The sequence below is a fragment of the Aethalodelphis obliquidens genome, unplaced genomic scaffold, assembly GCF_003676395.1.
Source record: "Aethalodelphis obliquidens isolate GAN/ISIS:26980383/991018 unplaced genomic scaffold, ASM367639v1 scaffold2, whole genome shotgun sequence".
In the NCBI taxonomy this organism is placed as follows: Eukaryota; Metazoa; Chordata; class Mammalia; order Artiodactyla; family Delphinidae; genus Aethalodelphis; species Aethalodelphis obliquidens.
Window position 1 is genome coordinate 37,935,464 of NW_020837946.1, and position 144,179 is coordinate 38,079,642.

At 37.0% G+C, this 144,179-nt stretch overlaps 3 protein-coding genes and 1 pseudogene across 7 annotated transcripts in view; 3 read left to right on the top strand and 1 right to left on the bottom strand.

Moving 5' to 3' along the window:
- Nucleotides 1-18,653, top strand: part of ANKRD44 (ankyrin repeat domain 44) — a 320,445-nt gene extending 301,792 nt beyond the window's left edge. For 2 of the 4 annotated variants that reach the window (XM_027125234.1, XM_027125223.1), the window contains exons 22-28: nt 1,227-1,314; nt 7,226-7,309; nt 8,311-8,456; nt 8,936-9,018; nt 10,978-11,060; nt 11,929-12,020; nt 15,717-18,653. In XM_027125234.1, the coding sequence (XP_026981035.1) occupies nt 1,227-1,314; nt 7,226-7,309; nt 8,311-8,456; nt 8,936-9,018; nt 10,978-11,060; nt 11,929-12,020; nt 15,717-15,775 (635 nt within the window). In that variant the 3' untranslated portion in view covers nt 15,776-18,653. Of the gene's footprint in view, nt 1-1,226; nt 1,315-7,225; nt 7,310-8,310; nt 8,457-8,935; nt 9,019-10,977; nt 11,061-11,928; nt 12,021-14,396 lie in introns of all 4 variants that reach the window. The other 2 variants (XM_027125206.1, XM_027125216.1) reach the window with 1 other exon arrangement.
- Nucleotides 18,654-36,106: 17,453 nt separating this feature from the next.
- Nucleotides 36,107-37,992, bottom strand: LOC113625384 (elongation factor 1-alpha 1 pseudogene; annotated as a pseudogene).
- A 12,003-nt stretch (nt 37,993-49,995) lies between these two features.
- On the top strand, nt 49,996-118,529 carry PGAP1 (post-GPI attachment to proteins inositol deacylase 1). Of its 2 annotated transcripts, XM_027125262.1 has the most exons (27): nt 49,996-50,261; nt 62,614-62,767; nt 65,277-65,452; nt 70,767-70,938; nt 74,114-74,271; nt 78,105-78,157; nt 78,993-79,059; nt 80,899-81,004; nt 81,679-81,734; nt 83,176-83,259; nt 86,731-86,777; nt 87,768-87,819; nt 91,562-91,639; nt 95,484-95,559; nt 99,636-99,709; nt 99,818-99,869; nt 100,359-100,425; nt 100,855-100,963; nt 102,638-102,676; nt 106,105-106,198; nt 109,398-109,488; nt 110,305-110,502; nt 111,443-111,578; nt 112,848-112,898; nt 113,378-113,565; nt 114,967-115,071; nt 116,139-118,529. In XM_027125262.1, the coding sequence occupies exons 1-27, from the start codon at nt 50,115-50,117 to the stop codon at nt 116,275-116,277; spliced, it is 2,769 nt and encodes a 922-aa protein (XP_026981063.1). In that variant the 5' UTR covers nt 49,996-50,114; the 3' UTR covers nt 116,278-118,529. The 2 variants fall into 2 exon arrangements, with proteins under 2 accessions (XP_026981063.1, XP_026981069.1); XM_027125268.1 differs by lacking the exons at nt 49,996-50,261; nt 62,614-62,767; nt 65,277-65,452; ... (1 more) ...; nt 74,114-74,271; nt 80,899-81,004 and having other exon boundaries at nt 78,120-78,157.
- Nucleotides 118,530-136,044: 17,515 nt separating this feature from the next.
- Nucleotides 136,045-144,179, top strand: part of GTF3C3 (general transcription factor IIIC subunit 3) — a 39,820-nt gene continuing 31,685 nt past the window's right edge. Inside the window, exon 1 of the mRNA XM_027125275.1 lies at nt 136,045-138,742. The gene's annotated coding sequence lies outside the window, so the exon portion shown is untranslated. The remainder of the gene's footprint in view (nt 138,743-144,179) is intronic.

The window sequence follows — 144,179 nt, forward strand, 5'->3', positions numbered from 1 at the left end:
CTTTGAGATACTGAAAGTCGTTCAAGGATCCCCAGTCCTACCTACATAGACCTTTAGATTGAGATTCATATAGTCTCTAAGAAATGGTTTGGGTATGTGCTGCCCTAAGCTAGCCACTTTGGGGGAATTCATACTAATAAAGGGGTTGAAGTGTCTGGGACTGTTTGAGTGAGGGTTGGGTATAGTTGGAAAGCTAAACAGTATAACTTACATAAAGTTAGGGGATTTTTATATTCATTACTTCATATGCTTCTCCCTAAAAGCAGTTTCACCTTTTTTTCTTTATAGGTACAAGAAAGGTTTGATTTTATTTTAATACTTAACATTGTCCAATCTATATCCTTTTGGGGCAGATCGGAAGAGAACTCTAATTTAGCACTGAACTCGGCCAAGAAGAAGTTCCAGGGCAACAACCTATATTCCAAAGCCAACTAGCTTTACCTTCTTGCCGTAACCATTTAACATTGCTTCACAAAGCTCATTTAGGTCCTTTATCAAGTAAAGCTCCCGTCATCCTGTGACATCAATAGGGCATGTATTCCTGCTTTAAGTTTTCCTATGTAGGAAACTGAGGCTCACAGATCACATAACAGCTACGCTGATAGAGCTGGGGCCTAACTTAAATTCAGTTGACTTGAAAACTGTCATTTTGTTGAAAATAGTTATTCACATTCACTCATCTACTTATTAAAAAGTACTTATTGGGTACCTACTCTTTGCCAGGATCTATTCTTGGTGCCATTTGAAATACTCTATAGTGTTTTACAGTCAAAGCCCTTTCACTGGCATTATCTTAAATACTATTTTCTATCACTCACGTCTTCCCTTCCCTAGGGTACATAATTATAAGTGAACCTAATCATATGGGTGAAAGGGAAACTTTCTATTGTAAATATGGGCAAACTGAGGCATACCTATGTTAGGCATCTATCTATTAAGAGCTGAGAGTAACATAGAATTATTCTGCTTGTAAATGAGGTCTCTTCTCTTTCTCTCCACCAGACCATATGGCCTTCACCGTTTTATTTATTCATTATGTCTCAGAACACCTGTGAGCATAGTTAATAACATTTTGACATTTGGTGAATTCTATTCCATGGAGAATGAATGTTCAGCTAATTCAGGAAAATTCATAGGCCAGAATTCAATACTTAATGATAAAAATAGATTGAATTAAACAAAGTTTCTTTCTTGGAAGCTCCCTAAATTCTTTTGATTCCTTGCAGGTAATGAAAACTGCATAGAGGTACTTTTGGAGCAAAAATGTTTTCGGAAATTTACTGGTAATCCCTTCACTCCACTGCACTGTGCAATGTAAGTAGAAATGCTGGAAGTTAATGGTGTTGCTTGAATTCTTTAAACTACATGTAGAGAAATTGCCTTTCAGGGAAGGAGAAAGGTTTTAGATTATAGATAAGACCAATATATTACATTTCACTGCTAAAGGCAAAGAGGTCTGATAGCAAAGTGCAGTCCATAACGTTAATGATTTTCTAGGAAATTTTTGTGGAGTGCCATGGTTCCAAGGTGGCTCACAGACCATCTAGGGAAACTGCAGGAAGGGGTGGACTGAGGAACACAGCACACACCTCCTGAAGAGTTCTTCAGATATACCTCACATCTGTCTGACAAATTCTAAAAATAAGTTGGGGTTAACAACATATGCCTGTGGATGATTAGAAAGATATTCTGTACGAGTAAGACTTTTCATATATGGTAATTCTTCATAATGTTGAAATTCTTTTTTGATAAATGTAATTTTTGCTCCAGTCTCATAGTGTGAACCATTATTTAGAGAATACAGTGACATTGAGACAGACTTCCATGGTAAGCTTGGGGGGAACATGGTCACCTGGGCCTGTGTTCATCTGGGGGTCCATGTTCACCTGGGCAGTGATGGACAGCCTGGGGGCCCAAGACTTGGGAGTGCTTTGTCTTTGCCTCATCTCTGTGCTTCACATGAAGCTGGGTCATTTGATTGGAAAGACATTAGAGGTATAAAGTGGATCAAAAAAGAAGAGATAAGAGATTATGAGTAGGAGTGATTTTTAAATCTGAAGAAACATGTCTTCTTCACTTTGGTGTATCTCCAAAACACCTAACATGATGCCTTGTGTAAGTGGCGTGCAGTAAACTCCTTCCTGGAAGTAGGGGGTTCTGAAGAAATGCTAGCGGTTACAGAGTGTGTGCCTTTAGAACTGTTAAAATGATTAAAGAAGACTATTGAAGCAAACTTGATTTTACAGTTCATGAAGCAGGCAGTCTCCACTCTCAAGAGTTCAGAGAGCTGCAAAGTGGGGCAGGAGACAGGAAGCTTGTACAGGATAAAAAATAGGGAACAAGGAAGAGCAGGAATAAAACTAGCTGATTGGCTGGGGTTACGTATCTGGCTTTATTTGAGGTATCATAGGAATAGGGCAATCACCCATATAACTTGGCGCTCGTGGACTGGCTACCTAGATGGTCTGACCTCTAGGCAGATGGAACATTTACAAGAACATGAAAACTAAAAGTTAAGTTTCCTTTTGCAGACGTGGTTTCTCAGGATCAGCAGCACCTGGCCTACTGAGGAAAGGTTGATGCAAGATCATTTTGACAATTCCCCCTTTTGATCAGCCTCTGGCCAAGCAAGAGGTTTGAGCAAAGATGGTGTTGTAATTATTCTTAGTTACCATTGCCTCTTTGCATTTCGATATATATTTCACAGGAAATGATATCAGATTCATCATTCCAGTTGGAGAAAGACCATTTGTTGACTGATTGATGGCTGTGTACGCTCACCTAAAACCTTGAGAGAACACAACAGACCAGAGAGATAATTATTATTAATAATAGTAAAAGTATTCCTAAGGTTTGCAGGGCAATCTTAAGCCAGGGTCCCCATGAACCAAACCAGCTAGAATCAAATACGTCAAGAAATGATCCCAAAGAGGGACCTACTTCTTTAAGCCAGTTGGTCTCTTTTTATATTCCTTGCGACTCTGTCTCCATTTCCCCAGAATTGTTTATTCAGTGAGTTCGTTCCAGAGAAACTGAGGCATTAACAATCAGAGGGAAGTTTCTGTAGGCAAAACCACAGGATCACCAGCATTGTAGCAAATCCAACAGGTTGGAGGTTAGATTACCCCCCTTTGCAATGGCCTGACGTATGTGAACAATGATATATCTTTCCAGGCAAGGGCAAGGCAAAGGTGGATAAAAAAATTGTAAAGACCTCCATGGTGTAAGAATAAGGAAAAGGATGGCCAGAGAGGGGAAGAGGAATGGAAAGAAACATTCTTGATCCAGCATCTTGGGAGGAAGCAGTTTATTTCGGTGTTAGCTCCTTCTGGTCAATTTGATTTTGAGGTCTCTGGCATTTGCCGAGGACTAGGTGTCAGGTGGAACCTTCTTCAGTTTTGAAATATGCACTCAAAGTTCAACACTTTGTAATTTGGCAGCAGCGTCAGGGGTCAGGAGTACTTGGTAGGGTCTTTTCCATGAATCTCTTTTGCAAAAGCATCAGAGTAGAAGAATTAACTGTCTACAAATGACAAAAGACTTAAAAATGCCAGTGGTTAAAGATCTGATGAGAGTTCATTATAATGGAATTAACAAGAAAATTTGGTTATTTCTGTGACACACAACATTTAACTGGAATAACTGGATAACTGGAATTATGACTGATAACATTATACCAGGACATAGCAGGTTTTTAGGAATTTTATACAATTTCTGGAACACATATAGATAACATAGACCCCTACAAATATAACCTAAGAAGGTTAAACATCACTTCTTATTTGACAATGCCTCCTATGTAATTTAACATGTCAACTAAGCATAATTAGTTTAACATTTCTCTTTTGATAAGGAAAGAGAACAAATCTTTTGAGATATTCTAGGGGCCCTGTGGAAAAATCCCAAAGTTCGTTTAAGATTTTATTTAGAATTTAATTTTAGGAAGTTTATCATAATATCAAAAGCTTTTAAAATGTTTGATCAAATAGGATCATAGGTCACTGTGAAACAATACTTAATTATCCATTTAACCAAAGTGACAGTTAAAGACTTCAAAGGCAAATATAGAACATTACATAGCAGTTAAAAACAAAAACAAACACAAACCTTAGTTCTGTTAATATTGAGAAGACTGGTTTTTCTTAAGTAAGACCGGGTAAAGTCAGTGTGAAGCACAGTAAATTATTTTGGTGAAACACAAAATCCTTGCTTTTCAGGCAGATTATTTAAAAGGTAAAGAAAAACCTTTGTTTATAATTTCTTATTAAGAGCACACCAATAATCTTTAAAAAAAAAAACTTTGTCTTTTTAACAGAGAGAAAACCAAATTCTAATTTTGCTTTACTGTACTTTTGATATTAAAACTCATTTTTTATGGTAGTGTACATACGGACATATGTACACTACCAAATGTAAAATAGCTAGCTAGTGGGAAGCAACCGCATAGCACAGGGAGATCAGCTCGGTGCTTTGTGAATACCTGGAGGGGTGGGATAGGGAGGGTGGGAGGGAGGGAGACGCAAGAGGGAAGAGATATGGGGACATATGTATGCGTATAACTGATTCACTTCGTTATAAAGCAGAAACTAACACACCATTGTAAAGCAATTAAACTCCAATAAAAAAGTTTTTTAAAAAAAGAGGATCATAAAGATTAAAAAAAACAAAACAAAAAGGCCTCATTTTTTAAAAATTTAAGTCTATTCCAATCTTAGCCAACTCAACCACATGTAAATTTTCTTTTCCAAGATTCCTTTCCACAAATCTTCTACAACTTTCTTACATCCAGTCAGATTTTGTCCTATTTTTCCAATTCTGGAATAACCAGTCATTTTACTTTAAGACAAAGTTACTTTCTCTTTTCCCTTACCAAAACAAAATAAAATGAACAAACGATAACAAAAATGTCCTTCATACGTTTTCTTATCCAAAAAATATATTCTGCTTTCCTACCTACTTTTCATATACAGTTGTTTTCTTTCACCCTTATTTCTAATTAGTTTTAATTGACTAAAATTATTAACCCTTAGAATCCTTAATTTTAAATCTTAAAACTAAGAAATAAGCAATTGTGGTCTGTGTTACACTAGTACTCTGTGGATTGGCAAATATATGAATACACTTCATAATTTTTAAAGTATATTCTTCCTTATAGTAAATTTTTCATCATGGCACAAAACATGTTTACTAATAGAACCAAATATCTTAGGTCCTCTGTAAAAGGAAGCCAAAAGTGGATAAACTTATGTTGAGTAAGTTTCAGTATTTTGTCTTATTTGGAAATGATCTAGATATTCAATGAACATCCATTATTTAATTTATCTCAGTGTAGCTTTAAGGTTTCAACTTACCAAAAGCATTTTGGAAACTATTTAAAGTAGACATACCATAAAGCATACTTGTTGAAAAGTTCATTTATAAACTTTTATCTTACTTACATCTATTTAATTTACAGTTCTTAACAATTATGTTTAGATTACTCATGAAAATTTCATGAGACATTAAACAACTAACCATCATCTTAGGTTATTTTTCTTGCTGACAGATTCTGTAACAGAGATAACATGGGCTTACTTGACTTTTAGTAAACCTAGGTAGAATAAAAGTTGTATGTCTGCCTTATATTTAATTCTGATAAGTCTAAAGACATGCCTGTTTTAATTAAACCAAGGATTTGCATAAAACCTTCTAGGACAATCTTTTTTCCAGTTTCCCTGTTGATTGCAAATGAGACACCAATCTCTGGTGTTTTGATGACCCTGCAATGGTGTTTTAGGTTTTTGCCCTTGGAATTGTTGCAGCTATAAGGCCAGTAACTTTGAGAAGACTTTTGCTTATGGTCTTGTAGCCTCTTCAGAATGGAAAGGCAATTCAGGTAGAGGATCAGTAGACCCTGAGTACTCAGGTAAAGGAGGGCAGAGGGGTGTAGTAGGGTCACATTTGTCTTATAGTCTTTTGTTTTAGGTACCTCTGCATCTTTAATTTTTCATTAGCCTTTTGCAATAAATCTTTCAGTAAGGCTATTTTGGAATCTTGAAGCCTTCTGGGGGCTTCTGCATACCGATTAAAATAAGTATTCCATTCTGTTTGTTGATTTGGGAACCCTTGCTTTCAAGTGCACTTCTTAAACGAATCATCTTGTCTAACTGGAACATATAGCGTCTAGGACCACAGTTCTTAGACAAAATAAGCAGGTGTGCTGGAAGGTAGAGCACTCAGTGTTTTGAAACTTGAGGATTCTATTTCTTTAGCTAAGGCTGAGTTTCTTGGAGCCAAATAAATACCTAAGAGATGTGCTGCTGGGTTGGGGATTTTGTGGTGTTTTACAACGTACTTCATAGCATAGAAATTTTCTTGAGGTTTTTGGGTGACCTAGTGTCAATCTAAACCATTCCATGACCAGCTTAACCCAGCACAGGAGAATTAGATTTAGGTGCCAGCCCTCTAGCAGCTTTTCAGTGCTTGATCCGTGCCCACCAGTTTTGAGGCTTTGGCTTCTGAGATTCTCATTAACGATAGATCTATTGCTCTTTTCACGAGAAGATTCCTTTATCGTGGCAGATGCTCTAATGGCTTTCAGTGGTCTAACTTGTGCCCACTGAGATGTTGATGTGCCATTGGTCAAGACAGTCTGAATCCCTTATCTTATTTCCCCATGTCCCCCAGTGGTTTATGCTATGGAAACTCTCTGGAAACTTTAATAAACCCTTTCTTTTAATAATTTTTGGGTAAAGTTTGTTTGGATTGGAAAGCTGCACGCAAGTGAGCAGAGCTCAAGTCTACGAGTGACTTACCCGTGGCCCTCAGTAATGACAGGAGGAACAATGAACTCAGAGGGTTCAGCAGGCACCTTGCCTGTGTGTCTTTCTTGCAGGCATTTAGTAGTCAGCTTTGAATCTCATTCCCATCGGCAAAACTGTTAAAATGATTAAAGAAGACAATTTAGGTGATACAAAGTTTATTTAATAGTTCCTCAGGCAGGCAGTTCTGAGAATTCTTGAGAGTAGAGACGACCCACTTCATAACGTGTTAGAGAAAGTTTATTTGTATGACCTAAATTGTCTTCTTTAATCATAAATTAAACACAGACCGCAGATATTTGCATCAGTTGTTTTTTAATGCGTCAGATTATTAAACATATAGTGCATAGGAAGATGGAGTAGGAGGGGATATATAATTTTTTAGAGAGCAAGATTTTAAAATTTGAAATCTATTTTCATTTTAGAATAAATGATCATGAGAATTGTGCATCATTGCTACTTGGGGCCATAGATTCCAGTATTGTCAATTGTAGAGATGACAAAGGCAGGTAAGTGATCCTAGGATGGCATGGCTCTTGTCTTGATGAATCTTAGTCTGCTTTGTGGTTGCAGGGTGGCCAAACGTCTATGTTTTTTTAATTGAAAAAGTAATATAAAAGCATGGTTTTAAAAATTAAGTATAATAAACGATATATAATTTAAAGAAATTACCCTCTTAGCCCAGAAACCCCAGCCTCTTCCACTGAGAAATCCACTTTAAACTGTTCTCTCTAAATTTTTATATTCTCCCAGATATTTTCTAGACATAGCTACAATATATATGCTTCTGTTCTTTTTATGCAAATGAGAACATTCTGCAGAAATGCTCTGCTTTCAGCATATCTTGGAGATCTTTCCATACCAGAACATATGTTATTTACCATGTTCTTTTCAAAGCTGCATATCATTCCATTGACTGGATATGTTATAATTTAATCAGCCTGTTCTGCTTTGAAGAATATTTGGTTGTTTCAAAACTTTGGTATTTTAAAGAGTGGTGCAGTGAACAGTCTAGTACATTTGTCTGTTCACATGACCAAGTGTATCTGGGGGATAAAGTCCTAGAAGTGGAATTTTTTGGTTCAAAGGTCATAGTGTTTAATTTTGATAAATCATGCCGAATTGTCCTCCCAAAGGAATCAACTATTCACGTTAAATGATGTAGGCTTTTTTAAAAATAGCCAACTGTCTACACATTTAAGGCTTAATTTTGGAAGTATGTTTATCAAAGATGAGAGAGAAATCACTGGAACTCAAGATTAAAGGGTCTGTAAAGATGCTAATTGTATTATCAGGGCCGCTTCCTATACCCCCCAAATCTGGTGGTGCTGTTCACATCGGTGACACTTCACTGTCCACCCCGAATGGCCTTTGGGGAACCTGATCACCATTTCTGTAAGCTGATAAGTTTTAAATCCCTAAGACGATACCACGCACATGTTTCTCAGGCATATATAGAAAGAGAGTGTGTTTACAGCAAGTTAAAATCATACTTGTTTTAAATCGTTAGGACACCACTTCATGCAGCAGCATTTGCTGATCATGTGGAGTGCTTGCAGCTTCTTCTGAGACACAACGCTCAAGTGAACGCAACAGACAATTCAGGGAAAACAGCACTGATGATGGCTGCTGAGAACGGGCAGGCCAGCGCTGTGGGTACGTGCTTGACTTGTGGACTTCGAGTTTATGCCTATCCAAAACCAAAGGCATGGAAAATCGAGCAATTGGTCATCCTCTTGGTTTATACAAGTGAAAAAAGACCGACGTTTTATTTAGGCCACCTGATCTACCTGCTAGTCATCTTCAGTCCCCTGTTAACTTGGTTATTGATGGATTTTGTCAAACCGAGCCAACCTTTCCACGGTGAAATCTCTCAACATTTAGAAACCAAATAGAACAGGATCATTTTATCTGGAAATAACAAAATTGTAAAGGGAATTAAAATTAATGCCTATGGACCTTGGATTTGAATAGAATAGCTATGGCAGTAAATTGCTCCTTTTTTCTTCAATAATATTAAATATGATTATGTGAGCTGTACAAATTTAAATGTGTTATTGTTTTGGTAGTAACTTCTCCAAAATGCATGTAATTAACGTGTAGTCTGAGTAACTTTCTTTTGGCTTTTTCTGCAGATATTTTGGTGAACAGTGCCCAGGCTGACCTGGCTGTAAAGGATAAGGACTTGAACACACCCTTACATTTGGCTAGTAGTAAAGTATGTAAATGAATTTGAAACACTGTTATTTAGAATAATAATAATAATGATAATAACAATAATACCTAAATCTATCTATCTTAGAAGCGTGTATCGTGGCTCTTAATTAAGATGTCTGTTGTCACTCTCAGTGGAACTGAAAGGGGGAAGCAAAGGGTAGACGCACACAAGGGTTGAAGGGCTATGCCTTTCATGGCATTTGCCACTTGAAGTCTTGCCACAGTCTGGCTTGATGCTGCCACTGTATTTGTCTTCATGGTTGTGTCACCACATTTTGCTTTTAAACACAGGTTAGGAGCTCAGTTATCAGTTCCACATGCTTTCATTTGGTTCCACTTGAACACATTGTAATAACACAGCCAAAAAATACTCTCCTATGAGGCAAATAAATGTGCTCATGTATGCTTCTATTCTCCCCTTTTTTCTGGTGCGTAGTTCAATGCAAAGAATGTGCTTGTTTTTTTTAATAGCATCGTGTTCACATGTAGCTCAAGGTTCCTGCTTCTGTAAAAGATAAATGTATGATTTTATGAGAGTGGGATCATACTGTTTGACAACCTGCTTTTGTTACTGAATCATATATTATGAATATCTTTCTTTTAGACATCATATATTATAGTGTTTTAGAAGATGTGTGGTATTCTGCCTTAGGGCTATGCCATCCTTTATTCAACCCATCCCCTATTGTTAAACATTTACTTGTTTTCAAATATATGCTGCTATAAATGATGCTAAGTGTAGATAATAATAATCTAAATAAATTCCTATTTATGAAATTAGTGAGTCTAAGGCTATGAACATTTTTAAGACCAAATTGCCCCATAATAAGGTTACAACCATTTACCCTCCTCCAGCAGTACATCAGAATGAAAACTCCATGGACACTTCTAAAATTATCTTTAAGTGTCTCTCTTATAAGGCATTATAATATGATGCCAGTTATCACCAGTGATGGTGGTTTGTTTCAATATAGTTGTAGTATTAAAGGTGTTATCTATACCCAGTGGTACCAGAAGTCTCAGCTATTCCTTTCATTGGTTGCATTTTCTCATTTCATGCTCTGAGAAGCCTTTGGAAACCACAAAATGTGCTCAGGTTCATGAAATTCATTTCAAGGTTTGTGTTTTTGTGAGTATAAGTACAGTGCTTCCCAGACTTTATTGTGCAAATGAATTGCCTGAGGATCTGGTTAAAATACAAATACTAATTTAGGAGGGCTGGATGGGAGCCTGAGATTCAGCATTTCTAACTCCCAGGTGAAGCTGATGTTGCTGGTCTGTGGGCCACATTTCGAGTATCAAGGGTTTAAGAAGTGGCGACCCCTTAACAGGGCACTAGGCCTGAAGTTGTGAAAGTGTCTCTGATTCATCAGTTGATTTTTAAAAAGTTATCAACCATCATTAGTCATAAGATAACAGAGGTATCTTCTGGATGAGGAAGAAAAGAATGACCTTTCCTGAAAAAGATTCTCTTCATAATATAAGGCAGCCAGTGATGATGAATGATACAGGTAACAGATACAATGGGAATTCCAGTGATGGGATCACTGACGTGGTATTTGAAGGCTTGAGGAAGGATATGGGACTTGACTTGTGTTTAAAAAGCATTGTTGAAGAATTTAAAGGACACTCCTAATTCTACTCTCTGTTTACCAGCTGACCTAGCTGAGCTAGCTTCTGCTTCAGCTCTCTGGACATTAATTATAAAAGCTATCTTAGAAATAACAATATTTTAGATCAGATTTATATTCATCAAGTCCTAATAGACCTTATTTAGAATCTTTGAAAATCTAAGGCTGTTTAACCATTTGCTTTCAGAAGAAAAAAGAATTACTCAGAAAATAGCCTATTTTGTTATTAGACGGGGCATACATTTTAACTTTAAAGCATAATGAAGTGATTCTTCCAGAACTTTTCTGTATCTCTGTCCCATGTTTTCTTATCTTTTTTTTTTCATTAGGGTCATGAAAAATGTGCCTTGTTAATACTTGACAAGATACAAGACGAGAGCCTTATTAACGCAAAAAACAATGCACTGCAGACGTAAGTGTGGCTACTGAAGTTTGACCAAGTCCCAGATTCATAGTCATTTATTCAACAAACAATAAGAATTTGCTGTATGCCAGGCTAGAGCTGGGAGCACAGTGGTGAAAGGCACAGACCTGTCTTCTCCTTTGTGAAGTTTAAGGTCACATAAACTACAAATGGAAAACAAGTTTTATAAATCAGGTTCCCAGAATACATTTGAAGCATTTCTAAGCTATTTTCTTAATTATATTTTAATATAATTCAGTGTAATCCTTACCGTGAAAGACCCGAAAGCTGCTTCATTTTCCATTTTGGGAAATTACCTATGCATTCGTTTTAGGGGCAAAGGAATATTAGGATTTTTTTTCATTAAGATTCTTAAGCAGCATAGCAGAATATATTGGGTATAATATTATTCTTTAAGGTATTCTAAATTCAATAAAACATCATTTAGTGCCTTTAGTAATAACAAGGAGGTTTAAGATTATGTAATATGGGTGATCGTGATACCAGTCATACCGATGAACTGTGTGAAACAGTGATTCAAATGCTGACCTAGAAAGCAAGGGGTAAAGAACCTTCTAGAAAACACACCAGAGCTTGAGTTCTTCTTCTGGCTTCTTGTGTCCTGTCACTAGGGTTGTTTGAGGTGTAGAGTATTTGTAATATCTGCAGAGAAATTTGGGCCAACGTGGAAGAACAGCTGGATCATTAGCACCTGGAAAGGACGTGGTGAACAAATATCTTTTTTTGAAAAAGTAAAAATATTCATGTGCTATTTATAGATTCTCAAGTCTTTTCTTTTAGCCACTCAGACTACCCAAAATGCCACATTCTAACTCAAATATATATCATAGTTGATGCTCGCTGTTATCTTTTTTAGACCCCTCCACGTTGCTGCACGCAATGGCTTGAAGGTAGTCGTTGAGGAGCTGCTAGCCAAAGGGGCTTGCGTACTTGCTGTAGATGAAAATGGTAAGTGGAAAAAGTAAGCCATTACTGCAGGTACCTCGCACCTGCGGTGAAGCCAGAGGAAAATGAGAAAGCCAGGAGCTAGATAAAAAGGCAGTGAGAACTCTCTTCCCCTTGGAAGTTCCCTGTGTGTGAGCAGTCAAACAAGGATAATTTGTCCTGTCTGTCGTTGTAAGACATATAGTCTCCCTGCAGCCCCCCAGTGCCTTCCATGTGCATGTAATGTCAGCAGCTGGTCTCAAACTCCTCAGCGTGGTGGTTAAAATATGTTAGACACACTCAAAAACTTTCAACTTGGCATTCAAACCCAATTCTAACTGCATATGCTGAAGAGTCAGGGATCATACATGTCATGAGTGCATGCTCAAGGGCTCGAATTAAAACAAAATCTTTGTATTTCAGTTCATTCTGAGATCAAACCTCTTATTATTATTCTTTTAAGAACAGATCAGAACTCATATTTCCGGTATGGATATTTGGGGAACATGAGTAAAATTTTTAAATTAACATTTAGGCTTGAAAGGCTTCTTCTGATCTATAGCACGTTCCGTTTCTAAATGAGCTAACTCTTAACAGAAGCTTTCTACTCTGCTTCCTGAAAACTTTTGAAAGCTAATGAATACTAGAATTGTATTAAACTGCCATGCCTTTGAACCTTGGGGAGCAAAAGAGGAACTTCTGGTTATTTATGAATTACGTAATTTTTTGAATGTGGCATTAATTGTAGCATTTAATTAAAGTATTTTAAAATGTATTAACGTAACTCAATTAACTGCTTATTACAGGTATTGGAATTAGCAGCTCATGCCTATTTCTCAGAAGTAAGCAGCCATATGACATCATTAGCTAACTCCTATTAGTTTTGGTTTTGCAGCCCCATTTATCCTAGCATGTACCCTGCTCTGTCCCCAACCTGACTCATGTAGGAGGTGCAGAAAGTTCTCTATTACTCCATCTCCTTGGTCCTCCTGCCTCACCCTCCCTCACCTTCTTATCACGACTATATATATGCATATATATATATATATATATATATATATACATACACACCTTGGGGTTGGCATGTAGAGGCCCACAGTTTTTCTGCAAAATGACTAAAGAGACCAGAATAAACTAGTGTAAGTCTGCTGTATCTGAAGCTTGTCCAGCCCACAGCAACCTTAGGAACAAGAGCCCCAGGCCTGTAGAACTGCAGCTTGTGTCCGAGCTTAGCTACATCCCAAAGGTCTAGGAACATTTGGGACAATTTTGTACAGCACTACAATCTTAATTCCTTTACTCATCACGGACCTTTGTGGAATGGAATGTTAAGATATCTGTCCATTCTTGTTTGTTTTCATACCAGGGAAAGGAATCATCTGTTAAGGGGGGGAGAGGAGCAGAAATCAGGTCAAATGCTGGTAACACAGCAAAAAATTAAGTTTTATCGAGCCAGTGCCTCTGAATAAATGAGCGAGTGGTTAGCAGGAAGTTTAGCCAAAACAAGGGGCTGGAACCCCTTTCCAGCCAGTAGAATAAAGGGTGAATAAGAGTAGATGGAGTCAGAAGACTTTATCTACCTCCCCATGGCACCTGCTTCGCGAGTTGAGATAGTTTTCTTTTCTGGACTGGACCCATCAAGTCCAAATGGCAGAGAATGACAACTCTGTGGCAAATAGCAATTTCCACACATCTGTTACATTTAGGACTCGGGACTTTGGCTGGTGGTGCTGATATTACTTAAAATGCTGTTTAAGTTTCTTTTAAATGATAGTACATTTCATCACATACAGCAAGTGCTTTCCTGTGTCTGATCTACTCAAATGATTCCATTTCTCCAGAACCAGTTACCTGTGCATACTTTATAGAAAGTATATATGAAGTGACAGAAGGGTGTTACTGACTCTTACAGACATCTGATTCTTGACATCCTTTCTAATCTGACACACGATTACCTACAGTGGAAAGTCATTGTTCTCAGAATGAGAGTGCTCTGGCCCCAGCCCGAAGCGCATGGTGTGTGCGTGTGCTCTCAGGTGGAAACATCTTTCTGATTGTCCTGTGGCTGTTTCTTGTGGAATTGTGTCCCACCCCCGTCCCCTCGTGTTTCTGTTCACTAGACGAAGACTGAAATTCTGCCTAACTTCCGATAATATAATGCTTTGTTGTTGTCATGTAAGCAGGAAAAAAACCCGAAACCTTCCATCAAATGTCTCCCACTCCCAGTCCCCTCCAGCCTCACCCTAAGCATGACTTGTGGGAAATAACTCCTTTGCCTGGCATGATTTCTAACTTGACATACATCTCTGCGTGTGAGGTCGTTCGAGATGTACTGTGGGATGCTCACACCACCTCTGGATTGCCTGGACTAACCACTGCCTTGTCTGCATTTACGCCCAGGTCATACCCCGGCCCTGGCTTGCGCTCCTAACAAAGACGTGGCTGACTGCCTGGCCCTCATTCTGGCTACCATGATGACTTTTTCTCCTTCCAGTACCATGACGGCTGTCAACTTCGTTTGTTTTAAAAAAGACAGTTTGAGCAGGACGACCCTTTCCAACCTGGGTAGCATGGTTAGCCTGTGCAGTAACAACGTAGGCTCGGAGGATGGGTACAATGAAAATGATTCTGATTCGGAAACGTTTTGACTTTGGACCGTAGAAGCTTTTCCTTGATCACCCATGTTGGAGGAAGGGAAAGAAGCTTGAATTCCAGGTTTATGTTGTGTTCAAGTATTATTATGGGCCCGAGCTTCCAGAAGCCAGTAGAGAAGGAATTAATTAAACCGAGGGAAGGCAGCTAGGCTGTAGGGCAAAGCACTCACACAGATGGGCCTCGATTTTGCTTTGTTTCATATTTTCCTTAGATCTGAGATACTTCTGTGAAAGTCTACCTCTCATTTTAAGTAAGGAATAAAAAAATGCATTTAATTCTTCTTCTTTGTGGATAGTGCAACTGAGAGGGAACTGGTCTCTAAAAGATCTTTTTTCGTGTACTCACTCGGCGGTGAGTTCTCAGAAGTGTATCAATATGACATTCATGTCCCCCAGGAGGGGAGGGAATGGCTGGGTAGGAAATGCCTCAAACCTCTTGTCACTTTGATGTTTACTTCCTTACTAGAAGCCAAAGGTAGAGGTGTTCATCTTCAGAAATAATGCCTTCATCTTCAGAAATAATCTTTTTAAAGGAGTCCAATTATTCATATCCTATCTATAGTAAGCACTTAAATATCCAGAACTTCTTTTTGAGGATTTTTGTTAAAGTTGCCAGATGAAGGGAAAAGTTCACGGAAATTGAACTTGCTTTCTTCGTTTAACATAAAGGTAGCACTCAGTGGTCCCCATAACAAGCCTGTGACTAATTTTCACCCGAGTGATCGAACCCAAATCTCTCCAGTAACATTTCAGGTGAAAATTATATTGCACCAAAACTTTGAGACATAATGCAAATATAACATGAAACTACCCTTTATTAATTTGTCTGTAAATCAAAATACCAACTTGATGAAAACATAAGAACCATCAGTATTGTTCATCAGTAGTAAAATGTTAAACGAGCTTCTCGGTCAAAGTCCTGCCCCAGTGAGTGGAAGCGTGACTCCAAAAGGGAACAAAGTGAAAGCACGATGTAGAAATGGGCAATGTGGAAATTAAGGCCAATTAAAGTTGCTTGATGATGAAGTCACCGTAGTGAATACTGTGTCTGCTCCCTCTGCCAAAGCTTCTAGGTCAAATGGACCCCGTTCCACACCTGGAATAGCTGTACAAAAAGAAGAATGAGACTTTTTAGATTATGCACATACACATGCACACGTATATGTATGTATTTATATATATATATGTCTGTAGTTCGTCAACCAGCTATCCACGAGGACCAAAATGCTTCAGTCTAAAATGGAAGATTTAAATTGTTTTCCTTCGAAGTGGAAGTGAGAACTGAAATAGCTTTTCTATGGAGTTAAAATGTAATCTTTTTGCGTAACAGTCTTTGTTGTGTTTTATATTTCTTATGACACAGATTTCTAGTTGATGGCTTAACATTTGTAACTGATAATGTGTTGACTACAAGCTTATTTTTTTGCCAAACTAGAGAAAATGTTCATATACTTTTGATGTAAATGTGTTTGTATTTATTTGAAATGAAACAAATGCCGAGGAAACATCCATTGTTTGTTCTCTGTTTTAATTCCTACTTGTCTTACTTGGAATCATGAAAAAGCCGGAAAATACACAGGACTCTCCCTGGGCTGGCCCGCAGTCCTGGGGCCAAGCCCAGCAGCATTTCCACTCCTAAGGTTTCCAGCCAGCCCTCAGGTTCTTCCACGTCGGTCGGAAAGGGGTAAAACATCAGTGGCTCAGCCCGTGTGTAGCCAGCTCAGAGCTTAAAAGACACTGCAGTCCTGTGATCTTCTGCGAGATGAAAACTGAAGTGTGTACTGGATCATATGCCCAAAAGTGGCCCAAAGAAAGATATAGAAATTATCCTGAATGCGCTGAAAAATCTCACATGATCCCAGCAACCTAATGGGAAACTATGTCAGTGCGTGGGCACATGTACCAAGAAGAGAAATAAAAATCACCAGCTCATGCTATTTTCCACTTGAGGAAGAGACAGGAAAGAAACATGTTGCATTAAGGTAGTGCTCTCCGACATTTTATAATCGATTCCATTTTCACCCTGAAAATTTCTATCTTATAATATATGTGAGATATTTTTAAAACAGTGTTCTATCATGTCTGGATCAAATACAGATACTGTATTATATATTTCATCTAATTGTAAAAGACTTTAATCTTACTCTGTAATATCCTGGATTTAATTAAAAACTCATGCTGGGTTCTTCACAAATGAGAACTTGTTCGGAGGACTTCTAAGAACTGGTATTAATTTCACTGAAAAATTTTGACACCACCATATTGTTTTTTTAATTCTTGGTGTTGTGTTCCCCTCCTTCCTCTGTCCTTTCTGTTTGTTTCGAGAAGATGAGTTTCGAAAAAGTGGATAAATTGCTAATGAGCAGTAATGACCTTATCTTTACCAAAACCCTGAAAATAAGGGAGATCTAACACTGAAGAAGCACGATATACTGCGGAGTCTTTTTCTAGAAGTGAATGGAAATCTTGCTCAGTTGGCATTTAAAGCAGGATATGCGATGCCTGCTTTAATGGTGAAGCAGCATTAACATTTTTCCCCGGAGAGTAGCACAGAGAACAAGAAACATTGCGGCAAAACAGTGGCAGCCACGCGACGTTATCTCCACGGAGCTGCGTTCTGACTTCTCCCCACTCTTTCACTGCTAGAAAGAAGGAAGACAAAGGAACAAAATGAAATCATGGTATGAATTGTTCACTGAATCCATCTCTCGCCCCCGCTCTCTTTCTCTTTCTCCCTCTTCCCCAGACCAATTCTTTTCCTTTAAGAAACGACTTTAAAAACTATGAGTTCTGCTTTTCACATACATCTCTTAGAAATAAAGCTAGACTTTCCACATAGCTTTCTAAGAAAAACAAAAACAGAAAACATTGTGCTTTTACCTTAATGTGTTCTTTTTAGACTGTATTTTAACCACAGCCACGGGGATCATGTTTCATCGCACTTAACCTATTCGCCGGTGTCTGCCTATCCTGGGTAAATATGTTACTATCTCCAAATTGCCTAAAATCTGCTATGATTCCACAGTAAATAGCTCAGGGGATTTCTATTTATCACTACTAAAAGGGCACCATAGTATGTTTTGGTACTTTAGGCAGTAAACAGCTGCTTGGTTTATTATTTTATTATTAAATTAGGACAAGAACATCAAATGGATTTGCTGCACTAGTAATTCTTCGTACTGTTGAGCAACTAGGTTTGCTTATCTGTTGTGTTGGTTGAAGAACTCATCCCTTTTTTTGTCTTGTAATATGAAGTTAGAGTGCCTTTTTATATTTGTATATTCTGAAAATGTTCTGTGAAATGTTTGGTATTTTTTTCATTTGAGTGTTATCAGAGCAATATAATACCAGTGAGTTTTCATTTCCGCCTTTCTTTGAATGTATAAAGTGTCTTTTTCCTCCTTCCCCTTTTACCTGCTTTGAAATGAAAATGAAGATGCAAAGTTTTCTATAGGAATTGTTTGATATTGCAGTGCTAAACTGCTTTCTTTTTACAAAACTGTAAACCATAGGTCAGTGTTATAGGGCAAGAGCATTTTAAGATAGTGACAATCTGAGTGTGTGTATAAAATGTAATTCTAAGCGTTTCTTATGCAGTGATCTAAAAATTCAATGCAAATATCTTTTGTTTGGTAGTTTCGTCTATATATTTTATGCTTTAGCATGTGCAATATATCTTTGTAAAGCACGATGATACAAATCTGGTGCCAGTGTTATATTTTGCATAACATATTTGTAACAGCATAAAATATTGTTGGATGATTTCAGTGGGATTTTTGTCTGTAACGTTTTCTTATGTAAGTTGGAGTTGAATGACTCTGGTAAATGCCATGACTGTAAAAATGAGGAAATGACTTTGAACCAATCTGAATCTTCTCAAGCACAGTTTAATACTTTTTCAACTACTGAATGCTAATAATGTAATGAAGTACTTAACTGTAATATACTATGGAAATGCATTCAGATGGTTATTTTTACAAATAAAAGCGGTACAAATATTGTTGCAATTTGTGTTGTCTTTAATTTTTCCAGTTATGCTACTTTTACCACTTATTCTGCTAACTTAAACCTTTGTCGCCTGCCAAAGCCAAATAACCTTAAATTTTGAAAATAATCAAGATGGAAGTGTATCTCCATATTTTCTATTTCTGTTTATATAATCGCAATTAGAGCAAAAAATTTCAAACGGATATTTTATGTTTATTTTACCTGTTTATGCCTCCAACTTTTTCCATAAAAATTTAAGCTGGCTTGCAACAAAGACATGTGAAACTAGAAATAGAAAAATTAGGACAAGGAAAAAGAATTCAAACAAATATGGGAATCCTGAAATTTAACGCAGTGGCTGTAACTGAACTTGAATTTGGTCTAGACTTCCTTACAGCCAAAGTAAGAGGGAAGTGTGATGAACTCTATAGATCACTATATCAGAAAAGAAGAAGCCTGATAGGTCCTCAAAATTGTGAAATCAACCACGCTTACCTTTGTTGCTGCCACCACTACTCCTCAACTGCTCTGTAGTAACACAAGACCCTACTTCTCAGCACTGTCCTTAAAGATATCCATAGAATTACTCCTCCGTCTGTCTCACCATTCAAAATGTCTCCCCTTGGGTAGTAACTCAGGAACAGTCCCTAGAAGCACTAAGGAACAGCTCCCTAATTATGGGGTTTCCAGCTGATGAGAAAGAGATTTGGGGCGGGGGGGGGGTGGCTTCCCCAGTTCCTCAGATCACAGTGTCCTAGAATGTTAGCAGTGCTCACAGTCTAGCCCAATCCCATCACCACCTTTTTCATGAAAACATCCAATCCCAGAGAACTTATATAATTGCTCAAATTTGTGTAATTAGTGATCTGAATACACACTTGTGCCTATAGATGTTCTCTCCTCTATGCTGACCTGCCATACAATGTTTTGTGGGGTTTTTTTTGTTTTCTGCTAGAGATGTTCAGGGAGGTTTTGCACTACCCTGCCTTGCCTACTCCTTATTCAAGTATACAGACCTGAGTGTTTCTCAGTCTTGAAGACTATAAAGCATGAATTAGACTGCAGATGAGTATTTCCTGTAGTTTGGAGCAGACTGGGTGTATTAGTTATCTAATGCTGTTTAACAAATTACCTTAAAACTTAGTGACTTAAAACAACAAGTGCCTATCATGTAACAGTGTCTGTGAGTCAGGAGTCCAGGCATGGTTCAGTTGGGTCTTCTGCCTCAGGGTCCCTCACAGGCTATCATCCCAGTGTTGGCTAGGGAAAGCTCCATTTCTCAGTTCACACATATGGTTATTGGCAGGATTCTTCATGGGTTGTTGGACTGAGGGCTTCAGTCCCTTGATGGCTGCTGGAATTGTATTGTTGGACATCGATGTGGTGCTTTGTCTCCAAACTGCTTGTCAAAGGATTCCTCTCCCTAATGCCATTCAGTAGGTTTAGATCCCCATACATCTGTCCCTCACTTAACACACTTAATGTGTTCCAGAATTAGCTTGCAAGGCCAAAGACATTAAGCTCAAAGGCTCTTAACACAACCTAAAAATATTGTGGGTAAAAGTACTGTATGAGTGGTCTCTTTAGCAGATTTCATACTGAAGGTACATTTGCTGTAAAATATGAAGCAGCAAAGATAATGGCTGTGCCATTCATTCATTTTCAAGCACTCCAGGGGGTGATCGAAAAGGTGTGGGCATTAGTGGTTGGCACAGTGACTGGGGAGTGGGAGGGCTTGCTACTAGCATTTGGTGAGCCAGGGATACCAAATGTCCCACCCAGCCCAGTGTACAATCCCCCCACCCCCAATGCCCATGCATCCCCACCTCACTGCTCATATACTTGCTCTCCTCTTTTTTTGAATCATTCCTTCATCAGTGTATTACTTGTGAAGCCAGCCACATTCTAAAATCTGTTTTCACAGGGAATTGCATGAAGATGCTCTACTATGCATCCCCTCCTAAAGAGCTCTCCCAAGCTTAAGAAAAAGAACTTCAGAAGGCAATGTCGAGTACATGTTCCCTGGTTGTGTATTTCTCCAGGTGAGATCACATGCAGGTGAGTGGAGGAAAGTGCTACACAGATTTGAAACAAATACTTAATTCCTTTGTTGTTAAACACAAAAACGCAGGCCTGCACAGGTATATTTCTTGTTTTAAGCAAGGGATAATTGCATCCTCTTCACAGTTGGGGTAACCCTGCTCATAAAGACAGAAACATTTGGCCCACAGTCCCATAGCAAGATCTGGCAAGAAACCACTGTTGGCTCACGTGGTTCTCTGGGCACTGGTAGACACAATTTCTAGAATACCATTTTCTACCTTTAAAAGACAATTTAATGAAGTATATTTAATATCTAGAAGAGTTTTATAATTTTCAAAAGTACAAAGTTGAAGCAGTACCTAGAGCACAAAAATCTTACCTGTGTTTATGTTCAGTTAATAAAGCACCCAGCAAAATTGAAAACTTGAATAACTCGTATTCCTTTTAGTTGGGTTCCCTGAGAATTACAAATGTCTAAACTCAAATCTGAATGTGAAGGAAGTGGCCAGCCGTATAGAGATCAAAGGAGGAAACAGGGAGAGGGAACAGCCAGTGCCAACAACCAAAAGCAGGAATGAGCTTGGCATGTTCCAGGAACAGAAATGGGGCCAGTGTGGCTGGAGACTTGTGGGGTAGGGAAGGGTGGTGTGAGATGAGATCACGAGTGGTCTGAGGCCAGATCTTGTAAAAATGTTTTGAGCCAGGAGAAGGAGTTTCTATTTTATTCTTAATGTGATAAAGATCCACTAGAGAAATCTAAGCAGAAAAAAATGGCTGTGTTCCTATTTCATTTTTAAGAGGCCACTCTGACTGCAGTAGGGAGGCAAGAGAGGAACCCTGCTGAGTAGTTAGGTGGCTACTGCGCTAGTCTAGAGGAGTAACAACATGGTGGCTTGGATTGGTACAGCAACAAGGGAAACAGAGTGTGGCACAGTTTGGGTACTCTTGAAGACAGAGTTGACTGACCTTGCTGATGGTTTTATGTCAAGTAAACAGTCTAGAGTTTGGGAGAGAGGATGGGGCTGAGATCAATGAAATTATAGATGAGCAGAGGAGCTTGCCCTGGGAGTAAATGTAGAGAGAGATGAGCCCTGAACTGTGGGCACTCCAACATTCAGACGTCAGGAAGAGAAGGTCTAACAGAGAAGACCAAGAGGGAGTGGCCAGTGAGGCAGGAGGAAAAGCAAGAAACCTAAATGTCCCTGAAACCCGGGAAAGAAAGAATGTATGAAAGGAGTGTCAGTTGTGTCTCCTGTCTCAGTTGCTTCTGGGAGGTCAAGATATGATGCAGCGTGACCATTGGATTTGGTAACATAGAGTTTATTAGTGACTTTTGCAAGAACAGATGCATCAGAGTGGGGGGGGGGCCACAATCCAAAGAGGATGGTTTAATGAGGGAAAGAAAGGGGAGAAGGTAAAAGGAAGAAGAAAAATAAGGCAGTAGCTGGAGGGATGTGAAGACCAGAGAGAGTATTTGTTTTTTAAGATAGGAGATGCTGTATGTAGTATATCAATGCTAAGGGGAATGTCTGGGAGTGAACAAGAAGAAGGTGTGAGAAGGGATGGGAGGGTAATTTTAGAAGGAACATTTTAGAGCAGCAGAGGAGGATTGCTGAGTAAGGCTTAGCACACTTGAGATTTATGACCATGAATTTTAAGTGGTACCAGTCATCCTGGTGGGTTTTTTCATCAATGTTGGTACAGGCGTAGAGTAAGTAGATAGTGGAACTTAAACAGGGATAGAGCTTTGCCAAATGAGCCCAAGGGGAGTTATGGAACTGCGGTGTTTTCAATAGACATGATTATATAGATCATGGATTCTAAACCAGGTAAGGAGGGAAATGAAGACATGAGGGAGGTGATGGAGAGTGAGAAAGTGGCCCAGTCACTGGACTGAAGGGCTTGGTAAGATGGAAGAATTGTTGAGTTGTAGCACCAGAGTTGGTAAGCAAAACATGGGGTGCTTGAAGTAAAGATTTTAGAAGTGGTACAGTTTTGATGTTGACAAAGTCAAGGACATAATCACAGGAGTGGGTGGTTGAGGAAAATTGAAGGAAAAAGCACTGGAGATAAAGAAGTAAAAAACTGAGGAGGCCAATATAATGAATGGCTTGAAAGCCATTTAAAATAGAATTTGAGCAGAATTGATGAGAAAATTTGGCCACTTCAAAACATCTGTTTTTCAGGTGTTTTACTTTAAGACACACACTCAAAACTGATTTATTATCAGACTGATGTTTGGTTCCAGGGTTAGGATGAAGCTTTTGAAGAAGTGAGAATGGTCAAGTGCATTTCTGTTCAAAAACAACAACCAGACTTTGACTCTAATACAATGACAGGTTTTATGTCCATATGGTTTAACCTAAATGTGTTTATGAGGCTCTCCAGAAAACAGGACAGATGGCTAAGAGCTGCAGAGTGAACAAAAGGAGTGTGTGGAGCAGACAGTCTTAGTGACAACAATGAAAAATTGAATACTTCCCAGTGGGCCTTCCACAGAGGACAAAGACTAAATTCACTGGAATTCTGTATTGTTCTTTAAGTGAAAACTAAATTTGCTTTAAAATACTCACTTATCCTGAAATCTCAATTTTTAACAACAACAAAAACCAGAAAGTTGACTTGGGTTTATCGTTCCCTTTTGACTTTCTTTTTGCAGAAATGATTTCTCCATTTCCAAGTCCATCCCATGATTTTATGTTACTTGCCATGTTTTATGTTCTTCAGGCCTGAGATTTATTCCTTGCTATTTTATGATTACTTAACATCTGTAGAAACTTTGTTAGAGGCCTGTTACCTGATAATTGATGGGTTTTCTACTTAACTTCATTCACAGGGTCCACACAGGGCCCACACATTAGCAATGTAAATTTTGATGAGGCTGCTGGGCCTACTTCATTTTGGCATCAGTGCTAAAAAATCTGATAACGGGCTCAGTGGGCGCCATCTGGGAGCTTGCTTTGTGATGTCACAGCTGACACTAGAAATTAGATTGAGAAAACTAATTAATTTCCCACAACATTTCAGATATTGAAAAAGAAAAGCCTTTCATGATGCTAACAACATTTCCTAGAGATAAGGACATATTTTCCAGTATATATTAATAATCCATCTTAATTTTCCTTGCTGCTAGCCTCATGACATGAGAGTAACTTGGGTAGTACAAAGCAGAGGACATCTGTTAAAATTCATATTTATATTTATAGGTGTCTATACAATGTAAATGTATACGATCATGGACAAAGATACAGCAGGATTTAACCCAACAATGTTGAAGGAGGAGGGTATAAGGAAGTAGGGAAATTGTAGTTAATTGGGAAAATGTACTTGATATAATGTTAAATTATGAAAATATAAAATGTAGAATATACATTGTTTTATATTACAAAAATAGGTTAAAACTGAATATGTTTATGAGCAAGAGCTAGAAGGTAACGTAGACAAATTAAAACACTGATTTAATTAAGTGACAGAATTGTGGGCAACTTTTTTTTTCTTATTTTTTGAATTTTATTTTATTTATTTTTTTATACAGCAGGTTCTTATTAGTTATCCATTTATACATATTAGTGTATACATGTCAATCCTAATCTCCCAATTCATCCCACTACCACCACCACCCTCCCCCACCACTTTCCCCCCTTGGTGTCCATACGTTTGTTCTCTACATCTGTGTTGCTATTTCTGCCCTGCAAACTGGTTCATCTGTACCATTTTTCTAGGTTTGTGGGCAACTTGTGCTCTGAATTTATGTTGCTTATTGTTTTTGCAGTACAGATTTTAAAACAAAAAGAGACTGGAATGTATAGATAGGAACTTGGAGGTATATTAGTCATTCTAATGAGTGCTGGGTTTATTCTGTTCGTTAGAACCAGCTCCAAACTCCCTAGTTAAAGACGAATGAAGAACACTTGGAGATGCTCCAATAAAAACCACAGATACATTAAGAATTGAAGAATACATCCTTTTAGGAAGAGTAAAAGGAACTGAATTTAAACAGCTTAAAGGGTTCCTCAACTGTAAAATATGGAGATTTGAGTCAGTAACTTCTCATATCCTTCCAGCTCTGACTTTTTAAATTCTTAGACTAGATCCATTAGTCAACAGAGTAACTGCCAACCACCTACAGCATCTGAAGCAGTAGAGTGGGCATATGCATATGCTTGGGAATAAACATGATTGAAGGCTGACTGCACTAATAGTCCTTCCACTAATAGATGAAGAATTTCTTTTAGACAGGAGAGATTAAGGAGATGTGCCCTTCCTTCTCTGAGCAAGAAAATCAATGGGCTTTAACTACAGCAAAACAAATTTAAAGTCATGAAAAGCTATCTAAAAAATGTGTAGTAAATGTAGACATGGTTCCTACAAGACTGATTGTAAAGTCCCTTCACTGAAGACTTTCAGACCACCACCACTCCAGGATGGTATTAGAGAGGTGTCAGATGGCCAACGTGCTCCATAGCTTAGAACTCTGAAGCACCATGTACACTATCTCCACCAGTTTCTTGTTCCATAGATACTCAAACACACTTTTTGTCCTCTCTTCCTTGAGCAACCTATAGTACCTATCATATTCAGTAGCATTAAAATTCATCCTGTCTCTCCAAGCTGAAAACAAGACAGACATCCTAGACTCCTCTCCTTTGCTATCCTTATCGAGTTGGTTAGGAAGTCTTCTTCCTTCCATGTCTTCTAAATGTCTTTTGAACCAGTTACCTAATTTCTTTATCCACTACTCCTATTTCAGACCCTCATTGTAGGATACTGCAGTGATGTCCTGGCTAATCTCTTTGCTTTCAGTCTTGCCCTTCTTCAATCTTTTTTCAAAATTGCTGCCAAAACTATGTGTTTTTTAAAGTTCAAGCTCTGTAGCCTGAAGAAGCGTCTGCCCCATCTCTTCATTTCCCATCATTCGCACCCCTCATCCACCCTACACTGTAGACGTTTTGGAAGGACTGAGGTTCTCCTCTTTCATATATTCCTGCCTCCATTTCTGTTAGTCCTTCTACCTAGAATACACCTCCCCTATTATGCCTGTTGAACTCAACTTTTCAGACCCAGATCAAATGTCCTCTTCTCAAGTGTTTCCTAAACTTTTATCTGCAAACAAAAGGCAGAAATAATGATTTCTTCCTCTGTGTTTCCAAGGTACCCTGAATATGCCAATAGTAATGTTGATCATATTACCTTCCATTGTAATTATATGATTATATATGTGATAAAGATGAAATATTCTTGTGTCTATGCTCCTTACTCCCCATCTCCTCCCTGCCACATGCCAAAGGACAGTTTGGATCTTTTCTGGGTGAAAGAACAAGGGGTGATTTAAAAACAGGAAATAAAAGGGAGAAGAAAAACCTACGGGCCTAGGAGAAAGCAGCTAAATCTATCAATAACAAAGAGTTCGGAGAAAGGTAGCATTGCCATGGGGGGATTTAACATATGAGGCTCTGGGTAATCAAAGTCTGTACGTATGAGGAATTGAATTGAGACTGCTTTAATATTATTTGAGAAACATAAATAAATATTGAAATATATTTTAATTACTACTTGGAAACTAGACTGTACTTCCCACACAGAGACTAAGCCACTTGGAGCCCTAGCGTTTAGTTACATATATCTGTTGCCTCTTATTCTACTCCATGTTTATTTCAGTACCTAAGACAGTGCCTGAATAACTTAATAAGTGAATGTATGAATTGTATCTGGCCCTGCCAAGAAAATGCCACAGGTTTCCAAATTAGCAATGATGAGCATTTCCAGATGGTGTCACTTTGCTGAATCCTCAAACACTAGTGGTCCTTGAGACCTGGCCAGCAGATGAAAGGAGATGAAAGGACTGCCCACCGGTTGGAATATAGGCAGAGGGGCCTGGGTGAAAGCTCAGGATGGAAGGACAAGATATCAGGGCAGTCCAGAGTCTTCAAGGCAAGCTTTAGAGTGTGTTAAACCTCTGGTGCCCCATGTCAGTATACTGGAATCATACCGGTAGGCACTGTATTCTGCACTGTCCCACACTTGCAGGAAAAAAAAAGATGATGCAGTAAAAGTGAGCTCTGAAGTAAGACACAAACTCCCTGGTTTTCCACTTTTTCAGCCAATGGTCCTATGAGGGACCGTTCCTGGACCAATTTCAGTAGGATCCTTGAAGAAATCAAGTATTCTCAGTAAACCAACTCCATTCCCACATTTGGTCTTTTCTTTTCTTCCTTAATTAATTTTCCTCCAGGATAAGTCTTTTAAATTGCTATTGCCTTGGTATAGAAAACAACATGAAAGTGTGAGAATTTTTTTTCAGATTCTTAATTTTAGCAGTTTCAATCTATTGAATATCTTTTCCAATATATGTAATTCTACTGCATGCTCAGCTTTTATTGCCATTGTATAAAATTGGGTTCTATATTGTTTATTGCATGCAATTATTTGTGTAGTTAGTTTTTAAAGATCTAGTTTGCATCAATTTAAATCAGGCACTGGTATCATGTTTCTGTACATATTTTCCTTATTTGAGTATTTCCCATCCTGCATTTTGAGAAAATTAATATAATTGAACGTTTTCTTTTTCTTTTCTTTCTTTTATTTTTCTAAACAGCAATCCAGGCTGTTAACCCTTCGGGATCCGAGACCATGGGTCAGCTGTATAATAGGAGCCCTGAGGGACCAGTTATGAAGCAGAGTGTGCTTTATCCCAGCCATGGCATGCAAAGGGTTACACTGCACACGCTACAGGGGCTGTGGTGGGGGAGAGGAGCGAGTTTCCTTGCCCTTCCTGCCTGGGAGCACTTACCCTTTATCTGGCAGCAAGGTACTGGAAATTCCCCTTCCACTTTTAAAATAAAGACAAGGGTGCTTGCTGTGGGAATTAGAACTGGGTAGTATTTATGGAACACATTGGGATTCTTTCACGGTAAGTGTTAGAAGAACACAAGTTATTTCTTTTACTCTTTTTTTTTTTTTTTTTTTTGCGGTATGCGGGCCTCTCACTGTTGTGGCCTCTCCCGTTGCGGAGCACAGGCTCTGGATGCGCAGGCTCAGCGGCAATGGCTCATGGGCCCAGACGCTCCGCGGCATGTGTGATCTTCCCGGACCGGGGCACGAACCCGTGTCCCCTGCATCGGCAGGCGGATTCTCAACCACTGCGCCACCAGCAAAGCCCTATTTCTTTCTTTCTTTCTTTTTTTTTAAAAAATATTTTATTTATATTATTATTATTTTTTACATCTTCATTGGAATATAATTGCTTTACAGTGGTGTATTAATTTCTACTTTATAACAAAGTGAATCAGTTATACATATACATATGTTCCCATATCTCTTCCCTCTTGCGTCTCCCTCCCTCCCACCCTCCCTATCCCACCCCTCTAGGTGGTCACAAAGCACCGATCTGATCTCCCTGTGCCGTGCGGCTGCTTCCCACTAGCTATCTATTTTACGTTTGGTAGTGTATATATGTCCATGCCATTCTCTCACTTTGTCACAGCTTACCCTTCCCCCTTCCCATATCCTCAAGTCCATTCTCTAGTAGGTCTGTGTCTTTATTCCCGTTCTACCCCTAAGTTCCTCATGACATTTTTCTTTTTCTTAGATTCCATATATATGTGTTAGCATACGGTATTTGTCTTTCTCTTTCTGACTTACTTCACTCTGTATGACAGACTCTAGGTCCATCCACCTCATTACAAATAGCTCACTTTCGTTTCTTTTTATGGCTGAGTAATATTCCATTGTATATATGTGCCACATCTTCTTTATCCATTAATCCAATGATGGACACTTAGGTTGCTTCCATCTCCTGGCTATTGTAAATAGAGCTGCAATGAACATTTTGGTACATGACTCTTTTTGAATTATGGTTTTCTCAGGGTATATGCCCAGTAGAGGGATTGCTGGGTCATATGGTAGTTCTATTTGTAGTTTTTTAAGGAACATCCATACTGTTCACCATAGTGGCTGTACCAATTCACATTCCCACCAGCAGTGCAAGAGTGTTCCCTTTTCTCCACACCCTCTCCAGCATCTACTGTTTCTAGATTAAAAAAAAAATTTTTTTAGATTAATTTATTTATTTATGGCTGTGTTGGGTCCCCGTCTCTGTGCGAGGGCTTTCTCTAGTTGTGGCAAGCGGGGGCCACGCTTCATCGCCGTGCGCGGGCCTCTCACTATCGCTCCCTCTCTCGTTCTCTGTGGAGCATAGGCTCCAGACACGCAGGCTCAGTAATTGTGGCTCACGGGCCCAGTTGCTCCCCGGCATGTGGGATCTTCCCAGACCAGGGCTCGAACCCGTGTCCCCTGCATTGGCAGGCAGATTCTCAACCACTGCACCACCAGGGAAGCCCATGTTTCTAGATTTTTTGATGATGGCCATTCTGACCGGTGTGAGATGATATCTCATTGTAGTTTTGATTTGCATTTCTCTAATGATTAATGATGTTGAGCATTCTTTCATGTGTTTGTTGGCAATCTGTATATCTTCTTTGGAGAAATGTCTATTTAGGTCTTCTGCCCATTTTTGGATTGGGTTGTTTGTTTTTTTGTTATTGTGCTGCATGAGCTGCTTGTAAATTTTGGAGATTAATCCTTTGTCAGTTGCTTCATTTGCAAATATTTTCTCCCATTCTGAGGGTTGTCTTTTGGTCTTGTTTATGGTTTTCTTTGCTGTGCAAAAGCTTTGAAGTTTCATTAGGTCCCATTTGTTTATTTTTGTTTGTATTTCCATTTCTCTAGGAGGTGGGTCAAAAAAGATCTTGCTGTGATGTATGTCATAGTGTGTTCTGCCTATGTTTTCCTCTAAGAGTTTGATAGTGTCTGGCCTTACATTTAGGTCTTTAATCCATTTTGAGCTTATTTTTGTGTATGGTCTTAGGGAGTGTTCTAATCTCATACTTTCATATGTACCTGTCCAGTTTTCGCAGCACCACTTATTGAAGAGGCTGTCCTTTCTCCACTGTACATTCGTGCCTCCTTTATCAAAGATAAGGTGACCATATGTGTGTGGGTTTATCTCTGGGCTTTCTATCCTGTTCCATTGATCTATATTTCTGTTTTTGTGCCAGTACCATACTGTCTTGATTACTGTAGCTTTGTAGTATAGTCTGAAGTCAGGGAGCCTGATTCCTCCAGCTCCGTTTTTCATTCTCAAGATTGCTTTGGCTATTCAGGGTCTTTTGTGTTTCCATACAAATTGTGAAATTTTTTGTTCTAGTTCTGTGAAAAATGCCAGTGGTAGTTTGATAGGGATTGCATTGAATCTGTAGATTGCTTTGCATAGTAGAGTCATTTTCACAATGTTGATTCTTCAAATCCAAGAACATGGTATATCTCTCCATCTATTTGTATCATCTTTAATTTCTTTCATCAGTATCTTATAATTTTCTGCATACAGGTCTTTTGTCTCCTTAATAGGTTTATTCCTAGATATTTTATTCTTTTTGTTGCAATGGTAAATGGGAGTGTTTTCTTGATTTCACTTTCAGAGTTTTCATCATTAGTGTATAGGAATGCCAGAGATTTCTGTGCATTAATTTTGTTTCCTGCTACTTTACCACATTCATTGATTAGTTCTGGTAGTTTTGTGGTAGCATCTTTAGGATTCTCTATGTATAGTATCATGTCATCTGCAAACAGTGACAGCTTTACTTCTTTTCTGATTTGGATTCCTTTTATTTCTTTCTTCTCTGACTGCTGTGGCTGAAACTTCCAAAACTATGTTGAATAAGAGTGGTGAGAGTGGGCCACCTTGTCTTGTTCCTGATCTTAGTGGAAATGGTTTCAGTTTTTCACCATTGAGGACGTTGTTGGCTGTGGGTTTGTCATATATGGCCTTTATTATGTTGAGGAAAGTTCCCTCTATGCCTACTTTCTGCAGGGTTTTTATCATAAATGGGTGTTGAATTTTGTAGAAAGCTTTCTCTGCTTGTATTGCGATGATCATATGGTTTTTCTCCTTCATTTTGTTAATATGGTGTATCACGTTGATTGATTTGCGTATATTGAAGAATCCTTGCATTCCTGGGATAAACCCCACTTGATCATGGTGTATGATCCTTTTAGTGTGCTGTTGGTTTCTGCATAGACACATTTTTCTTTCCATTTCCATGATAGTTCTAGCATAGAGGTTGAAAGAGAAGAGGAATACTGTCTGCTGGGATTTGGGAGAGGGTTAAATGGCGCAGAATTAGGTACATTTCTGATAGTCCAGGTTAGAAGTCAGAGCACAATTTAGCATAGAAACCACGTGATTAAATGTGTTAAATTTTATACTATTTTGTGTAAATGTACTGCATTTGAGGTGTAATCAAAAGCTAGTGAGCCTCCTTAAGAAACTAGAAATTTACCACGCTGTCTGAATTCCAAAGGACTTGCAAGCAAACTGTGCTCCCAAAGTTCATTTGTAAATTGAGGACTTTGTTTTCATCAAATCAAGATGAAAGGGCAAGTGAAATAAAACACCCCTTTGATGATGCATAATTAGAAAAATAATCCTTAAAAGTAATTACCAGGGTAGCATGAAGACTTTTCACCATACACACTTTATATCCATTGAATTGTGGACTACAATTGTGCATGTGATAATTATTCCCCCAGTAAGATTTATTTTAGTTTAAAAGTGTTAGAAAGAACTGCCAAATTACATATTTAGAACATTTCTCTAGAGAGCAGGTGGACAGATACTATTTCTTTAAATTCTGGTGTCTTTCTCTGTTCTACTGTTGAACTTGAACCAGCTTTGTTATGGTGCCAATAAATCTCAAGTAATCTACCATTACTGTAAAAGTTACTCTGCATGCTGGCTACCCCGCCCTGTCAAAATAATTATACCACTATGGGGGTAACTGACTTTGCCTTAACTATAATATGGCTATCTTTAGCGGGAACACTTATTCCCCACCCCTGGTGTTTTCTTCCAGCTGAAGAGACATCAATTAGAGTAATTCTCTCCATCCCTTCACTCTACCCTAGGAAGGAGAAGTGACCTGCCCATGAATTTGGGAGCAAGAACTGGACAATCAAGGCACCACTCCTCCACCTCTCCTCCTCTTGTGGACCAGCTGCCCACAGGAAGCATCAATGTCTGCAAGCCACAGTATTACAGGACTAGACCCTGTGGAGGCAGCCAGTGGTGGTCCACATCTGAGTGGGGTGCCAGTCTAATTCTGGGGTTCAGTATAGCTCACAGACGTAAACCACATTCTCCAATATCTGCTTTATCAGTAATCAAAACGATATGTCAATCTCCATCTATCTTACTCCATACCTACCTCATCAAAACTCATGCAAGAAAAGCAGGAGTGTTTTGTACCTGTCCCTGTGGATATCACCTGCTATACCTTTCTTCAGTGATGCCCTGAAGAAAAACAATTAGAAAAAATGTTCAAGTAAGATGCATTGAAGACATATTAGCATTGGAAAGTAATTTGGAAAAGAATATTAAAATGAGGAAAATCTAATTTCAGACTGAATTTCCTGTGCTTTGTTCCTTCGTTTCTATTTTTGTCTCCTCCTACTATTTCCTGGCTGTAGGTACACTCTTATTTCCATATTCAGTTTTTCACTCACTACTCAATTCATCCATGTAGCAAATGTTTAGTTAACTTCTACATGGCAAGCACTGAGGATACAGAATTCCAAGATGACCAAAACAGAACCTAGTGGGAGAGATAGACAGATTGCTATTTAATATTGCTATGAAAGTGTAATTGGTTAAGTACGGTGGCAGAAAAGTGCATAGGGAATTATGGGTGCATCCAACCAGAGGGAGTCAGAGAAGATGAAGCCCTGAGCAGCAACTTAAAAGATGGGTGGGAAAAATGAGTTCTGTTAAAAAACTTAAATTTTTTTCATTGCTACTTTTCTCTCCAAGAGGGTACATTTGCACAAATGATATTTAAAACAAGTAACCCGTGCACCATGAGTAAACTTTTCAAATGTGAGCTCTGGCTCTGTCATTCTACTGGTAGTGGATGCTTTGGTGCACCCTCAGCCTACTTCTGGTTTCAGCCACAGCTGTGGTGGACAGTTCCAGGCATGCTGGCAGGATTCACCTCCTGTACCACAGTATGCACAACACTTTTCTGCCTCTGGGTTTCTCCGAAAGCCTTGAACCTTGTCCAAGTGCAAGTTCAGCCCAGAAGTATTGTTGCATCTATGTTCATGCATGTGATTAAGCTGTAATTTTTTCCTTTTTTGTACTGGATTTCATATCAAGATTTTTTTTTTTTTTTTTTTGGTTGCATCATGCAGCTTGTGGGATATTAGTTCCCCGACCAGGGATTGAACCTGGGCCCTCGGCAGTGAAAACGTGGAGTTCCAACCTCTGGACCGCTGGGGAACACCGTCAAGATATTTTAGTATCATAAAATGAACTGAGGAGTCTTTATTTCTATCCTCTGGAAATATTTGGGTAAGGATTGAAATTATTCTGTTTAAGTCATCTTTATCCTTATTGATTTTTTTCTGCTTTTATATATCTATAAATTATTGATAGAATTGTGATATTCTTCCACTAAGGATGGATTTTTTTCCTCAAAATTGTTGAATTTAGTGTGTTTTACATATATGGTAAGTATTGAGCATGTGGCTTTATTTTTAGCTTGTTGTGTTTTTTATTTATTCCACTTGAATATTTGCTAAAAGTTTTCTGGGTACAATGCTTTTCTTTCTGGAGCAGTTTTAAAATTCTGCTTTAATTTTTTTAAGGGATATAAGACAATTCAGCCTTCCTCCCTTTTGTGAGTCATATTTATAAGTTATATTTTTCTAAGAATTCATTTATTTCATATACGTATATTTCATATACGTTTTCAAATTTATTGTATAAAGTTGTTCATATGAAGAAACTAATATTTATTGAAGATATATTATGATATATTAAGATATATTATGCATTGTATTATATACTATACACTTGTGTTCTAGATTCTATTTTTCTTTTTTTTTCTTTTAATTTATTTATATTTATTTTTGCTCTGTTGCGTCTTCGTTTCTGCGCGAGGGCTTTCTCTAGTTGTGGCAAGCGGGGCCACTCTTCATCGCGGTGCGCAGGCCTCTCACTATCGCGGCCTCTCTTGTTGCGGAGCACAGGCTCCAGATGCGCAGCCTCAGTAGTTGTGGCTCACGGGCCTAGTTGCTCCGCGGCATGTGGGATCCTCCCAGACCAGGGCTCGAACCCGTGTCCCCTGCATTAGCAGGCAGATTCTCAACCACTGCGCCACCAGGGAAGTCCCTATTTTTCTTTTTTAAAGTTTTTTTTTTAACAGCTTTTTCAAGATATAGTTGACAGACAATAAATTGTGCACATTAAAGTGTACAATGTGATATGTTTTGACATATGTAAATATCCATGAAACCATCACCACAATCAAGAGAGTGAAAATATCCATCATGCCCAAAACTTTTATCGTGTTGCTTGGTAATTCCTTCAGAGTACTCCATCCAGTGTCTGTGAACTATGAGATTTTTCCAAACTGGCTGGTGGTAGCAGGCACTATTCCTGGCTCTTCGTGAACTCCCAGCCTTCTTCCCTTAAGGCCTTCATTTGCTCTTCTCTGGCCTCAGGTAGTTTCCTCACACTCATGTGCAGATGTACTAGGTTCTCTCTCTGCAAGGTTCTCATTCTCGAGTGCTACTGTCTTGCAAACTCTAGCTTCTTTAGTGTCCCTGGACTCACAGCTCTGTACTTCCTGCCAATCAACTTCTTAGCAACTCAGGGAACCTGCTGCGCTCCACCTTGATTCCCCTTCCCTACACCACCATGACCTGGAAATGCTCAAGGTAGTAAGTTCCAGTCATAGGGCTCTCCTCATTCGTTTTCCATCTCTTAGGGAGCACTGTTCTTTGTTCTCTGATGTCCAGTGTCTTGGAAATCGTTATTTCATATATATTGTCTGTGTCAACTACAAATTGGCAGTTGCTGTCTACCTCTACGAGAATTACATCATGTGCTGCTACAGCTGCTGACTTTCAACACCCCCTGAAAGGAGCTCAGGGTGGAGAGCAGAAACGAGGCACTCTGTGCTCTGGGAAAAACTGGCAGAACAGGGCTTCAGATGGTTAGATATTTTCAGGAGCCGATTTTATGAGCCCAATTCTTATATTTCCTCATATTTAGAAAAGCACTAAAATCCTTCATGGTGACAACTGCTCCCCATGACTAGCAGAAACTTTCTGCAAAAAAATATGTGCTTGATTATGTGTACTCCCTCTTCACCAGAATCACATATATACTGACCTTCCCCCCTACCTCTCTGGAGCAGTTTCTCAGAGCTATCTGAAATGCTGTCTCCCAGGCTATAGTCCTCATTTTGCCCCAAATAAAACTTAACTCACAACTCTCACATTGTGCATTTTTATAAGTTGGCATCTGGCTTTTTGGTTGTTTTAGACAGGATGATAAATCTTGTCTCTGTTACCCCATATTGGCCAGAAGTGGATCATAATATCCTTTTTTTTTTTTTAACATCTACAGCATCTTGTTTGCTTTTTCATTTCCTTTATTCCTCCTCTTTTTCCTCCCTTGATTAAACTTGCCCAAGGTTCGTCTAATTAGTCATCTTGAGAAACCAGCTTTTGTTTGCTGATCTTTCCTTTTATATGTATATTTTCAATTTCATTCATTTCAGTTCTTATTTTTATTTCCTCCCTTTTATCTCTTCATTATTCATTCATTTCTAACTTAGATTCATAATATCATGTCCTCCTTATATTCTGGTATAAGCATTTAACACAATAAGTTTACCTCTCAGTAACATTTGAGCTGCATCTCATAAGGTTTGTTATGTATTATTTTCATTGTTCAATTCTAAAGATTTCTAAATTTTATCATGATTTTCTTTGACTCATGAAGTTTTAGAAATGTTTTAAAACTTCTATACGGATTTTTCCTAGTTTTCTTTTTATTATAAATTTCTAACTTAGTTGCTTTGTAGTCAAAGAAAGTTATCTCTGAGATATAGTTGATAATAAACTGCACATATGTAAAATGTATAATTTAATAAGTTGTGGTATATGTTAACACCCATGACACCATCACCACAGTCAAGATAGTGAAGTTATCCATCACTCATAAGATTTCTCATGTTCCTTTTTAATCTCTTTGACCAGGCTTCAAATAGATCAGGCTGAATAACAGAATTTTTTTTTTCTCTTTAAACTCTGTTTTAATGGGTCCCAAAATTCTGTAACAGATTTTCAATAGGTTGTTTCCATTACAGAGTATTGATTTTAGAAATAATAACTTAAAACTGCCACACACATACGCACAAAAAAAACAAATGGTCCACAACACATTCTCCTTTTCTTCTGAAGGTTTTACAATGCATCTGTATCATTAATCAGCCTTTCACTTAAATGGCCAATTGAGACAATCAGTTCTGAGACCATCCCCCACCACTGACTAAGACAGGGTGGCAGGTATAGGGATGATATTCATTTAGCCTTCTGAGCTTCCTGAGCAGGCAGGTGACCCTGCAAGCACCAACCGCCTTCTTGTCCACTTCTTTGGTGACACTCACAGAAACCATCTGTCTCATGTCACCAATAGGAAGACGACTCAGAGGAGGATAGTCAGAGAAGCTCTCAGCACGTGTGGGCTTACCAGGAACCATATCAATGATGGCAGGATCATCAGATTTCAAGACTTGGGGACCATATTCCATCTTTTTCCTAGAACGACAGTTAATCTTCTCCTTCAGCTCAGCAAACCTGCAAGCAATTGAGCTGTGGGACAGTCCAGCACTGATTTGGCCTGGGTGGTTCAGGTGATCCCCTGGGCTGTGAAGTCAGCTGCTTCCATTGTGGGCCATGTTTGCTGTCACCAGCCACATTGCCACAATGAACATCTTTGACAGGCATGTTCTTGACATTGATAAATGTGGACATCTAGAAGTCCACACTGTCCCCAGGAAGAGCTTCACTCGAAGCTTCATGGTGCATTTCAACAAACTGACTTCAGGTGAAATGCCGACTGGAGCAAAAGTGACCACCACACTGGGTTTGAGAATACCAGTCTCTTTGAATACTTCACCCAGTCAAGGATTGGTATCATATAGATGACTGTTAGGATAATGTTGTGTACAAGTAACAAAAATCTAACTTAAAATAGGTAAAGCAATAGGGAAATTTTACTGTCTTAACAAGGAGTCCTGAGGAAGGGTGCCTCTAGGGCTACTGAATTCAGCAGCTCAGTGACATCACCAAGCTGTTGGGACTTTTATATCCTTCTAACTTGCATCTTTTAGGCTAGCTCCCTTCCTGGTTACAGGATGGCTGCCTCTTATCCCAGTTCAGATGCAGACGTAAACAAGCCCAGCAGATGAAGAGCTCGTTTCATTCTTGTGTGCCCTTTTAAAGAGTGAGGAATAGGGGCAGGACAGGAATAAAGATGCAGAGGTAGAGAATGGACTTGAGGACATGGAGGGAGGGGGAGGGTAAGCTGGGACGAAGTGAGAGAGTGGCATGGACATATATACACTACCAAAGGTAAAATAGCTAGTGGGAAGCAGCCGCATAGCACAGGGAGACCAGCTCGGTGCTTTGTGACCACCTAGAGGGGTGGGATAGGGAGGATGGGAGGGAGACACAAGAGGGAGGAGATATGGGAACATATGTATATGTATACCTGATTCACTTTGTTATGAAGCAGAAACTAACACACTATTGTAAAGCAATTATACTCCAATAAAGATGTTAAAAAAAAAGAGTGAGGAAGTGTTCCCAGCAGACTTCCCCTCATCTCATCATAGCCAGAATTGTGTCACAAGCCCTTGTCACATGCCAATCTAAGATAAGAAATACACCCCATCCCCTTCCTTCACAGAGTTGGAACTGGGACTGGCCTCCCTGAAGGATAGGGCTATGTGGAAGAGAAAAGACAGTTCCCAAGGAAAGAAGGAAAGTATTTCAGGTAACAACGAAAGCTATCTGCTACATGAAGCCATCCAAAAGACATAATAAAAAGAGGAGCCATTTTTTAAAAAGCAAAAAAATCCCCAACAACTCCAACCCTTAGAACACCATAGCCCGCTTGTGTATCCCTGGGGAGTGCACTTATGTAATGGAACCACATCAGTGCTCGTTTTCTTACGGGATTAAGGGGCAGGTGTAGGGGGCAAAGGTGTGCATTCCTCTAAAAGTTTATAGCATATAAACTAGCCTTAAAGCCATGACCCAGAGCGTTCCCTCGTGATACAGTCAGCCCTCCTTATCTGTGGGTTCCGCATCCGCGGATTCAACCAACCTTGCTGACTGTAAGGGACTTGAGCATCACGGATTTTGGTATCCTCTGAGTGTCCTGCAACCAATTCCTGGTGCATCTTGGGGGATGACTGCATATTTAAGAGAAATGATTAAACTGATCATTTCCCAACTACTATAAGTACACCCTCTAACAGAAGAGAACTAAAATTAGTCATTTGTTGTATCGAACTTAAAACTATTCTCTTCCCAATTTAATAATCTTTATTGAGTTTACAGGTAGTTTTTATAATTGCATTTCATACTATCAGCTGGTTTCAGCTTTTCATCACAAATTAAAGGACAGAAACCCTTTGCTTCACTTGAACACTTCTAGCCCAGTACTATGAATACAAGATACTGAATAATATTGCAATTGAAAACTAATTAATTCACTCAGGAAACCTCCTGATTTATTGTTCTCCTTCTCTAGTAACCACTGGAGGGAATACTCAAGGATTAAACATTTCCATAAAGACAATTTATATCCTTATATGTTTGCCTACAAATTACCAGCCACAGGATGAAACGGTTTCCATGGTAAATTGGGAGGATCATTGTGGTAGTTTATTATCTTGGCTTTGTTCCTAAGATTCCGATTTCAAAAGGCTATACACAGTAGTGGAGAGGTAGTTGCGACTGGCACAAAAGTAGCAGAGATGGATGCAAGGTAGCCCAAAACAAATGCCTGCTACATTTTCCATGTGCCATGGTACTGTGCTAAGTCCTTGTACGTGTATTAACAATTTTATCTTTCCACAACCTCATTGGGTTGGTGCTATATTATTCTAACTTTACAGGTGAGGGAAATATCTGTAAAATACCTGTAATAGGGGGTCGTAAAGGTTAAGAAACTTGCCCAAAGACACACTGCTAGAAAGTGACACAGTCCTAGTCTGTCTGACTCAAGAGTTTACACTCTTAACTACTGCATTAAGAGACCAAATGGTAGACAAGGTTTACCTGGATTTAAATATTTTCGGTCCCTTACTATATTTCTTGCTTTGGGCCTTCCTTTTAAAGCATTAAAAAAAAAACTGTATGCAACCAATCACTAATATTCTATACCTCTTTAATTCTAGAGCCATGGTTCTTATAGTGTGGTCCCCAAACCAATAGCATCTGGCATCACCTGGGAACTTGTTAGAAATGCAAATGTTCAGTGCCTAACGGAGATCTACTAAAGGAAAAGCTCTGGGTGTGGGCATAGCAATCTCTATTTTAACAAGCCTTCCAGAGGATCCTGGTGCACACAAACGTTGGAGCACTGTTCTAGAGAAAGCATATAGACGTTGTTTAGGCCTCCTTTCTCCTACAGAGGGTGACAACAGCTCACAGGTTGAGGGGGGCTGAGGTCCGTGCTCAGTTTCTCTCTCTAGTCCTGTTTTGTCCCACAGTCTCTTCTCTGTGGAGCTCTTCTGCCGACAGATTATCGTGCCTTAAAGTTGCGTGGTCCTTGTCGTCTGCTTGTTGCTGGGGGTTCACAGACTTCAGTAGAAAGCTACTGCTACACTTTCTTCTTTTTCTTCAAATCTTATGTCGCTTTCTACTTTTCACTTCTGTTATCTTCATTTCCCCCTTTCCTCTATTTTTCTTTTCAGATTTTTCCTGAGCACATTGCATCCTTCATGACACACTATCCTAACCTGCCTCCTTTCCCTTTCCTGTTCTTTTTCATAGTAAGATGTACTCTTAATTACTCCTTCGGAAGCTATCATTTTGACAGCAAAGTCCTGGCTTCTTGGTGGTGCCAAAAGGAAGACACTTCCATTTGTAAGCGATTCTAAAACATCCTGAAACTATCTTTCGATACTTTCTCTTTCCTGAGAACAAGAATCATTTGATTTCTCACTAAACTGAAAATGCTTGGAGGACAGGATTCATGTCTAATTCACACCAGTTACCCATTGCTATGAAAAGTGATAATCCTCCAAGGCAATCACTCCCTTTAGAAAATTGTGGTAAAATACATACAACATAAAATATACTATCTTAACCTTTTTTTTGTAACCATTTTTTAATGTACAGTTCAGTAGCATTAAATACATTCACATTGTCATGCAACCATCACCACCATTCATCTCCAGAACTCTTTTCATCTTGAAAAACTGAAACTCTGTACTCATTACAGAGTTCTCTTCCCCCCTCCCAACCCCTGGTAACCACATTCTGCTTTCTACTGCTATGAATTTGACTACTCTAGGAACCTCATGTAAGTGGAATCATATGGTATTAATCTTTTTGTGACTGGCTTCTTTCATTTCACATAATGTCTTCAAGGTTCGTCTATGTTGTAGCAGGTGTCAGAATTTCCTTACTTTTTAAGGCTGAATAATATTCCATTGTAGAAACACATATATTGTGTACACACACACCATATTTTGTTTATCCATTCATCTGTCAGTGGACACTTGGGTTGCTTCCACTTTTCGTTACTGTGAATAATGCTTACATGAACATGGGTGTACAGGTATCTGTTTGGGGACCATCACCCACTTTTACACATGATATCAGCACCATTAATCCATGAGTGCTCCCTATATTTACGATGGACAGGTAGATATGGATGAGGAAGGGTAAAAGGCAGGCCCATAGGGGCATATCTAGGGCCTCCAAGGCATGCTGGCATCTGACCACAGTGCGAGTCTCTATAATCAACTTAACTATATTTTTAGTTCCCGTGCTCTTGTTTCTCTGCCAGAACCCCCCAGGAATCATCTTCGTTTTGTTCCTTAGACTCTGGTTCTCTCCTTTTCTTCTATTCAGACTTGGAGCCTCTGGTCGTTGTCTTGGTTCCTTGACTCTGTTCTGTTCCTCACTCTGCTTTTACTGATTACACTTTGGCCACTTGTCACCTCCTCAGTTTCTGACCTCAGTCTTGCCCCTACTTTTTGGATTCTTTTCACGAACTGCTTAAAGGGACCCATCTCAGCACCAGTTGTGAGAAAAGAGGATCCGTTATCTTCCATCCGGCTAGGCATCAGGGTAAGTCAGGAGCACTGGAGTAGGAGATGTTGGGCTAGACTGAGCAGACACGGGTACCAGTACATACCTGTCCGCCTAAAGCTCATGGCATGTGACCCACCCACAAGACACAGGAAAAGATAGACTGAAAATCAGGCTAACCCCTCCCAGACAGTCTGCTGGCTCTGGCTCTGTTCAAAGAACTAAATGGGTGTTAGTCACGCAGACCCTCTCAGAGGAGAGTTCCTAGAGGCTTTTTAATGTGACTCTTTGAATTGAGGGTTTTAAGAACAGCAGAGCCAGGGACCCTTTCTGTGTACCTATCTCGACACTGGCCTCTTTTGACATCCAGCAAAGTGAGCCTGGGATCTTCCCATGTGTTTCATTTCTTGGGGTCTTTGAAGCAGGGCTTTAGCAGCTGGCAACTGCCCAGCAGAGAAGGCTTAAGAAGCATAACAGCAGCTGTAGGTTTGCAGTAAGCCTTGCAGTAGCAGAGGGAAAAAGTGTCCACACAGCTTTAGGAAGAGCCACTAAACAGAAAAACAGACACATGCTGGACAGCTGCCCTGGACCATAGGTGTGATAGGGGTCCAAAATCAACTGTCCACAGAAACTCTGTGCCTTCACTTGGGGAAATGTGCTTCCCTTGGGGAGACTCCCTAGCTCCTAAAAGATAGTGCATCTTTCTGCTGCCTGTAAGTAAAGTGTACTCATTTTTCCTTTTAAGGACTTCCCACCTTCTTTTTTTTTTTGGTTCTGTACGTGGGCCTCTCACTGTTGTGGCCTCTCCCATTGCAGAGCAGAGGCTCCGGACGCGCAGGCTCAGTGGCCATGGCTCACGGGCCCAGCCGCTCCGCAGCATGTGGGACCTTCCCGGACCGGGGCACGAACCCGCGCCCCCTGCATCAGCAGGCGGACTCCCAACCACTGCGCCACCAGGGAAGCCCCCACCTTCTTTTATTAAGTTTCTATTTCCGAATGTCAGTGTGGTGTCATACGTCATGTTAGCCTCTTTGACAGATAGAAAGATTGTGGTCCTTATGTTCTGTTAGTTGTGTACCATTAGTCTTTCTTTTTTATTTTTCCTTTTGGTGCCAGGAAAGTCTCTTTGACTTTACTGGGGCTAGTACTAGTTTTTCTAAATAGCCAAGTGTTATGAAGCTCATAGTAATACTAGTTACATTTTTTTGAGTGCCTATTACATATCAGGCACTTTACACAGATATTTGTAATCTTCCCAGCAATCCCCAGAGTAGAATTATTCTTCCTATTTTTCAGATGAGGAAACTGAGGCTCAAAAAAATTAATTTCCCAAGTCATAGAAATTGTGAGTCAGAGATAAAAATGGAAACAGGCCTCCTTACATTAAGCTATTAGTTGAGAAAAGTTCATTTTGAAGTTTGGACTCCTTAGAAACTCCCTCTGCTTCTTATCAGGTCATAAGTAATTTAGCATTAAAAAGCTAACTAATCAAGGAAAACAAGATACCCATAACAATTCTTCCTAGAAATGTCAGTTTGCTTCCAGCATCATCTCCCATTTACTGAGATTATCTTAAACAGGAGTTTGTCCCTCAAGTTCAATAGAAACCCTCTGCTCACCCTGTTTTTACCATAAAAAATATTTAAACGTGATTTTTTATCTCGGTAGTCTATCACCAGGACTAGGAGGGGTATGCATTAAGAATTTTGTAGATGAGACACTCATGGTAAGAAAGGCAACAGTAGAACTTTGTGCAGGCTTAGGTTTCTAATACTGCTCTATAAATGACCTAGCGTATGAGTGGCTATTACTTTGGTCTCTATCCCTCTAAGAGGAAACTTAAGAGTCATAAAAACAAATGGTATTTATTTTGCCTTAAAGTTCCTTAGAGAGATTTCTTATATCCATATATGTTTGAATACACTTCATAAAATATATTAGGTAGTTATTTAAAATGGATCTATTAATAAGATTAGTCATAATACTATATCAAACAGCGTCACAATATTTCATATATATATGCATGGTGATATTGAATAGAGAGAACTCTGGTTAAATTGACGCACATTTAGCTGAAGTTCAAATAACACTTAACACCTAAGTTTGTCTGCTATCTCACCATTAATCACAGTTCTTGACCAATGTCTAATGAGTTTGGAAAATCAGAAAATCTGCATTGGCCAATGTTAATATTCACAGGTATAGAATATTGAATCTGGAATATTGAATTGGAACCTTCTAGCCCAGGGATCAGCAAACTATGGCCAAGAGGCCAAATTTGGCCCACTGCCTGTGTTTATAAATAAAGTTTTATTAGAACACAGCTATACTTATTCATTTACCTATATTGTCTATAGGCCCATTCATGTTACAACAGAAGAGTTGAGTAGTTGTGACAGAGACTTTACGGCCCACAAGGCTGAAAATATTATCTGGCCTTTTACAGAAAGTTTGCTGACTCCTGATTTAGTCCATCCTCCTCAATATACAGATGAGGACACATTTCCAGATCCTTTGCTAATATTTCTATAGGTCTTATCAAGTTCCATACTTTGCTTAAATATATGAACATGTCCTTTAGCCAAAACTCACCATCTTTTCCTATGTGCCTTACTGTTCTCAAGATAAGTACATGTTTGTTTCACATGTTGGTACTGTATTCTCTTTTAATATAAAGACTTTTATGTTAGCTAAGGTAAATTTCTGGATTAATATTTTATTCTCCAAGTCTTTTTCAAAAACTTTTTCAAATATTAAGAGTTGTTTTACAAAAAGTAGTGTACTTTGGCTATTAGCATTTACAATTAAAATGTGTTTGAATACCACAAATTCTGCATTTCATAGTAAAAGACCCAAATGTGGCTAAAACCTTTATTTAAAATATAGGGTATTAGTAAGTAAATAAAAAATATTTCTTCAAAAACACTTATGGAAGAATACCTCCAATTACTAGGCCTGTACTGAGCGTAGGTATTAAAAATAATCAAGACCCTTGTATAGGCCATGCCTTTGAAAAGCTGGAATCCTTTGGGGGAAATAGACATATAAGTAGAAAACTGATGTAAGGAAGCCCCCAAACAATGATATGAATCATTCGTTCCCATTAGAGCTATTATCTGAATTTCAGTATTCATTATCTGAAAATATTAATATGCCATCTAAAGCCTCTTAAACTGTACTTCCATTAAAGCAAATTTCTATTGTGCACTTCACCCCAAAGAGAATCCTCTGGCTTTAACTACATTTTTTTGTTTGTTTTTTTTTTTGTTTTTTTTTTTGCGATACGCGGACCTCTCACTGTTGTGGCCTCTCGCGTTGCGGAGCACAGGCTTCGGACGCGCAGGCTCAGCGGCCATGGCTCACGGGTCCAGCCACTCCGCCGCACGTGGGATCTTCCCGGACCGGGGCACGAACCCGTGTCCCCTGCATCGGCAGGCGGACTCTCAACCACTGCGCCACCAGGGAAGCCCTTTAACTACATTTTTAAATAGAGGAATATTGCTTTTTATTCCCCCAGCTTTATTGAGATATAATTAACACATAACGCTGTGTAAATTTAAGATGCAAAATGTGTTGATTCGAGAGGAATACTGCTTTTATAAAACACATAGCACCACTAGGTAAGATGACAATGCTAAATCAAAATTTTGTTATCTATAGCTATCTGTATTGTTCCAGATCATGATTTTTATCCACAGTAGATACAAATATGTAGAACAAAGAACAATGTTATAATGGTATTTTGCTCTGTTGAATGGAAATCCAATTATTTCCCCCTTGACTCCTATCATTTTTTTAATCCTGTCCTCTCTCTCTTTCTTATTTCTTTAAATAAAACATTTCATCCTAGAAGTCTTTATCCTTTTCCTAGAAATTTTCATTACTTACTTATATTATTCCCACGAAATGTTAAATCTGAGATCAATAATTTAAACATTTGACAGTTTTGATGCAAAAACATATTGTTATTCAGCAAATGTACATAGTACTTTATATTCAAAAGGTATTCTTCATCCTTGTGAATGAGTTTAACTCTCTAGGAGAAAACCGACATGTAACCCAAGAGATTAAATTTTTTGCCTGCTTTTAATAGCAAGAGACGCACAAACAGAATCAAGAATCTGAATTCCAAGGCTGAGTTTATGTTGCCTTTCCTTCTGCAGCAATGGAGACTGAACTGGTGAAAAAAGGGTAATCAGGTTGAAAATCCTTACTTTGTTTTTGATGATCTATTCTCTGTTTCCTTGGAAACAGAGCTGGCAGCCACAGAGTTGCTGGCATTATGTTTTCTTTTTAAGCTTTGAAGCATCAAAGAGGAAGGTGAGGTTTTATGACTGTAATTCATAGAATCTGAGTTATTGTCAAGTAAATTAAAAACAGGGCTTCCCTGGTGGCGCAGTGGTTGAGAGTTCTGCCTGCCAATGCAGGGGACACGGGTTCGTGCCCCGATCGGGGAAGATCCCACATGCCGCGGAGCGGCTGGTCCCGTGAGCCATGGCCGCTGAGCCTGCGCGTCCGGAAAAAAAAACACACAAAAAACCCACATTCATCTTTTTGGGGCTTCCCTGGTGGCGCAGTGGTTGAGAGTACGCCTGTCAATGCAGGGTACACGGGTTCGTGCCCCGGTCCGGGAAGATCCCACATGCCGCGGAGTGGCTGGGCCCGTGAGCCATGGCTGCTGAGCCTGCGCGTCTGGAGCCTGTGCTCCGCAACGTGAGAGGCCACGACAGTGAGAGGCCTGTGTACCGAAAAAACAAACAAACAAAAAATACAAATATTATTGAATGCCTATTACATATAAGGTACTAGGAGGTAAAAACTAACACGTTTGAGAAAAAGTTTTAAACCAATTGAGGGGAATAAATCTTAGTTTCTAAGAGCCAATCTATTATATACATATTTTTTAAGAAAAAGAGGAAATAAAGCCTATTTAAAAACCTATAGTGTGAGTGTAGTACATTGAGATCAGTATAATTTATTGAAATTAATTTTAGAAAGAAAATAGATTCCCACACCAAACAGCATGATTCTTTCTTCCTGTATTCAAAACTAGATAATACGGGGGTGGTTACCATGTGTTGAGAGGACAGTTTTTGCCTCCTGTAAATAAAACAGACAAAAGCTAAGGGGAGCTTAAGCAAATCTAAAATGTTTCCTAAAAAACTGATATATTAATGAATTTATTAAATATTTCAGTCGACGGGTAATTGTCAAATAATTATAATATGGTCATTTCCTTTATGAAAGTTGCATTAATTTAAGTTTAAAAAGCCATACCTTTAAAAGCCCTGACTGAGATGAGAAGGCAAGAGTTACAGGCAATAGTTGCAGGGAGGATTTTTCTTTTTATTTTAATAAGAGCTAATGCAAATCAAAACCACAAAGAGATATCACATCTGTCAGAATGGCTATTATCAAAAAGACAACAAACAAGTATTGGTGAGGTTGTGGTACTGTTGGTAGGAATGTAAATTGGTGCAACCACTATGGAAAACAGTATAGAGGTTCCTCAAAAAATAAAAATAGAACCACCCTATGATCTGGCAATTCCACTCCTGGGTATTTATCCAAAGAAAACAAAAACACGAATTCAAAAAGTTATTTGTACCCCTATGATCATTGCACCATTATTTACAGTAGCCAAGATATGGAAGCAACCCAAGTTCCCATCAATAGATGAATGGATAAAGAAGTTGTGGTACACACACACACACACACACATATGTGTGTGTGTATGTGTGTATATATATATGTATATATACACACACATGTGTATGTGTGTGTGTGTGTGTATATATATATATATATGTAATGGAATATTACTCAACCATAAAAAAGAATGAAATCTTGCCATTTGCAACAACATGGATGGACCCAGAGGTATTAGGCTAAGTGAAATAAGTCAGACAGAGAAAGACAAATACTGTATGATTTCATTCATATGGAATCTAAAAAAGCAAAACAAATGAACAAACATAACAAAACACAGAACCACAAATACAGAGAACAAACAAGTGGTTGCCAGAGGGGAGGTGGGGTGCAAGGATAAGAGAAATAGGTGAGGGAGATTAAGAGGTACAAACTTCCAGTTACAAAATAAATAAGCCACAGGTATGAAATGTACAGTGTAGGGAATATAGTCAATAATAACATAATGTCTTTGTATGGTAGAGATGGTAACTAGACTTATCGTGGTGATCATTTTGAAATGTATAGAAATATCAAATCACTATGTTGTACATCAGGAACTAACATAGTGTTGTAGATCAATTATACTTCAAAAACAAACGCACAGAAGAAGAGACCAGATTTGTGGTTACCAGAGGCTGGGGTACAGGAAAGGGGAATTGGACAAAAGTAGTCCAAAGGTATAAACTTCCAGTTATAAATAAGTACTAGCGATATAACATACAACATGATAAATATAATGAACACTGCTGTATGTTACCTATGAAAGTTGTTAAGAGAGTAAATCCTAAAAGTTCTCATCACAAGGAAAAACACTTTTTTCTATTTAATTTTGTATCTATATGAGATGACGGATGTTCACTAAACTTATTGTGGAAATCATTTCATGATATATGTAATTATGGGGTACACCTTAAACTTAAAAGTGCTGTGTCAATTATATCTCAATAAAACTGGAAGGAAAAATAAAATTAATAAGATCTAAGCATACTTATATGTTTCAGGGGAGAGAGAAAAGAATTAGAGAGATTGACAGAGACTTTAACCTGATAGAACTAATTTCCTGAAGAGAAAGGAAGGAATGGGAACTAAAACACAACTAGAGGGATTTGCTTTTGATGTCCTCTAACGACATCATAATAATATTAATGCTTACTATGTGCCAAGCATTGTTCCAAGCACTTCAGATGTATTAACTGAATTAGGACTGGATGGAGATAATGAACCTGGAAATGAAGAGTTGAAAGAATGTGCACCTGAAAATCAAAATTATCACTGTGAATATGAATATGAAGATAAAATTATGTACTGATAATCTGCTAAAAGAGAAAGAAAAGATGGTGTAGGCAGCCTAAAAAGAGCTGGTTTGAGGACTAGGAGAGGGAGTTGACCAGAAACATATAAAAGTATTTCTGAACAGTAATTCAAGTGACTGTGTCATTTTCTCCAGCAGTGCTCAGATACACTGGTGTCAGAGCTCAGAGCCAGACTATATTGACCCAGGGTTGGACGTTTATAAGCAGAGTAGGATTGAAAGACAAGAGTTCAGGAAGTCGACAGCACTGGCAGAGGGTGGTTAAGTGATGCTCTGGGTTAGGTTAGACATGAAATGAAGTGAAGCCAGGAGGGGGATAATAATAGGAAAAAAGAAAGTAAAAAGGTAGTGATAGAACAATTACAAACATAGAGTCCATTGAGTCTCTCTCCTACTCCTTTCTGAGTGTACCATCAAGGCAGCAGGTTACCACAACTCATGAAAGCCACCAGAACAGTAAGCTCTGTCATCTTCAGGTTCAGGGGTTTCTCCACGGAGCAGAGTCCTCGGGAAGGATAAAATCCTTGCTTCTCAAAGTGCACTTGACTGACCAGCATCACTAACATCACTCAGGAGATGGTCAGAAATGCAGAATCTTGGGTCCCACTCCCAAACTGAATCAGAATCTGCTTTTTAAAACAGAATCTCCAAGTGACTCATATGTACATTAAGTTTAAGAAACACTGGGATAAACAGATGAGAGTGTAGCTTCACCCTTGGTTTATTTGTGCTGAGCGTGATACGCTAGGGGAAACAAGGCGCAAACATCCTGCCTGTGATGTTCTCGAGATCCCAGACTATTGAGTATTCCCTTTTTAATGTATAATTTAAATCCTTTCTCAAATGACTCCTGATGCCCTGCACAAACTCCTCCCTAATTCCACCCTGGACCCCAGGTGCTCTCATATCTGAACGTCACAGTATCCTATGAGATAAACTATAAGCTTCCTTTTATTTTTAAAATTATTTGATTTTATGTATCAGCCAAATTTCCTGTGCACAGAAAAATTACTAGAAAATCAACCCAAGGGAAATGAAATTCAGTCAGTGCCAAAAATAATCCTCAGAAGAATTCGGCAGTTAGCTACACACACGCACACACCCCATCTGCTGTTGGGTCAGCTTTAGAGGGTGCTACCGTGTCTTTCTAACTCCTAACAGACACTGTTTTGAAGCTGCTATATGTGATTGTGAATGGTTTTTGAGCTGCTTTTTACCCCCTTTTTGTGCAACACCAAACCGAAATTCATCTAAATGAATTAAGTCACTTGAGGGAGTCTGAGTGGAAGCTTGAGCGAATTTGCCTCCACATGTTAATGTGGAACCAATTTCCAAAGAGGTGGAGGAGATTCTGAGGAGTAAGGCAAGTCAGCGATAAACGGATCACGCAGTACCTATCGGGAGCATCAGTGTTAATGAAAAATTTGGTAACGTTAAAGACTAACGATGCTTTTTGTGATTCAGGCTTTCATCTTATACCAAGACCAGAATCTCGTCGACCTGCTGGTGGTTTTTAAAGAGTCCGTGCTTTTAAGCGCTGTTACCTACTGGGCCGGCGTCGGCGGTCAAAGAGGGGAAGGAAAATGCCATTTGTTCCCTGTTTAAGCTAACTGGTCCAGAGAGCTGTGAATGTGCTCCACCACCGCTGGGAGAACCGAAATCGCGGAGGCCTGAGGCGTTTCAAAATGGAACGGTTAGGGTTTTTAAGCTGCGCAGGAGAGGTGTTCGCGACGTGACAGCTGATGGTCTCCGGGCTCTGATGTCCCCCCTCCCGGTTGGCTCACCATCATTAATCGCCTCCTCGTCTCCAGGTTAGCGCCCCCGACGCCCACCCCCAGCCCTTCCCACTCCTCGCTTGCAGGACCCCGCGCTCCGCCCATCCTTCACTAGTACCCTCCGCCCCCCCCCCTTCTTCTTCTTTCCCTCCAGCCAGCCTCTCATTGCCCTTCCCTCCCCTTTCTCCTTTTCCTTTTCCTCGCGCCCTTCCCTCTCTCCCCTCACCCTCCAACCCAGCGCACTTCGGTTTCTCCCTTCTCGGCCCTCTCATTCGCGCTCCCCCAGCAAACGCCGCCTCCCTCTCTGCAGGCGGGAGGCGAGCAGAGAGGCTACGCGCAGGCGCACTGCGCGGCGAGCCCGCGGGCTGGCCGGGCGTCCGCGCACGCGTGCGTGCTTGGATTTAGCTCCCAGGCTGGCAGCCGGGCGTTCTTCGGCTCCCTGAGTCAGGGCTAGGGATCCCGCGGCGGCGGCGGCACCATGTTCCTCCACTCCGTCAATCTCTGGAACCTGGCGTTTTATGCCCTCATGGTCTTCATGGCGACCCTGGGGCTGTGGGACGTCTTCTTCGGATTTGAGGAAAACAAATGTAGTATGAGCTACATGTTTGAGTATCCGGAGTATCAGGTGAGCTTTCACCCTCCCTTCGCTGGGCGCTCCGAGGCTCGGGCCCCTCCAGCCTGGCCCTTCTGTGTGTTTCCCCTGCGTCGGCTCCCCGCGCCTCTCCTGCCCCCTTAGCCCAATCTTGTCCCCGCTTGCTTCGACCCGGAAGACTCCGCAGCCCCCCGCGGCCCCTTTCTCCTGCCCTTTCTCCTGCCCTGTCCTCTCTCACGGTGACCCCACCGGGCATGCTTCCCGCCCCCCTCGAGGTTGCTGCCCGGTTCCTTCGCGGTCCCAAATCCCAAGCACAGGCTCATCAGAAGGGCCGGGCCCAACGCCCCTCATCCCCAGAGATTCAGCTCCAGTCCCTCTCCCCAAACCCAGACCCCATCCTCCCCGCCTCCCTGCCTTAACAGGTGCCCCGGGCACTCCTTTGCTTCCCACGCGCCGAAATTCTTCCCCTCCCGCCCAGGTGTTTGCGCGTCAGCTCTCGCTTTTCTAGAAAGGAACCGAGCTTCTGCAGAGCGTGTACTGGCTACACAGTTCCCAGGGTTGCCTTAGAGACTTAAGGGGTTTACGTCTGAAAGGCTAACCTGATGAGTAAATAAATGGGGAACTAGCGCAGTTCTCTCCTGTGAAGGTTTTGCGGAGCCCTCTTGTTTTGTAGGTCGTGGGTCGGTGCGTGTGCATGCATCCTGGTTGATGCGTGTCGCCCCTTACCAGTTGCATACAAAATCTATTTCATGGTGTTATTTTTGTTTTCTCAACTGTGTTTGCAATTGAAGAGAGACCCGGCCCTTCTTTCTCTTCCTGTCTCCGCCCCCACCTCTTTCGTTCCATTTTGGATATTTTCAGTCACAGTTGCTTTATCAGTTCAGCATAGTAGACGCTAGAATTTCATTCATGACCAGCTGTAAAAAGAGATGGTGACAAATTGCACAACCGTCCAAAGAAATTTCTTCCGAATCATTCTTTTCTTTATAAATGCATCTCCTAATTATGGAATATGTATTGTAATGATAACTCCCTACCTTAGAAGTTTGTGTACTATAATACATATTGATACAATGCATTTAAAACCATAGCAGATTTATTCTTTGAGGTGAAGGATGCATATCCTGATTGTTTCCGTGTACAGGTCATTATGAAGGAGCATATTATTTGATTATCCCGCTGTTATTTAGATCTTAAAACTACTGAAGGTTTAAATTGCTGAACAGCATCCTTTCCCATGGGCAAAATTCGAATTTAGATTTCATTTGTTTTGAGATCTTTACCTTGGTTTTGCATCAGTGCTTATGAGGAAGTGGAAGCATTTGATATCAGATGCTATTGAAGGAGCACATTTTAACATGTTACAGTTGTCTCTTAATTTCTAAATGAATATGCTGGTTTATGTTTATCAGAGGCCACATATAGTTAAATATATGGGCTTTTAGTTTAGATTTTTAAAAAGACTGAAAATAGAGCCCTTATAATCGCCTTTCATTTTTCTATGGTTTAATAATTAGGAAACTCCCAATAGATTGAAGTAGGTCATTTTAGTTTTGTACTGCATTGAAGAGTTTGGTTAAAATAAAATCATTTTGGAACAATACAGTACTAATTCCCGTTTATTTTTGGATTACCCACAATTATTGAAACTATTTTAATATTTGCAGTAGTAGAAATCACTTAGTGTTGGGAACAAAGCATATGGACCTCACAGATACATTTCGTGCCTCATAAAATTGACTGGAAAGGCACAGAAAATTAGTGTAGCTAATGCAAAAGAGCTATTTGGGTTTTTTGGTGTTGTTAGGTAGTCTTATTTAGTTAATTTTGCTGTTTTGAGGTTTTACACTTCTGTGAATAATATGTTAGCACAGTAATATTACAGTGGCAGGAGTTTTTGATACACATTTTCAGTAAATTTTTATTTTTATGATGTAAAAAGTGTTTATTCACTACAGTATTTGTCTTTGACTCTTAGTCTTTTTATTGTGCACACTAGGTTGAGTTATTTGACAAATACAGTTAAAAACTGCCTACAGAAATGATTCATTTTGAATATAATGTGAGCTTTCTGGGTAATTGGGGTCAGCCAATTAAGAACCAATGGTTTGTTAAAAGTGTTCTAAACATGTTTTTTATATTGCTTTTAATTATATTTTATAGTAAGCTCTAATTGTTCACAGGTTGGTATTCAGCATATGGGATGTCCTGGTTGTTGGGTTTTCTTCTCTTTCTTGATGCTTTTCTTCTTTTTTACTGCTCGTTTGCATATTCTTTAGCAGAATTTTAGAGGCACTTGAAAGGTTAGTTGAAACATGCTCAATTTTATTCTCCATTTTAAAAATAAAATGTGGGACAGGAATTTGAAACTCTGAAAAAATTGTTTGAATTTTAAATTGTTTGAGTATCTTTATTAATCCTCTACCTTTAGTTTTCCTAGACTCACTTATTCAGAGTTAATTGAACATCTCACACACCTACCAGGCAAAATACACACTATCCTTTAAAGCTTCTTGCCTTATTATGACAGCAAGGCAGAGCTTGTATTTGGTAGCAAACAGTTTTAGGCAAATTGTAGGATTCGATAAGAAAACATCTGTGCTGTGTTTTTTCATGCAACAGTTTGTTTGGCTCTCTTTAGATATGTGACCTGACAATTGCCCTCTGAAAGGAAATGTTGATATTGGGAAATATGACTCATATATTTTGTTATTAAGTATGATGTTTATTTAGCATATAATTTATTTCATGACTTCTCTGTGTAGATATATTCTAGATCCTGGGTATGGTTGAGAGGGAATTAGAGATGAATCACACCTTGTGCCTTTAAATTTATGTTTTTAAAATATAATGGGGGGAGACAGGAGTGAAATGGATAAGTAAAATATAATGTGTTAAATGTTATAATTTCACTGTAAGAGAGTGTGTACGAGGCTCTTCACAGAAGAGAGCAGCCGTGTTCGTCTTGGGTAGTCAAAGGCTATCGAGAAGAGGTTGTGCACTGGGCAGTGGAGGGTATGTATACAGTTCACAAGGTGCAGAAACAAGAAAACTGCAGGAATAAAGAACAGCATTTGTGAAGGTGGGTATACCAGGATACATTCCATAAGTAGTATTTATAGTATGTTATCATTTATATAAAAAGGAGAAATAACCTAAAACAAATTTGCCTGTATTTGTATATATGTAAAATATTGGTATTTCTGGAAGCACAAACATTGCTAACATTGGTTACCTTCTGGGTAAGGAACCAGGAACTGGGTAAGGATAGCTAACGAACCAGGGGTAGGAGAGCCTTTTCAGTATATACTCTGTTGAATCTTGAATTTTGGAACATATTAAAAAATCTAAAATGTGGCATGTATAAATTATAAGGAAATAGGTAAGAATAATTAGAGTGAGGTTTTAAAGAACCTCTCAAGTGTTTATCATCTGTGTATGCAGTGAGGAAACACATAAGGTGTATGTCTTAACAAGGTTATTTCTTGACAGCAGTATGGACTATGGATTGTTTAATTTTTGGGAAGGAGGGTTCTCATTTAAAATAATATAAAATAATTTAAAATATATTGGAGTCCTGTTACTATAAATGTGTTTTTTTAAAACCCTTTGACCCTCTTCTGTATCTTTCATCATTATCCTTTTCGTATGCCTACATCTTTTCTGTCCTCAATCTAGTCAATAGCTTTACGGTGGTGTGTTAGTGTCTGCTTTATAACAAAGTGAATCAGTTATACATATACATATGTCCCCATATCTCTTCCCTCTTCGGTCTCCCTCCCTCCCACCCTCCCTATCCCAACCCTCTAGGTGGTCACAAAGCACCGAGCTGATCTCCCTGTGCTATGCAGCTGCTTCCCACTAGCTATCTACCTTACTGTATATATGTCCATGCCTCTCTCTCTCACTTTGTCCCAGCTTACCATTCCCCCTCCGCATATCCTCAAGTTCATTCTCTAGTATGTCTGTGTCTTTATTCCTGTCTTACTGCTTCAGGTTCTTCATGACATTTTTTTTTCTCTTCGATTCCATATATATGTGTAAGCATATGGTATTTGTCTTTCTCTTTCTGACTTATTTCACTCTGCATGACAGACTCTAGGTCCATCCACCTCACTACAAATAACTCAATTTCATTTCTTTTTATGGCTGAGTAATATTCCATTGTATATATGTGCCACATCTTCTTTATCCATTCATCCGATGATGGACACTTAGGTTGTTTCCATCTTCTGGTTATTGTAAATAGAGCTGAAATGAACATTTTGGTACATGACTCTTTTTGAATTATGGTTTTCTCAGGGTATATGCCCAGTAGTGGGATTGCTGGGTCATATGGTAGTTCTATCTGCAGTTTTTTAAGGAACCTCCAAACTGTTCTCTATAGTGGCTGTACCAATTCACATTCCCACCAACAGTGCAAGAGTGTTCCCTTTTCCCACACCCTCTCCAGCATTTACTGTTTCTAGATTTTTGATGATGGACATTCTGACCGGTGTGAGATGATACCTCATTGTAGTTTTGATTTGCATTTCTCTAATGATTAGTGATGCTGAGATCCTTTCATGTGTTTGTTGGCAATCTGTATATCTTCTTTGGAGAAATGTCTATTTAGGTCTTCTGCCCATTTTTGGATTGGGTAGTTTGTTTTTTTGTTACTGAGCTGCATGAGCTGCTTATAAATTTTGGAGATTAATCCTTTGTCAGTTGCTTCATTTGCAAATATTCTCTCCCATTCTGAGGATTGTCTTTTGGTCTTGTTTATGGTTTTCTTTCCTGTGCAAAAGCTTTGAAGTTTCATTAGGTCCCATTTGTTTGTTTTTGTTTTTATTTCCATTTCTCTAGGAAGTGGGTCAAAAAGGATATTGCTGTGATTTATGTCATAGAGTGTTCTGCCTATGTTTTCCTCTAAGACTTTGATAGTTTCTGGCCTTACATTTAGGTCTTAAACCATTTTGAGCTTATTTTTGTGTATGTTGTTAGGGATTGTTCTAATCTCATACTTTTACATGTACCTGTCTAGTTTTCCCAGCACCACTTATTGAAGAGGCTGTCCTTTCTCCACTGTACATTTGTGCCTCATTTATCAAAGATAAGGTGGCCATATGTGTGTGGGTTTATCTCTGGGCTTTCTATCCTGTTCCATTGATCTATATTTCTGTTTTTGTGCCAGTACCATACTGTCTTGATTACTGTAGCTTTGTAGTATAGCCTGAAGTCAGGGAGCCTGATTCCTCCAGCTCCGTTTTTTGTTCTCAAGATTGCTTTGGTTATTCTGAGTCTTTTATGTTTCCATACAAATTGTGAAATTTTTTGCTCTAGTTCTGTGAAAAATGCCAGCGATAGTTTCATAGGGATTGCACTGAATCTGTAGATTGCTTTGGGTAGTAGAGTCATTTTCACAATGTTGATTCTTCCTATCCAAGAACATGGTATATCTCTCCATCTATTTGTATCATCTTTAATTTCTTTCATCAGTGTCTTATAATTTTCTGCATACAGGTCTTTTGTCTCCTTAGGTAGGTTTATTCCTAGATATTTTATTCTTTTTGTTGCAGTGGTAAATGGGAGTGTTTTCTTGATTTCACTTTCAGATTTTTCATCATTAATGTATAGGAATGCCAGAGATTTCTGTGCATTAATTTTGTATCCTGCTACTTTACCAAATTCATTGATTAGCTCTAGTAGTTTTGTGGTAGCATCTTTAGGATTCTCTATGTATAGTATCATGTCATCTGCAAACAGTGACAGTTTTACTTCTTCTTTTCCCATTTGCATTCCTTTTATTTCCTTTTCTTCTCTGAATGCTGTGGCTAAAATTTCCAAAACTATGTTAAATAAGAGTGGTGAGAGTGGGGAACCTTGTCTTGTTCCTGATCTTAGAGGAAATGCTTTCAGTTTTTCACCATTGAGGATGTTGTTGGCTGTGGGTTTGTCATATATGGCCTTTATTATGTTGAGGAAAGTTCCCTCTGTGCCTACTTTCTGCAGGGTTTTTATCATAAATGAGTGTTGAATTTTGTCGAAAGCTTTTTTTGCATCTATTGAGATGACCATATGGTTTTTCTCCTTCAGATTGTTAATATGTTGTATCACATTGATTGATTTGCATATATTGAAGAATCCTTGCATTCCTGGAAAACCCCATCTGATCATGGTGTATGATCCTCTTAATGTGCTGTTGGATTCTGTTTGCTAGTATTTCGTTGAGGATTTTTGCATCTATGTTCATCAGTAATATTGGCCTGTAGTTTTCTTTCTTTGTGACATCCTTGTCTGGTTCTGGTATCAGGGTGATGGTGGCCTCGTAGAATGAGTTTGGGATTGTTCCTCCCTCTGCTATATTTTGGAAGAGTTTGAGAAGGATAGGTGTTAGCTCTTCTCTAAATGTTTGATAGAATTCATCTGTGAAGCCATCTGGTCCTGGGCTTTTGTTTGTTGGAAGATTTTTAATCACAGTTTCAATTTCAGTGCTTGTGATTGGTCTGTTCATATGTTCTATTTCTTCCTGATTCAGTCTTGACAGGTTGTGCATTTCTAAGAATTTGTGCATTTCTTCCAGGTTGTCCATTTTATTGGCATAGAGTTGCTTGTAGTAATCTCTCATGATCTTTTGTATTTCTGCAGTGTCAGTTGTTACTTCTCCTTTTTCATTTCTAATTCGATTGATTTGAGTCTTCTCCCTTTTTTTCCTGATGAGTCTGGCTAATGGTTTATCAATTTTGTTTATCTTCTCAAAGAACCAGCTTTTAGTTTTATTGATCTTTGCTATTGTTTCCTTCATTTCTTTTTCATTTATTTCTGATCTGATCTTTATGATTTCTTTCCTTCTGCTAACTTTGGGGTTTTTTTGTTCTTCTTTCTCTAATTGCTTTAGGTGCAAAGTTAGGTTGTTTATTCGAGATGTTTCCTGTTTGTTAAGGTAGGATTGTATTGCTATATACTTCCCTCATAGAACTGCTTTTGCTGCATGCCATAGGTTTTGGGTCGTCGTGTCTCCATTGTCATTTGTTTCTAGGTATTTTTTGATTTCCTCTTTGATATCTTCAATGATCACTTCGTTATTAAGTAGTGTATTGTTTATCCTCTATGTGTTTGTATTTTTTACAGATCTTTTCCTGTAATTGATACCTAGTCTCATAGCATTGTGGTCAGAAAAGATACTTGATACAATTTCAGTTTTCTTAAATTTACCAAGGCTTGATTTGTGACCCAAGATATGATCTATCCTGGAGAATGTTCCATGAGCACTCGAGAAAAATGTGTATTCTGTTGTTTTTGGATGGAATGTCCTATAAATATCAATTAAGACCATCTTGTGTAATGTATCATTAAAGCTTGTGTTTCTTTATTTATTTTCATTTTGGATGATCTATCCATTGGTGAAAGTGGGGTGTTAAAGTCCCCTACTATGAATGTGTACTGTTGATTTCCCCTTTTATGGCTGTTAGTATTTGCCTTATGTATTGAGGTGCTCCTATGTTGGGTGCATAAATATTTACAATTGTTATATCTTCTTCTTGGATCGATCCGTTGATCATTATGTGTGTCCTTCTTTGTCTCTTCTAATAGTCTTTATTTTAAAGTCTATTTTGTCTGATATGAGAATTGCTACTCCAGCTCTCTTTTGGTTTCCATTTGCATGGAGTATCTTTTTCCATTCCCTCACTTTCAGTCTGTATGTGTCTCTAGGTCTGAAGTGGGTGTCTTGCAGACAGCATATATATGGGTCTTGTTTTTGTATCCATTCAGCCAGTTTGTGTCTTTTGGTGGGAGCATTTAATCCATTTACATTTAAGGTAATTATCGATATATATGTTCCAATTCCCATTTTCTTAATTGTTTTGTTTGTTATTGTATGTCTTTTCCTTCTCTTGTGCTTCTTGCCTAGAGAAGGTCCTTTAGCATTTGTTGTAAAGCTAGTTTGGTGGTGTTGAACTCTCTCAGCTTTTGCTTGTCTGTAAAGGTTTTAATTTCTCCATCAAATCTGAATGAGATCCTTGCTGGGTAGAGTAATCTTGGTTGTAGGTTTTTCTCCTTCATCACTTTAAATATGTCCTGCCAGTCCCTTCTGGCTTGCACAGTTTCTGCTGAAAGATCAGCTGTTAACCTTACGGGGATTCCCTTGTGTGTTATTTGTTGTTTTCCCCTTGCTGCTTTTAATATGTTTTCTTTGTATTTAATTTTTGACAGTTTGATTAATATGTGTCTTGGCGTGTTTCTTCTTGGATTTACGCTGAATGGGACTCTCTGTGCTTCCTGGACTTGATTAACTATTTCCTTTCCCATATTAGGGAAGTTTTCAACTATAATCTCTTAAAATATTTTCTCAGTCCCTTTCTTTTTCTCTTCCTGTTCTCAAACCCCTATGATTCGAATGTTGGTGCATTTAATGTTGTCGCAGAGGTCTCTGAGACTGTCCTCAGTTCTTTTCGTTCTTTTTTCTTTATTCTGCTCTGCATTAGTTATTTCCACTATTTTATCTTCCAGGTCACTTATCCATTCTTCTGCCTCAGTTATTCTGCTGTTGATCCCATCTAGAGTATTTTTCATTTCATTTATTGTGTTGTTCATTGCTGCTTGTTTCATCTTTAGTTCTTCTAGGTCCTTGTTAAATGTTTCTTGCATTTTCTCTATTCTACTTCCAAGATTTTGGATCATCTTTACTATCATTATTCTGATTTTTTTTTCAGGCACACTGCCTATTTCCTCTTCATTTGTTAGGTCTGGTTGGTTTTTATCTTGCTCCTTCATCTGCTGTGTGTTTTCCTGTCTTCTCATTTTGCTTATCTTACTGTGTTTGGGGTCTCCTTTTGCACGCTGCAGGTTCGTAGTTCCCGTTGTTTTTGGTGTCTGTCCCCAGTAGCTAAAGTTGGTTCAGTGGGTTGTGTAGGCTTCCTGGTGGAGGGTACTAGTGCCTGTGTTCTGGTGGATGAGGCTGGATCTTGTCTTTCAGGTGGGCAGGTCCACGTCTGGTGGTGTGTTTGGGGGTGTCTGTGGACTTATTATGATTTTAGGCAGCCTCTTTGCTAATGGGTGGGGTTGTGTTCCTGTCTTGCTAGTTTTTTGGCATAGGGTATCCAGCACTGTAGCTTGCTGGTCGTTGAGTGAAGCTGGGTGTTGGTGTTGAGATGGAGATCCTTGGGAGACTTTTGCCGTTTGATATTACATGGAGCTGGGAGGTCTCTTGTGGACCAGTGTCGTGAAGTTGGCTCTCCCACCTCAGAGGCACAGCACTGACTCCTGGCTGCAGCACCAGTATCCTTTCATGCACAGGGCTCAGAATAAAAGGGAGAAGAAGTAGAAAGAGTGGAAGGGAGGAAGGGAGGAAGGAAGAAGATAAAATAAAGTAAGATAAAAGAAAATAAAGTGATTAAAATAAAAAATAATTATTTAGAAAAAAAATTTTTTAAGAAGTAAAAAAAAAAAAAAACTGAAAAGAACGGACGGATAGAACCCTAGGACAAATGGTGAACGCAAAGCTATACAGGCAGAATCTCACCCAGAAGCATACACATACACACTCACAAAAAGAGGAAAAGGGGAAAAAATCATAAATCTTGCTCTCAAAGTCCACCTTCTCAATTTGGGATGATTCGTTGTCTATTCATGTATTCCACAGATGCAGGTACATCAAGTTGATTGTGGAGCTTTAATCCGCTGCTCCTGAGGCTGCTGGGAGAGATTTCCCTTTCTCTTTTTTGTTCGCACAGTTCCCGGGGCTCAGCTTTGGATTTGGCCTCGCCTCTGCGTGTAGGTCGCCAGAGAGCGTCTGTTCTTCACTCAGACAGGATGGGGTTAAAGGAGCCGCTGATTCGGGGGCTCTGGCTCACTCAGGCCGGGGGCAGGGAGGGGTACGGATGTGGGGCGAGCCTGCGGCGGCAGAGGCCGCCCTGACATTGCACCAGCCTGAGGCGCGCCGTGCGTTCTCCTGGGGAAGTTGTCCCTGGAGGGACCCTGGCAGTGGCGGGCTGCACATGCTCCCCAGAAGGGAGGTGTGGATAGTGACCTGTGCTCGCACACAGGCTTCTTGGTGGTGGCAGCAGCAGCCTTAGCGTCTCATGCCCGTCTCTGGGGTCCGCGCTGTTAGCCGCGGCTCGCGCCCGTCTCTGGAGCTCCTTTAAGCAGCACTCTTAATCCCCTCTCCTTGCGCACCAGGAAACAGAGGGAAGAAAAAGTCTCTTGCCTCTTCTGCAGGTACAGACTTTTTCCCGGACTCCCTCCCGGCTAGCCGTGGTGCACTAACCCCTTCAGGCTGTGTTCACGCCGCCAGTCCTCTCCCTGCGCTCAGACCAAAGCCCGAGCCTCAGCTCCCAGCCCTGCCCACCCTGGCGGGTGAGCAGACAAGCCTCTCAGGCTGGTGAGTGCTGGTCGGCACGGATCCTTTGTGCGGGAATCTCTCCGCTTTGCCCTCCGCACCCCTGTTGCTGTGCTCTCTTCCGCGGCACCAAAGCTTCTTCCCCCCTCTGCCACCCGCAGTCTCCGCCCTCGAAGGGGCTTCCTAGTGTGTGGAAACCTTTCCTCCTTCACAACTCCCTCCCACTGGTGCAGGTCCCACCCCTCTTCTTTTGTCTCTGTTTATTCTTTTTTCTTTTGCCCTACCCAGGTACGTGGGGAGTTTCTTGCCTTTTGGGAGGTCTGAGGTTTTCTGCCAGTGTTCAGTAGGTGTTCTGTAGGAGTTGTTCCACGTGTAGATGTATTTCTGATGTATCTGTGGGGATGAAGGTGATCTCCGTGTCTTACTCTTCCGCCATCTTCCCCGCCGTCTGATGCCTTCATATTTTTAAATGTACAGTGTCTCACTATGAAATTGCCTTTATAATAGTAGGTTATGAAATATATCAAGTAATATTCTTTTGCTTTTCTGTCTCCAGAGAATTAAATATTTCTTTTTCTATATATTTGATAGTTCCTGTTCTTCTGAGTTAATTTTCAAGTAGTTCAAAACTTTTTTAGTTACTGTCCTAAAAAGAATAGTGATCTAATACGCATGTACTGCTATATCAAATGGTGTACTAAATTGAGAGGAGTTAAGATAACTGTTCCCTTTTTCTCTCATCTTTTCTTTTTGCTTAATTTGTACCTAAAGAAACAAAATATTACATCTATTTTTTGATTATTTACTATGCATAATTAATATTGGGACTAATTTGAATCTAAGTCCATGTACACATATAAAGCAAATAGTGGGGTTGGTATCTCTGTATTTTGAATATTTGAGGAGATAAAGTTGCTAGTATCTTAAACAATAAGGTCACAATCTCTAAAGATGTTTTCATGGTGTTAGTGGCACAGATTGTTTATGGTACTATCCTCAAAGGAATATTCAGGAATTTGCATGAATGATCAGAATTATGCTTTTTCTAGAACAGTGATTTTTTTCAGTAGTCATTATCCATTTACAATTTTCAAAATTCATTCAGTAGTTAAAATTTTTACCAAGCACGTGTACATTACTGCTAGATCATTAAATCTATTGATGTGTACTTAAATAAAATCTACTCTTCAATGTAACTGGTTTCATTTTTAACAGTCTCCATCCCTTCGGGGGAAAAAAGGAGAAGAAGAACTTATACTTTACTCCCACTTTTATAGATGCCTACCTTTTGGGGATGACATTAAGACTTCGTTTGTATTTTGCTGAAAGAAATGTTATGTGAATTACTGCCTCATTTGGTATACAGTAATATGAATTGCAGAGTAGTTTTAGGCTTGCTGATAAACCATGCACCAAGTCCATGAAAACTGAAACAGATGCTAATTCACTGGAATGTTCATGGTGAGAAGAGTGTACATGTCTCAACCAAGACATGGCTGTAAGGTTCAGATTAATTTGTTAAGCACATTGTAGGTCAAGCATATTAAGTTGAGAGGTCAGAAAGCTGCATTATAAAACAAACTTACTTTCCTTTGAATGATGTAACAGCTTGGAGTATAGTTAGGCCTGAGTGAAAGGAGAGAGACATTACAAAACAGTTTAAAATAGCAAAAAAGAATTCATTTGATAATGGAAAGCTTTTATCATTTCTAAGTATAATTGATAACTGATACTAAATTAAATGCATTTTCAGTTATGTTAACATGGAACTTGCTGACATAAACCAGTGTTTTTCTCTTGCCAGTAGCTATTCTGAGTAATTTGTATTTATTAGAATTTCAAGTAGTCCCATTTTATGCTTTCTTGAAGACTACATGGTTTAAAGCTCACATAACTCAAGACTGAGTCTTCATATGTGTAAACTAAAAGTAGAACTTGTGCATTAAGTGTAGTTTTATCATCAGTAATATTTTTATATTGTACTATTTCAAATTCAGAATTGGGTACGGTGAGACTGAATTGTATTAGTAAAACTGATTAAAGTGAAGTTGCTTTTTTTTTCTATAGAAGATAGAACTTCCAAAGAAACTGGCAAAACGCTATCCTGCATATGAATTATATCTTTATGGAGAAGGATCCTATGCTGAAGAACACAAAGTTCTCCCTTTAACGGGTATTCCTGTTCTCTTTCTTCCCGGTAATGCTGGAAGTTATAAGCAAGGTAAGTCTCAAAAGTAAATTTTGAAAGCTGTGAAATTCAATTGAAGAATTTATCAGACATGTACTCTGTGTTAGGTATTAACGCTAGGTATACTGGGAGACACAAATATATGACATTTTGTCTGAGAGAAGCACATGTGAGAAGTACACAAAAAAGAATAGCTGCAAGCCACTTTGCAAAGAGTAAGTAGGAGAAGATAAGATGGAGCGGAATGATAAATAGATGACATAGGGATTCAGGAATCAGCAGAAGAAAGAGGTTTATGTTAGAAGTGGAGGGTACAGAAAACAGAACCTAAAGCATTGATTAGAGAAGTAAGTCAGTGGTTTATGTTATTGCTGAACAAGAGAGGAGACTGGTTTCTTTGTTTTGGAGCTATTTAAATTAGGTCTAGAAATACTGAGGGAAACACAGAAAGGTGGGGGTAGGGAAGTTATATGTACAGATTCCAAATTGAAATATAGCAGTTATTTTTGGCCTAACAGTCAGGCAATCTAGAAGTAATTTCAGCTAAAACCTGCTCTTTTTTTTGTTGTTATTAAATGGTGTATTCTTTTGTATAATGAGAATAGAATTATTTCAACATTTAGTATAATTACTTACATGTTTATCTAGCTAGCTAGCAAATATTTATGGGGTACCTACCATGAGCCAGGTAGTATTCTAGATATTCTAGATATTAGTATGCCAGTAATATTAAAAGTTAGAAAGAAAAATAAACCAGAGTAAGGGATAAAGGATAAACAGGGTCAGGAGGTGGCTAGTTTAGATGAAGTGGCCAGGGAAGGCCAGTATGAGGAGATGACATTTTGAGCGGAGGCTTGAATGTAGCAAGGGACTGAGGTATGTGACTATTTGGGGAAGATCCGGAGGCAGGAACGTGCTTGGTGCGTTCAAGGCCACTGAGACTAGAGAAAATGAAAAGAGATGAGGATGGAAAAGTAGCCATAGGCTATGTCATAAAAGCTGTGGAAGAGACTTCGAATTTTGATCTAAGTGTGATGAGAAACTATTGGAGGGTTTGGGTAGGAAATGATATACTCTGATTTTTTTAATTTAATCTTTGTGTTTGAAATATAACACATATACAGAGAAATGCATAAAATATGGCTATTAGGTTAAAAATGATTATAAAGTGAGTACCCATGGAACCAAAACCCAAGTCAAGAAGTAGAAGGTTGCCAGCACCCTGGAAGCCTCCTGTGTGCCCCTTCCTGATTAAAACTCCCTCCTTTCCTAACTTTAAGGTAGTCATTTTCTTGACTTTCTTTATAGTTTTAGCATCTAAGTATGCATCTCTAATATAGTCTACTTGTTTGGGGCTATTTTTAAACGTCGCACTATAAATATAATCACTCAGTACGCATTGTTCTGTGTCTGGCTTCTTCCACTTAACATTGGGTTTTTGTTTTTTTATCTAGTAAAAATAACTTTTACTGTTTTTATTATCATCTTAGATTTTTTTTAAATTGAAGTATATTTGATTTACAATGTTGTGTTAGTTTCAGTTGCACAGCAAAGTGATTCAGTTCTATATACATCTATCTATCTACCTATATATATATATATGCATGCATATGTATATTAGTGCTTTCTAGGAATTAGAAGGAGAAGAGGAATGAGGAGTAACTGTTAATGAGTACAGGGTTTTCTTTCTGGGGTGATTAAAAAATGTCTAAAGTTAGATTGCAGAAATGGTTGACTATACAAAATATCATTGAATTGTACACTTTACACAATGAGTTGTATAGTACATGAGTTATATATGTTAAAAAAAAAGGAATGCCAAACAGCTATTTTGTTTGCTAAACCCAAAACCTAGAGAGTACAAATGCAGGAAATGGGAATTGCATTTGAAATTAAGAGACCAGCAACTTAAAAAAAAGTTTTATATATATGTAGACTACTTTATCAAAACCTAAAACAGTGGAAACAGAGAGACCATTTAGGAAACTGTTAGAGTAGTTCAGGCAGGAGATGATGGTGCTTGGATTAGGAAGGTGGTGGTGGAAATGGTGAGAAGCCTTGATTGGGGATATATTTAGAAGGTAGAGCATGACAAGATTTACTAATGATTGGATGTCATGTGTAAGAAAAAGAGACAAATTATGCATGAGTATTTACACCACTGTGATGAGCTGTAATGAGCAGACGTTTCTTGTAGGAATTTTCTCGTTCTTAAAATCCTGAAGTGTGACAAAATTCCTATTTCTTATTCTTCAAGGAATCCTTCCTTCCCTTTTAGCTATTGTTGCCCCTACTGAAGGGGAAGCAGGTAGAGAATGAATGAACCATTCACGTTATACTTAACTTAAAAAAATTTACAGGACAAGACACACAATTGCTAAGTTGGTTTGTTTTTCTAAATTGCTATTGTTAAGGATGTCACCCTGAAATAGGTTGTATTCAGAATCTGGGATAAAGTTATTTGTTAAGAGACTTTGAAGCAAGAATAGATGAAACTTTAAAAATTTTTGTTTAATGTGCACTTCACCTTTTTCCTCTGCAGTTCGTTCTATTGGCTCTATTGCACTTAGAAAAGCTGAAGACATTGACTTCAAGTACCACTTTGACTTCTTTAGTGTGAATTTCAATGAAGAACTGGTGGCACTATATGGTGGAAGTCTTCAGAAGCAGACCAAGTTTGTGCATGAATGCATTAAAACAATTCTCAAGCTCTATAAGGTACGAGATAATCATACAAATAAATAGTGATCAACCTATTGGGTTTTTTTTTTTTTTTTTTTTTTTTTGGCTAAAGGGACTCAGCATATTTTAAATTATTTATTTGTTTGTATGGAAGTTGAAGCAAAGGTGGCACAGAGGTATTTGTGTGTGGGACTCTGTCGTTTTGAACTCAGTGGTGGGTTTTGAAGTTCAAATTCAATTTACAAGAAATCTTTCTTGTGAAGTTTGGAAAAAATTTTTTTTTTTACTTTATGTATGAATTAGGAGTGTAGTGCATTTCCTAAAGCCATTAGTATGGATTTCTGCTTCTAGTTTTGGCTAAATAACTGGTACTAGAGTAGACTACTTCCATATGTAAACAACTATAAAACTAGCCAAGGTATCTGAAGCACATGTTTTCAGGTGTTGGACAACCAAGTGGTAAAGGACTGTGACCACTGAAAGAGGGGAAACATGTGAGGTGAGCTCCGTGAGTGCCCGGCTTTCTGCCTGGAAGCATTTTCCAGACCATGGGGTAAATTTTTAGAGGTCAAGAACAGCAAATTGATATCACTAAGCTGAAGAAGGCAGAGATTGGAATTTGGGACTACTGAAATGGCTAGATTTGTGGTCAGGTAGGAGAAAGAAGAGAACTAGGCAGAGACGGGAGCTCTAGAAATTTGAATCCTTCAGTCTTTGAGTGCTGTGCTACGTATGCACAGGGCAAGAGGCTGCAAGGCAGTAGCATACCAAGGAGGAAGTGGTGGGGTATGTCTGCTTCAGGTGCAAGGAATAAGGGGGAATATGTGTCCCTAGAGAAATTTAAAAGAGCAGTACAACAGACTCAAATTCATCTGTGCCAGCAATTCTAAACAGCGTCAGGGATAATTCTACTACCTACTAGGATAAGTCATTTCCTCCCTTGGTATACCATTGTGCAAGTCCTGGCAAAAACAGCTCGTGGGGAATTGTGGGTTGAATTGAGATTTGAGAGGCCACTTGGTGCCCAGGAGTTCTGACCAGCTAGTTAGAAAGACTTATCTGAACATTGGGCATTCATTTGAGACCCAAGAAAGGACACGATTTAGGAATAGAGCTACTCTAGCCCTAAAGTAAGAGCTACTGTAGGATCCACCTTAACAATGCTTCCATATAAGCCTCAAAAACATCAGAGTTAAGGATTTAGAATAAAAGATGCAAACAACAAGGGAACAGATGAGGGAGCTCAGTAGAGACATGGAAACTATTAAAAAAGAAAAAGGACAGAGACTTCCGTGGTGGCGCAGTCGTTTGGAGTCTGCCTGCCAATGCAGGGGACATGGGTTCAAGCCCTGGTCAGAGAAGATCCCACATGCCACGGAGCAACTAAGCCCGTGTGCCACTACCGCTGAAGCCCGTGCCCCTAGAGCCCATGCTCCACAATGAGAAGCCCACACACCGCAACGAAGAGTAGCTCTGCTTGCCACAACTAGAAAAGGCCTGCGTGCAGCAACGAAGACCCAATGCAGCCATAAATAAATAAATAACGAATAAAAAGGAAAAATTGAGAACTGAAACAATAAAACAGAAATGAAAAATTTAGTACATAGGCTTTAAGCAGGTTGAACACCGCAGAACAAGAGATCATTGAGTTTGAAGACAGGACAGTTAAAAACTATCCAAAATATGAAGCACAGAGGATAAAAGGATGGAAAGGACAGAGCCTCAGGAATCTGTGGGACAATACTAAGTAGGCTAACACATACATAACTGGAACCCCAGAAGAAGAGAGAGAAATATAAGAGGAAAAAATATTCAAAGAACTTGGGCGTCCCTGGTGGCGCAGTGGTTGAGAGTCTGCCTGCCAATGCAGGGGACACGGGTTCGAGCCCTGGTCTAGGAAGATCCCACGTGCCGCGGAGCAACTAGGCCCGTGAGCCACAACTACTGAGCCTGTGCGTCTGGAGCCTGTGCTCCACAGCAAGAGAGGCCGCGACAGTGAGAGGCCCGCGCACCGCAATGAAGAGTGGCCCCCGCTTGCCGCAACTAGAGAAAGCCCTCGCACAGAAACGAAGACCCAACACAGCCAAAAATAAATAAATAAATATATTAAAAAAGAAAGATAAAATTCAAAGAACTAAAGGCCCCAAATTTACAATTCTGATTAAAATTTTCAACCGACAGATCAAGAAGGTCAATGAATGTCAAGCAGGATAAACACAGAATCACACCCAAGTTTATCCTAGTCAAATTGTTCAAAACCAAAGTAAAGAGAAAATCTTAAAAGCAGCCAGAGAAAAAAAGGCTCTTTACCTACAGGTAAAACAATAAAAATTATTGCTGGTCTCCATCAGAAATAATGAAAGCCCAAAACAATAGAACAGCATCTTAAAGGTTTTTGGAGGATGATGGGGTGGGAGGGGACTCTCAACTTAAAACTGTATATCTAGCAAAAATGAGGACAAAATAAAGACATTGTCAGAGTAACAAAAACTGGCAGTTTTGTGATTAGTAGAAGGAAAGAGGGAAATAAAAAATTCCCGTTAGGTGAACGGCACAGTAATAATTGCTACAGACAAGATTCATCATGGGTGCTAAAATCAGTAGGTGAAGGTTTGAGGAGGAAAAGGATATTCACATGGTTTCACAGTATCTTTTCTAAAATATTTATTACCTACAAAGGGAAAGAACTTCACAATAAGAAACCTGGTAGACATCATCTTAACCAAGATTAACATTACCAGTAATAAGACATATTGATATCATGAATCTCCTGACACGCTGCACCATAGTTTCTGTGGCATTATTGTCAAAAATGCATAACCTCATTCTAATCATGGGAGAACTTCAGACAAACCGAAATCGAGAGACATGCTATAAAATAACTAACCAGTACTCTTCAGAAGCATCAAGGTCATAAAAAATGAGGAAAGACTGAAGAACTGTCACAGAGTAGAGGAGACTAAGGAGAAATAACAATAAATGCAAGGTGGGATGCTGGATGGAACCCTGAAATAGAAAAAGTACATTAGTGAGAAAATGGGTAAAACTTAGATTAGGTCTGCAGTCAATTCTGTTGCTGCACCAATGTTAATTTCTTGTTTTTGATCATTGTAGTAGGGTTATATTAACTGTTAACATTGCGGAAAACTGGGTGAGAGGTATATGGGAACTCTCTGTGCTATTTTTCCAACTTTTCTCTAATTGGTTCATAATTAAAAGGTTAAAAAGTTTATTTTCAGTAATGAATTCCTTATGAGGTTTATAATTTATTTAGAAGGAAAATATATACTAATGGTGAAAAGGATGGGAAGAGGAGTAAATAGAATTATTCCACTGCCGTAAGAAGTATAATATTAATTCTGGTAGATAAGTTAAGGCTGTATAATGTAATTTTTAGAGTAACAACAACAAAAAAGCAAATGCAGCTAAAGAGCAAATGGAGGAGAAATACAGGTATACCTCAGAGATATTGCGGGTTCGGTTCCAGACTGCTGCAATAAAGCAGATAAGACCTAAATATGAGGCCAGACACTATAAAACTCTTAGAGGAAAACATAGGAAGAACACTCTTTGACATAAATCACAGCAAGATCCTTTTTGACCCACCTTCTAGAGAAATGGAAATTTAAAAAATGAACAAGTGGGACTTAATGAAACTTAAAAGCTTTTGCACAGCAAAAGAAACCATAAACAAGACAAAAAGGCAACCCTCAGAATGGGAGACGATATTTGTAAACGAGGCAACTGACAAAGGATTAATCTCCAAAATATACAAGCAGCTCATGCAGCTCAATATCAAAAAAACAAACAACCCAATCCAAAAATGGGCAGAAGATCTAAATAGACATTTCCCCAAAGAAGGCATACAGATGGACAACAAACACATGAAATGATCTCAGCATCACTAATCATTAGAGAAATGCAAATCAAAACTACAATGAGGTATCATCTCACACCGGTCAGAATGGCCATCATCAAAAAATCTAGAAACAGTAAATGCTGGAGAGGGTGTGGAGAAAAGGGAACCCTCTTGCACTGCTGGTGGGAATGTGAATTGGTACAGCCACTATGGAGAACAGTATGGATGTTCCTTAAAAAACTACAAATAGAACTACCATATGACCCAGCAATCCCTCTACTGGGCATATACCCTGAGAAAACCATAATTCAAAAAGAGTCATGTACCAAAATGTTCATTGCAGCTCTATTTACAATAGCCCAGAGGTGGAAACAAGCTAAGTGCCCATCATTGGATGAATGGATAAAGAAGATGTGGCACATATATACAATGGAATATTACTCAGCCATAAAAAGAAACGAAATTGAGCTATTTGTAATGAGATGGATAGACCTAGAGTCTGTCATACAGAGTGAAGTAAGTCAGAGAGAGAAAAACAAATACCATATGCTAACACATATATATGGAATCTAAGAGAAAAAAAATGTCATGAAGAACCTAGGGGTAAGACAGGAATAAAGACATAGACCTACTGGAGAACGGACTTGAGGATATGGGGAGGGGGAAGGGTGAGCTGTGACAAAGCGAGAGAGAGGCATGGATATATATACACTACCAAACGTAAGGTAGATAGCTAGTGGGAAGCAGCCGCATAGCACAGGGATATCAGCTCAGTGCTTTGTGACCGCCTGGAGGGGTGGGATAGGGAGGGTGGGAGGGAGGGAGACGCAAGAGGGGAGAGATATGGGAACATATGTATATGTATAACTGATTCACTTTGTTATAAAGCAGAAACTAACACACCATTGTAAAGCAATTATACCCCAATAAAGATGTTAAAAAAAAAAACAAACTTATTTAAAAAATAAAATATGTAATTGTCAGTGAATAGATGTTGTGGAATGCTGGCTTCCCTTTAAACCCAGGCACACAATAGAGAAATAATTTGATGAGATAGGACATATCAATATGATGAGGTAGTATATTGCTGTGGCAGTTGTAACTGTTCTGGCTTTTTTGTGCTATTTCCAGTTTCAAATAAATGATTTGACTTTATATATCCTATGAAATCTAATATTCTGGTATACACCAAATATAATTACACCTCTTACATACAATATAACAAATGGTAAAAACATGATTTGCTAGACCAAGTGTTCTGATTTTGGTTGAGAAAACCAAAGCCTAGCTGTTAAAAATGTTTGCAAAACACAAAATATGTATACACTAATTACAAATATATGAAAATGTATTTCTGTATCTTATTATGGGAGGTTATATAAATAGTTTAATTTTCTTTTTTCTGTGAAATTGCTGATATGTAGAGAGAAGTATTTAGTATATTTATTATGGTATTAATCCTTAATCATGCCTTGGTGATTTTTTAAATAGGGTCAAGAATTTGCTCCAAAAAGTGTGGCGATAATTGGTCATTCTATGGGTGGCCTTGTTGCAAGAGCATTGCTTACGTTGAAAAATTTTAAGCAGGATCTGATCAATCTTCTTATTACACAAGCAACACCTCATGTTGCTCCTGTGATGCCATTAGATCGTTTCATTACAGGTGAGTACTGTTACATAAACACTAACTGACCTCCCCATTGTTGTTTAGGATTAAACAGATCCTTGCAGCTACTACTCCCTTTAGAGTATACTACAGGTTTATCCATGTGTGAAGCAGCTTAGGTTTAAATCAGCACCTCCAATTCTGAGCATCTCTTTTTGTGACTTTCAACTTAGGCTCATAACTGAAACTGCTGTTAATTTTCTCTGCCTTTTGCATCTTAACATGGAAAACATGTGTCTTATAACCCCTAGGCACTTGAGCTTCATTTTAGTTATTCTTGAGGATGACTCTTGGTCTTTTAAAGTGTGTTTATACTTCCTTTTTTTGTTAACTCCTCTGGGTACTTCATTCAAAATAATCTTATATTTAAGTAAAATAGTAGAAATGCCTTGTTTTTTTTTTTAATAAATAGGTCTGCTAATACTTTATATGATGAGGTAAGGTAGGATTGCTAATCTTTATAGAGCTCTTATTATATTTTGGATATTGTGGTAAGAACTTTACATGCTTATTGTATCATTTGATCCTTATGGCAGTTCTTTGAGGTAGGTACCATTGTTATTGCCATGTCCATGGACAGAAAAAAGAGGCCAAGATAAAATTCTTGCCCAAAGTCACATGGCAAGAAAATAGTGGAGCTGGTATTTGACTCCAGCAAGCTTGTTTCTGGGCCTGTGCTTTTAACATTTACGTATGCCGCCTCTGAATTGAGTTACATTACGATAACAGAGGAAATAAAATTATGGATAATACTGTAATGTTGCAGGGAATTTTGAGTGAACAGTAGGTGTTTATGATTGTTGTCATCTAATTAGTGATAATGTCACAGAATAAGAATTAAATGCCTACTATCTCAACTTTTTATTAAAGAAAGTCAAGTATTCACTGCTTTTTGGCATGCTGTATGTGTAGAAGAAAATCTTTAGAAAGAAATCATTATTTTTCCTAATCAGTAAATTTATACAACTTCTTACCCTATAAAAATTTGCATTATCTTAATTGTGGTGAAAATTTTGTTTACAGATAAGTGAGACATATACCCTAGTGACTCCAAACCAAAGTAGTTTTCCAGAGCACCCATCTTAACATAACATTGCCAAGGAGTAACTTACTTGCTGGAATATCTGGTGCAGTAGCACTTAAAGAGAAGTTTGATTTTTTTTCCTTAGTACATTTAAAACTTTGCCTGTAGAACTCTTCTAATAAAAATCTTTAGTTTTATTATTGAAGTTGGTTAAATATGCTTTACTGATTCTAATAATTATAAATTATTATTTATAATAGGTTTAGGAAAAAATTAAAGGTATAGACAAGCCATAATACTTGTCACCACAATTGAGAATTCTTTCCCTTACTGCATTTTATGTGGTATATGTAGATGAGCCATGCAGGCTAAATTATAATTACTCAAGATGCATTTTAAAAATCTCTTTGAGGAAAGAACTGTCAAGAGAGTCAGGTTTACTGTTTTTGAAGGATACTGATGGTCTGTCTCTAAATGGCTTAGGTTGAAAGTGCTTCTTAGGGTCAGGGGGCCTCTCCAGTAATTAGCAAGCTCTTATGCCTTTTATTCTGTATTTATTTTTTATTGCATTAAGCCATAATTAGAATGAAAAAACAAAAGTTCAAGGGTGGATTTTAAGTTTTTAGGAGACCCATGTGACCTCCAGAAGTAGATTCCGTATTTATACTTGGTGGAAATACTGTCCTTAAATAGGGGAAAGGAAGCCTTGCACTGAGCTCTGTACTTCAGAGGGCCCTGCTCTCGTGTTGCCATTCCCCACAGGGTGTGGAGTGTACAGGCCAAGCAGCCTCCCCACTTACAGGCTGTACCTTTACTTCTGGACTATGATCCAGGTAGCCAGTCCTTCAGACTTTTCTTGCCCATATGCCTGAAGCCCACTCCCTTAGCCTCTTACTTGGATCTATCCTGAGGACAGGTATGTAGAATCCTGAGCTTGAGTTATGGCCAAGGGGTGGCTCTGCATGAGGTACAGACAGAATTTTGATGTTCACAGGAGGTCTTCCTAATGCAGGATGGAATGTGGGTGGGAAGAAGAAGAGAGCACAGTGATCTGTTCCCCCTTTGCTGCAGATCTCCACAGCAATGTGTGGCCAGAGATATGCTCTCCCTATGCTGCCATAATCTGGTGTCCAACTCGGAGGTGTCGTAGAATTCTTAATTTGAACCTGGCCTTCCAGGTTATTTCAATGATATATTTGTCAAGGTAGGCAGAGAAAATACATTTGATTTAAGTTTGTTAGCTGGAAGTTTGACTTTTAAGTATTTAGACATATGGCATGTATACCTCATTGGAACTCTTATCCCAAGCCCTGGAGTTATTAGGAATGGGTCTGCTTTGTCTCAATCTAAGTGAATACTACTGAAATCTTTAATGAGAAGAGTTTGCTGTTCCAAAATGTTAAAAGCCATCAATGGGATCAAATGCCAGGATAAAAAATGCAATAAGTTTTGATAATCAGAATAGGAAATGAGAACTCCCCTGCCCTGGCCTCAGATCTTCAACACTAAATTTTTCTCATCTTCCATAGATAAAGTGGAAAAATTGTCTGCACCACTTGTTACACTAAATGGATAGAATCTTCTTAAGCATCAGATTTTCTGCAGCGGAGAGTCCCAAGACTAATGTGACTGTCATTGTCCTGATAGATTGTATTCTAAGAACTTAAATAGTACTTTGTGTGGTCACCAGTACTACAGTGGCTGCAGTAGAGAGTTGCTAAGCCCTATAAGCAGGGACACAGCCATGATTAGGGAGATCTATTGATATAACTCCTTAGCATAGTAAACTTATATCTTTGGAAGAATTTCGGGGGTTCCTTTCTATACTATGTGGCTCATAAACAAGCAGCATCCTTGTGGAATGTAGAGACCTGTTTGCTATGGACTTGTCAAAGCTAATAAAATTGGGTTATCTTTTTTCTTTATTGATACCTGTACTAACTCTTAGTATTTGTACTCTGATGGGGAAAGTAGAGTATGTGTAAAGATACTGACTTTACCCAAAATAGAGAAATGTGGATGGCATTGCTTATAGACAATTCAGATGGCTTAAACAGAAATTCAGTTTAATATTAGTATTATAGATGGGTTATTGTTGAAGAGCATGGTTACTGATTTTTAATGTATGTCTTTTTTATTTCCCACCAGATTTTTATATGACTGTAAACAACTATTGGATTCTGAATGCTAGACACATAAATTTAACCACACTGTCTGTAGCTGGAGGATTCCGGGATTACCAAGTTCGTTCAGGACTGACTTTTCTACCAAAATTAAGCCATCATACCAGTGCCTTATCTGTTGTGGTAATCTTTTTAAAGATTCTACTAAAGTAGTAACATGATGGACACAGTGGAGCATGAAAGGAGAAGTGATATGTAATCGGTTAGAAATGATTCCTGAGTTGGTCTGGTATACTGTGTGTGTGCAAGTGTGCATGTGTATGTGTATGTGAGAGAGACAGAACATGAAACAATGAATATGAATATTTGGGGAAGACAGAGGCATGGATACTTACATCCATGGAAGGTGAAAAGGATCTTAGAAACTTCGTGCAAATGACTCTTATTTATGAAGATGATTGTTTCTTGTTTAAAATAAGTGCATATCCATTGATTAGAGTTTTAAGTATAAAAAAGTATGGACTGAAGTCCAGGGGCCCCGGGTGTATCTCAGTGGTATGCTGTATACAGTGGTAATGGAAGAGCAAACATTTCACATACTCTTGAATTTTAAACTTGAATGAAGGTTTACTGATTTCAAAATTTAAAAATTAGCTTTGATAGTATAGATAGAGCTCTGATTAATTAATTTGCTAATTATTCTTCCCTGCTAGGACATCAAGTATTTGGTCTTTAACTGGGATACACAGCTTCTGTAAAATAAGTTCAGGTTTCCTTTTAGGACTTATTTTTGTATGTTTAACCTTTAAGTCTTTAGTTAAGAGCTTAACTTTTAAACTCAGTATACACGTCATCTCCAAATATAACTTAATTTCTAAAAAGAAAATTTATAGCATTCCTTTTGCTTTTTAGATGATAGTTCTTTGTTTCATAGTTGTTCTCTTAATAGATACTCCTTTGCTCAGTTTACCTACTGCTGTTCATTCAGTAAATAGGTATTACTGAATGCTTGCCATACATAGAACAAAAATTATTAAGCTATTCTGCTCTTATCCACCATTTTCTTATAACTGAAGGAGTTGTGATATAGCCATAATAGCTTTGGAAGTAATTAGTACTAATTTACTAAATCTCTCAAACCTCATCATCGGTAGGAATCTTGTTTTTTGATGCTGAATATTTTGGGTAGGTATGTGCTAGAAGTTCTCAAAACTCTAAATATGAATTCCTTAGTATAAAAATAGATGTTTTAGTCATATAAAATTGGATATAACTTATTTCCTAGACTTGGTCTGGAGCTTGATGCTGTATTGATACCCTTTCCTCCAGCTTTTAAAGAATTTGGTCTTTTTAATGGTGTGTGGTGGGGGGGCGGACGTGTCCTTCCCTCTTTTCTAATCCATTTGATAATGTATTGTGTTCAAGGCAGCTTATATATCTTTATCTCTGATGAAAATATTATTTTACTTATTATGGAACTTTCTCAAAGCTGGTTATTGTATAATCTGAGTTTTATTTAGTTTTTAAATATTTAATTACTTAGCTTTTAGCTCTCAAATAATCTAGTCTTTTATATATGTATGTTCTCTTTAAAAAAACAATTATTAAGAAGTAATTTTTTTAATAATTATCTCAAGAACAGTTAGATGACATTAAATCCATTGGGACTAGAAAAATTGTTTAAGTTAGAGACTTTAGTTATATTCATAGGGTAGGCTGAACTACTGTAATATTCACTCATGCAGGCAATGGCACTTAAACACAATAGAATTTTATGTTTCACTCATATGCCTGCCCTAGGTGTGCGTTTACGTGGCGGGTGGTTTTTGAGGAGTCTCACTAAGGGACCCAGGCTGATAGTAGGCTCCCCCTTCTTGAATGCTTTACTTCCGAGGTTGCTCTAATCATCACTGTTTCAATCCACAGGAAGGGGGAAAGAGCATGAAGGAGAGCAGTTAGGCCTGGAAATGGCACACATCTCTCTTTTTCACATCCCATTAGAGAAAACTTAGTCACACCATAGAATAAGAGAGGCTGAGACATGCATTCTAGTTAACTATGAAAAAGGAAGAAGATTTTGGTGGACATTTAACAGTTTTTATCACAAAGGTCATGAGCAACTACCTTTTTTTAAAATTTAATTTAATTTAATTTTTTTTTGCGGTACGGGGGCCTCTCACTGTTGTGGCCTCTCCCGTTGCAGAGCACAGGTTCCAGATGCGCAGGCTCCAGACGCACAGGCTCAGCGGCTATGGCTCATGGGCCCAGCCGCTCCGCGGCATGTGGGATCTTCCCGGACCGGGGCACGAACCCGTGTCCCCTGCATCGGCAGGCGGACTCTCAACCACTGCGCCACCAGGGAAGCCCCGCAACTACCTTTATAATGTGTGTTGACTTTCCTTTTTTCAGTTCTAACACAGATGCATTCGTTAGACTGAATGAAAGTAAACTAGCTTTTGTCCTTGTTAATAGTAAATGATGTCTATTGTGAGTTCTTACTTTACTGAGCATCTAACCTTAGAACCACAGTGAACTCTGGTTGTCTTAATTTTTTAAAGTAAGTTGCCAGCAGCAATTCCTAAATGGGATAGCTAATGCTTATAAGTTCATTAAGTAATCTGTAGATTCCTTCAACTTTAGAGCCTCCAACCCAAATATACATTGATATTTGCAGAGTACAATGGTGACAATGACTCAATGACTCCTTAGAAGTTATAAATACCTTTTTTTGTTACAAATACCTTTTTTTTTTTTTTTTTTAATTAAAGAGGCATAGGGCTTCCCTGGTGGCGCAGTGGTTAAGAATCCGCCTGCCAATGCAGGGGACATGGGTTTGAGCCCTGGTCCAGGAAGATCCCACATGCCGTGGAGCAACTAAGCCCATGCGCCACAACTACTGAGCCTGCGCGCTAGAGCCCGCAAGCCACAACTACTGAGCCTGCATGCTACAACTACTGAAGCCCGCGCGCCTAGAGCCCGTGCTCTGCAACGAGAGAAGGCACTGCAATGAGAAGCCCGTGCACTGCAACGAAGAGTAGCCCCTGCTTGCCGCACCTAGAGAAAGCCCACGCACAGCAACAAAGACCCAATGCAGCCAAAAAAAATAAATTAATTAATTTTTAAAAAACAAAAACAAAGAGGCATGTTAGGCCTCTAAGTTTTCTTGCATACAGCATTGTTAGTTTCCTATTTTCATTTTGTTTCGACAGTTCTAGTGAGGGCATCTCAATGTGTCTTTGACAGTGTAGAGAGAGAGATGACATGAAAAATAGTATCAGATTTACTTAATGTTTCCCCATTGTATGTAAGATGCTGTTCACAGGGAGGTCATTACCCTGTATAAATAGAAGTCTCTAGTTCTTGGAGGGTGCTGTGCCACTGTTAGGAAGCCTTCTGAAAATAGTTATATTTTTTGCTAGGCTTTTGCCCTTCTGTCTCTAACCAGTAGTATATATGCTAATCATCTAGGGATTTTTTTCCTAATAAGTCTGGACCCCACTTACAAGAGTCCGATTTGGTAGTTTTGTGATTAGGCATATTTATTTTGAAAAATCTCCTCAGGCCTAGGTATCTCTCAGGCACATCCTGATTAGAATTAACATCTTAGAACTTATTAAATGATAGTCTAGTCAGAACTAAAATTACTGAAATATCTATTATAATTTATATATACACTATGATTTATTAAAGAATCATAAACTTAACCTCTTATTAGAGTAATGAAGAGTTAGACAGTAAACTTCAGTAAGTAATCTGTGGATGTTTTAATAATTTTAAGGGGTAATTTAAGCTTGACTAAGTAATGACAAAGAATTATTTTACGCAGGAAATATTCAATATCTTAATATTTTTGGATCACCTTTTACAAGAGTGCATCGTTTAAAAATTTCTGTGCATCATAAAATAGTGAAACTAATGTTACATGTTTCTAAATATTAGCCTATAAGAATTTCAAGCCTTTTGGAGAATAACAAGTGCATTTTTCTTAAGTATGATTTTTGTTTCTTTCCATTTAGAGTTCAGCAGTGCCTAAGACCTGGGTTTCAACAGACCACCTCTCCATTGTATGGTAAGTTAATATAACTTATTTTGGCAATTTTTGGTGGTCCTTTCATCAATGAATTGATTGGTTAGTTAGCTTTCTTAGAGCTTTATCCATAAATAAATAAGGATTTGGGAGAAAGATTAACTTAGAGGTTTAGAACTTAAGCCTTTGTTCTTGTCTCAGTTTAACCAAGGTGTCCTTGACAACCTATAAAATCATCTCCTGAAGAACCAGTAGCATCAGTCTCAAATGATAATGTCAGAATTTTAGAATTTGTCATAGCTGGGCAGAATCAAAGATACTTGTGGTAGGACTTTCTGAGCTCTTGGCCAATCACCAAACTCGGACTTGATTAATGCAGCATTGCCTATTCTAGAGCAGCACATGGAAAACCAAGTAGGAATTAGATTTACCCTTAATATAAATAAAGAAATAGGTTAAGTAAGGGTCAAGAAATACATAAATCCTAGTATTTTATCTCTGTATGCATTGGCTTAAAGATTCTCTTTTCATCTTCCTCTGGCTGTGCAATCAGTAGTGTTTGCAAGAACCACGACAGTTCAGACCTATGAAGGTGGGGCAGACAATATGTCTATATCTGGGGTAGACAGGAAGATTTAGGGAAGACGGGGGCCTGACACTTATACTCTCAAATATCCAGGAAGATTTAATTTACTTTATTTTTATAGGTTTCAGCTTTAAGATGTATGCTTAATAATGATAATTTGTTAAATAATTTTAGAGTTTGTAGCATTAAAGGAAATTCATATATTCCATTAAATAATAGAATTATTTATGTTTGTATTAAAAGTATATTTTTAAAGAAAGTTTCATTTGTAACATTTATTTTATTCTTTAGGTGTAAACAATTACAATTGACCACAATTCGAGCATTCTTTGATCTTATTGATGCTGATACTAAACAAGTATGTATTTTTTTTTTTTTTTTTTTACAAGTATGTATTTTTAAACTAAAAGTTATTTCAGTGAAGTAAAAACTTTTGTTAGAGCAGTGATAGATTTAATACATTTTTTTACTTTGATGAAAATAGAAGCCTACACCTTATATTGACTGTAATTAGTTTGAAAATGGAAATATCTGTATTTTTATCTGTAATCTTTGATAACTATTAGTAATTAAGAATGCAATAAAAATGAAAAAGTGAAAGAATACCTTAAATCTTCCTCAGTTCTTCCCCTTTACTGTTTAAAATTTGATATATGTCCTTCTGACTTTTTGTTTTTTACCTTAAGGAAAATACTTATTACAAATATCCTTATGCAGTAGGATCAAAATATCTACATTCATTGAATAACACAAGCTCACCAGAACTTAAATTATGTACTTCTAGAGTCAAACCTTTTCTGTATTGATATTTTACATATAAACTCTCCCAATTAGTGATTTTCTAAGTTGTTCAGTTAGCAGGATACCTGGAAATCATATTACTCATTCATCTCTTTCTTGTCTGCCAGCAGATAAATAGTAATGGGCACCAAGGATTTCAGCAAAATTCAGAGAATTCTATTAACTTAATTTTTTTTTTCCTGTGAATTGGGAACAGATTGCCATTATTCATCGTAAGCAGCCTTTCACCTCAGGTCACTTTGCAGCGCATCACTGTTCCATAGAAGCATGTTTTGAGAACTACAACTCTGGCTTCTCCTTTTGGAGAAAACGTTCCTTGTATTTTTGGTAATTTTTTCCATTATGGCATATATTTTTGGATTCTTTTTCCTGGAGGCCCCAGTTCTTTGAGAGACTATTATGTGTGGCTTCTTTCTCAGCAAATCTCTGGGTAATGCTTCCTTATCATTGTGTCTTAACCTTGCTCCTAAGCATTCTCTCTTAGGAGTAGGGTAGTGTCTATATTTTTTTCCTTAACCCTTCAGGAAGCTGCATTATTATTAGGGAGAGATAGATATTTAACTCTCTCCTGAAGAATGCAGTAAAAGAGAGACACAAGTTGATCTGTTTTACCACATTTTAAACCACAAGGTACCATATTTAAGTTAGTATATTTATTAAAGTAAATCAGCTTCATAGAGTTAACGCTGTTAACATTGGAATCATGGAGTCATGGAATGTAAATGTTTTTCAGTTTTTCAACCTTGTTTTAATTGTGACTCTATCGCCAATGTGTTTAATCTGTTCAACTATATACAACAGTAGAATCAATTAAAATTTGTATTCGACCAGTTTGTATTTTAAATGACATTTGGTAGGTTTAGGAAAAACCCCATTTCAACTAATGAAGAACAGGTGAATCTCAGGTGTATTATTTAAAAATTATACATCAAACTAATTTTAACAAATCAATCTTGTTTTCCATTAAATTCTAAGGTAAGAAAATGCTAATACTAGCATGTAATAAATTATAATTCTGGATGGATAAGTATTTTACAGATACATTTTAAGGGACAAATGAGAAATTTTTGACTAATACTGCTAAGAATCAAAATAATATGAAACTGAGCTCTCTTTCACAAACTCAGTGTATATGATATACTAAACTAAATATTAGACAATAAAATGTTAGGATATGATTCCTACTCCTCAAGAAGCATATAGTTGAGGAGGAGAAACAAACATATATACAGGGAAACTAACTCAAAACATAGTTAGTCCCATGTTAAGCACTTAGAACAGTGCCTGGCCCACAGTAAGTAACTGTTGGCTCTTATTATTATTACTTGAAACAAAGTTTCATTAGGTCATCACAGTGGATATAAAAGGATACAGAATGTATCAATGTTCTTTCTAGATAACTCAAAATCCCAAGAAGAAGTTGTCAGTTTTGAATCACCACTTCATAAGACATCCAGCAAAACACTTTGAGGAAAATCCATCAATAATTTCTGACTTAACAGGTCGGTAGTAATAGCATGTTTTAATTTTAAGTAGAGTTTTGAGTATTATTTTTAGGTAAATTTGTCATTAGCAGACAAATTCTTTGAAACTGTAATGCTTCAGGTATTATAATCCTATTATATTTTATTAATTTCCCTATGCTGGTTTCTTATGAGGTTCTTCGCTAAGGAGGGGAAAAGTAAAAAATGTAAAAGTAAAAAGATGTTGCTGATAAAATTTTGTACTGAAAATAACATGACAGTAGAAAAATTTAAAAGCGTTAAATGTCTCTATTCTCCTGACAGCCACGTAAAATAAATTCTATATTATTCTTGACTTAGTTTCTCAGTATCATTCTTCAGTCTTTCGGTTTAACAGCATATCTTTTGCTGGTACATTTTGTTTTTATATGTCTCTGTCATGCTCTACTTAGTTTGGAAAATGAAATATTTGTTTTCTTCTGTTGGTACTTCTTAGAGTTAGACATCAGAAAGATTTTAAATGCTTTACATGATCTGAATGCTCCTTGGTGATGAGCATATAGAGAACATCTCATTAGATTTTCTATTTTAAAATAGCCAGTGTTCAGGAAACTGCTTCTTTTTCAAATCCTGTTGTGATTGAGAAGGATTCAGTAAAAGAAATCACTTAATGTTTTTTAAAAAGCCAAACAAATTAATTTCTTTTACCTTAGGGACATCTATGTGGGTTCCAGTAAAAGTGTCCAAATGGACCTATGTGGCTTACAATGTAAGTATACCACCAATGGATTTAAAATTTTTTTCAAGAATATTTTAGTATTTATTTTTCAAAGCTAGACTTTTTAAAGAAGATAACGTTATTTTCCCATACTAAATCAGTTTAGTAATAATTCCTTAATATCTGGTCTGTTCAATTTTCCAGTTTTGTCATAACCGTCAAATTTTTTGTTGTTTCTTTGTTTTCCAGTTTGTTTAAATCAGGGTACAAACAAGGTGTACGTATTATTTGTTGATATGTCTCTTATTCCTCTTTTAATATCTAATACTTCCTTAACCCTTTTTTTCCTTGCAGTTTATTTGTTGGAAAAAAAAAAAAAACTAGTCATTTGTCCTATAGAGTTTCACACAGTCTTGATTTTGCTGATTGCACTCCTGTAATGTCATCCAGTATATTCCTTTCCCTACTCTTTCCTGTGACTTGGTAGCTGGATCTTGGATCTAGATGCTTCATCAGATTCAGGTTTTTGTTTTGTTTTTGTTTTTACTAGACTCTCTCTCTTTTTGTGATGTTAGCAGCTATCGATGAAGAAGACCTAGAGTCATTAATAGGGAGTACAAAAGCAATGAGACTCCGATTATTCCTTCTTCATTTATTAACTGAAACACTATATAGAAAAACTTCTCATCTATTAAATTTACCAAAAGTAGAACAAATTACAAAGGAAAAAAATGATAATTCTTTGGATCTTATATTTACTGGTTTTTAGAGTAGTGAGTTGGCTCACAAACACCCTCCATCAGTGACCATAAGATGTTTTGGGGGGTTTTTCCTCCAGTGTTATTATGAGCTTAAACATTTTTGTGTTTCTCTCTAAACTAAAATACTAAAATTGTTCTATCTTTGATACTAAAATTGCTATTAAAACTGTTCTGTCCTTGACCAGTGGAAGCCATTTCAAGGTAGGCTCCTGAATCTTTTTGCTATAGCTGCTCTTTAGTTGTCATTGATATTTTCCTCACTGTCTAGTATGAGAAAGTATTTTAGCTCATTGTGTATCATCTCCCGTCCCAGACCTTGAATCTGCTTTTTCTCAAAGAAGCTCTTCCTATTGTTTGGGAAACAGTATCTGCAAACCATAATTTGGGAACTAGAGATGTTTATGGCTAGTAAGTTAGCATTTCTAAGGCCTTTTCAGTAAACAGAGCTAAGAAATGTATTTTATCTTGGTCATAAGGCCAAAAACCAAACCCAAACAAAAAAAACATGCATTCATCCTGATACTTCCAAGACAAATTCAGGTCTACAGAGTTTATACCTGATCGATCTTGCATCTGTATCTTCTTCCCATTCCTAGATTATTGGTTCTCAACAACACCAAGAATGATAGAATTAAAATAATTAATTAGAATAATCATTCATTACTTTATCTGAATTTTTGAATGATGAAATTATCTACTCATAATTTATTGTGTTTTCCCTCTTTTTTTAGGAATCTGATAAGATATATTTTACATTTCCCCTTGCAAATCATAGAAAAATCTACACTCATGTCTATTGTCAGAGCACCATGCTGGTAAGATAATTGATACACTTTATGTAAATTTAAAAAGCTAACTGTTGTTTATTTTTAAGATTCAACTAGTATCTAGTAGGTATCATCTTTAGCTATGAACTATTATTAAATCTAATTAGTTGAAAAACACTTATCTGGAACAGAGAGTATTGATTGAAAAGTACTAATCAAAATGCTTCTGTAACTGATAATATATCTATACTATTAGCTTGTACCTTTGCCTCTAGTTTAGGTTTTTCTGCTTTAGTTTCACTATGTTTAGGTTGAAGGAATTCAGTTCAGAGCTCCTTTAATTCTAAAATTCTATTAGTATTTTAAAGAATAGATATATTTAAGCAAAGCTATCCTTTGTTTTATAAAGTAAATCCTGTTTTTCCCATGGCTTCCATACTCAAATTTGCAGTACTTTTTATATCAAATATTCTCTAAAATAGTATAGTAACTTTTTGTTAACAGTGTTGTCTAGACTTACAGTATCAGTATGATGATTTTGTTTGTGTATTTCTTTTTAATGAGTACCTACTATGCTAGAAGTATGTTAGATGCTTTAGCATGCTTTTGTTATATTAGGTCTGTTTAAGTAATAATTTATCAGCACTTCTTACTTTCAGGAATTTGTTTCCCAATTTGGGTTCCTTTCTCTCTATTCTGAATTTTTTCCCCTCGTGTCCTAGGATTCTTCACTTTATATTTGCATCTTTCATAATTTAAGTTCCCTCGTTTCCCTTTTGTTGGATTATTTGTATTTTTTAGGACTAGGATCTAATATATTACTTAGTTGGTTGATACCACCATTTGATATATAGTAAAGTCTTTAGAAAAGATGGTAGGCAGGCACTGTGGGCTAGGTGCTAATGACTACTAATTTTAGTGTAATTGCCACAGTTTTGCATCTCTCACCAGAGACAGACTACCATCTCTCAGCCTAAAATTTGGATGGGTAGTTTATCCCAAGAGAATCTGGCCCTGAGAGTGATGGCTTAAAATATCCACACTCCTACTAAATTCCAAATCAGAATGTCAGTATTATATTGAGAAAAATCCTTGCCAAAGTGCAAATTATCCATTTGGCTTATTGGAGGATCCCTTTTCTGTAATTAAGGTCCATGGGTGAAGTATTACTAGTCATGTGGAGAATTTGTTTTAAATGTTTTCAGTTTTTATCATAGAAGTTTTCAAACATACAAAAGTAGAGAGAGAATATAATAAATTCTTACTTAACCATCACACAGCTTTAATAGTTATCAATATTCTGCCATTCTTACTTGATTTATCCCTTCCTCACTTTTTTTGAGTGAAGCATTTTTAAAGCAAAATCCAGGCATTTTATCAATATATATTTCAGTATGTTTTTATAACAGATAAGAATTTTACATATTATTATAATACTAATAATATTATATAATAATAATATTATTATATTATTTTATCCAACAAAATTAATTACTTATTCCTTAATATCATGTGGTATCCAGTCCATGTTCAATTTTCCTCTGTTCATTTAAGTTTTAAGTTAGCTTGTTTGAATCAGAATCCAAAAAGTACATACATTGCATTTGATTCATATGTCCTATGTCTTTTTTTAACAGCCCCCTCTTTTTTTCCCCCATGCCATACATTTGTTCTGGGTTTAGTTGATTGTATTCTTGTGGTATCTTTTAACATGTATTTCTAGCCATTGTTTTGTGTAAACTGGTAGTTAGATCTAGAATCTTGAATAGATTCATTTATTTATGGTATGAATGTTTTATAAGTAGAACTGCGTACTTATCATATCGGGAGGTATATAATATCTGGTTGTCCCACTTTTAGTGACAAAAATCAGTGGACTGATATATCAGTAGACTCAGGTCATATTGGCATGATCCATTCATTATAAAGTTCCTAGTCAGTCTTTCACCTAATGATTTTAGCAGCCATCGAGGACGTATTTTTTACTGTAGATAGATTTTTTTTTTTAGATCTGTAAATTTTATAATCAAGTAGCATTTTCTTTTCTGTGCACTTCAGGAGTTAGTAAATTCTGAGTGACTTTTTCTAAGATTTTTAATACAAGTTTTAAAATTAGCTGAGTTAGGGGTGTTTACTAGATGACCTAAAATTGTTCTTTGACACCTTCTAGGTTATAACAACATGGTGTTTTAGGGTGGATTTGAATAATACTTTATTCAGTCTGTTAGTGAATGAATCAGAATTCCCTAGACACCAAAGTAAGTAGTGTGCAGTATTGGCAATTTTCATAATAAGGGCTGTCTTTGAGTTGCAATAACTGCAAAAACCTATTACAAAAGTGAGTTGGATCTTGAGAGGTTGCTACATTCTCTTTGTCTAGGCTATGCAGATCTGTTCTGTTTCCTTGCTTTATAATGTCACGTGGTGGTTCTGGTAAACACAGGTAACTGATAAAAGAGTTTACTGAAGTATTTTGCCAGCAGTGGAGAGTAGAGAAATACCACATTGTGTTTGTTTTCTTTCAGCTTGCTTTTTCGAATTCTTGAAAAATATCTTAAAATTTTATTTAAGCTTGATGAGGGCAGAGGCTATGTCTGCTTGATTCATCATTTTTCTTGAGGGCTTAGCATAATTCCTTGGCCCTGGAATGGACTTTATAAATATTAATTGAATGAAATGATTGATATTTTTATTGTCCTGTCTGTATACTAAGGAAAAATATATGTAGCTGTCTCAGCAGTGTTTCTCATTCTCTTATGCCCTGGTAGGATTTCAGTAGTTGGATCGTTAGATCTTGGAGCATTGCTCTTACTACTTCATTAAAAGTTAGAGTGAAGATCTTGGGTCATACTGCTTTTAAATGACTGAAGCTGAATACATAATATTGTTAAAATACCACAACCATCTCTGCAGCATTCCCAGTCTGCGCTAGTAAAGTAACAACTAGCTTTAGTCTTAAACCCTTGGAATTGTGCTTCAATCCAAGCACATTCTCAGTTGCATAAAAGTTATCTGCCTAGTAATCAAATGAGAACTTAAATGATAAACTAAAAAGCTGTACTTAGATTATTTTTAATTACTTGGCTCTGGATTTTTTTTTTTTTTTTTCTGTTTGTGTGAAAGTCTACCTCTAGTTGTTCTCTTCTAGTTTTGTTAAAATATAGGTTACTTTCTATGTAAGTACCTAATTAAAGTGTGGACATTGCTGAACCCAAAAGTGTTGGTTCAGAAATGAAAATTGCTTAACAGTATGCTGTGGAGAGATAACCTATCAGGTTACTCTCTCATACTGCTGCTCCAGGTTACTTGCTTTACCTGTCTATGTTGACATTAGACTTCTTTGCCTCACCTTGACCTGTTTGACTTTTGAGAACATTTTGAATACGTTTCTAAACAATAAGTTGTTATTTTATGTTTCCATTGTGCCTACTGACCCTATCATAAACAGTGAAATGCCTGTTTTATATAATTATTTTCTACAATATTTAGTGTGTTTTATTTTGTGTTATTAATCAATAGGATACAAATAGCTGGATTTTTGGCTGCATAAACAGCACTTCTATGTGGTAAGTGTTTTGAACATAAGGCCCTCTGTTCATTTTTCTCAACATAAGATATACTCGTCACACTTTCAGAATAGCTTCAGATTTTTTTTTTTTTTTCCTGCGGTACGCGGGCCTCTCACTGCTGTGGCCTCTCCCGTTGCGGAGCACAGGCTCCGGACGCACAAGCTCAGCGGCCATGGCTCACAGGCCCAGCTGCTCCGCGGCATGTGGGATCTTCCCGGACCGGGGCACGAACCTGTGTCCCCTGCATCGGCAGGCGGACTCTCAACCACTGCGCCGGACTCTCAACCACTGCGCCACCAGGGAAGCCCCAGATATTTTTTTTTTTTAAAGCTTAACAGTTTGCTTTTTTCTTTTTAATATAAATTTATTTCTTTATGGCTGTGTTGGGTCTTTGTTGCTGCGTGCGGGTTTTCTCTAGTTGCAGTGAGTGGGGGCTATTCTTCGTTTTGGTGTGCCAGCTTCTCATTGCAGTGGCTTCTCTTGTTGTGGAGCACGGACTCTAGGCGCACGGGCTTCAGTAGTTGTAGCTTGCGGGCTCTAGGGCGCAGGCTCAGTAGTTGTGGCGCACGGGCTTATTTGCTCCTCAGCATGTGGGATCTTCTGGACCAGGGATCGAACCTGTGTCCCCTGCATTGGCAGGAGGATTCTTAACCACTGTGCCACCAGGGAAGTCCCACTTCAGATATTCTTAAGCTCATTTTGCTACTAAACTAAATTATAGTATTGATTTTAAAATTAAAAATAAAGAAAATTAACATACTAGTAATTTTTGCAAACATTGATAGTTGGTTGCTAGGAAAAACTATGTTTTGTTCCCCAAAGGACTATGTGGATAAAGTGTATTGTGTTAGACCTATTAGACTTGAGTTCATTAGAACTGTCTTTGGTAGGTCTACAGATGGTTTCTTTTTGCTCTGAAGCTCATTTATAATTTATAATACTTTAATATATTTGTCCTTTAATTATATTTTCATATTTATTTCCAAGCCGGCAAGGGGTTGATTTATCATGGAAAGCTGAACTGCTGCCAACAATTAAGGTAAATTGTGGATTTAGAATGTTAATATCCAGGTGAAAAAATATTTGAGCATATAGGCATGTACAGTATGGTCTTTGATTAATTCTAGGTATTAAATAAACTTGAAATTTGCTAATATACATTTTAGAAATATTTTCTCTGGAAATACATTTAATGGAGAATAACATGCAATTATTTTTTAGCTTTCAGAGGTGAAAACTATAAGTCATCAATCCTAAATAAAATTAAATCTGTATGTTATAGCATCATACTAAGAGATAGATAAATTTTTAAGATTCAATTTGAGGGTTTGTTTGGAATGGTCTGTCTTAAAATATTAAGTTGAATATACTCAGACTTCATTTTGGGGAGGACCTACAGTAGGGAAGTAAGCATCTCAAAAAGACACAAAGCAATTTCCAGTTTCAGTGTCATCTGTGGTTAAGCACTTCAGTAACTATCTACTTTTATATAGTACTCCATGGAATTTATTTAATAATTGTTAATGATTTCCTTAAGCAACTGTGGTAGGTCAGCACATCTTTACAAAAGGCTAATTTGCACACTCACAAAATCTATTGTTGAGAAAATAAAACAGTTCTAAAATTTGATGAAAATATCTGTTCTAATTTTCAAATTGTATTTATTATAACTGATAATCATATGCCAGTTGATAGTTTTTAGTCTTCAAGTAAATCTATACTTTAGAATATATTGTCATGATGAATACTATATTCATAGCATTGAATGTGAAGTCCTCTGGTTGGTCCCGATCATCTCCCAACTCCAGTTAGTTATTTGTGCTCATGAATGTTTATTTATCTGTATGTTTAGTCCACTCTGTCCTATACCAATGAGAGGAATGATGACAGGATGAATGATTGCAAGTCACTTACACTTGACTTTGAAATGATTGCAGTTATGTTTTGTGTCACCTTGGTCAATCTTACTTTGTGCATGTTCATTCATGTGGCTTTGTATTGATAAGACAAATAAGTGATTTGACTCATAAGAACATTTTTAAGGTCTCTCACTAGTTCTATCCTAACTGTCTAGGCAGGAGCAAAGCAAAAACAGAAGTATTAGGGTATACTTACTGATCAATCATTCATAAGATATATTAAATATTTCCTTGAATTTCCAGTTTGGATATCCTTTCCGGTCTGTAATTTAAGAGTTAGGAAGAAATAAATCATAAAAAAACCGATAAAATGTTACTTTGCTACTATTTTTAAAAAATTATTTCTTAAATCATAATATCCTTTTTTTTTTTAAGTCTCAAAGATTTAACAATGTATTCGTCTAGTTTTAGACCCCTGTGTTGTTTTTTCTAAGTGTAAGAAACAGCTGGCTGAGTAGTAGAACAAGTTCTTCCAGCTGATTACTTTTTTTTTTAAATTTATTTATTGTATTTATTTATTTTATTTTTGGCTGCGTTGGGTCTTCGTTGCTGCGCGCGGGCTTTCTCTAGTTGCGGCGAGCGGGGGCTACTCTTCGTTGCGTTGCATGGGTCTCTCATTGCGGTGGCTTCTCTTTGTTTTGGAGCATGGGCTCTAGGCACGCGGGCTTTAGTAGTTGTGCATGGGCTTAGTTGCTCCGTGGCATGTGGGATCTTCCCAGACCAGGGCTTGAACCCGTGTCCCCTGCATTGGCAGGTGGATTCTTCACCACTGCGCCACCAGGGAAGCTCCAGCTGCTTACTTTTTATAGTGGATACTAGAAGAAAGTGCCAGGCGGCATTAAAACCCTACTGGAATTTAGGGAGAAAACTGGAAGAGAAAAGTTAGAAAATGAGGATTATAATCCTCTGCTATCTTAAGCATTCTCAGTTCAAAAGGATTATAATTATTAAATGCAAATAAACTTTTCCATTGTAATTAAAATTAAAATTATATATATGTGTGTTAGCCCATTTATAAAAAGCACACAAAATTATTTTGCTATGAAGTTGAAGGGAAAGGAAAGATTGAAGTGAAAAAATCTTGTGGGTTTTATTCATATTTATATCATCTCAACAAAGGTAATGTAAGATGAGAATCATACCACCTTTGACACCTCTGATGACTGAACTGTTAATAAATAGATGGAATCCTCCAGCAAAGCACTTGTAAATTCGGTTTAGGGCCTTAACAGCATCAGTCACATGGAACTTTTGTGTCATGGTACAATGAAGACAGAAACCACAGCAGACCAACAATTGGGTAAGCCCAAATGGACTTATTGCTAAAAACAAACAAAACAATTAACTTTGAAAAGAAATCTAAGTTAATGAGAAAAATTACCTAGTCACTATTGTGCCTAGATCATACTTTAGCACCACAGCTTTGCCCTACACACGGCAGCAGAACTTGAAGTGTTTCTGACATCCAAACGCTGGTGTTTGATTTTCTGTGTGTGTTGCCTCAGCATTAAGGTCATTTTACCCTTAAAACACTGAAAAATGTCCAAACTTCATACTAACCTTACCTGTCAGTGTAACAATTTCATGAATATTATCTTCCCAAATTCCTACTGACATTGTAACTATATGGGAACTTAACTTTATAAGTAAATGTATTTTGACACACTGATATCTTTTTAAAGTATTCTGATCCTAAAAAAAAAAATTCTTGAGGAAAAAAATTATTCTTGAGAATAAATAACAAAAGTTCTCAGTGGATAGCTACACAGAGTAACCATGGTTCTTTCTAATTAATTTATCTTTCATATTGTCTACCACCTGTCTGGTTGGTTTCAGTTGCCTTTAACTTTGGTTTCTGTGGCTCTCTTAAGGCCCTTTAATTTACATTGGAATATGTAAGTGTGTTGCAGAGACTTTGCTAAGTTGAGGTGCAGTCCAGGAGTTTAACAAGCACTCCCAGGTGAATCTGGTCAGGTTGTTTGAGGACCACTGGTTGACAGTTCTCTTTAGAACCTCTATCCAACTTGCCCACATTGGTGCTTCGGAAGAACAGTGGAGAGTATTAAGTACAGAAATTTCTTAATGTACACGGATTGTCACAGCATATAACTACTCACAGCCTCGCCACATCTACTGTCAGGAAAAAAAAATAAAAGACTTGAAAACTGTATTTGGTGGCCTGGGTTTTCATTAGGTAGACCAGTCTCCAATCTGTTCATTCCTCAAAATATGGACTGTAAGATAAGGTCTTTAGTTTTAAGAAAAGAATAGATGCTCATTTGGTGAGGTGCATTATTAGACTTACTGTGTTCATGTCAGTTACTGAATAAGTTCCAGGGAATGATGTTCATACACATCATTAGCCAGCAACTGTTTTACTTGGGCTAGATCAGAATCATTTGAGATTAAGTTGCAGTTCTTCCATCGTATTGAGCATCCATTCATTCATCAACTATTGAATGCTCTTTGTCATATACTACCAAGATAACTGTAGAAATCATACTGTAACATTATACAAAACAAGTAGACAAATTGTAAGAAACATCAAATCTGGAAATAATTATGTAAAATAATTAAATTTAATGTTAAATGTCATTTATCTTACATGAAGGGATACAGTTCAAGGAATATTTTTGGCAGTCCATATTTACATAATTATTAGAAATTTGACCTTCAGCAGGCTCATTGACCTGAAAATGTAAACATGGGCATTTTATGAAGTACTGAGCATAAAGTTTGAAGTCAGTTTTTTCATGACTTACTAGGTAAGAAATAAATGTTTGTAATTTATCTTTCTTTTAACATGCTTTAAGCTCTACATATCCTGAGAAATAAAATCAGCTTTTTTTCATCCTTTTTTAGTCTCTGACGTTAAGACTTCAAGACTATCCATCTTTGTCTCATCTTGTTGTTTATGTACCATCTATTCATGGAAGTAAGGTAACAAACAAATTAAGGTTGTTTTCAGAATGTTTTGGGGATACTCATGCTAAATATTTAAAATTATTTTTTGATGAATTCTTCAGCTTAGGGCTTATCTGAAACAGTGGCCAGGTTGGTGATCCACCTAAGACTGTTTAAAGCATTAGGGTCATCTACTCTAACTTGAACTAAGCAGAATAAATCCAAGTCTCTTTGTTTCAAGTGGGAATTAGTTCTACTTTATCAGTCTTTCAAAATCTGTTAATTATTTGTTTTTGTTTTTGTTTTTGCGGTACGCGGGCCTCTCACTGTTGTGGCCTCTCCCGTTGCGGAGCACAGGCTCCGGACGCGCAGGCTCAGCGGCCATGGCTCACGGGCCCAGCCGCTCCGCGGCATGTGGGATCTTCCCGGACCGGTGCACGAACCCGCGTCCCCTGCATCGGCAGGCGGACTCTCAACCACTACGCCACCAGGGAAGCCCCCAAATCTGTTAATTATTGAGTACTCTCTTATGTGCAAGACTGTGTGCCAGGAATTATAGGAGGCACACAAATGAGAAAGACATGAACCCTGTTCTCAAAAAGCTACATACTGTTGGGCAGCGGGAGAGAAATATATTTGGTGGCCAGGGAAAGGGTGAGAATGAAAGAGTTATCCAAAATGTATAAAACAAATCAGAATATAGCAAATCCATGAAAAGTGTTAAAGGGGGAGATATCTCTGATTGATGAAATAAAAAAAGGCATTATTATGAGGTGATATTTAAAATTGCCTTAAAGGATAGTTAGGGTTTTTATAGGTAGAATGAATATTCTAGACCTGGGATATCTAATATAGGAGCCACTAGCACATGTAGCGATTTAAATTTAAATTAATTAAAATTAAAGTAAAAATTCAGTTCCTTAGTTGTATTAGCCACATTCCAGATGCTCAATAGTAACATCATTGCAGAAAGTTACAATAAACAGCACTGTTGAGATAAAGAAATAGTGAGAAATAGTAAGATCCAAACATGGACAGTGTAGAGTACGTTTGGAAAATAGTGAATAAGTAAATAGTAGTTTTAAAAGGATGGCTACCATGGGTAGAATAGTAGTGGAAGAAAAGTCTGGAAAAGTAGTTAATGGCCATATTCTGGAGGGCCTTGATTGGAAGATTCAGGACTTTATAGAATTCAGGAGTCAGTAGGGAAGTGAAAGATTTTTCACCATGGTAGTAATGGGATCAGAGCTATTTATTTTGGAAAATGAATCTATTTATAGTATAGGATAGATTAGAAAAAGAGAGAACAGTCACCTCATATAGGATTATGAAAGCTTGTACTAGTGAAGTGGGAGTAGAAATAAAAGGATGGTGATTTTTGAGAGAAGTAGGCAGGGAAAGAAGATGGAGGTAAAAGACGCTCTACTCCCCTTTCCACATTTCATCCAGCAAACTTACCCTTCAAGATCTAGCCGAAGTGTCCCTTGTTTTCCTTTTCTAGACTATTCCAGTAGCCTCTTACTTATTCCCAGGATATTTTGTTTATAACTTCTTTGAGGACTATATTATACCGAGTTATAATTTATTTGTTTATGTCTTTATTGCCATCACCATAGTATGAATTCATTCAGAGTAAGAACCAGATAGGTTTTACTCTACTTTGCATCCTCAACCTTTAGTGACTACCACATAAATGCTCAAAAAAATGTTTCTTGAATGAGAAAGTTAATGAGATTTGGGGCCAATATCATAGGAAAATTTAAAGGAAAAAAGAAAAGGGGATGTACTTAGGAGAAGTCTCAAAGATTGAGTCTCACGAGTACCTTATAATGGATTCATTGTTTTGTTTTGCTTAGCTCAAGTGAGAGGTAATTCAACATCTTCAATACTAAAAGCTCTCTTTAAGGGTTTTTCTTTCAGGTAAGTTGGTTTTGAATGAATTTCACATCTTCCCAAACTTGGAAAGGGCTTCCTTGGTTATTCCAAGAAATTAATGAGCGTTTCGCAAATAGCCAGTCTTAGTGGCCTAATAAATACTTAATGTGTCTTAACGCTCTTTGGAAAGTAACACTGCTGACTCTAGTGTTGCATACCCAATCTCACAAGGATGGTAACTTAGGCCTTTCATAATTTTTATGTGTCTGTTATAGCCCATCATCAGAAGGATACATATATTTAAATGTATATATATATATATTTTTTTTTTTCCTGCGGCACGCGGACCCCCCACCGTTGTGGGCTCTCCCGTTGCAGAGCACAGGCTCCGGACGCACAGGCTCAGTGGCCATGGCTTATGGGCCCAGCCGCTCCGCGGCATGTGGGATCCTCCCGGACCGGGGCACGAACCCGCGTCCCCTGCATCGGCAGGCGGACTCTCAACCACTGCGCCACCAGGGAAGCCCAGGATACATATATTTAAATAGGCAGTTCAAAATTTTCTTAAGTCAACTAATCATCTTAATATAGTTTTCCAAGTGTAAATGTGGAATTACTTGCATTTTTTGATGACGGAAAACAAAATAATTAAGTCCATTAGAAATTTACTTACATTGTATATTTCAGAGACAGACTCTTGAATTCTTTCTTTTTTGGGTAAGGGTTTATTCCATAAAGAAATGGCCAAATTTTTAAAGCAATAATAAAAGTTGTATTATTTTAAATACCTGTTAAAGTGATTTAAAATTGCTTCCCTGTCTCAGGCAATGTGTCACCCAAAGATACTTGTAAAAATATAATGAATTATCCTGTTGAATAAATGATTTCTCTATAACAGCTGTTTTCTGTAGTGAAAATATCTGACAGTGTTCTTTGCCTTCTAATTAAAGAGGGAAAAATAAAAGCAGAGCCCCTTAGTTTTTTTCTTTTATTCCCTTGTGTGTGTACATTCTCATTTTCCCTCATCTGTTTTTCATTTTCAAAAACAGTCAAAACTCTACCCAAGAGGCAAACAACATAACATAGCTTAAAATACAATCCAAGGTGTAGTTACTGGAAAAGCATAGGATAGACCCCACTGACTTTCCACTTATTGTAGACAGCAAACTACTTGCTAGCTACAGTTAGGCATCGAATTAATTTCTTCCTCAGCTCATATAAATAGATCAGAGTAATTTGGCTGGATTGTGGAAATGATTTTAATGAAACTGTTCTTATTGTAGACAGCTGAGAGCAAGGTTCGTTATGCCACTGTAGAAATGTTATTAGATAAGAAATGCCATTACAGAGATTGCAGTGATGCAGATGTCACATTTTAGGTTCACTTTTTTTGAGATAGTGGTTTTTTTTCCTTTGTACATAGTGAATCTCTTTGCCATTTATTATAATCTGTTTAGCCTGAAATAATCTTACATGAATAACATTAGCCATCTGTAGATGAATGGCAGTATGTCTCCAAAAGCCTTTTGTAGTCTAATTAGACTGCTGAAACATACTAAATATGCAATTTTTGAAAAGATGTAACAAAATCACATTTCTTTTTGAGTATGAAAGAATTCAGAGATATATTACCTAAATTCTTAATTATCTTGAGTTAATCTTGGCTCTTAATGCTTTGATCCATCGTTTATGGTCCCTCTTCTATAAACACCTGAAACTAGCTGCAAGAAAACTTTGCTGTACATCTGCTCTTACAGAAATGACCCTCTAATAATTTATCTATTAAGTTAGGCTTTGTCACCAAATTCTCTTAGCTTAGCATCTCTCCTTGAGGAATTCATGCCCCCTAAATATAACCAGGGTTAGAGTGTAATAGATAATAAATAATACCTTCTTCAAAGCTGAAGTTTATAGATTTTTGTCTTCTACTCAGATATCAAGTGAAGATATTTTACTATAAATTTAATTCTATTTTTTCCTAATAAATCAATGTTTTATATTCCAGTTTGTTGTAGATTGTGAATTCTTTAAAAAAGAGACAAGATCCATACAGCTTCCTGTAACTCATCTTTTTTCCTTTGGTAAGTACTTTGATTTTGGAAATCTTAAGAATTGCTTCTGTTTTTAAGAGTGTTGATTTATTTTGCCAGTTAGTTGCAATAATGCAGAGCCCTAACATTAAGTGTTTTTGTGTATTTCAAGTGTAGTTCTTAGAATAACCACGTGATATGGCTTAGTGGTTTGATTTTTAAGTAGGCCAGCAATCATTTTCTGAGAAATGAACCTTATTTTTTTTAATAGACTTTATTTATTTATTTAAATATTAATTATTTATTTATTTCATTTATTTTTGGCCACGTTGGGTCTTAGTTGCAGCACACAGGATCTTCGTTGAGGCACGCAGGATCTTTCCTTGCGGCGCCCAGGCTCTTCGTTGTGGTACCCGGTCTTCTCTCTAGTTGTGGCGTGTGGGTTTTCTCTCTCTAGTTGTGGTGTGCAGGCTCCAGGGCACGTGGGCTCTGTAGCTGTGGCGCACAGGTTCCAGAGCGTGTGGGCTCTGTAGTTTGCAGCATGTGTGCTCTCCAGTTGAGGCATGTGAGCTCAGCAGTTGTGGTGCGCGGGCTTAGTTGCTGCACGGCATGTGGGATCTTAGTTCTCTGACCAGGAATCGAACCCACGTCCCTTATGTTGTAAGGCGGATTCTTTAGCCCTGGACCATGAGAGAAGTCCCAGAAATGAACTTTAAAATAAACGTATCCGTGATCATATACATTTGCAGGTAATTGTCTGTGTGTATGTGTTTTCACATGAACTTATACTACATATAGGCCCTTTTTATAAAAGGTTTATTCTAAGATATAAATTACTACCTGCCGTCTGAAGGTTTCAAGATTGCTCTAAATATTTCCCTTTTTTTGTTGTTGTGGTAACATACACATAACTAACTATTCCTTTAAATTTTATTTTGAAATAATTTTAGACTTACAGAAAAATCACAGAAAGAGTAGAGTTCCCACATAGCTCTCATTCACCTTAACATAAACGATAAAATTGTCAAAACTAAGAAATTAGCACTGGTACAATACTGTTAACTACAGTTTTATTTGGTTTTCATTGGATTTTCCACCAGTGTTCTCCAGGTTCCCATATTGCATTTAGTTGTCATGTCTCCCTAGTTTCCTCTGATCTTTGATAGTTCCTCAGTCTTCCTTTGTCTTTTATAACTTTGAGGCCCTTGAAGAGTATTGGCCAGTTATTTTGTAGAATATCTCTCTATTTGGCTTTGTCTAATGCTTTCTTATAATTAGATTGAGGTTATGCATTTTGGGCAAGAATATCACAGGAGCAATGTGAACTTCTCAGTGTATCATATCAGAGGATACATGATGTCACTGTGTCTAATTACTAATGATGTGGACCTTGATCACTTCTTGGTTAATGTGTTGTCTGCCAGGTTTCTCCACTGTAAAGTTACTGCTTTGCTTTTCTCTTTGTGATTAATAAATATCTTGGGGGAGATACTTTGAGAATGTGTAAGTGTCCTGTTTTTCTTCAAAATAACCCACTAATTTTAGCATCCATTGGTTTATCTAGTCTGAAGCAATTATTACTGGCATTCTATAATTATTGGAATTCTTCCTAAGGGAAAGTTGTCCCTTTTCTCCCATTTATTCATTTTTTATTTATGTCACTATGGACTTATGGATATTTATTTTATTTATTGGGATATAATGGAATATTATTGTTACTTTTTTTTTTTTGGCTTAAGTTGCTTCAGCTTTGGATGTTGGGAGCTCTTGTTAAGTTGGCTCTTGTGCTCTTTTGGCATGCCCAATTTTTTCAGTATTTTTCTTTCGTATTCCATTCGTGAAAAGAATCTGTTACTTGAGAGAGGAAACTTCCTTTAAGATTTTTATCCCTCCCCCACCTTTTTTTTTTTTTTTTTGGTTGAAGAATACACAGAACAATACAGAAATGACAACTCTAAACCACCTACCTCATTAAAAATAGCAAGCTTGGACTTCCCTGGTGGCACAGTGGTTGAGAATCCGCCTGCCAATGCAGGGGACACGGGTTCAAGCCCTGGTCTGGGAAGATTCCACATGCCGCGGAGCAACTAAGCCCGTGCGCCACAACTACTGAGCCCTCATGCCGCAATGACTGAAGCCTGGAAGCCTAGAGCCTGTGCCCTGCAACAAGAGAAGCCACCGCAATGAGAAGCCCCCGCACAGCAATGAAGAGTAGCCCCCGCTCACCACAACTAGAGAAAGCCGGCGCGCAGCAACGAAGACCCAATGCAGCCAAAAATAAATAAATAAATAAAATAATTGTTTTAAAAAAATAGCAAGCTTATAAAATAAGAGATCTACCCTCCCTAGCTCAAATTTTTGTAATTGTGACTCCATGATTACACATACCATATTCAATTCCATGTTCATAGAGGCAAATTCTCCTTGTTTTAATTTATGCTCAGCTAAACTGATTAATACTGTATAATGATAGGAAACTGCTTTCCTAGACATAATGGATATAGGTGCTTCTGGAATATGCTAAGCAATTTTAAAGTTAATCTATTAAAAGAAAAATGGGTCTTGATTTCTTCAGGTGACAAAATGAAAATTTTATTGTTGCTAAAATATACTCTGACAATAGTATGTAACTGATGTCCACCAATACTTTTGATATCTTAGATTTAATAATAAATTAAGACTTGAACTGTTTTAAAAGTGAGAACATTCAGGGAAGTTTATGCTTTGATTACTGGTGACTGTCTCACATTTTAAATTATAACACAATCGAACACTTGCGGCTTATTTGTTGATTTTAAACAATCTTCCAAATGGGCCTATCAACATTTTGTTTTTGTTTTTTTTGCGGTACGCGGGCCTCTCACTGTGTGGCCTCTCCCGTTGCAGAGCACAGTCTTCGGATGCGCAGGCTCAGCGGCCGTGGCTCACGGGCCCAGCCGCTCCGCGGCACACGGGATCCTCCCGGACCGGGGCACAAACCCGTGTCCCCTGCATAGGCAGGCGGACTCTCAACCACTGTGCCACCAGGGAAGCCCCAGCATTTTAATAATGATGTTCTTTCTAAAATCTTCAAGGTGTGAGTCAGGCTAAAACACAAATTTTTTTTTAATTAGTAAAGTGTTCAGCTTCTGATTTCCCTTTTGCCATAGTGGAAAGCAAAATGTTAAATTATTTCTTACCTCCTGTTAGAATTTTTTAAACACCCAAAAGTTAGGCCATCTTACTTGTGAAGAAGGGTACCACAGTGAATGGTATTTTAAATTAGATTAAGTAGAATGTGAAGTATACCTCATATTTACCAGTTTTTCTCGTATTCATTTTGAGGTGCCTTAAATTCAGTGCTGTATTTTAAAATATTGGTTACATTAGGTACTTATTAAAATGGTTTGTAGTTGAATGTGTAAGTTAGCATGTGTTTTAAAAGTGATTTATTAATCACAGATTAATGGTACACCTTGTACTTAGCAAATTTGTTTACATGTTGATAATATTTCCTAAGTCTTTTTTTTCTTAACTCCAAGTATACATCCTATAATATAGTTATGATAATGCAACATTATGAAAAAACTGGTTATGTGTTTTAACTGGTGCTAAATGTGACTGACAGAATCTTAACATCATACAGTATTTATTTTTTAATTAATAGAATTTCAGTGATATACTTGGTAAAATATTTCAAGCCTTTTCTGTCTATTGCACAGTGGAGGTTTGTCTTATTGTTTTCTCTTTTCAAAGAAGCATCTGAACACTTGCATTTGCATATTCTTATCCAAAGGCATTCACATGTAAGTGGATGCGATTTTTAAAATTTTATTAAAATGTTAAAAAAAAAAAAACTACCAAGAAAGCATACCTTTTTGAAATTGGAACTATGTAGTGATTTTTTAAAACACATAAATGTCATTGAAAGTCATTATAAATGTTATGCTTTGTTCAAAATTTATTGAAGAAAGATTGGATTTTTAGGAGTTCACTCCTCCATACTGAAAGCAAGAACTTATAAACTATTTTCTAATGTTAAAAATCTGTTGGCATTATTTTAGACATTGTTTAAGCAGTCAGTACTTTTGTACTTAAAAAAAATTTTTTTTGGTATTCTAAGTAATACAGTACTTTTAATTCAATAGGGTTGTCTTCAAGGAAAGTGATATTAAATACAAGTGGCCTGTTCTATAATATAGAGCTTCTGAACTTTGGACAGGTAATTAATTATCTTGACAATAACAGGACTTGATTTTACTTTACTGTTTAGTTAAACAAGCTTATAAACTTGTTTTTTTTTTAAATTTTTGTGGTCAAACTCTATTAGATATACCAAGCTTTTAAAGTCAACGTGGTAAGCAAGTGCTCAGGAGTGAAAGGTAAGTGTATTTCTGAAAAAATAGTATTGTCATTTGAAGAATCATTAGGTCTTCACTTGAATTTTCTGTAATACTTATTTTTCCATATATTTTATGTAAATTAATATTAAATATATGATAATAGAAAAGCTGTTTATATTTCCAAATAGATTTAACATAGACCCTTTCTTAACAGTAAGCATCTTCGTCTGTTTCAGTTTAAATATCCACGTTTTAAAAATACTGTATATCTTGCTGTTTTATTGTAGTAGTAATTGAGATTTAGCTGTTTAATGTTTTTCCAGTTTCTTACACTTCCCATATGCTCTAATATCTTGTTGTAGGTCTAATTAAACATTATTATTAAGTAATTCTCCATAATTTATTGTGTGATATAACTCTTACTGATTATTTTTTAATGAAATGAGTATTGTGTAAATAGTTAGGTATTATAGTAGTAACCTTAGTAACATAAGGTTAGTAATACATATTTCCTTTATGTTTCCACAGAAGAAATTACTAGTATCTATAAACTTCATATTCCCTGGTCTTATGAAGATTCACTAACCATTGCTCAGTAAGTATATGAAAGAATTTACCTTAAACTTTGTTGTTTTTGAATAATACATATTCTACTTAGTCTGTTTATTTAAATCATAATAAAATTTTAGAGAAATTATTACAGGGCCTCTTAGTAAAATGTAGGTATCCTTTATGTAACATTGTGCCCATAAGATAATATAATATTATAAGATACCATATAGTATTCTTATTTAAGCGATCTAGAATTTAAACCTTACTTGCTTCAGACATGAACCCCTTTCCACCCTCTCCCCCAATTTCTGTGTCCTAGAAGGAGCTGTGATACGACTGGAAAAGTGTCAATCCATAGTAACGTGTGGCATCTAGCCTCCTTACGTTATTTCACTGTGTTGTGCTGAGGATTGACTTAGCCATGGTTATTTCACAGCATTTTGTATTTGAGAACTGATGTTTATCTTTTCAGGGTTCCATCTTCCACAGAAATTTCTGTGAAACTCCATATTGCTCAACCAGAAAATGACAGCCATGTAGCATTATTAAAAATGTATACATCATCAGACTGTCAATATGAGGTAAGTTATATGTTTGCTTAGTTTTTAGGATTTAGTTATAGACTAAACTGGAAATATATTTTTATATTTGCCTCAGATATATGGTGATGCGAAAGCCAATTAATATGAGAGAGTTAGTTACTTATGATACTTTAAATAGTCTCCATTTTGCCTGTTAGCACCACCTCAGTATTTCCTTAGCTGGACCATTGAAAGTATGTATCTTGATAAGTAATAGAAAATAAAATACAAATTGAGACTGCAGATTAACCTTCTCAGTTTGGAAGCCCAAGTCCAGGATCCTCCATAAATTGAAGAACTTCATGAAATCAGCTGACATGGCTATACTGCAGTAACTGGCATGATATATATTCTCCAGCACTACTGGATAAGCTTAAGGATCTTATTTTCACTCATTATTTTAAGCTCTATTAATCATTAATATGTGCAATTTAGTACCTGTTGGGTTTGTTTTACCATCACAGTAGATCTCTGCACTGAGAGAAGGGAAATGGACTCAACAGTAACATTTTATTTACATGTAGATTCATGAACTAAAAGAGTTCCTCTTTGTATAAGAACATACCAGCTTCTAAGGATTCCAGATTTAAGTGCTTGAAGTATATATTTCAATGGTGGTTTTGGTTTATGTGGAATATCTTATTTCTACTCAGTTGCTTTAATTTGGATTCTTTATTAGAGCTAACTTTCTTAGGGTAAACTAGAATTGGTAGGTCAAGTGAATATAATCTGTCCTACAAGCTTCAGTTTGACCTATATTATGAGTTATTTTAGATTTCATGGAATTTATTAATGCTCTGATATCTTGCTTTCTGTTTCTAGCATTGAAGGATTTTGCAGGGATATAATGGTTTTCAGCTTGTGCCTTCATATTTCTAATATTACTGTAGAGATAGAAAGAATTGTGTTAGTAATTTGGCTGTACTGCACATTCTCTTAACGTCCATATTTTTACAAATACTTTATTTTTTTTAAAGTCCATGTATTGACAAAATATAGTTATTTTACAACTTCTCTATGAAAGATGAATTTCCTTTTTCCAGACTTCCTAATATCAAAAGAGGTATATTTATGGCAGAGATAATTAATGATGAATTTCTTTTTAAAATGTTGTCTTGGCTCAAATTTTATTACATGTGATCTGTTTGTTCCTGGTATTATATCATGTGAAACCTATTTTTATGAAATTTACTCAGAAGTGGTTTAGCTTAACTATATTTAGTACCATATGATTGCGAGTTTGAGATTTTAAAGTACGAGTTACATAAGTAAGTTGATCAATTTGTGCTTAATTTTTCAGCAAACATACGTATAGTTTCTGACTCAATCATTCAATAAATTCCTTTAGCTTGTATGATCTGGTAATAAGATATTCTGATTAATTAAATATTCTAGTTAGTAAAGGGTTACCACGTATCACGGTATCATATGATACCACGTATCATAGCATTCATCCAATTGGGAAAGAATTAGATTACAGAAAAAATATTGAACAGCAAAACCACAGTTGATACAAATTAAATGTTGATGGTTCAGAGAATTCTTTGAAGATCTTGAGTACCTTTAGGTTCATCATTATAAAAAAATTAATGATTATGCTTAGTGCTCAGTTTAATAAAATGTGAACTAGAGTTTAGGGAAAATAACCTTTTTTTAATAATTGTTTTAAACTAGGTGACAGTTAAGACTTCCTTTTCACAAATACTTGGACAGGTAAGAGCGACTCCTTGTCGATTATTTATTGCCTTGTGAATAGAAACTGTAAGGCAGGGGTTGTAAACGTTTTCTGTAAAGCACCAGATATTAGTATTTCAGCAGACCATATATAGTCTCTTGCCACTGCTGCCACTACTGCAGCTACTTCTTTTTTCTTCTTTCTCCTTTTTTCTTCTTTTTCTCACGTTAATAAAATCTGAAAGCCATTCTTGGCATACAGACCATAGTTGGCCACCCCTGGCTTTAAGGTGATGCTTTCATGTTTGATACTTCCTAAAAATGAAAGTTCATTCCTGATTTTCAAGAAAATTAATATTTTTGGCTAAATGGATATCATATTAAGATTTCATTTGCTCATATGATGCTATAATTCATAATCCAATAAAATCTGTGGGCTCTGTCATATAAATGAGCTTTTTCCAAGAACTTTTTATGTTGTGCAAGCTCAGTTTGTAAAAGGTAAAAGTAAATTATATTAAAAATAAGCATGCTGAAATAGGTTAAATTCATTTGGGGAGTATCTTAAATTCATAGGCAAATAGTGTTACAAAAATAATTTATCAAGTTGTAGAACTACTATATTATTATTCAGCATCATTATAATTTGCAGAATTGTGCAATCTGGACATAAATAGATAATACTGATAAGTCAGAGAAATTATAGTTTTAAAATTCACTAAAAATTTTATTGTGTCTTTTATTACTTTCACTTTATTTTTTTTTGTTATGTTTTGCAGTCTAGGCATAGCAGAATTTTTAAGTCATTTAATTCTATAATTATAATAAAACTCACAAGTTAAAAGTAAATCAGAAACTTTTTATGTATGTTATCTCATTTGATCCTGAAAACAACCTGGTAAGAACTAGATTGTGATTATTATTAAATTTGTGAACATTAGAAAATTCTAAGCTAATACATAAAAATTTTGTGCTACATTAGAAAGAGAAGATTAAATGTTAGTGTAAGTTGGAAAATAGCATCATGGATAGTTATAATAAATACTCTAAAATGTTAAGAGATCAATTATTAAGAAAAATTGTATCTTGGAATAAAAGGGAAGAATTCATGCTATAGTATTCTTAGTATGTCACTATACATGGTGGTATGGCTGAGGATATAACACACTCTCTTATCCATATCATCCCTGGGACTCATAATTCAGATTAGTGACAAGAAAAGTCAAGTTTGCTTGATACTGTATAATCAGGTGTAATTATATGTACACCAAAAAAACCTAGACTAATAGTCTTGTTTAGACATGGAAATTTTTCTAAAAAATGATGATGTGTGGGTGTTGCAGGATCAGAGGTAGGTACTTTTTTAAATGTTGAAGAATTCATGGCAATTGAGTTAAGTCCTCAAATGTTTGGAATGATGTAAGATGCTCTTCCTTCATGTTTGTTTCAAAATTTAGCTTGAGAACAGTAGGAGAATGAATTCGGTTTTGTATATCTTATTTGTCTTTTAAAAATCATACGTATTTTCAGTGTTAACTGATTCAGTCAAAGAAGACTGGAAAGAGGACTAAAGAGAAACCACTTAGGAGAATCTTTACCCTTTGATTAGATAACTTTTTCATAAAATTAATTTTTTTTAATAAAAGGAAAGAGGAAAATATACTTACATATTGTTTAGTCTACTCTTATGAAAGAGAGGACAGAAAATAAACTGAAAGTTGCTTTCTCAAGAGAATTATTTAAACTCTTAATAAATCATTTCCATGTAGGAATGAAGCCCAGTGTTGCCCAATCTTTAGATTTTAAGAGAAACTAGAAATCTGAATTTTTAGATAAAATATTTTAATTTTTCAATGTTGGCATCTAATTCAAAATGTAAAGAAATACTAAACCAAATGAAGCACACATATAATTTGAATATGACCCATGGAGGCCAGTTTATGGTTGTTGATTGTTGTATCTGTGGCCCAGTATCATATTTACTACTCATAACAATGACACTCAGTCATTAAAAAGAAATTTTATGTAGGACCTCTTACAAGATTTCTGAAAACAGTGAAGAGCATTAAAGGTTAATAATAACAGTGAACATTTTCTGATCACCTACTTGTGCCAGTTACTATTCCAAATGATTTACACAAATGAATACATTTAAGCCTCAAACTCCCTGTGAGATAGTGCTATTTAACTCCATTTTACTGATAAGGGCCTAGGGAGAAGGAGGGGTAAAATAAGTTGCCTAAGAGCTAGTGAAAGGCAAAGCTGTAGTCTGAACTCAGGAGTACGACTCTGAGCCTGTTATGCTACTTAACTATCTTTCCAACACACTTAATAACTAAAGTATGCTGTATATTTCCTAGCATGTCATTAGCAGGCAGTGAGCATCATTTAGTAATAGGTAGGAAAATGACCTTTTCCCTTTCACTCAACTCTCCTCTCCTTTCACTCAAAGCTACAAACTATAAATCATGAGTATGAGCTTTATGTTTTTTGAGTCTTATCAATTTTAATCTGGGAATCCACAGAGGAGCTTCAGGGAGGCCTTGAACTTGCTGAAATTTTACTTAACATTTTGTGGAAGCATTCATTTCCATAGTTTTCGTTAGATTGACAGGGGAATCTGTACATTTTTTTAAAAAATTCTGTGGATTGGAGAACATGCTTTAAAGTAATTTCCTTTTAAGACTTTAACATTAAAAGAAAAACTTACACTATGTTTTTGTTATATGTATGTTTTTTAAGGAGATTGGATCAGCTGATAGAATGACTTGAGGTGCTATAACATAATGGTTATGAACTTAAGCTTTGAGTTAAATTCCATTCCACAAGATTTCCAAAGATGGTGAAGGACATAAAAGCCTGACAATAGCAGCTCATATTTTTGATAGTTTATCATGTTCAAGTTCATATTCTAAATGCTTTACACAAATGAACATGTTTAAATCCTTAAAACCACCTATAAGGTAAGTACTATTATTGTCCCTATCTTACTGTTAAGAGCGAAGAGAGGTGACAAGGAAGTAAGTAACTCGCTTGTCTCTTAATTGTGCAAGTTACTTGGGCCCCCTGTACCTGAATTTCTTCATCTGTAAAATAGGGATAAGAACTATATGAAAGGATTTTGGGGAGGAGATCATGAGATAATGCATATAAGATGTTTAGTATTATACCTGGAACATATTAAATGCTCAATAAACATTCCTTGTAAAAAATTCTGTAGCATGTGCTACACAATTATATATTGCCTCTATTATGCCTTTGATGAAAAATTCAGGTAACATGTTTCTAATATGCGATATATTCTTAGCATTTATTTTGCCTAGAATTTTTATACCCATTACTCAAGATATCTTTTAGTCATGTCAGAAAATGTATAAAGTGAAAAACTTTTTTATTTCATGTGAAAGTATATTTATTTCATTAACATGAACATTCAGAAGTTGCCCATTGATTTGCCTGTTTTCTAGGTAGTTAGATTTCATGGTGGAGCTCTTCCTGCCTATGTTATATCTAGTATCCTTCTTGCTTACGGAGGACAGTTATACTCTCTTTTCTCAACAGGTAAGAATGTTTCTATTCCTCCCTCCCTCTCTTCCTTCCTCAGTGCTTCATTACTACTTTTTTTATCCTACGTGTAGCTAATGAAGACACATCTATTTCTTGAAACTTCACAACCCTTCTCTCCCAAGGTTACAGGAGTTTGAGATCCTCTTAAATTTTAAGAGATTACCAAGAAAATTCCTTACTTGTTTTCTGCATTTTATACCCTTGTGTCTAAAGTTTATTCCCTCTGTTCTGAGGATCTCTTAAGAGATAGAAGCTGGTTGACAGGGATTTTGTCCTCCATTCTATTCCCGGTGCCTGACATAGGGCCAAGCACACAGTTGGCATTCAGTGTAATATTTGGGCTGTATCAACTGTATAATTTAGGTCTTGTACACTGAATGGAATAATTAAGAGTTTAATTGAAGGGACTATTTCAAAGGTATGTATAGGGTTAAGGGAAACGAACAACAAATGATAAAATACCAAATTAGCAACAGAGCCATCTGATACTCCTAGGTATCAGGGCAAGGGAGGGAGCAAACCTAGAGAGCTGTAGGAGAGAGCAGCAGTACTGCACCTGAGCCTTGGGTACAGAAACGCTGTGGCCACTGTCAGCGTGTGGCTCAGCAGGGAGAAGGCAGGGAAATAAATACACTAACTTCATTTCCTTCTATCCTCCTATCTGCCAGTGCTTATTCACTGAACCCAACTAGAAGCCAGTTGATAAAAGTCAGCCTCCCAGAATTCAGAGCAAAGTAAAGGGTAGAACATGGATCTGGAGAAGAAAATATAGACTGTATAGTACATTGGACAAAAAGCCTTCTCTAGAGTATAGCAATTAGAGCAATTTCCCAGGAGCCTCACACACTTGCTGGGCTTGTACAATGATAATCAGAGGAGGCAAGAGGGAAAGAGAGTGGGGACAAAACATACAAAAGCAGTCCAAAAATCCCCTCCACCGTTGCCATGGTGCCAAATCCTTTCACAGCTACTCGTTTCCTTTCAGTGACTTTTTTGCAATTTCAAGTCTGCCTTTAGTGTTCATTTTAACCTGATTTAACCTATTATATTCCAGGAAGAAGTAAGCAACATTTAATGTGATGTGCTCAGATCCAACCTTTTAATTAAAAGATTATTCTGGCAATATGACATCTCCTATACTTGAATATAATTTTTGGAAATTTAAAAGAGACACCTCATTCTTCTTAGTTTTAAGTGACTTGACAATTGATTTTCAAACATTTGGGATTTATATCTAGATAGTCCACAGAGACCCTGGAGATACATGATATTGGTTAATCTAGAGGACTTAAGTATGGGATTGTGTCCCAAATCAATTAAAGAAGTAGTTCTGAACCAAAGATGCTTATTAGAAATCACTGGAATGGCTATAATAGAAAAGACAGATAATAACAAGTGTTAATGAGAATTTGTAGAATTGCAACCTTCTGTATACTGTTAGTGGGAATGTAAAATGGTATAGCTGTTTTGGAAAGCAGTCTGGCAGTTCATCAAAAGGTTAAACAGAGTTACCATATGACTCAGCAACTCCTGGGTATAGACCCAAGAGAACTGAAAACACACATCCACACTAAACACTGTTTATAATAGCCAAAAAGTGGAAACAACCAAAACGTCCATCAACTGATGAACAGATAATGTGCTGAATGCTACAAGATAGATGAATCTTGGAAATATGCTAAGTTGAAGGAGCCAGTCACAAAGGACCACATATTTTATGATTCCATTTTTATGAAATCTTCAGAGTAAGCCAATCTGTAGAGACAGAAAGTAGATTAGTGGTTGCCTAGGAAGGGGGAGGCATTGGAGGTGACAGTTAAGGGGAACAGTTTCTTTTGGGAGTAATGAAAATGTTTTAAGACTGACTGTGGTTGTTAATGCACACTCTATGAATATACAAAAAACCACTGAATTGGATACACTTTAAACGGATGAATTTTGAGTTATAAGAATTATATCTCAGTAAAACAGTTTTTAAAAAATAGCTCACCTGTGGAGCTTTATAAAAATACAAATGACAAAACCATAGCCTTGGCTTCCTGAATTTGTTTCACAAATGATGATTGACTATGTACTTTTGTATGAGAAACAGTAAATTAGAGTAAATTTTTATGGTAGGTTTATGTTTTTTTTTTCTTTTTTTTAACTTTTTAAAATTGATGTATAGTTGATTTATAAGGTGTTAACTTCTGCTGTACAGCAAAGTGATTCAGTTATACACACACACACACACACACATACATACATACATATATATATATATATATATATATATATATATACATTCTTTTTTATATTCTTTTCCATTTTGGTTTTTCATAGGATATATAGTTCTCTGTGCTATACATTAGGACCTTGTTGTTTATCCATTCTATATATAAAAGCTTCAATGTGCTAATCCCAAACTCCCACTCCATCCCTCCCCCAACCCCCTCCCCCTTGGTAACCACAAGTCTGTTCTCTATGTCCATGAGTCTGTTTCTGTTTCATAGATTGGTTCATTTGTGTCATATTTTAGATTCCACATATAAGTGCTATCATATATTTGTCTTTCTTTCTCTGACTGACTTCACTTAGTATGATAATCTCTAGTTGCATCCACATTACTGCAAATGGCATTATTTTGTTCTTTTTTATGGCTAATATCTCATTGTATATATGTGCCACATCTTTATCTATTCGTCTGTTGATGGACATTTAGGTTGTTTCCACATCTTGGCTATAGTGAATAGTGCTGCTATGAACATAGGGGTGCATGTATCTTTTTGAATTAGAGTTTTGTCTGGATATATACCCAGGAGTGGGATTGCTGGATCATATGTTATTTCTATTTTTTAGTTTTTTTAGGAACCTCCATACTGTTTCCCATAGTGGCTGCACCAATTTACAATCCTACCAACAGTGTAGCAGGGTTCCCTTTTCTCCACATCCTCTCCAGCATTTGCTATTTGTAGAGTTTTTAATGATGACCATTCTGACCAGTGTGAGGTGGTACCTCCTTGTAGTTTTGATTTGTCTTTCAAATTAGGGTAATTTTTAATCTTTTGAGAAGAGTCTCTGTGGTAGTAATAAAGACCCTTGCTTTCTATGACATGAAATATGTTGCTTTTACAAACAATGCAGCATATAATATGTCTCATACTTAATTACTGTGAATTCTCTACTACATATAATTTTTTTTTTTAATCACTAGGTCACTGCTTAGAATATGCTGCTATGTTGGATAAAGAAGCCAAACCATACAAAGTTGATCCTTTTGTAATTATGGTTAAGTTTCTGTTGGGGTAAGTTTTATTATCTGTAATAATGATTTTAATTTTGTTTTATATATAAAGTATTATGTTTGGCTCAAATATGAAGGATAAATTTCCATACAAATAAGGCAATTGACTTGTTTTATTAAATGGACTTTTTCTCTTAGGCAAAGGCCTAATAAGTACATCAACATTTACTTCAATAGTTTAGAAGTAATTATTGAACTTATATATATAATATATATACATACACATATATCAGTCTAAACTTAGACTATAAATATACCAGGACTTTAACATTTTCAAAAGGATGTATGTGGTACATGAGCTTTGGGTATCCCAGATTCATGGACACAAAGCAATGTAGGATATTGGTGAAACAGTGCCTCAGAACACTTTTTATTACTTCCCATACAAAGTATATTTTAGCTCTCTCTACCCTACTTAACGTCGCATTCTTAATTTATTCAGGTTTTGTTTTTGTTTTTGTTTGGTTAAAAACCATTACTTAGATGTCTTTTCTTCTGTCTTTATAACTAGCTATTGGCTTTCTAACTTAAAAAAAAGACCAGTTATTACTTCATTACAAGGATCAATGAGAGCAGTAAAGCTGCATTGAGACTTGAGACTCAGATCCTTGAAGATCACTAGACTCAGTAGTTCCCTACCAGGAATTGAAGTTTGTTTTTTCAGTATAATTATAAATGAAATATCATGGTACTCTGGGGACTGTAGTGAATGGTCAAACACTTCAAATATTAAATCCTTTAATGAGAGTTGTCGGGGTTTTTTTGCTTTTATTGTATTATTTGCTTTTATGTTTTGTATGTTTTCTTTTATCCACAGATACAAATGGTTTAAAGAATTTTGGGATATGTTATTGTTACCAGAATTAGATGCCATCGTTTTAACTAGTCAGAGTATGTGTTTCCCCCTTGTATCTTTGATTCTTTTTCTGTTTGGAACATGTACTGCCTACTGGGGTGGCCTACTCTCTTCTACATCTGTGAGACTCCTTTCTTCATTGTGGCTGACTTTGAAAAGGTAAAGAATGAATGACGAAAACCTTTCTTATTGCTCCTAAGAAAAAAACTGTATTCTGAAAGGGAACCTTAAAATTAACTTGCTTTCACTAAACTATAATTTCTGAGGAAAAATGTATAACTAGCAAAACATGGAGTTAGTGTTCAAACTTATGTTTTTGTCATAGGTTACCATTTATTTCAAGATAAATGCTACATTTGATTTTGACCATAGTGCTCAAGAGTTAATCAAAAAAGTTGGACAGATTACACAAGTATTTTTAAATTTCACTGTTGTAAATCTTTCCAAGGGCAAAGTGTTTCTCTGGCAATGCTTTTATATGTTGATTTTCAATCAAACCTGAGACTCCAATCTTGATATTTAGGATCAGATTAGATGAAATGTATAAGAGCTCCAAAAACATTGCCTAGAGGTTTATTATGATCCCAAGACAGTTTGAAGTTGCTGGTATGCGCTTTTGGTAAACCAGTGATCTAGTTTCCATTTCCTCACCAGCCATGTTATGTGATTTACTGTCACAGAGGGGACTATGGTATGATGCTTCTTCCTCCACCCTTCTGAGGTGCTTCTGACATTAACACCATCACATGTCTGAGTGACCTCAAGACTTTAAGAACAAAAGTATTTCTCTTCCTATCAAGATTGGAATTGTGTGGCACAGGGCCTATAATTAATAATTATCTTTAATAATACTTTTTCTTTTTTAGTACACGTATTACCCATAGTATATATAAATGCAAGAGAAACTATCACAATGTATAAAAGAGTTTTAAAATATGTGTCACCCCTCACCTTTATTTTAAAAAGCCTGTTTACCTTATAGTAATACTTGCACATTAATAAGGAGAGCCTGGCAGAGCACTGTATTGTTTTCTGCTTATATGTGACTGTGTAGGTAACTGTTAATATGCTTTTGAAAGCTTTACTCTTGTTTTTCCAGGCCCTCTGAACTTCCTAAAGATATGAAGATAATATCACCAGACTTGCCCATTTTGACAGTTGTTTTGATCATAGTTAGTTGGACAACTTGTGGAGCATTTGCCATCCTTCTTACTTATCTTTACTATGTGTTTAAGGTATGTCAAATCAGTAAAGTCAGAAGGCCTGAGCTTTGTATCAGACAGGCATAGACTTTCCCGTGGGTGTTGTTAAAAAAATTTTTTTGATCACTGCTGTTATGTAACAGGCCTACATGTAAAGTTTTTTTTAACATCTTAGCTATTTCAAATATATATAGTTAACTGTAGAACTGAAGTTACTAATCTGAGTGGGTTTCTTTGTTAAAAACAAAGGGAAGGGAGGAGATTTAATCTGTTCCATATTGCTGATGCTCTGGCAAGTAATGTTAACTTTTTAAAAAACATTTTACTAGAATGGTTTTTATTCACACCTCCCTTTCAACGTGGATAATAGACAAAACAAAAAGTTATGTCAGTGGGATCAGGCTGTCAATCATGCTGAAATAATGTAGAATGTTACAAATGTTGCTGAAGAATCACAAGACACGATAAAATTAAGCTGACAATTTTACTGAGGAAATGAAAAACACTTCTAAGAAGGCTGACAGCTTTTCAGGAAAATCTACCTTATACAACTGCATGCTCTCCACATTAATCTTATGTAGAGACAGTTGATACTGGAAAGGATAATAATTTTTTCCTTTTTTTAACAAAGGTTTATTTGCGTCTGCATTTAACACTAATATATGCACATTATAGATTACTTTCAGTTTACAAAGGAAAAATGTGTCCATCAGAAAAAACTATTTAGAATTATTTTGATTTACAAATATAAATTAATTTGATTTATAAATATAATATTTTTAGTTTTTTTAACTGGATATTTCAAACAACTGACACAATTAGCAGAACTTTCTCAAATACTTAAGCAAACCTAGTAAATGTATAGACTTTCTCAGGTTCTTGTAAACATTTCACCACCCTATATAATTCAGTTCCAGATTTTCAAAGATTTAGATTATATAACACATGTTAAACTCTTTATACTATGCTGAATAAAATCAAATTTTTGACTCACATGACACTTTAAGTTGCGATAGCAAGGCACCATTCAAGCATAGGCTCACACAGTGTGGAAGATATAGCATTATATCCTGACCCCAACATACTCTGGAATTTTGTATTATTTTGTTTGTCTTTTAATCCATGATAGCAAGCACATGTAGTTATTATTTATCTTTTCTAAAAGAATGTGTTTAAGTGTTTAAATGAATTTTTATTTAGGTTTTTAAAATTTCAAATTACAGTGCTTCTCAATTTCAGTAAAAATGGTTATGTTTTTTGTTTCAAAATAAAAGTAAAATTAAAGTCTTTTCTTTTTCATAGATTGTTCATCTGCAAGCCAGCTTAACAACTTTTAAAAATAGCCAGACTGTGGTAAGTTTTATTTTCAAAACGCTATATCACTTTAGCATGAAAGAACATGGAAAAATATAAAAGTTTATTTTTGTAAAAAAAGGTTAGAACTTTACAGTATTTAAAAGGTTTTATGAATTTAAATAACTTTAAGAAAAGCGAGCCTAATGAGTATTAAAATAAGACTTAGATTGTCATTTAATTTGATCTTTGTCAGTCCTTAGTTGTTTTTATCGCAATTATCTTTTAAATTTTATTTCAAGTAATTACTTAAGGGGATATATTCTTAGCAGTGGAAATAACAAGTCAAAGGAATAAAAATTGTATAACTGATAACTGCTTTAAAATACTTTCAAACAAGATAATTCAGTATTTTATATCAATTTGGTAATGGAAAGATGTATTTATTTAGCTGTTAGATAATTGAGTATGATTCTAAATAAAATAATAAACTTAAATTTTACTTAATATCTTGATATTTTAACTTTATTGCTTTGTAGAACCCCAAACACTCTAGAAGAAGTGAAAAAAAATCCAATCACCATAAAGACTCTACAGTGTACCACCTCCGTTTATCTGCCAGCGATGCTGAAGACAGTCTTCGCATGCACAGTACCGTGATTAACTTATTAACATGGATTGTATTACTCAGCATGCCATCTTTAATTTATTGGCTGAAGAATCTTAGGTGTGTTTTATTTATATAATTATAATTTATGTGGTTCAAACTATAAATATCTGTAAGTAGAGACTTGTAGGATTCCTAATGTTTCATAAAACTTTCTCAAGAACAAGAAGGTATCACCTGAAATTTATTTTCAACATATTCACATTTTCTTCTTTTCCGTGAGAATATAAACTTTCCCAAAATCTGCCCAAAAGGGGAGGGATTGTATTTTCTTTAACCTTCTTTGAGTCTAGAAATATGTGAAAATGTGCTTTATTTTGCTGACTTATAGTATTCATAATGCTAGTGCTTTATATATTTTTCAATTCACGATCAATTTTATATTTTCTTAGATTTGAGGGGAAGAAAAATGATTACATTTAAAATAATAGAAATAACGAAGGAAGTGTGTACTTTTCTGATGTGTCCTATACGTTGAACTAAAATAAATGATCAGCTGTTTTACTAGAAAACTGTCATTTGCTTTGTTACATGATAAGTGTCCTAGGTTAAATGAGAGCCTAAAAATGCTCTCTAAGGTTATTTCTAGAATATTTAATTATTGATAAATTGTCTTTGAAAAAACCACGTTATCCAGTTAATAGTTAATCCCTGCTTAATATAGTTTTTAGAAATGATGTAAAACTTTCAGATTATCTAAATACGGGAAGTTTTTTTTTTTTTTAAGTTGGCTGAATCAAAATAAGTTCAGTAAATTAAATCACAGGTCACCAGATATTAATATCCTTCCTTTGTCCCTTATTTTAATCAAGGTGCAAATTTTTGTCCACAGATTTGGGGAGAAAATTACTTGAGGAGCACAAATTTATGATTCTAGAAGGCTGTAGACAGTTACTTTATATAAATCTTCATTTTTTTCATCTTTTTTAAATAGAGCAGTTTAAATATGTTTTAAATAATTCATTTTATAAAATATTATTTATATATGACCTTTGAGGCATATACTTATTGTAAAAAGGAAGTGCTTCCAGATGGGATATTTTCATTTCCTTTAGTAGTTTCTGAACATAATTCTCCATATAAAACCTTGAGTATAAAGATGATGTAGAGGGCTTCCCTGGTGGCGCAGTGGTTGGGAGTGCGCCTGCCAATGCAGGGGACGCGGGTTCGTGCCCCAGCCCGGGAGGATCCCGCATGCCGTGGAGCAGCTGGACCCGTGAGCCATGGACGCTGGGCCTGCGCGTCCGGAGCCTGTGCTCTGCAACGGGAGAGGCCACAGCGGTAAAAAAAGATGTAGAGCAAAATTTATTTATCATTGATTTCTTGAGCTGTTTAGAGCTCTCTTATATCCATATCGCTATAGGAACGTTTTGAAGTGTATTTAATTGATTGATTCTGAGAATTTAAAATGATTGGCAATGCTTTGTTGATTTATGTTTTATTTTTTTCTTTTTGACATAGGTATTACTTTAAACTTAATCCTGATCCGTGTAAACCTTTGGCATTTATCCTTATTCCAACTATGGCAGTTCTTGGAAATACTTACACTGCTTCAATAAAATCAAGGTATAGTATTTTAATCTTTTTTTTTCTCACATCTGTTCCTGGTCTTTATCATACTTTCATGTCTGAAACATGTCTTTCGTTCCTAATTACTTGGACTATTCCTGAAGGTAAAGCTATAATAGTAATTGTGGTTTATGTGCAAATACAGTTTATATGCAAATGTATTATATTTGTGTCCTTAATTATGCATTTTATTTGTTAGGATATAATCATTTTTTTTCTTTAAAAAGTTAACCCTTGAAAGATATGATATCTAAGGTTTGCTTCCAAAAAATACAGGAGGAGTGGAAGTGGACAGTAATATAGGTAAAGTAAGATTGGCCATGACTTGATGATTTTTGAAGCTGGTTGATGGGTCCATGAGGTTCATTATACTGTTAATCTACTCATGTACATGTTTAAAATTTTCCATAATAAAACTTTACTTTTCATTGACTGCTTGTTTGCTCTGGGAGCCTTTTCAGTTAATTCTGGCAGATAGTTGCAGATATTCTAAAGTCAGGCAGATCTGGGGTTTCAATCTAAGGCTCTGTGTCCTTAGGTAAGTTTCTTAACCCCTCAGTTTCTCTGTTTTCAGAGTAAAAAGGTGATAGCCTTTCCTGATAGTATTTTTCTTTTAAAAATAGTGTCTTATCCTACATGCTCCTATTAGGAATTAAAGATGTTTCCTTTTTTATTTGGGTGAAGTTTTTTGCTGATATTAAATAGGGTGAAAATAAATATTTCTGTAGCTATATCTTAGTAAACATTGATTTTTTTCTTATCAGGATAAATCTCTAGAGGTAGCATTGCTGAATAAAAGTCCAACTAGTATTTTTCTGTGGTTAAAATTTAAAAGAATAAACAAAAGTGGTTATTTACTTACTAGAATATTTTTCTCTTTTCTAGCCAAAATTGACTTGTATTGATCTTTTAAAAAATTTTGGACAGTTAAATTCATTATACGAAAAATTACTTTATCTAAAATCACTTAGAACACTTTCTCAAAACTGTATAAAAGATTGACATGTTCAGTTTTTGTTCACAATATATGTTACATTATAATGTGTATTTCTGTCTCTTTACAGTAAATTGTTGAAGACTACTTCACAGTTTCCACTACCTCTGGCTGTTGGTGTGATTGCTTTTGGGTCAGCACACTTATACAGGGTTCCATGCTTTGTCTTCATTCCTCTTTTACTCCATGCATTATGCAACTTTATATAAGATTGGATTTAAGGAATGATAAAGATCAGTTATGCCTTTAGGTCCAGTAATAAGAGGGAACACACAGATCCATCAGTGTGGGCAGCAAGATCCTTTGGAGAAGACAAGTCTATTTTTACAATGTTGAAAATAGGAAATTAGTTTTGTAATGCTTGAGGAAAGTAGTTGAAGCATGGTTTTGTTTTGTGGTATGACATCTGTGTACTAGTCATTATGAAAAATCAGTAAAAGGATATGGTAGCCTCTGTCTTTGAGGACTCTGCATATCAGCTAGTCTGCTTGATTGGCCATACCAAGATCTTCTCCTAAACACTCAGTAAATGTAGCACTGTTTGTATCCTCACCTCACGTATTCTCATTTCATGAAACTTTCTTCTGAACAGTGGGTTACTTTGTATTTGCTACAGTATACATGTTGAAAAATAAGTCTTAAAAGATTAATGAAATTTAAACTGTTTGCTTTCTCAGAAATGAAATAGCCACAGTCTTTAGTCAGTTTTTGGCAGCCATAGTGAACAAAATAGATCTTTTGTTTTCTCACACCTATGAAAATACAACTTTAAATTCTAAGGAGACATGTTTTCTTGGTAACCAGCAGGATTGGTGAATGGAAACGTAATTCAAATTCAAAACTCAATGAAATTTTCTTGGTTCTTTTCAAATAAGAATCTTATTTTGTATTCTTAGTGAATATCAGGAGACTACTGAAGAGATGTATTGCTAAATTTGAAGAAAATTTTCATAGATATTTACTTATAGGCATTGGAGCAGTTCAGTCATTCAGTCTGTACCATTTTATTCAATTCACTGACCCCGTGGTTGTCAAAAGTGCCTCGGGTCATGGTGGATTGTTAAAATAACTAAATTCCAGTGGTCAGAAGAAGCTCTACATTTGCACAGTTTTTATCTACTATGGAAAGAAAATCAGCATGATGAAGTGCAGTACCACATTAATGTATAAAATTATACTATTAATGGAATAACAGTGGAAAAACTGTTACCCCATTAATAGTATAAACAATGAATACCTGAATAAGTTGTTTAGCCACTAGGTTTAATAGTGGAATCTTAATTTACCAAGGTGATTACTATTTGACAGATAGAGAGTAATATTTATATTTCATTTCAGATTTCAGCTCACTTTTTGGAAGTAGGTAATGGAGCTAGGTATCTTCGCCGTAAGATAGGATTCACTGAAGGCTGGGGTATGCCTGAGTGATAGAGCCCTTCCTTTAGATGTGTATGCTGTAAATACCCAAAACCTTGCAAGTGTAGTCCTTACGTCCCAGTAGCTCCACAGTTGTATCTGTGAACTTGTGTCCTTGTTAGTGCCCAGGGATGTCCTAGAGTACCAGGTTCATTTTACGTGCCATTGCATCTGGATTCCATTACAGCCTCTCAGCTGTTACTGCCTATTAGAAGGTTACTCCCACTTTACTGCCTGTAGAGGGTTACCTCACTTCTTTTCTCATTTGTTCTTCGGGTTCTTGCTGTTTCATCATCAGTTGAAGATGGTCTTGCTATCATCTATGAGAGTTTTAAGTTTGTTTGATTCCATTGTTGTCTTTCCCAGCTTCATGTTCAGTATTCATATTTTCACTTACTGAGATCATTAAAGGTAAGTGATAACCTCATAGTAGACATGGCAGGCATACCAGGCTCTTGTTTGTTTGATAGAAGCAGCAAAAGGGATAAAATACAGAATACTTGTGTGTTCAAACCTGGAAGGAAAGAGAACTTACCAGGTTATATATGCACTTTCCCATGGCATACCACATATGTATTTAAACAAGGACACATCTGCCTAGGTTTAGCTTATACATATACTCATAACAACTTTTGTACATATGGTGTTGTATTTCAAGTTTTCACCCATATGTAGTTGTATTTCAAGTTACAGGTTAAATATGTCATTTAACTATTTCTGAATTTGAACTTAGGTCCATATACAGAACTTAAGAAAATTCATTAATTTGAATCTTCTATTGACAGCCATAATCAATGTGTTTAGATGATCTAAAGTCTCCTTGTTTAGTCATTCCTGCTCATGAATAAAACGTAACAAGCTTAAATTTCTCATTTGTGAGTAGTACATTAGCTTTTTAAAGCAGCAGACTAGGCACATTAGTTTCCATGAAAATAATTTCATGTGAGTGTCATTATCATCAAGTCCTAAAGTCTTATTTGTTCCAACAAAATACTTTATTTTAGGACTACAAAAAGGATTCTCATTAAACATGTTATAAACAGCAGTAGTTTGGGGGTTTTTTTACACATATTTAATATTATAAGTATATGTATACACACACACACATTTTGACAGAGTCTTCATCAAGTCCTAATGCACTTTAAAACCAAATAACTACCAGAGATGAGAAAGTAGGCTCTGTCTGAAGATTAACAAAACTGATGTTTCTATCACTTGAGAAGAGGAAAGTCCTTTGTCTTTAAATTCACATTATTTCAACCATGCCTACAATCTATATTATTAGCTAGCAAAACAGCACAGGTTTATCAGAAATGTTACCGAAAATGAAATTGTTCATTGGCAGTTAGGGATTATCTAATTTAGCAAACTTCTGAGCTCTATTGTTATGACATTTTTATTTAGATTTTTTTTTTGAGTTTTGAATAAGTTTTGGACTTATAAAAATTACTCCTGGATCCTATTGTTGATACCTAGACCAAATATAGACTGGACAGGACAAACAGTGAGTACTTTCAGTGTCTCTAAAGAGTCCTCTGGAGTTACTACTATTATAATTTGGAACAGATAATATGATAGAAATCATTAATGCTCTCTTTTCTTTATCTTTTCCATGTTGGAAATTACACAGGTTCTGCTAGCTCTTTTCTTGGTTGTCACCAGAATGAAAGTATTTAAAACAGTAGTCCTAAAAAAACACAACATTTATGCTTGGTTAACACTGATTTTGAGTCTCTTCAATATATATATTGATCATGTGTTAATTAATCTTTAATTTTTTTTTCATATTTTGCTCAGATAAATTCAGATGTATATAATGGAATACGTTTTCTTGTTTGAACTACATTATAATATCTGCATGATTATACAGTAAGGAAAAGAAATAAAGAACTATAGTAGGTCTAGTAAATGTTCATTGTTGATTATCCTGTCACTCATGCAGATGGTACACATTTCCGCCACACACACATACTTACATGAGGCAGATTGTCTGATTTGTTCATTATCTAGTTCCCATTCTTTTCTAAACTCTTCAGACTTTTCACTTATAGCATAGTGTATTCTTTTTACCTCACTGCTTATTAGCATCTCTTACAGAAGGTGGTCAAGGGAAACAAAACTCAGTAAAAGGTAAAACTCAATTTTCAGTTTATTCTTGAGAGCTCTGGGGAAATAGGGTAAACACAAAGATGATGAGACAAACTAGAGCTGTTGATTCTCAAATCCCCAGACAATTCAATTAGCCTGTATTTTCATCTTAAGCGTTAGGTCTAAATTAGTGTAGTATCTTGCTTTATTATGAGGTCTAGTGCAAAACCTTACATTGCTGCATTTGCAATTTTTTAGGAACTTGTTATGAAAATCAGTTGGGAAAATTTTTTTTAATGTGTTGAGACCTTCTATGACTAAGGCATTTGTTGATTATTTTTCATCATCACTTTTTTCTCTGTGTTTTATTTTTATAAATTTGTTTTATTTATTTATTTTTGGTTGCGTTGGGTCTTTGTTGCTATGTGTGGGCTTTCTGTAGTTGCAGCGAGTGGGGGCTACTCTCTGTTGCGGTGCATGGGCTTCTCATTGCAGTGGCTTCTCTTGTTGCAGAGCACGGGCTCTAGGCACACAGGCTTCAGTACTTGTGGCTCATGGGCTCTAGGCACGCAGGCTTCAGTAATTGTGGCTCACAGGCTCTAGAGCGCAGGCTCAGTAGTTGTGGCACATGGGCTTAGTTGCTCTGTGGCATGTGGGATCTTCCCGGACTAGGGATCGAACCTCTGTCCCCTGCATTGGCAGGCGGATTCTTAACCACTGTGCCACCAGGGAAGCCCTTCTCTGTGTTTTAGATTTGTGAAATTACAGGAAACAAGTTACCTTGTGTAGTTTTTTTTTGGGGGGGGGGTCAATTTGGAGGGTATAGCATTCCCCAGGAAAAAGGAAGCAATAAAAGTATCTTTGTATTATGAAATTAGACAGAAAACTTCTTGCCACATAAGGTAAATGTAGAAAATACTATTACAAAATAATAAGATGATTGGGAGCTGAAATTTTATTTCAGTCTTTTTTGAACAAAGAACATTTCAAGTTCTATAATGAACTTTTACTTACACATTATTAATCATGCATTATTTCACAATATATGTTAACGGCCTGAGGAAATAGAAAGTTTATGAGGCTACTCACATTCTTTACTTTTTTTTTTTTTTTTTTTGCGGTACGCGGGCCTCTCACTGTTGTGGCCTCTCCCGTTGCGGAGCACAGGCTCCGGACGCGCAGGCTCAGCGGCCATGGCTCACGGGCCCAGCCGCTCCGCGGCATGTAGGATCTTCCCGGACCGGGGCACGAACCCATGTCCCCTGCATCGGCAGGCGGACTCTCAACCACTGTGCCACCAGGGAAGCCCCATTCTTTACTTTTAATAAGGATAATAGGAAAGAAAAGTCAGACCCGTAATCCAAATCCGAGTATGTATACCCTTAAATGCTCAAGAATTCACATTTTTGATAAATAAATTATATTATGAATACAGACGACTGAATTTTATAATTAATAACTTAGTCTTAAGAATGGAATAAAATTTGCAAATAGTGAGAATAAACTGTTATTTAATTTACAGTAGAAATGTAACAGTACCCCTGAATTGGTAATGTTGCTTTCAAAAGTTAGGTGATATTCTGAGCTACATCTTGATTTCATTGTCTGTAGTTGAAAATTTTTAAATCAAATACAGTACTTTCTAAAAGTGTTTGGCATATTACATTGCCAAAAATGACTATGTTTTAAAATACCAAGTAACCAGTTAATTTCTGATGACTTTGTGTAGGACTTGATATATGTGAGTCAGATTTATTCTGTACTCATTCTGTACATTGTAACTTTGAACACTTATGAAAAACTGTATCTGTTGATGTAGTTTTATTAGTTAGTGTAAATTTGTTTGCATATTGGAACATTAATCTTAGTTTAGGAAATCTAAACCTAACCATTTTTGTAAGGTTCATATGCTATTTTTTTCAGTAATATCTTGGTTTTTAGTATTTATATAGTAGAAATGTTACTAGTAAAAATTTATAGACAAAGCATAGAACTATTAACTGTTCAAAAGCCTAAGTGTTAGGCATATTTTGTATTTCATGTTGCACTTGTTTTGTTTCATATTGGACTTTTTACATCCCTTTTTTAGGAAAAAAAAGATGTGTTTGAATTTTTTTAGCATAAAACTCTACATTGGAAAATAGAACTGTTTTCATATGGTTAGCAAAAACACACTTTGCCACCAAAGCTAAATGAAACTGTAAAATACCTCCAGATATTTGTGCCAATGAACTTTTCTTACGATATTGGGATTAAAGCAAAAATAATCTTTTCAGTATTTTTCTTCTAGGACTTATATTAAATACACATCATCAAAACTTATATTCCATATCCTAATTTTTCTTTCAAAATATGTAAAGCTTAGAGCATAGTGTATTATATTTTTTCTGATTTCTGGAATAGTGTTTTCTGGTTTTATTGAGAGAAAGTTAGTTTACCCAATAATGATCTTTCAGTAATTAGTTGAAGAAATCATTTAGGTAATCTTGCTTCAGATTCATTCTGTAAAACTTTAAATTCCGTTGCCCAGATCATTTTTAGTACAGGTGTCTCCCATTTATGTAATAGAAAGTTTATTGTGGAATTTCTATTGTTTTCTATGTGTTTCCATTCAGTCCCTCTATACAGTCACATGTTTCATAGGCGAGAATTATCCACTAGAACTAAACATAATACAGTGAAATAAACATTGTAAAATGCATCTTAAAGGAAAATATAAGAACAAGATGTTAATGCTAAAATGTTAACATTGATGTGGTAGTGTACTCATGAGAGAAAGCAGAAATATGATAGATTCAGAAACTGTTGTGTTTATATGGTTGACATTCTTTAATTTCTCTCCTACAGAAATTTTCAGAGGGAATTTCAGTCCCTCATATTATGGTTTTTCTCATAATTTAATGTCACTTAACTGTTTCTCTGCCCAGTCATGTTGACGTAGTTTGCATAAGTAGCCTTGGAAGTAAAGAGACAGAAGAGAAAAGCAAACATTAAAATGTTTGGCCTTGATTTAGTTACAGTTTATCCAACTATCTGGTAGGGACATGGATGCTATTAATAAAAAGATGATATACAAGACCTTAAAATTCAGTGAACATTATTTTTGGAATGAGTTTGTCCTTTTTGTTGAATAATTTTATCCTAAGTAGGAGATGCCTGTATTTAACATAACTATGCTTTCTACATGAGCAGATAATGTATTTGTTGGAATATTGGTAGAAATAATCTTCTCTGCCTCCACTATGGAAGCGGAAAAATCCAATTTTTAGTGTATATAAATTAGGAAATTGTGTTGTGTATTTACATTTTTAAAACTGTAAAAATGACTTAGATATATTATTTTGAAGTGATTGTATTACCATTTCTTAAACTTATGACTAACTATAAATGTAGCAACATACCCATGAGAAACCAGACCAAAATTGAATGCATATTTTCACTGTGACCTTGAACTTATAGTTGTTTGGGATAAAACAGACTGTGCCTTAAAATGATGAAGGAATGCCCTGCAGTTTTATAACTATATATTTATTATGTGTGGTCTTCTCAAATTGGCCCCAAATTCTTTTCTTTGAGGTTGGTGAAGTAAAAATTTTAAATAAAAGTTGATCAGTATTTCCCTTAGTATCTGCTGAACTATTGCTCTAGAGGCCTCCTTTAGTTTCCACAGTTCCCATTTCAGATTAAAATTGATTTACACTTCATAGGTGTAGAAAATCAAGTTTGGTTAAAGTTTCTGAAAATAAATTTATTTTAGGAGAAGGTGCTGGCACTTCTGAACTTATTACACATGGAAAAATTAATCTTCAAATGTAATTTTTTGTCTTTTTAGTGAATACTCTATCAAAAACATGAATTCTTCCCTAAAACCTGGACTTATTGTTCCTCAGATTATTGAGGCTTGTATTTGTATATCAAATAAAGTTAATTTAGTCAATAATAATTTCTCAGTAGTTAAATATAAACTCACATTCATGTATATTTTTAAACATTTTCTCTTTTACTTTTTCCTTCCTAATTATTTTTAAGGTATCAAGAGAGAACTGGCTTCAGATTTTTGTGGGTTTTTCTTTTAATGTAAAGACTGACATTTTTACTGTGCTTATTTAAAATAACATACAATTTCTATCAAAACAAATTATTCCATTCATAGGACATTCATGGTCTTGGCCAAAAGATGCCCACATCTCTGTGTGGCATCTCAGAAGTTTTTTGTATATTTTTCAATTTCAATTTTGAACATAAACTCCACACTTTTCTTTCTTCTCATTTCACCTCCACTGCCTCCCATCAAAGACAAAAATATAGGTTTCTCTAAAAGCATGTAAAAAGAAAACATGTCTTTCCTTAAAGCATGGTCAAATTGAGATGGAAATAGTTTGGGGAAGTGTATGTAATACAATAAAATACATGGCTGTCAACTCGCATCAGTTTCTATATTATAGTTAAAAGTTTATAGAGGACAAACTATGTGTTTTACTGAGACAGACTCAGTAATCATTTATTTGCAAATCAATAATTTTACTCTCATCCAGAAAATGCAGTGCATAGTAATTATACTTAACAGTAAAAACAATTTGTCCTATAGTATATACTGAAAAATGATTGTCACCTTGCAGATTTTTCTTTTTAAACATGCATGATCTTCTCCAGTACTTTGTACAATGTATGGTACACTAAATACATTTATGTGTAATTTTGTGTGTATTTTTTTATGGTATAATTAACTTTATTACATTTAACTTGTTGTAATGCACAAAAAAGTGCTATTTATTGTACTCTGTAGAGTGTTGTGAATGTTTTTATCTGTGTTTCAACATTGTGGTGTAGGGTTTACTAGATGAATATTTGCCTTTAGTCTCCACTCAGGTATTAATGTGTAGCAATTTTTGGTGCTTTCTTTTTTATCTGTCATAATCTGGTGTTCGGAATGTTCAACAATAAATTTGGTGAACAAGAACACGTGGTGCAGAATTGCTTACCAGTTCACATACTCCACAATACCATCTCAGGAAAAACCCTTAAAATGATTTCTTTATAGCATGTCTAGCATTTCAGAAGTTTGAACGCCTAAGCATGGGACATGATAAACAAGATACATCACAGGTAAATATTGGAAGCAAGATAATTTCTAGTATTTCCCAACTTGATATCTTGTAGCTTCCCATATGCATTTGTATGGACATTTTATGGTTCACGTTCTATTTTAAAGAATTGCACAGTCATGTTTCTCCCAGAGACCATACTTTCCACTTTTCTTATGCTAACTTAATATATATTCTTGGGTGCCCCATTTCCCAAATTACGCGAGAATAATTTAGACATTTTTTGAAAACAGATTCCCTGGTCATCTTAGAAGTACTAAATTTGATCTGTGGGGAGGAGACCTGGGATTCTGTTTTAACAACTGCCTCAAACATTGCTTTAGTCAATAAAATTTAACTTGTTAGAACTCCTAGAAGCAACTAGAAAGGCTGTCTTTAGGATTACAAGATACTAAAGTGACACTACATAATTTGAGAATTTAGTATAGATCTAAACTTTATTATAGAATGGATGACAGGAGTCAAATGGGGTAGGACATCTTTTGAGGGGTTAGTGTCTTCTTACACATTGATTAGAACAGTGTTTTCTAAATTATTTTAACCAGCATCTCTAAATATATGAACATTTATAAATTATCTGCATGGGTTAACATTGTGTATATTATTAAATATACCCCAAAGGGTAAATGTTTAAAGATGAGAAATATACAACTAGAAACTTTAATATTGATATTTTCCTCGGATACTTAGAGGATTATCTTGAAACCACCCAACGTGGAGGCCACTAGAGTGTACAGCATGAAAGCCTCATAGGCCTTTCCCACTAGTTTTTCTTTAATCAATTCCCACTTCATCTTCACTTTCTTTCTGTAAGATAGATAGATAGGTAGGTAGGTAGATAGATAGATAGATTACAAATTTAACAGCTTAAAACAACACCTATTTATTTACTCACAGTTCTGTAGGTCAGAAGTCTGGGCACAGACCAGCTAGGTTCTCTGCTCAGAATCACACTTCTGGAATCAAGGTAACAGGACTGCAGGCCCATCTGAGACTCATTCAGGTTGTTACAGGTGGAGGTTCCTGTTTTCTTCCTGGCTGTCAACTTCTTAGGTCCCTGTGTCTTTCCCTGCTGTGTAGCCCTCCACTAAAGTTTGGTTTACTCCTTCAAGACCAGCAGGAGAATTCCTCTCACATTTTGAATCTCTTCAACTTCCTTTGTCTCTGACCTTTAGACCCAGATTTTGAGGTCTCTTGTTAGCTCAGATCCACTTTAGATAGTTTCTCTTTTGATTAACTCAAGGTCAACCTTAATTATACCTGCAGAATCCTTTTTGCCATATAAGGTAACGTCATATTCCCATATACACATTGTCCGCTCACACTCAAGAGACATGGATGATACAAGGTGTATACACTAGAGAGTGAGACTCTTGGGGGCCATTTTAGAAGTATGCCTACCATGCAATATTAGGGAACTAAAGTCTTTTTCATAATTGCTGTGCTTAAATAATATTATTCCATAGTTTTAATTGAAAGAGCTGATAAATATAAAATATTTCAGGGAAAGAAAAGCCCCTCAATTCTTGGACTGAATTTTAAACAACGCTTAGAGATGAAAACAGTCTCCCATCCCTGGGTTAGTGTGTGTGTGTGTGTGTGTGTGTGTGTGTGTGAGATTATAATTAGTTTAGAGATTGTTTTCTTTCCAACAGTTAGAACTTGGATATGGCCTGAAATTAAGGAATAGTAAACTAGTTTACCTTATCAAGTGAATGGAAACATTTTACTGTACTTAATAGATATAAGTTCATACTGGGTATAGGTCAAGAGTAATGATCAACTCAAACAACATTACATAAAATATTAAAATTGAAATTTTAAAAATACTTCTGGTGATTTGCTTTTCTCTTGAATATGTTTGGAGAAAGAATTGAGTTTCATTAGACTTCCTAGATGTGCTTAAATCGTAGTATACTGTGTAAATGGAAATCTTCAGGTTTTGCAGTTGTGTGTTCATTTGAATATCCATGTATGTAAATCAGCCTATCCTTCAGTATCAAATAGTTCTATAAGGTATGTTCACATGCTAAAAAAGATTCAATCATTATGCTTTTTACCCTTAGTATTTGTGCCATTCTGATCAAGAAAGTATTATAGAAGGTTGAGAAAAACAGCTAGAATGATCTAGGGACTGGAGTGTAAGATTTGACTGAAACAGTAAAGGCCTTTTTACTCTGGAATTGCAGATATTTAGTTAGAAGGTGTTTGAAGAGGAAACTTCATGATTCACACTCTTTTTGTTCCCTGGCTTACAGGAAAGAACAGTATTTTATGTGGTTACAGAGATGGTTGGTTGCCCTTAAGAAAATGATACAAGATTGGGATGGAGGAGAGAGGAAGAAAACCTTTCTATAAAACGTTTGACCTACTGGAGAAAAAAAGAATTTAGTTAAGAAAGGAACTTGGTTTACTCTTTTTAGAAAACCAAAGTGTGCAATATAGTTGTATTTTAAACTAGGAATGTGTAACAGTCACTGCACTTAAAAAATCTTTGTTCTAGCTAATTTTTAAGTAGAATAAATAAAAGGTTTAGTTACATATATAAATTACAGATCCACACAGTACTGTAAAAGGAAATGTGATTGTTTTGGACAGTGATCTCCAAACTTTTTTGATTGCACACCCTTATCATTAAAAACGTTTGAACTTTACCCCCATAAACATACTACTACTATAATAATATGTAAACTTTAATTATATGTAACTTTTACATATAATTTTATTGTATATAGTAATATATGTAATTTTAATAGAGGAATAACATCAGATATGGTTAAATTGTTGTTTTTAATTCTTTTTTTAAGATTTATTTATCTATTTTTGGCTGTGTTGGGTCTTAGTTGAAGCATGTGGGATCTTTCGCTGCGGCACGTGAGCTTCTCTCTAGTTGTGGCATGCGGGTTTTCTCTTCTCTAGTTGTGGTGGGCAGGCTCCAGGGCGCACGGGCTCTGTAGTTGTGGTGCACTGGTTCCAGAGTGCCTGGGCTCTAGTTGAGGCACGCAAGCTCGGTAGTCCCGTGGCACATGGGATCTCAGTTCCCTGACCAGGGATCTAACCCGCGTCCCCTGCATTGGAAGGCGGATTCTTTACCACTGGACCACCAGGGAAGTCCCTGTTGTTTTTAATGCTTAATGAGCCTGACAAAAGAGTAGAAGTGTAGACACTGGTAAATTTTCTTTTGTTGATTTGCATTAATGGTATTATTTTCAGATTTTATTGTAAGGAGTAGTGTCTTGTAAGGTATATTTTTAAGCTGCTTATTCATTTTGTGATAGTTATGTTAATTAAAACTAGATAATATGATAAATACTTAATATAATGCATGGATTTTAACTGGCTCATAGATGTTACCATGTCACAATATGCTTAAACAAGTGAATGAAAAAAACTAGTGGGGTGCCCTGTCATCCTCCAACAAACTGTAGAATTCCCACTCTTCTCTCAGAATATATCTCACACTCTGTGTATGATCAGCTATGAAGAAGGCTGAGTAACGGCATTGGTATCAATTCATGTATAAAATGCTGGTACACTAATTTGTTAGATTAAAAACATGAAAATGAATTGTTTTCCTCCCACATCCCAACATGTTGCCTTGCACACCACTTAGAATGTACACAACCCCCTTCTGAAGAAACTTAGTTTAGAATATATTTTTGTAAGCCTTTGAGGTTGTCTTTAATAGGTTTTAGTAGCTATATATTATCCTGAAAGCAAAAAAATGAGGTTTCTGGATCAGGAACCAACTATTATTACTTAAAGCAATAACCACGGCAGTTCCCCTTGCCCCATTCTTCCCCCTTGAGGGCAGTGTGAGGGGGGCCAGGTGAACCCTGAATGTTCAAATGGGCTTTTCTGTTTTGTTCTGCACCACAGGAAAGTAACTCTGAAATTATAAATCTGGGAGTTTATATAAGCTACATGCTGCCCTCTTCCCCTCCTGAGAGAGGAAGTAAAGCCTTTGTTCACAAATGTTTTACAGTCTTTTCGAATGTAAACAGACGGCTCCAGGTTTCATCTTCCCATAGAATGTAAGCGTGTGGCTCTACCAAACAGGAGGCAAGGGGAGGAAGAGCACTGGAGAGTAAGTGTTTCTGGGAAAAGGAGACATGTCTTTATAGCATGTCAATTTCCTTTGTTCAGGAAGCCAAACCATGCGGAAACATGAAAATATACATGAGGCATTGTTTCCCTGATATCCTTCTTGGGGTACAGAAATAATGCCTGGCTCCAAGCTGGCTTACTGTTAGAAACATTTAATGACCAAAGGAATTGAGTAGGGCACCTTAAACGTCATGACTTACAATCCTTCAGCTGTGATCTATTGGGTAGGGTAGACAGGAATGAAACTGGTAGAGCCAGCATTGGGGAGTTCTTTTCTGATACTGAAGTTTGTAAAATGTTTGTGTGTAAAAAAATTAATGGGAATAAAATACACAGGATAGAAGGGAAGTAGGTGAGATGAGGAGAAGGAGATCATTTATCAAACCGCTACAAAATTTGGAATACTAGTAATGATAATTTAAACTAGGTTGGGAGCCAAAAAAAGAGTGAAACAATGTAAGGGGACTCTTTAGGGGTTAGCAACTAATTGGATGTGGTAGACAAGCCTCTATCTGTGTTAGATTTGACGTGGGACCTTGCTTGACTCCCTGTGTGTAGCATATTATGAACACAACCAAAATGTCTTAAGTTGCTGCCAGCCAATGGCCTATCTTAATTTTCATTTTTCCCAAGATCCTAGGTACCTTAACTACAGCGGACCAAGTGGAGAATGGATTTTCTGAATCTCCATTTTGTTCTTTCTTCTTCTTGTTGCAGTACCTTATAGTTTTAAATTAACTTTTTTTTATTGTTCCAGTGAGACTAAAATGCAGTAGGATCTTTAGGTGCCAAAATGCAACTAACTGGAATCCTTAATCAGAAATATACTCTGTAATTCAACTTTGAAAGAAAAGAAACAAATCATAGAAAAACTGAAAAGTATAAGCAATTTCTTTCAGTAAAAACATTCTAGACCATATTGTGGGGTTTCTACAGACCACCTTGTCACCTATACTTTATTCTTTCAGCAGACATTCACTAAGTACCTATTGTACCAGAATCCATGCCAGACACATTCACGTTCAGTTTCTCATTTCATTCTCCATAAAAACCTTTAGAGGGAGGATTATTATCCTCCATTACAAGAAAAGAAATAGTCTCAGAGAAATTGAGCAATTTGCCCATAGTAGAATTCAAACCAGACTGTCTGAGTTCTGCAATATGTAATTATCAATACTAGTTCACTTCCTACTCTCTGAAAATCTTTTCTGACCATACTAGTTACTCCTTTTGCTTTGGAAAAAAATGTTTCCAATGATATGCCCACAGCTTTCCTTATTACTCTTTCTATATTTTCCCTTAGAGATTTCATCTGTGGCTTCAGTGTTATATTCTTGGTTGATGATTCACCAAGTCAGACAGACTTGCTCCCTCAGTTCCATATCTAAGTATTTCTGAATCAGTGGTAAGGTATTTAGCCTCCCTGAGACTGTATCCTCATCCATAAATTGTGACAATAATATTATCTTAAATATTACCATTAAATGAGTTAATGAACCAAATGCATCTGACACCTTTGTGTACAAGAAATGATAGGTGCTTTCTTCCAGCTCTCCAATCTCTAGTTTCCTCCAAACTAAACAAATTCAGTTGCAACTCATTGTTGAAATTTAACCTTATGATTTCTCTCCCTCCCTAATTAACAACTTTCAGTTTCCAAATTTCTCTTAAATCCTCCAGCTACTAAAGTTGAACCTCCATTCATTTTGATCATGTCTCCTTTGCTTACCATCTAGTTCCTCCTTGCATACCACAGGCCCTGAAGAGTCCAGCACTTTAGGGCCACCCTTACATTAGTTCACTCTTTGCTGACTCCCACCCTAATTCAGACCATCATTACTAGTATTCCTAATTTTGCAGCAGCTTCACAAATGATCTTCTCATTGTCTCACCCTCTTCCTTTTTCTCCTGCATATTCCCATTAATCCTTTTTTAAACAGCAATTTAGCATTATCACTCACTTTTTCAAAACCTTTTAATCTTCCCCCATGTTTGATAGGAAACAGTCTGAACTCCTTGACAGTTTGATCCATTTCCAGCCTTCTCTCCTACCGTTTCCTAAAGACACCCATCTCCTCCCCACACAGGCTGTTTCAGTTAGGATTAGTTTGCAAGAAACAGGAAGCCTGAGAAATAGTTGCTTAAACAATCAAATTTTCAGGTAGAAGGTCCAGGATAAGACTCCATGAAGTCATCAAGAACCAAAGTTCCTTCTATCGCATTTGTTCTCCATCCTTAATGTGTGGCTTTCATAACAAGACCATGGCTGCATGATATTTCCATTCCAGGAAGGAGGGGAAAGGAGCAAAAGGAATTTTGCCTTTTATTTGGAAAGGATTCTCCCTCTCCTCTCCCTTTCCCACTCAGGGACTTCCATTTACAGCTCACAGGCCAGAATAATATCGCATCACCACTAAAGAAATGCAAGGGAGATGGCGGAATCAAGTTTTTAAGCTGGGTTTGTGCTACCCCAAACAACATCTAAGAAGAAAGGTGTATTTCTTGGGCTGCTATAATAGGATTCCACAGACTCCGTGGCTTAAGCAACAGAAATTTATTTCTTCAAGTTCTGAAGGCTGAGAAGTCCAAGATCAATGTGCCAGCTGATAGGGGGTTAGGACTTCAACATATGAAACTTGGGGGGGGGGAGGGGAATACAATTCTGCCCATAACAAAAGGGATAAAAGGAAACAATGAGCCAAGTCTGCCACACATGCAAACTTGGCTACTGCATCTCCTTTGTCTCCCTTTTGCTACTTCACTGCCTTTGCTCAAGAACTTCTTCCCACATCTTTGCTGTCAAAATTTTCTCCGTAAAAATCTACCAATTGCCAGTCAGGACTAATCTTATCCCTACTTCTAGCTCTTGCTGTCATAGTTTCATATCCTATGGGAATCATCACATTAGGTCACATTATGTGCAGTTCTTAATAATGGTGACATTTAGCATCTACATGTCAGGTGCCCTTTATACGTATCATTTCTAAATCTTACAACAACACTGCAAAGTAGGGTTACTTCACAGATGAGGAAATTGAGGTGCAGAGAGATTAATATTTGCCCAGGAGAATGGCAGAGTCCAGTTTTGAACATGGTTAAATTTGGTTCTGAAACTCCACCACACCATGCTGTTTTTCCATATAGATTGTTTGCTCGTAGCAGGCAGGGATCGTGTCCCTTTCCATACACCTATTTGTAGTCCCACACTTAGCAATGCGTATTTTACATGGTAGAAATTTGTTAAATATTTTTTCAAATGAGTAATCATAACAGTGACCCAAGATAATTCAAAATCCTGATTTAACAACAACAAAAATTATGTCTGTAACAAAATTGCCTATGTGTTGATAACTGTTGAAGCTGAGTCATAAGTACGTGGACTTGCATTATTCTTTTCTCCTTACTTTTGTATGTATTGGAGTTTTATATAACAGAAATTTTAATTATGGTCCAGTTATTATATTTACTAAATAGATTAATACATTTAGAAAAACTTTAAGAAATAATTGAAGTTTTTCTTTTTACAATTGACCCCAGCTAATTTTAAAGTATTATTACCTGTGGTTCCCTATGTGTAAGATTACATTTTATAATCCCTAAAGCAACCATTAAAATAATAATTCAAAGAGGTATAGCTAGAATACCAATGGAGAAATTAAAATAGAAATTTTAAAATATTTTTAAAGCCCAAATCATAAAAGACAAAAATTGATGAATTAAACTTCACCAAAAATAAAAACTTCAACACTGTTCAAAAACAGTGTTAAGAAAACGAAAACACAATTTGCAAGTGAGAGAAAACCAAACATACATCTGATAAAGAACTTGTATCTAAAATATATATAAAGAATTTTCAAAATTCACCAACAAGAAAACAACTAAATTTATAATGAGCAAAATACTTAAACACTTCACCAGAGAAGATACATGGGTGACAAACTAAGTACATGAAAAGATGCCCAACATAGTCACTAGAAAAATGCTAATTATAACCACAACGCCTAAAATAAAAATTTTCAAAAACTGGCAATAGTACTGGTAAAGATTTGAAGCAACTAAAATTCTCATACATTGCTGGTGGGAATGCAAAAGAGAATGTCACTTTAGAAAACAGTGTGGCAATTTCTTAGAAAGTGAGACATACCTTTAGCATATGAACCAGCAATACCACTTCCATATGTTTACTCAAAAGAAATGAAAACATGTCAAAACAAAGACCTGTATGTAGATATTTATAGCAGCTTTGTTAATAATTTCCCCAAACTGGAAGCAAACCAAGTGTCTGTCAACTGGTGCATGGGTAGAAAATTTGTGGCACATCCATAAAATAAAATATTACTTGGCAAGTAAAAAGAAGTGAACAGCTGATATGTAAAATAATATTGATGACTCTTAAGTTCAGTATGCTAACATGCCATATTGTGTGATTCTACTTATATGAGAGAAAAAGGAAAAACTGTAGTGACAGAAAACATAAGAGTGGTTACAGGGGAACTGACTCCAAAGGGGCTTGAGGGGAACTTTGGGGGTGACGGAAATGTTCTAAATCTTGATTGTGATGGTGCTTACATAGCTATACAAAATTTGTGGAACTTTTTACTAAAAAGGATATATAAGTTACATGCTAATAAACCTGACTTAGAAAAATTAAAGCTTCCCAAAAGAAAACTCCAGGCCCAGTTTATTTCAGTGGTGAATTGTATTGAAGTTTTAATTCTGTTGAACATCGGTAACACCGATGTTGACAACTCTTTTGGAAAATAAAAGAGGAGGGATCGCTTCCCAAATCATGTTATGAGGCAAGCACAGCCTGATGTCAAAGCATGACAAAGAAATTACAAAAAGTTACTGACCAACATTCCTTGTTAACATAAATGTGAAAGGTCTTAATGAAATACCAGCAAATCAAATCCAGTAATTTATAAAAGCCCTCAGGAATATATAAATCAACTACTAGGACTGGTATGGACACAGAATTTAAGGTCAATATACAAAAAATATTTTCCATATTCAAATATCAAACAACTGTAAAATAATTTTTATAAAATGCCATTTATAAGATACTTAGGAATAAATAAAAATATGTACAAGGTCTCTCCACCAAAAACTACAAAATATTGCTTAGAGAAAATTTTAAAGCCCTAAGATAAAGAGAGATAATATTCATTGATAGGAAGACTCACTATTTTTAAGATGTCATTTTTCTCCAAAATGATATATATATTAAATACAATCTCAATAAAAATTGCAGCAGGCTATTTTTCTAAAACTCTACAAGCTGATTTTAAAATGTATATAGAAAAGCAAACAATTTCAAATAGTCACAACAATTTTGGAAAAGAATCACACCAATATGTGACTTCAAGACTTACTATAAAGCTATGGTAATCAAGACAGTGTGGTATTGGCAAAAGGATGGATAAGTAGTAAGTACATCAGTGGAACAGAACAAAGAGTTCAAAAATAAACCCATGTGTTTATGGTCAATTGATTATTGACAGAGGTGCCAAAACATTCCAATGGGAAAAGAAAATCTTTTCAACATACAGTTCTGGAGTAACTGGATACTTATATGGGAAAAAAAATAAGCCTGGAACCTTCCTCACATCATATACAAAACTAACGAGATGAATCATAAACCTAAATGTAAAAGCTAAACTATAAAGCTTCTAGAAGAAAATATAGGAGAAAACTTTGAGATGTGATGGTAGGCAAATGTGCATAGTTAGGTTAAAGAAAGCAATGACCACTGACATTTAAACAGACTCAAGTCTTAACAATAAAATCAGCACCTTCCCCCCCCACACACAGACACAGGCAAACTTCTCAAGAGCTTGATGGATTCATTCTCTCTTTCCTGTCCATCGAGTCCCTTCTAATCTGACCTTCACCTCCATCTACCCAAATATCTCTAATGCTCTATGGATCCTTTTAAGTCCTCATTTACCCAATTTGTCCCTTCTTGAAACATTTTCTTCTCTTGCTCCCATCCTCTCCTGGTTTTCCCCCTACCTCCAGGGTCTCCTTCATATAGATTCTGGTTTAGGGCTGGTTCATGTTAAAATTTCTCAAAGCTCAAGTCCTACGTCACCTTTTCTTCTCATTTGCTAATCTTCACTGAGGTAATCTCATCCTTTCCATGCCATATTTACAGCCCCCATAGTTACATCTCCTTTCCAGACCTCTCCTCTGAGCTTCAGGCCTGTGTATCCAATTGTATACTCCCCATCCCCACTTGGAGATCTCCAAGGCTCCTCAAATTCAATGTGTCCCACCTGGAACCCATGAGCCTCATCTCCTCATGCCGGTGTTTGATATGTCAGCTAATGGCACTGTAGTCTGCTCAGCTGCATAATCCTGAGACCTAGGGATTGGCCTTGAAACTCTCTTCCCCTTAGCTCTGCCTCCCATAGTATCCAGTACATTATCAGTACCTTCTAAATATCTCTCAGATCCATCCACAACTCTGCATTTGTGCTACCACCCCAATCCAAGTTAACATCTTGTCCTGCCTGGACTATTGCAGTAGCCCCCTAACTGGTCTCCCTCTTTTCTAGCTCAGTCTGTCCTCCAACAGTGCAACCAGAATAGCTTTTTAAAATTGCAAGTCTGTTACCAAGTCACTTGGATGCTTAAAACTTTTCAATCAGTTAGCATTGTTTGCAGCAGAAAGATCATAATCTGACTACCTCTAAAGGCCCAAGTTGCATCAGCCCCCCACCTTGCTCCTTATACTCCTCAGATACTGACTTATTTAGTTGCATTAATTTACCATGTTCCTTCCAGCCACAAGGTCTAGTACAGTTGTTCACCTTGTCTGAACCTCTTCTCCCTCTGTTCTCCCTAGGTTGCCTAGGTAACTCTACTCATCTACCAGATATAAGGTCACTTCTTCACAGAAGCCTTACCTGATCCCTGAGACTGCATCGAATCCACCTCTTCTACCCTGTCATAGTGCCATAATCTCAATAGAAATTATCATCATTGATATTTATACACTTTGTTATATAATGGTTTGATTAACGTCTGTCTTGCTCACTAATCTGTTAATTCCATGAGGGCAGGGAATCTATTATTCTTACTATTTTATCCCCAAAGCCTTGTGCAGTGCCTGGCACATAGTAGGCACTCAGTAAAAGTTTGTTGAATAAACAAAGGCGTGAATAAATGAAGGTCATGATGACCCTCCCAAGGTCAAAATGGCAAGATGAGATTGTAGCCAGGTATTCTAATTTCCGGTCCAGATTACTAGCCTTCTCAACAAAGAGCTTGTTCTGGATTGTTCTGAACTATTGGAACCAAAGCAACTTCAGTTTGTCAAGTCCAATTTCTCAACCCTTCCATTTTCTGCAGATGGCATTTATTTAGCAAGGGGATGCTATAGGTGAGGTAAGTTTTCTTTTTTCCACAAAACATGTGCTATCTTTTTGCTCTATTTTGAAAGGGTATTATGATTAACCATACCACTATTTAAAACTTGTAAAGCTTCTTGAGATTCTAAGAAGAAATATAAGGTATGGGTCACAAAGAGCAATTTTGTCTCTTGCAATAGAATTTTCTGTTTAAAAAAATGTGATTAATTTGAAAGGCTGATAGCTCCAAAAGAGCATTCTGTTAGGTGGGATAATCATTATCATATTCCCAGCTGCTGTGTATATACCTTCTCTTAAAAGTGAAAAAGGAGAAAGCCATTTTGCCGTGTGGAAGTGCCTTGTGTGTTCTATAACATCCAAATGAAATGTTCAGTGGTTGGAGGAGAGTCTGCTGTATTTAGGACAAATAGCTTCACTGTTAACCCTGAAGAAGCCTGAAGATGTGATTCTCAAGGGTCTTTGTGCTGTGGATGAAAATGGAATCATTATTTTTGAGCCCCCCACCCCCGCTCACATCAATGACTCCCACCTGCAGCCGATCCACTGGTTATAAGTAGCCATGAATCGCCTTGCAGATTGTAGGCAGGGTAAACAACCAGGGCCAGGCAAAAGCAAACTCCTGGTAAGCTCTATTAGCTCTTTCTGTGTGTTTCATTTCCATTTCACACCTTGGGGTGGGATACAATCTCTACTTACACTGGTGTGGTGTGTGTCTGTCTCAGACCTGTGTGTAAGGTGCATCTTTCAGTTCGGGCTGTATATTTTTTTCTTTTCTCTCTCTTTTTTTTTAAGACTGCTGTCTTAACACTTAAAGTAATTTAAGATTGGTTGTTTTTTCTTTTTTTGTTGTTATTGTTAAGAATTGCAGTTTCTTTGGAGACAACAAAGTGCAATTTTTTTCAGATGAAAAGGCATACTCACTTTCTAGGTTGTATTCATAATTGCTGTTTATCACTGTATAACATTCTCCTTATCATGGACTCCTTTAAGCTAATAACTGGTTTTAGGGGGGTTCATTAAGAAATGAATGTGGAAAAAAAGAGGGCTGCAAAATTCAGGTGAACCAATATACTATTTCTTCTTCTTTGTCTCCCTTTAAAAATGTTTCCTCTTTCTCTTTTCTACTTTTGCCCTCCCTTGTCCTCTCTCTCCCTCTTCTATATCTCTCTCTCTGGCCATTGACATTTCCCTGGTCCTTCCTTTCACTCAGCTTCCTTCCACAATGCCCAGAGCACTCCTGCTGCTGGCTGTTGCCCTGGTGCAACTTGGGCTTGTGCATGGAGCCGTGTTGAGAAACGAAGAAAAATAGAAGCCCCTCAACAATCCTAGAAACCGAGATCTGGTAAGAACAGCCACTGGGACATGCCAGGCTGCAGGGTGAAATTGGCACCTCCTTGGAGTTATGCACACTGCACTCTGCTAGAGCACGGTGGAGAGGAGGCTGCCAAGGGCTAAGAAGATTCCCCAGCAGGACCAGAGAAGAATTTTGCTAGCCTAGCGGCCGGTGTTCTAGCCCATTTACACTTGTTTCTGTACGGAGAAACAAATTTATATTTAGAAATGACCTTATACACACATAGCACATTACATTTGTAAATATTATATACATATTGACTTCATAGCCTTAATTTCTAATATATTGATATATACAGAATCAAGAGCGTACCAGGGAATTACGTTTTGCACAGCTTAGGTCGAACTGATAACAAAACAGATTCTCACATAACCAATACTTGCAAAGCTCCATTGCAAAAACTGAAAGTCAACCTGCATTCTTTTCAATTTGCTAGGCATTCTTTTCAACATAACGTTATCTAGGAAATAGAATTCAAAATACCAGTAAAACTTCTCTTTTAAAAATATGCCAAATACAGTAAACATGATGACATTACGATTTCAAAATATAGTTTTTCTAAAGAAAATGATGTGAAATATACCAATATAGGATTAAAACAATCAAAGAGCACTTTGCACAGCTTCTGTGTATTCACAGAATACACAGCTGAAAACCCCACGTCTGAGATGACTGGGATCTAGCTCACCATCAATCGGAGAGGAGACACCTGAGCTCTGATCACTGTGGAGTTCAGTTTCATCTCTGACTTCAGTACTCAGAGATGGCCAATGAATCTTCTCACTGTGGGCTGTTAAATAATTGATATTCAAGAATGGTGAATTATCTTTGTTTAGAGTTGAAATGTCAGGTAGAAAGGAGGGGGAAGGGGAGAAGGAGCCACAGCTTGTGTTTCTGATTTTCCACCTCCTGCCTCCTGGGTTAGCTCTAAAGTCAATTTGGGGGGGAAATGAGAGGGGAAAAATACTCATCTTTGAGTATTTGGAGTGTTTAAATGATAAATGACATTGAACATTTTCTTTCTCTCTTCAGTTTTTCAGAACCCTTCAGGCATATTTTAAAGGAAGAGGTCTTGATCTTGGAATGTTTTCAAATATTTCCTCCATGAACGAGAATCCCGGACCTCTCTCTTTCCAATCAGAACTTATTGCTTCTGCATTTGCAGATTATGAAGAACAGAAAAACTCCTTCCCCAATTACCTCAAAGTCTGAATGTTTCTTCTGAGTGCAGGTAAAACTCATCCCTTTATTCCCAGCATCTATCTAAACATACAACTCAGTCATAAAGTCATAAAGAGGTTTAGAAAATATTTATTTGAAAAATGATTTTATTTCCTCATGTAAATAACTGCTCAGTTCTGATGATACTCATCACTGTTAATACTCTGATTTGGTTCATATATTTTACAGTCTGGTTTTAAAAAGAAATGACAGTTGTGATTTTTAAAGCATAGTTTTCTGGGGAGAGATATATTAAAATAGTAGAACTATCACTCAATAGAATTATGAAATATAATTAAAAACCACATACTTATACCTATATCTTTTTTCAGACCAGGTCATAGAGCTAAATTATGTGGAAAATTATCTGTAAAGAAATATATTGAGCTGTACAGTTGGATTAAATGGATAGTAAAAATTTAAAAGAATGGTTTCTATTGGGAGAAAGTATTAAGCATATATTTGAGCTTGAACTTCCTCACCTAGAGAGGGAAAAAGAGTAGAATATTAGTAAAGATGGCCCTTCATAGGAAAAAAATTAGAAATTTATGTCTAAGATTTGAATTTTACTATTCTTATTACTTTAGCATTCCTGTCAAATAAATACCTACCATTTAAAAAGGAACAGGTATGGTGCAGTCGAAGAAAATATACTATGATTCTAGTCTGTTAGCTTTTCATTTGGCTTAATAATAAAGGGAACCGGGGCTTCCCTGGTGGTGCAGTGGTTGAGAGTCCACCTCCCGATGCAGCGGACACGGGTTCGTGCCCCGGTCCGGGAAGATCCCACATGCCGCGGAGCAGCTGGGCCTGTGAGCCACGGCCGCTGAGCCTGCGCGTCCGGAGCCTGCGTGTCCGGAGCCTGTGCTCCGCAACGGGAGAGGCCACAAGAGTGAGAGGCCCGCATACCGCAAAAAAAAAAAAAAAATTAATTAATTAATAAATAAAGGGAACCGAATCATAATTAAAATCTACTCCCATTCTTTCATGGGCATAGGATGAAATTGTGAGGAAGCAAACCATTGTTGCACTTCATTATGATTGTGAAAGGGTTTTGATGATTAGCTCTTTTAAATGGGATGATTTTTTAAAAATAATGATTATTCTAAGAGGATGCAATTTACCATGTGGTATATGCACTTGAGAACTGTCCTACAATGAGAAAATAAAATAGAATAAACACAAGTATATTAATGAAGGATCCCTTGACTATTTTTCACACTCAGGCCCTAGGGTAACAGACACTAAAACAGAATAATTGTTAATACCAAGTACCTATTTCAGTATGAGACAGTATTGCATACAAGTTGTTTGTAAGCCTTAGTTTATTCATCTATAAATTGCATATATGGATTTCTAATAAAAAGTATCAGAGAAAACATCAAATACATACTTTTGTGTGAGCATGAAACAAGGAAATATTTAAGAGCAGGAAAAAAGAGAAAGCACCCAGTTAGTGATATTGTAATATAATAATTATTCAACTTTGCAAAAGAAGCAAAGTTTCTGATTTGGAGAATATTTCATAAATACAAGCTCTCCTTTCCTAACAACTCTCATTAGGAAATGAAGACAAAAAGAGTTTTCACTGAACTATGTTGATCTTTGGGTCTTTGTGTTAATCTTCATTTTCCATTCGTTATAATGTTTTCTTTCAGATGTCTGGTGGTTTTAAAACTACAGACGAAGCTTCTCATTAGAAAAATTGGTTCATGGTCATGGCTAAACTTTTATGTGTTTTTTCCCTCCATTTTTGTTAATTTGTAATGATTTTATTCTACATTTTAGTCTACGTAGCTCAAGCTATGTAAACAGCTTGAGCTTTGGGCCATATGTGACTTCCGTGCATGGGTTTTTTTCTCAGTCAATAACCATAGATACCAGTGTAGAGCACGGCATATATTGCAAGGATTACAGAAACACCATAAAGTCAAAAGAAATGATCTTCTAAATTATGTTTCCTTTAAGCTTGTCTTCTATGTTTCTTACCTTTTATCAATCTGTTTTTATTTGAAAGGGACATTGCTCATTTTGACTTTAGTTCATTATATGTAACAGGAATTTGGGTTTTAAATTTATCTTTTTTCTAAAAGGAAGATGCATTCCCATGGTCAGCATATGCTATTGAAAGATCTCACAGTCTTAGTTACATATCAAGGGAGAGTAAGTGATGAATATCCACAATTAAGTTGAAATGGAAGGCAAAGAAACGTGGGATTTTAGGAGTCTCTTGGGCCTCTGGGAGATGTTCTCTGCCACGATGTTCAGAAGTGGACATTGTGCTACACCAGATATCCTAGCCATGCCTCACCTCTGGCTCTTCCACATACAACCTCAGGAAGGGAGAGGAGAAACAGGTGGATTTCCCTTCTTTCATAACCAACCCTCTTCCTCCACCCACCCCTCCCCAACTGAGGCTGTATCATTCTGATTCTCATATTCTCATCTGAAATAGCTACTTTTCTTTATGAAGAGCTGCATCATTTTCTCTGATTTCTGCAAAAGGAACACTGTACTAGAAGGAAACAGTGTAATCCTAAAAACACTAGTCTGTACATTCCAAAATAGTTTTCTGTGGCTTTTTTGTGGATGATTGATATTCAATATCAAGAATAAAATATTTATGCAAGAACAGATTCTATATCTGGTTCAATATGTTCTATTGTAATTAGTTGTATAAGTGTTTTCCCTGGAGGGTTGTGAGATATTTGTGAGCCAAGATCATATATAAGCCATTTTTATTTCTCCAGCACCTAGTACAATGCCTTGCATGTAGCAAGCACTCAATAAATACTTAATGAATTGAAATAAATGTGTGTTATTTTGCTATTAGTCAGACAGTAATGGAAGCTGCTTCTAGTTAATGCCAGACTTTTTTGTTTTACCATTTAAAAGATATGTTATTATTATTTATAATTATATTTTATGTTTGGCTGCGTTGGGTCTTCGTTGCTGCGTGTGGGCTTTCTCTAGTTGCGGTGTGTGGGCTTCTCATTGCGGTGGCTTCTCTTGTTGCGGAGCACGGGCTCTAGGTGTGCGGGATTCAGGAGTTGTGGCATGCAGGCTCAGTAGTTGTGGCTTGCAGGCTCTAGAGCACAGGCTCAGTAGCTGTGGAGCATGGGCTTAGTTGTTCTGTGGCACGTGGGATCTTCCCGGACCAGGGCTCGAACTCATGCCCCCTGCATTGGCAGGCAGATTCTTAACCACTGCGCCACCAGGGAAATCCTATAAGTAATTATTGATGAGCTATTCCTCATAAAAATAAGCCTGTTCAGATAAATGGTAGAGTGGTAGGGAGTGCTTCACCCCTGTCCAGTTCCACTCAAGTACCAGTGACTGGCTTTCCCTTTCCCTTTCACCACTCCTGCTCTGGTTGTCAAGAGCTCCACAAAGGGAATGTTTATTAGTTTTAAGGCCTCTGAAAAGGAAGGGCATCCACAGGGGACTTTTAGCTATGAGCTTGCAAAGTCTCAGCGCAGGACATGCATCCTTCTGCTGGAACATTCCTCACAACTGGCAGGTAGCTGTTGATGGGAGGCCTACACTCCACTAGACTAGAGTTTCTTATCAGTGATGGTATTGTCAGTTGGGGAAGGACAAGTCTTCGTGGTGACCATTTAGCACACCTGGTCCCCAGACAATGTATAGTGGTATATTAGTGATTTCCCCACCCCTGCGCTATTATTTTGACCACCAAAACCTCCCTATTCACATTTCTAAAAGGCCACTGGGGAAGCGATTTTGTCCTTGGCCGAGAACTGTCGTTAGGAAAACAGCAGAAGTGTAGTGTTTCCTGCAATGAAAATAAGTGTTCTGCAGGTGATCTAGGCTCCCAAGGGGTCTGTGGTCCTTCTCTGCATAGGTCCTTGACAGCCTCTCAACACTGACTCTGCTCCTCTTTGATGAGCATTCCATTCCCCATCCCTAGGACATGGCCTGTTGTCCCCTATCCTGGGTCTAGTGTGGTCAAGAACTATTAAGGGTGTGAGATTTTACCTGATTTGCAAGCTACACACTGGGTGCTGCAATTTCACAGATCCTGGTGGGCCCTGAGACCAGTGGGTCTAAGGCAATAGACTTTATTATTCATGGCTCAGCAGGCAGCATGTGTTTTACATTCCTGTTGGTTCTCCTTGTCCCCCAAGTATCATGGGGGCCATATGGAGGTGAGTCCAGGTGTTTACTGGGCACTAGTTGGTTTGTGCCACAGTTGAGGAACCCCAAACTTAGGAAATCCCCACTCTTACAAGGGGGCTACATGCCCAAACATGCCCAACCTTTGCCCCAGAGGGAAATATTATCATACTGGTCAGAAAACAAATCTGCCCTCTGTCCCAGAGGGAGACAATATCTCTATCTTTCAAGGCTGTTTGTTCTCCAGACATCCTTGAAAAGATAGTCCAGAGTGAAAGCAGTCACAAGTTTTTGCAAAAAAGTGAGAGAACCATGGGAAAATTGTCTCCCCAAAAGTGTCACACCCCATCCTGGCTCCTCCCCTTGAGGAAGGAGGGAGTCATTCCCTCCCTGTGTACTCTTCATGCTCTCGTCATGGTATAAATTCAATGTTCTGCTTTCTTCAGACATTCCATTTTGATTCTCAGAAATCAGTCTGAAAGTCTGAAAAGTTTCTTCTTGCTATTTTCATTACTGCTATAACAATTCCACTTCATCTCAAGGTAATGTGGATGCCTCTGACTCACCAGGGGACACATCACTTACAACAAAGTGGAGAAAAGAAAAGCAGAAAGATTCCAATTTCAAGACCTGTTGCTACATTCTGACCTGTAAAAAAAAAAAACCAAAAAAACAAAACTGTCACATCATCAAGGTGTTCCACAGCAGAAAAAATGTTCTCCCACCCCTTGCTTCCTGCTGCAAATCTCTGCAATGTGAATCTATATCATCACAATTGTTATTCCCATATTCCAGGCAGCCAATAACAAACAAGCTAGTCTAAGCCATCTGGGTCTTAGGAGAACATTCTCCTTACTAGGTGACCAGATTTGCTCCTTTTGATTTCCTTCTTTTCTCCTAAGGACTAGAGACTCGGCTTCCTCTCAAATGCAATTCCCTGACAGCCTGGAGAAATTCAGGGGGGAATTTACCTATTAGGGATTTCTGTGGATTACCTTATTCCAACCCACTCACCTAGCCTCCCATATTTTATACCCAGATAGGGCCCTGAGGATCCTTTATCATGAGAAAGGAATGACTTCCAGCTGGAGATTTTTTCTCTCACCTGGAAGTTCCCCTCTTACAGGTCCTGGCCCCTCATTCTCCCATCCAACTGTTGCTTTTCCTCATTTGGATTGTCATAAAGAGGCACCAATGGCCAAGCCAGGTGATAGGCTCCCTGTAACTTGTCCCTAACCTCAGCTGCACTGAGCTGCATTCCGTACCTCTTATCCCTTGCCCATTCCCAAGGCACTTTCAGTTCCATCCAGCTG

Coding starts and splice junctions, on each gene's coding strand:
- PGAP1 (XM_027125262.1), top strand. CDS start 50,115: ATGTTCCTCCACTCCGTCAATCTCTGGAACCTGGCGTTTTATGCCCTC. Junction 79,060..80,898: donor TTGATGCTGATACTAAACAA/GTATGTATTTTT, acceptor TGTTCTTTCTAG/ATAACTCAAAATCCCAAGAA. Junction 100,426..100,854: donor GATTCACTAACCATTGCTCA/GTAAGTATATGA, acceptor TTATCTTTTCAG/GGTTCCATCTTCCACAGAAA.